The 144,179-nt window shown below is 48.9% G+C and overlaps 1 protein-coding gene and 1 pseudogene across 1 annotated transcript; both read left to right on the plus strand.

The window, feature by feature from the left end:
• Positions 1–29,779: 29,779 nt before the first annotated feature.
• On the plus strand, positions 29,780–87,989 carry LOC144273977 (uncharacterized). Its single transcript, XM_077832705.1, has 9 exons — positions 29,780–29,830; positions 54,068–54,194; positions 55,112–55,225; positions 55,587–57,372; positions 58,871–58,901; positions 67,099–67,320; positions 82,328–82,454; positions 83,442–83,558; positions 83,808–87,989. Exons 1-9 carry the CDS (start codon positions 29,780–29,782, stop codon positions 85,427–85,429), a joined length of 4,197 nt encoding a protein of 1,398 aa, XP_077688831.1. The 3' UTR covers positions 85,430–87,989.
• Positions 87,990–99,811: 11,822 nt separating this feature from the next.
• Positions 99,812–107,974, plus strand: LOC144273978 (acetylcholinesterase-like; annotated as a pseudogene).
• The last annotated feature ends 36,205 nt before the right edge of the window (positions 107,975–144,179 follow it).

A 144,179-nucleotide genomic window follows, 5' to 3' on the forward strand; every position in this document is an offset into this window, starting at 1 on the left:
AGGCCCTGCAAGTGTCTGATCAGCCATTAATGGTGCAAATTGTGCCCTTTTAATGTGTGCCCTCCCCCCCATTTTGCACACACAGTTATTTTGCATGGGCAGATGGCATTTGTGCACCCAACACCGCCCTATACCGGAAACCTACTGACCACTATTCCTACCTACATGCCTCCAGCTTTCACCCTGACCACACCACACGATCCATTGTCTACAGCCAAGCTCTGCGATACAACCGCATTTGCTCCAACTCCTCAGACAGAGACAAACACCTACAAAATCTCTATCAAGCATTCTTACAACTACAATACCCACCTGCGGAAATGAAGAAACAGATTGATAGAGCCAGAAGAGTTCCCAGAAGTCACCTACTACAAGACACGCCTAACAAAGAAAATAACAGAACGCCACTAGCCGTCACCTTCAGCCCCCAACTAAAACCCCTCCAACGCATTATTAAGGATCTACAACCTATCCTGAAGGATGACCCAACACTCTCACAAATCTTGGGAGACAGGCCAGTCCTTGCCTACAGACAGCCCCCCAACCTGAAGCAAATACTCACCAGCAACCACATATCACACCACAGAACCACTAACCCAGGAACCTATCCTTGCAACAAAGCCCATTGCCAACTGTGCCCACATATCTATTCAGGGGACACCATCACAGGGCCTAATAACATCAGCCACACTATTCAGAGGCTCGTTCACCTGCACATCCACCAATGTGATATATGCCATCATGTGCCAGCAATGCCCGTCTACCATGTACATTGGTCAAACTGGACAGTCTCTATGTAAAAGAATAAATGGACACAAATCAGATGTCAAGAATTATAACATACATAAACCAGTCGGAGAACACTTCAATCTCTCTGGTCATGCGCTTACAGACATGAAAGTTGCAATATTACAACAAAAAAACTTCAAAACCAGACTCCAGCGAGAGACTGTTGAATTGGAATTCATTTGCAAATTGGATACAATTAACTTAGGCTTGAATAGAGACTGGGAGTGGCTAAGTCATTATGCAAGGTAACCTATTTCCCCTTGTTTTTTCCTACCCCCCCCCCCCCCCCCCCCGGTTCTTGTTAAACCCTGGATTTGTGCTGGAAATGGCCCACCTTGATTATCATACCATTGTAAGGAGAGTGATCACTTTAGATAAGCTATTACCAGCAGGAGAGTGGGGTGGGGGGAGAGAAAACCTTTTGTAGTGGTAAACACCCATTTTTTCATGCTTTGCGTGTATAAAAAGATCTTCTATACTTTCCACAGTATGCATCTGATGAAGTGAGCTGTAGCTCACGAAAGCTTATGCTCAAATAAATTGGTTAGTCTCTAAGGTGCCACAAGTGCTCCTTTTCTTTTTGCGAATACAGACTAACACGGCTGTTACTCTGAAACCATGCTACAATGGTAAGCTTGTGTCAAAAAACCCAAATCACCCACGTGGGTACAAGCCTCTGGGGTTCTGTTCTGAGGCTTGAGAGAGGAGTGAAGCTGTGGTCTGAGCAGGAGTGGGAGAGAGGACTCCTGGTTTCTGTTGCTGGTTCTGGTAGTGGGGGAGTATGATTCTGTTTCTGGGAGGAGAATGAGGTCTAGAGGTCAGAGCAGAGGGGTTGGGAGTCAAGACTCCAGTGTGTCATAGAGTTTGAATGCAGAGGGGGCCATTAGATCATCTGCGCTGAGCTCCTGTCTTACACAGGCCAGAGACTCTCACCTGGCTTCTGTCTCCGGTTCTGACACTAACTGGCTGTGCAGCCTGGGGGACATCACTTTACTTCTGGGGGGGGTGTCACTTCTGCCCTCTGCAAAAGGGAGATCCTCATTATTTTTTGATATTGCCACTGACGGCACGATGGGACCTTTACAGGCAAATAAAAGGCAGTGCCTTTGCCCCAAGGAGAAGGTGCCTGAGGGCTGGGGACAAACCCCAGGGCAGGGGCATGGGTTTGAAGCGGCAGAAGAATGAGAACTAGAACAGCGAGGCATAGGGATGGATGATTCCGCATCATGAGGGTAACCCCCCCCCCCCAAATCTACCATTGTCCTTCCTCCTGTGTATTCTCTTTCAACTTTCTTTGTCCCAATTCCCTGTTCCCTTGGGCACTCATTTGCACTCAGAGTGAGTGGGTGTAAATCACTCCTCACTAGGCATGGTAGCCTTCCACACCCGCTGGGCATGGCTGTCAACGGCCCAGCACTTCCCCCAGTGGGAGCGGGCACACGCATGCGTTGACCCTATCCCTGTGCCTGCCTTCTGCAGCACAGCAGCTGGGAGCCCCTCTCAGGAGCCTGCGCTTCAGAATCCAAGCCTCAGTGGCGATGTCTACACTGTGGTAAAACACCTGCAGCTGGCCCGGCTCAGCTGGCTTGGGCTCATGGGCTATGGGTCTCTCAAAATGCAGTGTAGACATTAATGCTCAGGCTGGAGCCCCAGACTCTGGGACCCTCCCACCTCACAGGGTCTTACAGCCCAGGCTCCAGCCCCAACCTGAACATATACACTGTGCAATTGTACAGCCCAACAGCCTGAGCTGCTTGAGCCCCAGTCAGCTGACATGGGCCAGCCGCGGGGGTTTATTCAGTGTAGACACACCAGCAACACCCACAAGCTAAACCTGCCCTGTGTGGAGAACTGGTTTCCTTTGATTCGTTTTTGAATTTACCACCTTTCCGTTGCATTGACCATCCCCTTGTTCTGGTGTTGTCAGACAGGGTGAACACCAGCCCCTGATCTACTGTGTTTATACCATGTCACACTTTCAAGGATGTTTTGAACGTGCTTTCAGATCCTTCGCTGAACCTGCTACAGGGGTGAATAATCATTAGATGACAGAAACATAGTTGTTTCTCCTTTTCTGAACATTGAGCCCGTCTCAATCTCTCCCAGTAGCGACTACATTCAGGGTCCAGTTTTCTGTAACACTTTGTCTTCTGTTCCCTGCGCTTACAGGGGTGGGGTGAAGGAACTATCTGGTCTTTACCATCTCTGCTAGGGTGACACCTGCCGCCAGCACAGAAAGGGGCTGGGTTTAAATTCAGGAGCTTACTTTGTCTAATAATTATTAGAGAAATATGTAATAAATTCTGGTCTCATTTGTTTCTGGTTCCCCAATGCAAAGTGATCTCACTGATGGAAGGAGGGGAGGATCCCCGGGTCTCCAGGGCTCTGAGGAATGAGAGATCCCAAGGAGCACCCACACAAGTGTGGAATCAGCTAAGCTGGTTCAAAAACTGTCAGCAAGTAAAGGAAAACATCTGGGGTTCCTACCAAGTCACTGTGAGCTCTCCTTGTTCTTCCTCATCTCAGCCAGACCAGGACTGTTGCCACCAGGTGCCATATCCTCATGGCAGATGTCACCCACAGCTTCCCACCCACCCTGGCACTTGGCAGTAGCTTGCTCCCCACCAGCCTCCTTCCCCTGATTGCTTGGGTGGGATGTGGAGGAAGAATTGGTACTCTCCTGTCTCTGCTCCGGGGAGAGGATTGCTTGATTCAGCTTCTGATGTTTTGGTCTCCCCCCAGCAGTTATTTGTTTTTGTTCAGCCCTTTCTCATTCCCCATCTGAGGTTCCCTCCTCCTCCGCACAGGGAGTGACTCCTGTCTGGATTCCGTCTCTGTCCCAGCAGGTGATGGGACGGTGAGTGAGAGCGAGGAGGAGACTCCTCAGCAGGAAGGTCCTGAGCAAGTGGAACCACAGGGGGCACTGTCAGGAGATGCTGAAAGGAACATTTCCCAGAATCCTGGGCAGGGAGAAGCCCGTGAGAGTCAGCAGGGAAACCAGCCGGTGGAGAGATGGGGTGAATCCGCCCGCCATGTGGGAGCTCTCAAGCACAGCATGGGTGGTAGGACGCCGCCCGCAGGCGAGAGCCAGAGCACCCGCACTGAATGTGGGAAGCACTTCAGCCAGAGCTCACATCTGGCGCAGCACCAACGGGTGCACACGGGGGAGCGTCCCTACGCCTGCGCCACCTGTGGGAGGAGCTTTGCTGTGAGCTCTGCCTGGCTCCAGCACCAGCGCGGTCACACGGGTGAGCAGCCCTACCAGTGCCCCGACGGCCAGTGCAGCTTCAGTCGCAGCTCCCACTTGACACGGCACAAGCACTGCCATGTGCAGGAGGGGCCCTGCCATGGGCCTGGCTTGCTGGGCAAGTGCCCCTTCGCCTGCCCAGACTTCAGGCGGACATTCAGCCAGAGCTCAGACCTGGTGCAGCACCGGCGGGTGCACGTGGGCGAGCGCCCCTACGCCTGCGCTGACTGTGGGAAGATCTTTGGCCGCAGCTCAGACCTGCGGCAGCACCGGCGCATACTGGGGAGCTCCCCTATGCTGCCGAGATTGCGGGCACTGCTTCAGCGATGGCTCCTACCTCATCAAGCACCAGTGCGCCCACACCGGTGAGAAGCCCTACACCTGTCCCGACTGCGGCAAGGGTTTCAGCATCAGCTCCCAGCTGATCCGGCACCGGCGCATCCACACTGGGGAGTGGCTCTACACCTGCTGGGACTGCGGGAAAAGCTTCAGCCAGGGCACAGACCTGGCCACCGACCAGCGGTCCCACACGGACGAGCGCCCCTACACCTGCCCTGACTGCGGGAAGGGTTTCAGCGACAGCTCCTCCCGCTTGCGGCACCACCGGCTGCACATCCAGGATGCCCCGTGATGGGCTGGTCGCGTGATGCACTGTCAATATTACCCTGACACCTAGGACCAGGCCCCTGTTGTGCTGGGTGCTGTACACCACAGAACAAATTTACCCTGAGAGTTCAATCCTTGAGGGGGCCATTTAGGGATCTGGGGCAAAAATTGGGGATTGGTCCTGCTGTGAGCAGGGGGTTGGACTAGATGACCTCCCGAGGTCCCTTCCAACCCTGGTATTCTAGGATTCTGTGAGAGTGCAACTGTAAAACGTGTGTTTAAGTTCCTAGCACGTTGCACTATCGGAGCCCAATGAACATTGCTGGGAAAAGGTGCAAGGAGGAGACAGAGTGAATCAGCCAAATAAAAAGGCCTTGTGGTGTAACTCAGGGACCGTGTTCGGGTCACACTGGGTAAACAAGAGACGCGTGGGACCGAAAATCCACAAACCAAAATTGGTGTGTCAGAAATTAGGCCTATTGGTAGACAAACTAATGAGGGGCTGAGCTGTTTGGCCTGTCACTCACTTTTGGAGGGCCTCAGAAAGAGACTAGGGGGAAAATGGGGATGGATGGATCCAAAATGCTGGCTGGGGAAAGGGAAGGAACAAGCATCACCATCCTGGTGCCACCCTCACCGTCTCCTGGGACCCTGGGCATTCGCCATCCTGTCCTGACCAGATGAGCCAGAGAGAGGGACCTAGGGACACCGCCTCTGGCTAAGTCCCAGACACCACCTGGGCTGGCCTGCACCGAAAGCTCACATCGGCATAGCTGTGTCTCTCTAGGGTCTAAAAACCCCACTCAGAGAGCTGTAGCTCTGCTGCCCTAGCCCTGGCCCAGGCGTTGTTTGGGGGATGGATGGATTTTTTCCATTGATGTAGCTACTGCTTTCGGGAGGTGGATTACTTGTGCTGACCGGAGAGCCCCTCCTGGCGCTGTAGCGAGTGTCTACACTGAAGTACAACAGCATGTGCAGCTGCAGCACTGCCGCTGTGCCGCTGTAGCCTTCTAAGTGTAGACACAGCTGAAGACTTTGTCGAGCCCACCCCATTCTGTCCGTTTCCTTCCCCACCATTTCTTTTCTTTCCTAGTGCTCTCCTCTTGCCTTCTGTGTAATGAGCTTAGCTGCCCAAGACTGTGTGCTTTGTAAGAGCGCTGGGAGCCTGTGACCAGAGACAGCTAAAAGCAAGGCAGCCCGATGCTGGTGCATGGTTGCTAAGTCTCAGAGTGGCTGATCACACTCTGTGCTGGGCCAGTATTTCTGCTGCCATGAGGTTCCAAGCATGAGTCGGTGCCCGAGACAGAAGCTGCATTTTCCTGCTTTGCTGTTTGTTTCCCTCCCCTTGTGTGTGTCTCATTGTGTCTTCTTAGGCAGTGGGATCTGTCTTTAACAACAGTCCATTTTCTCCTTTCCCCACAAGGACAGTTAGCATCTAAGAGATTGTCAGACCAGGGGCTTTTACTTCTAAAAACTCGCTCCAGCTAAAGGAACAAAGGCTGTTGTTGAAATAAAAGCCTCTTTGTACTGAGATTTCCAACGCTTTAGCTGCTTTTCCTTCTTTTCTGTCTTGTTGGTAGAAGATTAAAAGGATTTGTAGTGGGTTGTTTGCCCTGGCACTGAGCAGGCTGAGCTGCTGTGTACCAACCCTGGACCTTGTTGAACACGGTTTAATGTTGAACAGTTTCAGGGTCATGTTAACATCTTTGACACTTTGGGCCCCTGCATTCCAACTAAATTAATGGGCAAGGACTCAGGGAGCAGGGATATCTCCCCCTGACTGCTACAGCCTCATGTCCCCTTGGACAAGGGTTATGCGGGGGATCCTGCAAGGAGGTGGCAGGAAAGCTCAGGGCTCAGCTTTGGAGGACACACTGGGGATGGGGCCAGTGCTAGAGTTTTGGGAATCTGGAATTTCTGGATGGGGGCTGCAGCTGCTCCCAGCTTCCCAGCCATGCTGCACATTACCTTGCCTGTGCGACAGGCTCCAGCCACACAGCAGGCAGCTGTGCAGGGCGGCATGGTCAGGTCTGGGTGACAGGGAGACTCCAGACATCGCAGACGGACTCAGCGGGCCAGGGCAGGCCAGGCACAAGAACCATGCTTTCCAAGGAGAGGTTACTGCAGCACAAAAAGGACTAGTCCCATACAGCTGGGCTAGGCCTGCCCTCCTGTGGTGGGAGGGAGAATTGTCTGTAACATAGTTATGACCCCTGTGTTTCTATCACTGTGGTATTGCTACCCAGTGGCCCGCAAGGGTTAAAATGCTGCCCCGGAGCAGCGCAGGAGACTGGAGATGTGTTCTCTGTGGTGGTCTGAATGGGTGGTTCAGGAGTGGCTGGGTCCAGCCCATATCAATGGAAGACCTGAGAGAGACACTGGAAACCCCAAAGACTGAGCAATTGAGCCTATAAGCGGGGGTTCCCAGCGGGCTGAACGTGTGACCGCAGCACGGCTTTGCAGCAAGGCCAATGGGCGGTGGTGACAGGAGGCACGAGGAGAACTGGCCTCCCCAGTCTCTTATCTGGGACAAAGGCAAACAGCTAGACAGAGGAAGGCAGGATGGATCGTACAGCAGCAAGACCAAGGGAGCCGGGTACCGGCTTGTCTGGACTATGTCTGAACCGTTGCTTCGCTACACTGCCTGAAGACCGTCCCACACGGTATGCCAGGGGACTAGGACCCACCTCTGATTTGAAATGGGTTCAAGGAGTCACTGCAGATACCTGCTGTAGGGCACGGATTTCTGAGGGAGTCAGCCTCTTTGACCAGGAATTGCTCACAGTTGGACTTGCTGGACAGCATTCACGGGGAGAAACTGGGATTACGTCTACACAGCAAGCAGAAACCCATGGCAGCAAGTCCCAGAGCCTGGGTCTACAACAGAGATCCCCAAACTTTGCGTTCGGGGGCACAATGGGGGCTGGGAGGGAGTGCCACCCAGTCCTGCTCTGCCCTCAGCTCCGCTCTGACCCAGTCCAAGCCCTGGCCCCTGGCCTGGCTGTGGCATTGGCTCCTGACCCCCCCACCCCACCCTCACCCACAGCCCCCAGCTCCTGGCCCCAGCTGTAGCCTCAGCCCTTGGCTCCTGATCCCAAACTGCAGTCTGGCTCTGGACCGGCTCCCTGCCCCAACCACGTCCCCCTCCTGGCCCTGGCTCCTGGTGGGGGTTGGGGGTGGGGCACAGGCAGTTTACATTGTGGGTAAGAGAGGGTGTGACGTAAAACATTTGGGGAGCACCATCCAGCAGCGTGGGGCTCTGGCAGGTCTTGGAGCTGAGACTAGCTGTGTAGACATGGGTGCTCAGGCCTAAGAAGGGCAGAGGGCTTGAGATCCTGAGCATCCATGTCTACACAGCTGCTTTTAGCAGCGTAGCACAAATCACGCAGCCCACGGATGTGGAGCCAGACTCTGAGGCCAGGCCTCGTGTGCTGTGATGGAGGGAGTCTCCGAGATGGCTGGAGCTGGTGGAAAGTGTCACTCGCAGATGCTGCTGTGTGAATGTGGTGTCCAGGAGGAATCCCAGAGCTCCCTGCCAATCCCACGGCTCCTGGGTTCTGTACTCCCTGCGCTGGTGTCAGGCACGGAGCCCCAGGTGCCCATGGCTGGTAGCAGGAGCTGACAGCAGGTGTCCTGGGAACCAGCCTGGGACCCAGCCAGGCAAGCATGTGCACAGCAGAAGGCAGTGGGCGCAGGATTAAGGAATCAGGGAGGCAGATGTGCTCACTGTGTCTCTCCTGGATTAACATAACATTAACATAAGATGTGGGATGGGCAGGCTGGAGACAAACTACACACCCTTGGGGAGTGTCTGTACTGGGAGGCAGGGGAGCCCACTGTGTCCGTTGTCCCCCTAGTCTGTTCTGGCAAGACATCTCCCCCTGTGCCCCCCGCCTTGCTCCAGTAACTCCTCAGCAGGCAGCCCCTGCTCTTGCTCCCAAGCTGAAGGGGAAGCGGGAGCGGGAGCCAAGAGAGCTCTGGGGGGAAGCCAGTGCTGCTGAGAGAGGTCTGGGGCAGGGCAGAGATGCTGGTGCCAGGCCTTTCCCAGAGGGCAGTGGGGTGACCCTCCATGCGGAGTCAGCCCTTCCTGGGACATCTCGCCCCCCTTCTCTGCACTGCGGCATTCACAGGGTTAACCCTGCTGTGACACCTGGGTGTGAGCTCTCAGGAGCGGTCCAGCATGGGGAGCCCTGCTGCTTCTGCCTCCGGAGAATTGGGCAGGTGTGGAGGCACCATCTCCCCTGTGCCCCAGCTGGGGACAAAGCTGTCAGGTGCACCCGAGTGTCCCAGCTCTCCCCACTCCCATGCAGGGCGCTGGCTCCAAACACTCATGTTAGGCCCAGAAATGCATCTCTCTCACATCTGGGGCCAAGAGTCTGGCTCCAAGCAGCCTGACTATCTAACCCAGCCCCCATCTTCTCCCCAAGAAACTCCAGCACGGTCTAAAAACACAACCTGTGCCATTGCTAGGCTCCTCCCACCTTCTGTGAGCAAAGCAGGGTAAAATATCCATCTCTGGGGTCGGGCTGTGAGATGCAGCATCAATGAGGAGGCGTGGGGGAACATCCCAAACAGCCTCAGCCCGTCGCCCAAGCCTGGAGGGGAGTTGGCTAGCACTGGGCACTCGCTGGGGACAGCAGCCCTCTGGGTAGCAAAGACCCTGCTGCCTGCCCAGGGCTCTGTCAGCTACTGCAGCAGCTCTAGGACTGCAACTTGTCTCTGCTGAGGCCTCTCCTGGTCCCCAGAACCATAGGACACCCACCAGCCCTCCCGGCTAGGAGGGTTTGGTTATGAACTCTGAGAATCTGGAGGCTGGGGCCTGGCCCTTCTCGGCTCTGGGGTTCCCATAGTTCTCTGTTCCCACATAAATCATCTTGGAGCCCAGTAACCAAGCCAGGTCCCATCGGAGGATTCTCCTCCAGTCCTTTCACATGCACTTGCAGGAAAGGCTGAGGCATGGGAATGGGTCTTCTCAGGAACCAGCCAAGGCTCTGCTGCATGGCACACCTTCTCCTGGCATTTCTCCCTGTGGCAGGGGACTGTGCCCAAACACCCGGCATCTCCGTGATTCAGGGAAATCTTCTGGCCTGCCTCACACAGCAGTTCAGACTGTGGGATTACTGGTCCCTTCTGGCCTGAGTCCCTCTGAATCCTCTTATAGGGTGTGGCCCTCCCCTGTGCTCTGTGCATGGGGCCCCTTGGCTGGCTCCCCACACATTGCACCTTCTCTCCTGCACAGTGGTGACAAAGGTGGCCCATGACCTGAGACTGAATCAGGGTGAACGGGTGCAATTGGCTGCCACAGTCACAGGGAGCCTGAACCGCTAGCGAGGCCTGGGCATGCAGGCCCCAACAGGCCACACTGTAAACAAACTACAAAAAAAACCTGACCAGACAGACTGGCCCACTCACCCCAAAGATTCATGCTGCTCGTTCTTCAGCAGGCGATCTCCAACTCAACCCCTGTATCTGTCCAGCCAGGCTGGGGCAGCAGCTGAGTTTGGGCATTAGACAGGTGGAGCAGAGCAGGCTGCCAGCACCTGGATCCCCATCCTGTGGCTTCTCAGCACCCGTGTCCCAACTTTAATGCTGATTTTACAGATTTTTTTAAACTGACTTCACAAATTTTTAAAAAGAAACTGCTCCTTAATTAATCTCAGAGCAAGCTGTAATCACACTGCAATAAGGCACAGCTCCTGCTTATCTGAATGTATAGTCACTGCAATGAAAAATACTCAAGTACTTAGCATTTAGCTAATTAGCTCCATCTGAGGGGTGCTGGGCTTTTCACAGCCAGGCCCCCTCATCCTCTCTTGGGGAGCCCACCTGGGAGTCATAGCTCTGAGAAGGTAGAGGACAGAACCTGAGCATCTGGTCAGTTATTCATGGTTAATAAGAATTGCTTGTATTTTGGAGGCCCCAGCGGTGGTGCTGGAGTCTGTACAGACACCTGATAAGAGACAATCCCTGCCCCAGGAGCTCCTGGTCTGCTTAGACAAAGCAGAATTATCTCCATATGACACATGGGAAACTGAGGCACAGAGCTGCAGGGACTTGCCCAATGTCACACAGGGAGTCTATGACAAAGCCAGGAACTGAATCCAGCTCTTCTGGGCCCTAGTCCAGTTCCTGAACCTCTGATTCCTCCTCCCACTACAGCCAGCGCTAATGGGCAGCGTGCACAGAGGTCTAGCTGTGTCTAGGACAGATGGTGTGCGCACCCCCACTTCGACTCTGGGCAGCATCCTGGAAGAATCATAGAACTGGAAGGCCCTTGAGAGGTCATCTAGTCCAGTCCCCTGCACTCATGGCAGGACTGAGTATTATCTAGACCAGGGGTCTCAAACACGCGTCCCGCAGGGCCTCCAAAATATTTCCTTCAACCTGCCATAGGTCCCCTCACCCACCGCCTCTGCCCCCCAAAGCGTGCCACGTCCCCGCTCCTCCGCCTACCTCCTAGTGCCTCTGTCAAGGTTCCTTCCCCACTTTGAACTCTAGGGTACAGATGTGGGGACCTGCATGAAAACCCCCTAAGCTTATTTTTACCTTCTTAGGTTAAAACCTAAGCCTTTGTTCCCCCCCCGCCCCCAGCTTTGAAAATATCTTGTCTCCTCATTGGTCATTTTGGTCAGGTGCCAGCGAGGTTATCCTAGCTTCTTAACCCTTTACAGGTGAAAGGGTTTTTCCTCTGGCCAGGAAGGATTTTCAAGGTGTTTACCCTTCGCTTTATATTTATGACACGTTTCCCAGATCACAGATAGGGTGAAATGCTGGCTGTGATTTCTTCTTGGAGCTCTAGGAGAAAACAGAGTTAATAAGACATGTGCACCTCTAAATATACTACCAAGTATATAAAGACTAACAATATTTTCCACATCTCAAGGACGATTTTAACCAGTTGATTCTGGGAAACTTTCACAGGCGAGTGCATCAGCCACTTTGTTAGGAGCTCCTGAGATGTGTTGGATGTCGAAATCAAAATCTTGGAGAGCTAAACTCCACCGAATACGTTTTTTGTTATTTCCCGTGGCGGTATGAAGCCACTGGAGCGCAGCATGGTTGGTTTGCACGTGGAAACGCCATCCCCAAACATATGGGCGTAGCTTTTCCAGAGCATAGACAATGGCGTAACATTTTTTCACTGACTGACCAGTTGCTTTCCCTCTCAGACAGCTTCTTGCTGAGAAACACTACACGGTGGAATTCTTGATCCGTCCTTTCTGCATTAAAACTGCTCCCACACCATGCTCGGACGCATCTGTGGTTACTAGGAACGGTTTGTCAAAGTCTGGGGCCCTTAGTACAGGGTCAGACATGAGTGTCACTTTAAGCTGGTTAAAGGCCTTCTGACACTCTTCGGTCCACTGAACGGCATTTGGCTGTTTCTTTTTGGTTAGGTCTGTCAGTGGGGTGGCGATTTGGCTGTATTGCGGTACAAATCGCCTGTAATAACCGGCCAAGCCTAAGAAGGATTGGACCTGTTTCTTTGACTTTGGGACAGGCCACTTTTGGATAGCATCCACTTTGGCCTATAGGGGGTTGATAGTTCCTTGACCCACCTGGTGTCCAAGGTAAGTCACTCTGTTTAGGCCTATTTGACGCTTCTTAGCCTTAACAGTTAGTCCTGCCTCCCTTATGTGCTCGAAGACTTTTTGCAGATGTTCCAGGTGTTCTGCCCAGGAATCCGAAAATATGGCCACGTTGTCAAGGTAGGCAACTGCATATTCTCCTAATCCTTCTAGGAGACCATCTACAAGTCTTTGGAAGGTGGCGGGTGCATTCTGCAGCCCGAAAGAGAGTACATTAAATTCATACGCCCGACATGGGTGGTGAAGGCTGACCTTTCCTTGGTGGATTCATCTAATGGTACCTGCCAGTACCCCTTGATTAAGTCCAAGGTAGAGATGAACTGGGCCCATCCCAGTTTCTCTAATAGTTCATCTGTGCGTGGCATTGGATAATTGTCTGGGCGAGTTACAGCATTTAGATTACAGTAGTCCACGCAAAAACATATCTCCCTATCTGTTTTGGGAACTAGAACCACTTGAGATGCCCATACACTGCCAGAGGGGCAGATTACACCCATCTGTAACATATCCTGGATCTCCCGTTCTATAGCAGTTTTAGCTTGAGGAGACACCAGGTAAGGTTGGACTTTAATTGGGTGAGCATTACCTGTGTCAATGGAGTGGTATGCCCGTTCAGTCAGTCCTGGGGTGGCTGAGAACGTCGGTGCATAGCTAGTGCACAGCTCCTTGATCTGCTGTCGCTACATATGCCCAAGGGTCATGGAGAGGTTCACCTCTTCTACGCCACCATCACTTTTCCCTTTGTAGTAGACACCTTCAGGCCACTCAGCGTCATCTCCTCCCTGGGCTGTCAACTGACAAACCTTTAATTCTCCGGAATAAAAGGGCTTTAGAGAATTAATATGGTACACCTTAGGCTTTCGGTTTGAGGTGGGGAATGCTATGAGGTAATTAACAGCTCCCAAGTGCTCCTGGACGGTGAATGGCCCTTCCCACGACGCTTCCATTTTATGGGCCTGGAGCGCATTTAAGACCATGACCTGCTCCCCTACTTTGAAGGAACGCTCTCTGGCATGTTTATCATACCAGGCTTTTTGCTCTTTTTGAGCATCCTGTAGGTTTTCTTTAGCAGGGGCTGGAGAAGTTCGGAGGGTGTTTTGTAGGTTAGTTACAAAGTCCAGAATGTTAGTTCCTGGAGAAGGTGTAAACCCCTCCCAATGCTGCTTCACCAACTGTAATGGCCCCTTAACCTCCCGGCCATATACAAGTTCAAATGATGAAAACCCTAAACTGGGATGTGGTACAGCTCTGTAGGCAAAAAGCAACTGAGGCAACACTAGGTCCCAATCATTGGAGTGCTCATTTATGAATTTATGTATTATGGCCCCCAAAGTTCCATTAAACTTCTCCATGCCATTTGTTTGATGATGGTAAGGGGTGGCAACCAAGTGATTCACCCCATGAGCTTCCCAAAGGCTTTCCATAGTTCCTGCCAGGAACTTAGTTCCTGCATCTGTGAGGATGTTGGAGGGCCAGCCTACCCTAGCAAAAATGTCTGCTAGTGCCTGGCACACACTTTTAGCCCTGGTGTTGCTTAGAGCTACTGCTTCTGGCCATCGGGTGGCAAAATCTGTGAAAGTCGGTATGTACTGCTTTCCTCTGGGTATCTTTTTCGGAAAAGGATCCAGAATATCCACAGCTACTTGCTGAAATGGAACTTCAATGATGGGGAGTGGCTGGAGAGGGGCTTTGACCTGTTCTTGGGGTTTTCCCACTTTTTGGCATACCTCGCAACACCGGACATAGGTAGAAACATCCTTGCCCATTCCCTCCCAGTGGAATTACCTCCCCAAACAGTCTTTGGTCCTGTTCACCCCAGCATGGCCACTAGGATGATCATGGGCTAAGCTCAAGAGCTTGACCTGGTACTTAGTTGGAACTACCAACTGTCTCCGAGGATGCCAGTCTTCCTGGTGTCCATCAGAAAGAGTTTCCTTGTATAAAAGTCCTCTTTCTACAACAAATCTGGATTGATTAGAAGAGCTGAGAGGCGGTGGGTTGCTCCGGGCCGCCGTCCAAGCTCTCTGGAGGCTTTCATCTGCTTCCTGTTCGGTCTGGAACTGTTCCCCTGATGCTGGAGACATCAGTTCCTCACTGGATTGTGGACCTAGGCTTGGCCCCTCTGGAAACTATGTAGGGGGTGGGGCTGTTTCCGTTGACTGTGAACCGCTCTCTGCTGGTGCACTATGTTGGGGTTCAGGCTCCGGCTGAGCCTCTTGTGTAGGGTTATCGGCTGCTGCCGATTCAGGTTCAGTGGGGCCCTCTGGTGTTGGGGTCACAAGTACTGGATTCAGTGCTGGCAATGGGTCTGGTGCTGGTTGTTCCGCCAGTTCCGGTTCTGGGATTGGCTCTGTCTGGGTCTCTGGAACTGGATCCACTATTGCTGTTGCAGACATTGGCCTGGGGTCCGGGTCCATCACCTCTGACCAGGTCCTGGTAGAAGTTTCTGGAACAGAGTTAGGCATGACGGCTTGTTTAGCCTGGCTGCGGGTGACCATTCCCACCTTCTTGGCTAGCTTCACATGATTGGCCAAGTCTTCCCCCAACAGCATGGGGATGAGATAATCATCATAGACTGCAAAAGTCCACGTTCCTGACCAGCCCTTGTACTAGACAGGTAACTTGGCTGTAGGCAAATTGAAAGAGTTTGACTTGAAGGGTTGAATCGTCACTTGGATCTCTGGGTTGATTAAATTGGGGTCCACTAAGGAAGCATGGATAGCCGACACTTGTGCTCTGGTGTCCCTCCACGCGGTGACCTTCTTCCCGCCCACACTCACAGTTTCCCTCCGCTCTGAGGGTATTTGGGAGGTATCTGGGGCTGAGGACCTCTGGTGTGATTCCGGTGCAATGAACTGTAATCTGTTGGGGTTCTTGGGGCAGTTGGCCTTTACATACCCCAGCTCATTACATTTAAAACATCGTCCAGCTGACGGGTCACTGGAGTGAGGTTGGTTCCTGGAGAATGGTGTGGCATGACGATAAGGTGGCTGGAGGGTTCCTTGGGCGGGTAGGTGGGGCCTTGGGCTGCCCCCAGTAGTAGTGTGTGCTCTGAGGTTGTCCCTTCTGGTATCCGCTCCAAGTGCGACCAGTTTTTTTCTTTTCTGCCACCTCCACCCATTTGGCTTCAATCTCCCCCGCCTCAATTACAGTTTTGGGATTCCCATCTAGGATGTATCTTTCTGTTTCCTCAGGAACACCCTCTAATAACTGCTCCATTTGCATTAGGAAGGGCAAATCTTCTGGAGATTTAACACTTGCTCCTGATATCAGGCATCCCAATGTTTCACAATGTGGTAGGCATGTCGGGTAAATGACACGTCTGGTTTCCACCTTAGGGCTCTGAACCGCCGACGGGAATGCTCGGGTGTTAGCCCCATTCTGACTCTCGCCTTGGTTTTAAACAGTTCATACTTGTTCATGTGTTCCTTAGGCATTTCAGCCGCCACCTCAGCTAAAGGTCCACTGAGCTGTGGCCTCAGCTCTACCATGTATTGATCTGTAGAGATGCTGTACCCAAGGCAGGCCCTTTCGAAGTTTTCTAAGAAGGCCTCTGTATCATCGCCTGCCTTGTAGGTGGGGAACTTTCTGGGATGGGAAGTGGTACCTGGAGAAGGATTGCTAGGGTTTGTTGGTATATTCTGCTGAGCCTTTGCCTTCTCCATCTCCAGTGCATGCTTCCTCTCTTTTTCCTTCTCCTCCAGTTCTTTGTCCCTTGCCTCCATAGCTCTCCTGTGGGCAGCCTCCCTTTTCTCCTCAGCACGCTTCCATTCTTTTTCCTTTGCCTCCTTAGCTCTCCTGTGGGCAGCCTCTTTGGCTGTTTCTGTTTTGGGCTCTGTCATGTTTGTCTCTCTGTTTTTAACTAACTTTACACCCGAGAGTTAGAAATAAAACAAACAAAAAACTTGGCTTGTAAAATTTTGCTGTGCTGTCTGGATACCTATGTTCTCTGATAATGATTGTCAGCCTACAGAAAAATCCTTAAAAAAACCCCTAACACCTTTGTCTCCAGGCAAATAGGCAGAAAACCCCTCTAGTTGCTCTTAGGTAAAAAAAAAAAAATACTTCTTCAGGTCTGTGAAGACTTATGAATTTCCCTGCAGGAGGTTAACTACCCTGCCTTTAGGTAGAGAAAACTCCAGCTCACAAAAGACCATTCCCTTTTGTCTCTGCTCCGGCCCCGAGGCAGAGACAAAACAAAAAAACAAAAAAACCTCTAACTGCTTTCAGCCGAAAACCTGCTTTCCAGCAGCCCAAAGGAAAAAAAAATTCCTGTTAAAATCTGTGCTTCTGGTTCAAAAAATCTCAAATTGATCTCAAGTTAATCCCACCGCTCTGCCACCATGTCAAGGTTCCTTCCTCACTCTGAACTCTAGGGTACAGATGTGGGGACCTGCATGAAAACCCCCTAAGCTTATTTTACCAGCTTAGGTTAAAACTTCCCCAAGGTACAAACTATTTTACCTTTTGCCTTTGGACTTTTTTGCTGCCACCACCAAGCGTCTAACAAATATATATAACAGGGAAAGAGCCCGCTTGGAAACATCTTTCCCCTCAAAATCCTCCCAAACCCTACACCCCCTTTCCTGGGGAAGGCTTGATAAAAATACTTACCAATTTGCATAGATGACCACAGACCCAAACCCTTGGATCTTAAGAACAATGAAAAAGCATTCAGACTCTTAAAAGAAGAATTTTAATAGAAGAAAAAGGAAAAGAATCACCTCTGTAAAATCAGGATGGTAAATACCTTACAGGGTAATTAGATTCAAAACATAAAGAATCTCTCTAGGTAAAACCTTAAGTTACAAAAAGACACAAAAACAGGAATACCCATTCCATTGAGCACAGCTTATTTTCTCAGCCATTTAAAGAAATCAAAATCTAACGCATATCTAGCTAGATTACTTACTAAGTTCTAAGACTACATTCCTGTTCTGTCCCCGGCAAAAGCATCATACAGACAGAGAGAGAGGCTTTGTTTCTCCCTCCCCACAGCTTTTGAAAGTATCTTGTCTCCTCATTGGTCATTTTGGTCAGGTGCCAGAGAGGTTATCCTAGCTTCTTAACCCTTTACAGGTGAAAGGGTTTTTTCCTCTGGCCAGGAGGGATTTTAAAGGTGTTTACCCTTGCCTTTATATTTATGACAGGGGCACTGCCCCCAAATTATGCCATGGGCCTTCCCAATCACCCCCACCCATGTTCCTCCTTCACGTTCTGCGGGGAAGCAAAGAACGCTGCAGGAGGGGGATCTGGGCTGTTTTCATTCCCCCTGGGGTGCAGGAGTACCCCACACAGACCCCCACTGCCCAGCGCCACCCCCAGAGACCCACACCCCTGCCCTGCCTGCCCCCCAGCCACGCTCACCAGCCCGCTGGGCGGGGCCTATTTGCCTTCTCTGTGCTGAGTCAACATCACAGCTGGGGTTGGTCGTGGATCAGAGTAGGAGGGGTCTGTCCAGGCCGCGCTCCCTCAGAACCCCCTTACCTGGGGCCCAGACGAGCCCCATCCCCTCCATGCTGGCCTAGAATGATCTGGCCCCTGCACTCATCCTCAGCCCCGGGAGGTGGCAGGCAGAGTAAGACTGCCCAGAGCCAGAGCCACGCTGGGGAGTGGGGCAGGCAGACCCCTGTGGGACGTGACACCCGAGAACCCCCCAGCCCAGCTGGTGGAGGAGTGAGTGGGTGGAGGGGATGGGGCGGGGATACCTGGGCTGGTCAGACAGCTGAGCGGAGTATGGGGGAGGGGCTGGAGAGGAGAGGAGCCAGCCTGCGGTGGCCCCTTGGCTCGCAGCACAAGTGAAGTGTAGCACCTGGCCGGCTAACCCTGTTGAGCATGGGCCCTGCACCAGGGTGCCTCTGGCGCCATTGTAAACCCAATACTGCACACAGTAAAGAAACAGGTGTGGAGGCCACCTGGAATAACCAGCTAGATACAATAGCCCGACAATATGACATAGCAGTTGTAACCAGAGGTCAGAAAAGGAACGTCTGTGCTGACACATCCAACCAAGTTCCAGGAAAAATAAAGAAACAGAAGTTACTTAATATAGCCCATAAGTTTATGCATGAAGAAGTGGAAGGAACTTTAAAAAGGCTAAAGCAAGTAGCAGAATGGGAGTGTATGGAGGATGATGTTAAAACATGAGTGTGAAATTGTGTGCGGTGTGCTCAGTACAAGACTCGTCCTCCACACTGGCAACCCAGGATGCAGCAATGAAGGCTTGGGCCGTGGCACAGGGTTCAAATTGATTTTATTGATAAATTGCCAAGAAGTAAGGAAGGATTCCAGTACTTATTGGTAATAAAATTGATTCCTTTTCAGGATGGGTGGAGGCATTTCCCATTAAAAATAACAGCACCAGGATGGTAACCAAAAAGTTCTTTAAAAAGGTAGGATGTAGATATGGCACTCCCAAAATAATAGATTCTAACAATGGGGGAACCTTTGTAAAAAAGTCAACCCTTTCAAATTCTGTTTGGACATCTAATGCACCTAATAATAGAGAACTCCAATATAACCCAGCATGATTATTTTCAATGGCTCAAACAGTTACAAGAAGATAAAACCACCCTCTAGTATAGGGTTAATCAGGCCATCGAACACGTGAACAACAAAATTCAAAAACAAAGGCCCACAAAGGCAGCCCTGTGGGAAAGAGGGGACTAAGTCATGTACTTTAAAACAGGAAAAGGGGGGTCACTCACTGAAATCAAAGTGGCTAGGCTCTTACTCCATAGTGGACTGCCTTAGCCCATCGGTATTCCATATTAAAAAAGATAAAAAACTGAAATGGGTCCACGTTTCACAAATTAAACTGTTTCCATAAATAATAATGTTTGGATTCTTTGCAGAAAAAGACATCCTGGAACCTGAGCACAAAACCCTGCTCTTACCTACCATAGGCACCGACTTCTACTGGTGCGAGTGGGTGCTCGACCCCCATAAGGCCCCAGGCCCCTCCCCCTCCCGCCCCCATTCCAACCCCTTCCCCAAAGTCCCCGTCCCAACTCCACTCCCTCCCTGCCCTTATTCTGACTCCTTCCCCAAATTCCTGCCCTGGCCCCGCCTCTTAGAATCATCTCCTCTGCCTCTGCCTCCTCCCCTGAGTGCACCGCATCCCCGCTCTTCCACCTACCTCCCAGGGCTTGCCACCACCAAACAGCTGTAGCAAGCTCTGGGAGGGAGCGGGGAGGAGTGGGAACATGGCATACTTGGGGAGGAGGCAGATCTAATTGCCTTCTATGATGAGATAACTGGCTCTGTGGATGAGGGGAAAGCGGTGGACTTGTTGTTCCTTGACTTTAGCAAAGCTTTTGACACGGTCTCCCACAGTATTCTTGCCAGCAAGCTAAAGAAGTATGGGCTGGATGAATGCACTATAAGGTGGGTAGAAAGTTGGCTAGATTGTTGGGCTCAACGGGTAGTGTTTAATGGCTCCATGTCTAGTTGGCAGCCAGTATCAAGCGGAGTGCCCCAAGGGTCGGTCCTGGGGTCGGTTTTGTTCAATATCTTCATTAATGATCTGGAGGATGGTGTGGATTGCACCCTCAGCAAGTTTGCAAATGACACTAAACTGGAGGAGTGGTAGATACGCTGGAGGGTAGGGATAGGATACAGAGGGATCTAGACAAATTGGAGGATTGGGCCAAAAGAAATCTCATGAGGTTCAACAAGGACAAGTGCAGAGTCCTGCACTTAGGACGGAAGAATCCAATGCACTGCTACAGACTAGAGACCAAATGGCTAGGCAGCAGTTCTGCAGAAAAGGATCTAGGGGTTACAGTGGACGAGAAGCTGGATATGAGTCAACAGTGTGCCCTTGTTGCCAAGAAGGCCAATGGCATTTTGGGATGTATACGTAGGGGCATTGCCAGCAGATCAAGGGACATGATTGTTCCCCTCTATTCGACATTGGTGAGGCCTCATCTGAAGTAATGTGTCCAGTTTTGGGCCCCACACTACAAGAAGGATGTGGAAAAATTGGAGAGAGTCCAGCAGAGGGCAACAAAAATGATTAGGGGACTGGAACACATGACTTACGAGGAGAGGCTGAGGGAACTGGGATTGTTTAGTCTACAGAAAAGAAGAATGAGGGGAGATTTGATAGCTGCTTTCAACTACCTGAGAGGTGGTTCCAAAGAGGATGGATCTAGACTATTCTCAGTGGTAGCGGATGATAGGACAAGGAGTAATGGTCTCAAGTTGTAGTGGGGGAGATTTAGGTTGGATATTAGGAAAAACTTTTTCACTAGGAGGGTGGTGAAACACTGGAATGCGTTACCTAGGGAGGTGGTGGAATCTCCTTCCTTAGAAGTTTTTAAGGTCAGGCTTGACAAAGCCCTGGTTGGGATGATTTAATTGGGGATCGGTCCTGCTTTGAGCAGGGGGTTGGACTGGATGACCTCCTGAGGTCCCTTCCAACCCTGATATTCTATGATTCTATGATTCTATGCTCCCCTGGGAGCAGAACTTCGCGGCCGTAAAGAAGGAATGCCTGGCCCAGCGATGGGCTTTTAAAAAGCTGCAGCTGTATCTATTTGGGCAGTGCTTGTACATCAGGGATCTCAAACTCAAATCACCACGAGGGCCACATGAGGACTAGTACATTGGCCTGAGGGCTGCATCATTGACACCTTTTCTTACAAAGATACAAAAGCCCCCGACCCTCCACCCCCAGCCCTGGCCCCACTCCACCCGTTCCATGAGGCCCTGCACCTGCCCTGTCTCGTCCCACCCCTTCCCCACCCCCAATCCAACCCCTTCCCCAAAGTCCCCACCTCTTCTCCGCCTCCTCCCCTGAGTGTGCCGCGTCCCCGCTCTTTCCCTCTCCCTCCTGGAAAGTCCTAAGCCCCGCCAAACAACTGTTTGGCAGTGGGAAGCGCTGGGAAGTAGGTGGGGGTGCGGGGATGTGGCACGCTTGGGGGCGGAGGGCAGAGGGGTGGGGGATGAGGGGAGCTATGGCAGGCAGAAGGAAATAACTCTGTAGGCCACGTTTTTGAGACCCCTGGTGTACACTGACCACTCACCCTGACGTGGCTGCACCGGATGAAAGGGGCTCATGCCAAACTCCTAGGGTGGAGTCTGATCCGCCAAGATGGTCATATGGGCGTGGACCATGTTAAGAAGAGCAGAATGTTATAGCTGATGCTTTGTCCTGGAGAGGAGGGCCTGAACTTCCCCAGATCACCGGTTGGAGTGACCCCACTCACTTCAGACTTAAAGGGGGGAGAGATGTAACAAAGTTGGTGATTTTTGTAGTGTTTTACATGAATAGTGTGTGTACTCCTCAGTGTTCCTATGTGCTGCATGTTTAAGAAGGTGGGGGGAGAGGGTTTGTTGTTGCAGTGGACCAGGTGTGACCTTGCCTAGCAGCCAGGACACCCAAACAACGGCCTGGAGATGGGGAACCCTAAGAACTGGTGACCTGAGGACGAAGAGGCCCACCCCAGCTTGGGAGTCAGCTGGTTCTGGCCAGTGGCAGAACAAAGGGCTGAGGAGAGAGGACCCTGTGAAGGAAGCAACCAGTTCCAGGCAGAGGGGAACAAAGAACTGAAGAGCAACCCGGCAACCTGTTTACCTGGACAGAAGACAAAAGACAGAGGTGGGTTTTGGGGGTAGGTGATATCGGATACCAGCTGGAAAGTGCAGGGTCTCTGGACCTGGGGGAGGGAGCAGCCAGAGCCCACCTGAATGGGGGACAGACCTAGATACTGAGGGATGCTAGGCCTGAGGCCCTGATAGTTCCCTATGCTGTGCTCAGACGCTCAATAAACCATCCTGTTTTATGCTGGTTGAGTGTTGCTCTGGTCTAGAGAACAGGGTTGCACTCTGGGAGTGAAGGCTCCAGGGGTCCAGAGCGAGTGGACTCCCTGAGGGGGCCCACAGCGAGAGACAGGCGTGCTAAGGCTCAGAGAGGTGTGATTCCAGGAGGCGGAGGGGCTTAACCCCTGAGAGAGAGTGGATCCCCAAGAAGGGCTGTCACACTGAAGGAGGTTCCCCCCAGGGACTGTACGGGGCCAAGAGTGAGTCCGTGACACCAGGGTACTGCCCAACCGAGCCACCTAGGGTCTCTGCCACCTTGGGGTGGGTTGGGGAATACACCTAGGGCACTACCACATCTGGCCACGAGTGGTCACTAGCCTAACTGGGGGAGGGGAGAGGAATACAGGGGACTGCCCCACCTGGCCAACAGGAGTCACTGAGTTGAGGGTAAGATACACATGGGACACTGCCTCATCTGGACACCAGGGGTCACTGCCACAATGGTGGGCGTGGATCACAGAGGTAATTACCCTCAGTGGCCACCAGGGCTCGCTGCACCAATGGTGGGGTGTGGATGGGGGTAATGCACACAGGCCATTGCCCCATCTGGCCACCAGGAGTCACTGCTCCAACAGGGAGGCACCTCAAGGGCACTCCCTTGCCTGGCCAGCAGGGGTCAATATCACAGTCGTGGTGGTTCTTAGCATATGCGCAACCTGCCTCAGGTGGCACATGACCAGTATTCATCACCGAAAAGGGTACTATCCCACCTGGCCAGCAAGGGTCACTGCCCCAGTGGGAGAGATATTCACCATGCACTGCTCCACCTGGTCACCAGTGGACACTGCACACTGACACACACCCACTGAGTGGGGTGGAGCATGTCCATGTGTTATTCTGCACTTTAAGAAACAAGTCCAATGTCGCTCGTTGTCACAGATTAATTTTATTTACATTTGTGATGAAGTTACAACTGCCGCCTTGCCACGCACCGGCCCTAAGCCAGAGCAGCTGTCTCAGAACATAGAGACCCAAAGGGGAAAGAGCTATAATGGGCAGCAATGCGATCCTGCTTAGAGACCCTGGTGAGGGGCACATGCAGCATTCATCCAAAACTTTAAGCAAACTCCCCACTTCATCTCACACATGAGTTGTAACCAGAGTCCATGGAGGACAAGTGGGGGAAGAAAGAACACACAGAAAATCGACATGTCAACACATAGTGGTGAAAAGAAACAGCACAAAGTCTCCTTTCCCAACCTGACTCAACGGTGAAATCCTAGCAGATCTTAAACAGAAAAAAGAAGCTTACAAGAAGTGGAAGTTTGGACATATGACCAGGGAAGAGTATAAAAATATTGCTTGGGCATGTAGGAATGAAATCAGGAGGGCCAAATCACACCTGGAGCTGCAGCTAGCGAGAGATGTCAAGAGTAACAAGAAGGGTTTCTTCAGGTATGTTGGCAACAAGAAGAAAGCCATGGAAAGTGTGGGCCCCTTAATGAATGAAGGAGGCAACCTAGTGACAGAGGATGTGGAAAAAGCTAATGTACTCAATGCTTTTTTTGCCTCTGTCTTCACGAACAAGGTCAGCTCCCAGACTGCTGCGCTGGGCATCACAATATGAGGAATAGATGACCAGCCCTCTGTGGAGAAAGAGGTGGTTAGGCACTATTTAGAAAAGCTGGATGTGCACAAGTCCATGGGGCCGGACGAGTTGCATCCGAGAGTGCTGAAGGAATTGGCGGATGTGATTGCAGAGCCATTGGCCATTATCTTTGAAAACTCGTGGCGAACGGGGGAAGTCCCGGATGACTGGAAAAAGGCTAATGTAGTGCCAATCTTTAAAAAAGGGAAGAAGGAGGATCCTGGGAACTACAGGCCAGTCAGCCTCACCTCAGTCCCCGGAAAATCGTGGAGCAGGTCCTCAAAGAATCAATCCTGAAGCACTTACATGAGAGGGAAGTGATCATAAACAGTCAGCATGGATTCACCAAGGGAAGGTCATGCCTGACTAATCTAATTGCCTTCTATGATGAGATTACTGGTTCTGTGGATGAAGGGAAAGCAGTGGATGTATTGTTTCTTGACTTTAGCAAAGCTTTTGACACGGTCTCCCACAGTATTCTTGTCAGCAAGTTAAAGAAGTATGGGCTGGATGAATGCACTATAAGGTGGGTAGAAAGTTGGCTAGATTGTCGGGCTCAACGGGTAGTGATCAATGGCTCCATGTCTAGTTGGCAGCCGGTGTCAAGTGGAGTGCCCCAGGGGTCGGTCCTGGGGTCGGTTTTGTTCAATATCTTCATAAATGATCTGGAGGATGGTGTGGTTTGCACTCTGAGCAAATTTGCGGATGATACTAAACTGGGAGGAGTGGTAGATATGCTGGAGGGCAGGGATAGGATACAGAGGGACCTAGACAAATTGGAGGATTGGGCCAAAAGAAATCTGATGAGGTTCAATAAGGATAAGTGCAGGGTCCTGCACTTAGGACGGAAGAACCCAATGCACAGCTACAGACTAGGGACCGAATGGCTAGGCAGCAGTTCTGCAGAAAAGGACCTAGGGGTGACAGTGGACGAGAAGCTGGATATGAGTCAGCAGTGTGCCCTTGTTGCCAAGAAGGCCAATGGCATTTTGGGATATATAAGTAGGGGCATAGCGAGCAGATGGAGGGACGTGATCGTCCCCCTCTATTCGACATTGGTGAGGCCTCATCTGGAGTACTGTGTCCAGTTTTGGGCCCTGCACTACAAGAAGGATGTGGATAAAATGGAGAGAGTCCAGCGAAGGGCAATAAAAATGATTAGGGGTCTGGAACACATGACTTATGAGGAGAGGCTGAGGGAACTGGGATTGTTTAGTCTGCAGAAGAGAAGAATGAGGGGGGATTTGATAGCTGCTTTCAACTACCTGAGAGGTGGTTCCAGAGAGGATGGTTCTAGACTATTCTCAGTGGTAGAAGAGGACAGGACAAGGAGTAATGGTCTCAAGTTGCAGTGGGGGAGGTTTAGGTTGGATATTAGGAAAAGCTTTTTCACTAGGAGGGTGGTGAAACACTGGAATGCGTTACCTAGGGAGGTGGTAGAATCTCCTTCCTTAGAAGTTTTTAAGGTCAGGCTTGACAAAGCCCTGGCTGGGATGATTTAATTGGGGATTGGTCCTGCTTTGAGCAGGGGGTTGGACTAGATGACCTCCTGAGGTCCCTTCCAACCCTGATATTCTATGATTCTATGGTTCTATGACTCCCTGCCTCCTTGCTCTCAGCAAGAAAGAACTGGAACTAGGGCTCACGCTCAGGAAAATGGCTCACATCCCTGAAGACAGGACCAAAGCAAGCAGCAGTGCAGAAGTAGCTGCCTAACATTTGAACTTTGCACTGGAAGGCCTGGCTATGGTGGGGGCGGGGCCTAAGGCCAGTTTTCCCAAGGAATTGAAACGAGGGCGGGTGTTGGAATATTCAGGGTGGTGAGGGCTGACGAGGGTTGAGACCATGACGGCAAAGGTGGGCTGTAGGGCACCACATTAAAAACTTTACAATGTTTCATGACCATTTTATTAGATTTAACTCATGTTTTAAAATCATCACACAAATTAAAGTTGGCTACTCAAGCCTACTATGAAGCACTACATCTACATCTGTCTTGGTTTCTTGTTGTAATTTTGCACTCGTTGGTGTCTTCTTGTTTGTCCGTTACTTCAGGTTCTTTCTGATGTGCTCATGATCAGGCAGAAGATGACTTCTTTCAGAACACAACATTCTATTCAATGAGGAAAAAGAATGCTCAATGGTAGCTGTTGTGACTGGGCATAACAAGAGATAAATTCCAACTTCTTTCATCCCAGGAAACATAGCACAAAGATTGGGTCAAACCACTAGTGGTGATAAAGAAGTTGAAGTTAAATCCTCATTTGTTCGTCATCTGATATTCCACTTTTTGTTCAAATTCTCTCTTCTGTCCTCATCACATAGCAGCCCTACTGCTGATAGTGCCTCTCTCCACTCAACTGTAGGTGTTTTATAAGACAGGCATCTGTAAAAGCTACGTGGAGGTTGAGTAGAATCCAGAAATCGCTATTGTAGATTTGTAAGAATCAAGTCTGTGTACTTTTTCAGCTGTCTTAACAAACACGTCTTGTCCTCTCCACTTAAGGAGTGAATATAAGTACCTTCATTGGACTGAAGTATTTGCTTCTTCCAGTACTTTTTCAATGGATATCTCTGATTGATCCAAAGGTAGTGTCTATTGATGGGCAAAGATCTACTACTGTTGTAGCAAATGCCTGGATGACATTGTTTAATGGCCCAACTGGTTTCAACAGTAGACTTACAAGAGAGAGAATGGCAATAGTCTTCTCTGAACTTAGTAATAAAAGTAGTCCACCAGCCTCACTTCTTAGATCTGTCTAATCTTGGTGGATACTTTCCAACGCCAGTAATAACGGTTGCAGTAATTTTAAGACAAAAGCCAGGAATCGCTCATGAGAAAGCCAGCAGATTTTCCCAGGTTGGGCTAATTTAAACTTCAGTTCCAGTGTATCTTCTATTTGTTTCCAAGACATTCAGTCCTTTTGGACTCTTGCTAAAAAAGAGTATAAAACATTAAATTTATGGCTTTTAAATGTGTTTTGAAAATGCTGCAGCCCATACTAGTGCTAGTTGGAGTAGATGGCCTCTGCAGTGCGTACAGGAGAGATTAGGGATACACTTTTCTCTGAGCAAAGCTTGTACTCCACCATGTCTTCCAGAGAAGTTTGTACCTCCATCAAATGCACAAGCAGCCAACTGTTTGGGGTTCAATTTACAAGCATTTAACTCTTCTAAGATGTCACAGATGCAGCTGATGTGTCTTCTATAACCTGAACATCTAGAATGTATCTACTGGCCTACCACAGAAATCAAGATAATATATGCAGTGACTTAATACTTGATGCCTCTTTGCATTGGTTCATTCATCAGCTATGTGTGCACATTTTTTGAATATGGTGAGAGAGTTCTCCACTTTTTCAACTGCTGAGTCTTTCACTGTTGCACCGCATGCATCTAGAGAGTCAGCGGAATTTTTTCAAACAGATAGCGAGCATTTGCCAGTCTTGTTCGAAACAAGTCTCCAACTTCAGGATTAACAAGTTACAGTTATTGGCCTCCAGTTTGTAGTGTGTGGTATCTCTTGCTTAACTAGAAAGTATGATGAGACAGCCATGTTGGTTCACATAAACTGAGTTGTATCTCCAATATTCTTAACAGCCTCATTAAGTTCTTCTAAAATTGGCTTTGACAGTGACTAGCTTATAAGGCTTTCTGCATGTTGATGCAGTCCAGAGGCATGGTGTTTTGCAGCCTTTTCATATAGGTTGCCATTATTGGATTAGCTGATCAGTCTGGCAAACCAAACTCCTCCACTTTTACTATATAAAGCCATGCTATGCCCACATCTTGAATATTGCGTGCAGTTCTGGTCACCCCATCTCAAAAAAGATATATTGGAATTGGAAAAGGTACAGAAAAGGGCAACAAAAATGATTAGGGGCATGGAACAGATTCCATAGAAGAAGAGATTAAAAAGACTGGGACTTTTCAGCTTGGAAAAGAGACGATTAAGAGGGGATATGATAGCGACTTATAAAATCTTGATTGGTGTGGAAAAAATTAATAAGGAAGTGTTATTTACCCTTTCACTTAACACAAGAACCAAGGGTCACCTAATGAAATTAATAGGAAGCAAGTTTAAAACAAACAAAAGGAGGTATTTCTTCACACAATGCACAGTCAACTGTGGATGTTGTGAAGGCCAAAATTATAACAGGGTTCAAAAAAGAGCTAGATAAATTCATGTAGATTAGGTCCAGCAATGGCTATTAGCCATGATGGGCCGGGATGCAACACCATGCTCTGAGTGGCCCTAGCCTCTGTTTGCCAGAAACTGGGAATGGGCAAGAGGGGATGAATTACTCGATTATTCCCTGTTCTGTTCATTCCCTCTGAAGCACCTGGAATAGTCACTGTCGGAAGACAGGATACTGGGATAGATGGACCATTGGTCTGACCCAATATGTCCATTCTTACATAAAAAATAATTATAATAATCAAAAAGTTTAGTACAGAAATGCCCCAAGATAATTACCTCTTCAGATAGCAAGGATGTGAGATAAAGACCTTGGCAAATAATGCATTTTTAAAAATCTTGGCCTACTAGGAAATGTATATTTACATAAAAACAATGAGGAGTCCGGTGGCATCTTAAAGATGAACAGGTTTATTTGGGCATAAGTTTTCGTGGGTAAAAAAACCACTTCTTCAGATGCATCAGGTGGAAATTACAGCTACAGGCATAAATACACTGGCACATGAAGAGGAGGGAGTTACCTTATACCTCATGTGCCAGTATATTTATGCCTGTAGCTGTAATTTTCACTCCATGCACCTGAAGAAGTGTGTTTTTTATCCATGAATGGTTATGCCCAAATAAACCAGAGGGTTGTTTCCTGTTTCGGAAATGTGGGAATGTTCACCCGCCACCACCATGGGCCTGTTCATGTAGGCGCCGACTTCCCCTCTTTTCGGTGGGTGCTTGACCCCCCCCTTCCCCCAGCCCTGCCTCCACTCCAACCCTTCCATGAGACCCCGCCCCTTCCCAGCCTCTTCCTATCCCTTCCCTGCCCCCATTCCAACCCCTTCCCCAAATTCCCACCCTGGACCCGCCTCTTCCCCACCTCCTCCCTTGAGCGCATAAAGTCCCTTCTCTTCCCCCGCCTCCCCTCGGAGCATGCAAACAGCTGTTTGGTGGCAGCCTAGTGGGAAGTGCTGGGAGGTAGGCGGGGGAGCGCAGACATGGCACGCTCAGGGAGGGGGAGCTTGGGTGCCAGTGGGTGCAGAGCACCCATTAATTTTTCCTCATGGATGGTCCAGCCCCAGAGCACCCATGGCGTCGGCACCTATGCACCCGAAGGAAATCCACTGGCCTAAAGCTTGGATCCAATCTCACTTTTATTTTTGAACCGATTATCTCTGTTCCTTGCTGCATGGACTGTTGTGTGCTCAACACCATAACATCTGGGTACACCTGCAGTTTCCCCCCATCCCGCTATTCCCATCTCTGCCCTGTTGCTCTTCAGGGACCCTTCTCACCAGCAACTACTTATCCGGGAGGTGGAAACCCTCCTAAGGGGGTGGGGTGGGGGCTGTAGAGGAAGTCCTTTAAGACACGAGGGGAAAGTTTTACTTTTATCAGGTTTAAATCCTGATATTTCCTAATCCCAAAGGCCAAAGGGGACCTCAGACCCATCCTAGACCTGCAATGCCTCCTCAAATATCTCAAGAGTTTGAAGTTTCACTTGGTCTTCTTGGCCTCCCTCGTTCCTTCTCTGGATCCAGGAGACTGGTTTGCCACCCTCGATTTCAAGGACACTTATTTTCATATTTCCATTTTCCATGGTCACAGAAGTTTTCTCCCATTAGTAGTGGGGTTAACGCCTCTACCAGTTCACAACTGTACCTTTCTGCCTCTCAGCCGCTCTAAGGGCATTTACAAAGTGTATGGATGTAGTGACTGCTTACCTGAGGCGTCGAGGGTGCAGATCTACCCTTACCTCGATGACTGGCTGATCAGAGGCAGGTCACGTGCCTAGGTGCAGCGCAGCCTCAACGCGGTGAGGTTCACCTATCAGGATATAGGCCTACTTATAAATGGACTGAGATCAACTCTGTCACCAGTTCAGTGATGGAGCAGTGATCTATTCAACCCAAGCCAGGGCCTTTCTGCCATAGTCCAGGTTATGAGCCATGTCGGACTTCATCACCCATGTGAGAGTCCACCTGCTCACAACCGCCTGGGTATGCCTCAAGTTGCTGGGCCATATCTCCAGCATACATGTCTGTGTCTCAGACCCCTGCAGGCATGGCTGGCATCGGTCTATGTGCCAGGCAGACACGACTTGGACTGGGCGGTCACAGACCCATCACAGATCCTGGCAACCTTGTTGTGGAAGACAGAACCCCCATCGGTATTAGAGGGCCCGTGTCCCTCAGTGACCTTGGTCTTTGATGTGTCGGATCTGGCATGGGGAGTCCACCTCGACAGCATGAGCACGCAAGGTGTCTGGTCACAGGAAGAGCATTCCCTGTCTATAAACATCAGTGAGTTCAAGGCGATATGGCTGGCTTGCCAAGCTTTCTCGCTTTCTGGATAACATGGTAGTCTGAATCCTGATGGACAGTACCACGGTGATGTTCTACATCAAGAAGCAGGACAGAGCCCGCTTGTCAGGCCTGTGACAAAAGGCTCTCCGACTATGGGACTTCTGCGTTCCACATGTCACTCACCTCGCGGCCTCACACCTGCCGGGGACCAAGAATGTGTTAGCACATCTGCTCAGCAGGCTTGCCACGAGTGGTGTCTCCACCTAGCGGTGGCCAACTGCATCTTCCAAAGTGGAGGACTCCCCAGGAGGAGCTGTTTGCATTCAGGCCTAGCAAACTCCAGGCAGAGACACCCCAATCAGCCCCTCCTCACTGCTGCAGCCCCAGCTGCCTCCCAGTCCTGCATCAGGCTGGGTGAAAGAGAAACACCCCGCAGTTCCCTCTCCCTATGGAGAGTGTCCCTGGCTGGCCCTCTCCCCTGGATTATTGGGTTAGTGGCAAGCACCCTGCTATTGTCTTGTATTGCACTGTCACTAAAAGCGTGAGGGCTTGGCTGAGTCTGCAGCCTGGCTCAGAGTAGTCCCAGGCCCCTGGATACACATGGATTAATGAGAGCTGTGACACTAGGCCATCCCACACTATGGAGGAAGATTTGCTAGTGTAACGGGCAACTTCCGTTGTCCCCTTCCTAGAGCTCAGTGTGGGTGTTTTGGTTGGCTAGCTCCCAGTACTAAAGGAAAGGGGAAGTGTTGATGGGAAATCAGGATCCTAAGACTGAAAGTTCCCAGGAACAATTGGGCGAGGCCAAAGCTCCAGGTCAGCCTGACTGACAGGGCAGTCAGGCTAATCAGGGAGTCAGGACGCCGGGGAGGGGGGTCCCCTCCTCCGTTGAGCTGGAATTGCCTGGGTCAGACAGAGTGGGGCCGAGCTAAGGAGAGAGCAGGGGCCCAAGCTGAGCTAGGGAGCAGATCTGTGCCAGTCAGAGAGGCCAGAAAAGCAGCCTACAGAGCAGACTTGTGCTGGGAGAGGAGCTGAGTAACCAGAGCCAAAGAAGCAGCCTAGGGAGCTGGAGGCAGTGCTGAGGCAGAGTCAAACTGCAGATGGAGCAGTACAGAGCCAGGTGTGGTGAGCAGCTGGGGAGAGTGAGGGGGACCCTTGGCAGCAGCTCAACACAGGGAGATGCCCCCAGTCAAGACTCCGTGCAGGCCAGGCTTGGAGGGGGAACATAACCCCGAAGGGGGGGCCAATGCTGGGCAGAAGTGCCCTGCCACCAAGCACCTGAGAGCTTGTGGCCACAGCCAGAGGAAGTGTCTGACCCACAGCATCCCTGCAGCACAGTTCAAGAGGAGAACGGCTCCTGGTTGGTTCCTTCAATAGTTGCACCAGGATGTTGTCCCCCAACACTCTCCAAAAACTTCCTGGATTGTCTGTGCATCGCAGTATTGCTCTTCCAGCAGATACCAGGGTGATTGATGTCCCCCATTAGAACCAGGGCGTGTGTTCTGGAAACTTCCGTTAATTGTCTGAAGAAAGCTTCGTCTACCTCATCATCCTGGTCCAGTGGTCTGTAGCACACGCCAACCACAATTTCTCTTCCTAGTAATCCTTCTCCCCGGAACAACATTCCACCATCAAGGAATGCAAAGCCCTCTCTCCAACACCACCTGGGTAACCACACAGTTACCTCCACAATTCGACGGTCCTTACCTGGGAAGTTTCCTTCAACAGGGAGGATGGACGAGAACACGACTTGTACCTCAGACTCCTTTATCCGTCTTCCAAGAGCCACGTCGTCTGCAGTGATCTGCTCAAGGTCATTCTTGGCAATATCATTGGTACCCATGTGGAGCAGTAGGAAGGGGTAGCGCTCCAAGGGCTTGATCAGTCATGGCAGACACTCCATCTCATCCTGAATTCTAGCTCCTAGTAAGCAGCACACTTCTCAAGTCTCTCGATCTGGTCGGCAGATGGATGACTCTGGTCCCCTTAGGAGGGAGTCCCTGACCACCACCCACCTCCTCCTCTTAGGTGTGGTGGTCGTGGAACCCTCCATCCCTAGGGCAATGCCTCTGATGCCTTCTGCTCTATGGGGGTCTCTTTTTGATCCCTTCCCTCAGATGGCTCTTCCAAATCATTCTCTGCAGTAGTACTTGTGCAGAGAGCCTGAAAAAGGTTTCTTACCTCTATTTGAACAGGGGGTACATGGGTTCTCCTCATTCTTCTTATGGAGGTCACATACTGCCAATTTTCTTCCCCGTTCTGCGCTGTCCTCTCTGGTTCTTGGGCATGTTGTGCCTCCAGAACCAAACGCTGACTTTTGTCCAGAAAGTCTTCTTTTTCTCGGATGCAATACAAGGTTGATACTTGTGTCTCTAGTCCTTTAACCTTCTCATTCAGTATGGAGACCAATTTGCACTTTGTACAGACAAAGTCACTTCTATCCACTGGGAAAAAGACAAACATGGCACATCCTGTGTAGGTCACAACAGCTGATCGCTCACTATCCATGTCTTCCTTCTAAGAGCATCCTCAGAAGTTGTATTTACTTCTCACAGGAGCCCGAAAGGCAAAAACACTCTGTGGGAACTCCACCAGAGGTGAACTCCCAGGCAAACTCCCTCTGTTTGCCTGTCCTCTGTTCGCCTCTCACTCAGTTCACAACTGACTGTCTTTTTATAAGGTTGCTGCCTCTAAGGAGTTGGGCCAGCTCAAAGCCTTCCCTCCAATCAACCACTCAAGGCCCTCCTGGAACAAAGCCCTCCAAATTCACACTTTTCAAACAAAACAAACAAACAAACAAAGTCAACTTTTTCAAACAAACAAACGCACCATCATACAGTCCCTGCAACTAGCTCGAGGCAAACAAATGGTCACAGCAGAAAGATCGAGAAACAATAGAAATGATGTGGAGAGAGTCCAGCGGAGGGTGAACGAAAATGATCTGCAGCTGGGGCACGTGACTTACGAGGAGAGGCTGAGGGGAGCTGGGATTATTTAGTCTGCAGAAGAGAAGAGTGAGGGGGGATTTGATAGCAGCCTTCAACTACCTGAAGGGGAGTTCCAAAGAAGATGGAACTAGGCTGTTCTCAGTGGTGGCAGATGACCGAATGAGGAGCAATGGTCTAGGTTGGATATTAGAAAACACTATTTCACTATAAGCACTGGAATGGGTTACCTAGGGAGATGGTGGAATCTCCATCCTTACAGGTTTTTTAGGCCCAGCTTGACAAAGTCCTGCCTGGGATGATTTAATTGGCATTAGTCCTTTAAGCATGGGGGTTGGACTAGGTCTCTTGAGGTCTCTTCCAACCCTAATCTTCTATGATTCTATGACGCTCGGCTATTCACCCCACCAGCGCACAACACAGTCCTAGTATAAAGCATGGAACCGTAGTATAAAGCCTTAGCATAAAGCGGCAGTGAAAAACTGTTCCAGCCATGCTGAGAAAATCTGTTTTACACTAGAAATGGTTTGGGGATTGACGTCCATGCTGGGGATTTCTATAGTGTCATCACAAGTAATGTTATTTTTAAACAGCAACACTAAATGCGTTTTGAATAAAGCTCCTGTTTGAAGCAAGAAGTGTAAGGCCCATAGAAGGATTGTTTAGGTGGTCAGCTGGCTTTGTAGTTTGGGCCTCTGCCTCCCCTCTTTCTGTCAGTTCAGGGAATCTCAGCCCACTGGATGAGGTTCCAGCTGTACTGGCCTGCTTGGAGCCAGAGTAGTAGCTCTTGGGTAGGGAGGAAACCTCTCTCCACCGGGTCCCAGCCCAGGATCCTGAGAGTGCAGGGGGTGAGACAGCCTAGGTTTAGCTGGCCCCTTGCTCAGCTTCACCTGGGCCCCTTCTTATTACCCTTCTCTCAGTTCAGGATGTACTTGGAGCTGACAAAGTCTTTCCTTCAAATCTTCACAGTCTAGGGCTGATGACTGCACGCTCTTCTGTCCCTTGCCGTTGGTTCTCCCTGGGGGGTGTCTGGGGCGGGGGCTACCAGCTGGATGTCCTCAGGAGATGCACTCTCTGCTGCTGGAGAACCGTGCTTCTCCAGGTAAAGGCCTCTCTCTTTGCCCCCTCACCTGGGGTTGCTGAAGCTCCCATTGTGCTGCGCATCTCCCCAGAAGCATGCTCAGTGGTGCCTGAGTTGCCCAGGCTGCTACTGCTGCAGCCCTTCCCCACCTCAGCACTTGTGCAGGGTTTGTAAACCCCATGAAAAGGCCACAGACAGGCAGCTGATACCTCTAGAAGTCAGGAAAGATGAACTGTTTTGATTGTGGGCACTTGTCATGCTGTGTTTAAAGATTGGGCATCTGGTGTCAATTCCCCGTTCAAAATTTGGGGTGTGACGTTTATTCAGCTACCATCTGAAAACTGCTCAGCTCCTCATTCTGGCCAGACTTCCCAACAGGGCTGGGGGCTGGCACACGGCACGGCACTGATCTCTCCAACGCTGACCTCATACAGCACTTACACACAGGCTTCGGTTTCAGTCTTTAAATTCACTGTAAATAAACACTGCTGAGATGGTTTGCAGGAGCGCAGCATGAGTGATCAGTGTGTTGCAGGACTGAGCAGTACAAAGGGATCTGCAAAAACCTCCAAAACAATCTAAAAGAAGTTCTCTAGACACCGAAATGTCACAGCTGTGGAACTTTGATATCCGAAGCACTGCTGAGCTAGTCCATTTGCACGTTCCCCTTTCCAGGGCTAACCAGGTCCTCTTGGGTCATGAGATCTTGCACCTTAAAATTGTTTTTTGCCTGTATCTTTAAGGGCGGGAGAGAAAGATCCCACATTTCTCTGCATCCCCCAAGCTTCTCACACTGTCTATCAGCTTTTTCCGTCTCACCTCTGGGAGGCTTTCCACAGCTGGGCGACAGAGACACACGATACATTAAGTGACTTGGCTAACATCAGTGAGGATGTCTGTGGCTGAGCTGGGACTTAAACATGGGACTTCTAAGCACTAGCCTAGTGCTCTGTCTGCTCGTCCATCCTGCCTGTCCCAAGGGACAGAGAAAGAAATGTTTGAATGGAAGGGTGATTTAACAAATAAAACTCCTAAGAGGGTTAGAAAAGCAGGCCTGGTGTACTCCCAGTGTTTGTACTGGTACCTCTATGTTGGCTAGGGGTTTGGTTGTAAGCAGGGTTTGAATGAGCGCTCTGCTGACAGCTAGCTGAGGGAAAAGTCTTCAGCATCAGATTGTATTTACATGAACACACTCACTCTGCCTCGGTGTTGCCAACGTGATCATCTTTGGCTCGTGTTGGGTTATAACCAGCCAAAGTTGGGTTATAAATCACTTTTGTATTAAACGCAGGGGTAGTGAATTTCTGCTGTAAAGGGCGGCAGAGATCCACTTCGCCTCTCCTGACTGGGGGAATTACCTTTATATGAACTGAACTCGCTTAGCCAGACCCCTGTGAAAGGAAGAGGGGATGAGGTCCTGTTCCTGCCAGGAGGTGTGGGCCCTATCTGAGAGGCCTACTCATGGTTTAACTTGCTTCTCCCCCTGTTGAAAGATAGAGTTAATTAAAGCTTCATTCGCTTCTTTTGTGTTGTTAAGTGAGCACTAGCTCTGGAATCACTTGTTGTGGGACAGTGTTTCTGACCACCCTGCTTCAGGAGGGAGAGGCAGTTTCCCCACTTCCTCGAGAGACTGACCTGCAGAGATTAGAGTAGCAGGTGGCAGCAGAAGGTGATAGTTTTGAGGAGTGCAGCCTGGGGAATGATAACTGGTGGGATGTCCAGCGGAGCAGCGGGCAGGGTGGTGATGCCAGAGGTGGTGCATGTGTAAAGAGGACAGACCCTGGTCGTCAGTAGGAGGGATTGACCGGGGACTTCTGGAGCTTAGTGCATGAGCTGCTATCGCCTGAGCTAAAAGCAAACTGGCTGTTACTTATTAAGGCTGTAGAGTAGACGCATTTAACTCGCTCTCTAAGTGATCTCTGTGCCACTAGATGACCACACCCAGGAGGTGTGTGCATTACACATTGATGGTGAAGCAAGCACAGTGCCTTTTTCCCGCCCCACCCCTGGTGGGAGGTGAACTCACACAGATGCATCTCTGAACCCGGGGGGGGGGGGGGGGGGGCGGCAGTCACTGACCAAGGAGAACCACTGTTGGTGATGTGTGGTGGGGCACAGTACAGGAACTTTTGGTTGTTGAACTCAAGAACCTGGGGCAAAAGACACTGCCCAGCATACTCGGGAGGGGGGACTTTTGCTCACGGTTGAGTCCTGCTTCCGGCATTTTCCCTAACTAATGCTGGGTGACTTCCCTCCCTTCAATAAAAGTTTCTTTCCCACACTCAGACTCTGTGTTTGCAATAGGGGAAGTATTGGCTCTTATAGGCACCCAGGGATGGTGTGTAATTTTCCCCGGTCACTGTGTGGGGGCTCAAACCTGTTCTGTGTTGTATAGTTGAAAAGGAAACCCTAATTATTGGACCTGGCCCTGGTTGCTCCCTACTCCATGTGCAGAAGGATTACATGGTGTTTTACCCAAGGAACTATACTAATACAATAGCTTATAGAAAAGGCGTGTTGCCTAGTGGATAGAGCAGTAGACAGGGAGTCAGGGCAGCCTTGGGTCGAGTCCTGAATTTGGGCAAGTCATGCCCTATGTGTGTCTTGGTTGTCCCAACTGTAAAATGGATGTAATGATACTGAACTCCTGTTTAAAGCGCATTGAAATCTACTGTCGATAAGCTAAAACAATGAGGAGGCCTTGTGGCACCTTAGAGACAAATACATTTATTTGGTCATAAGCTTTCGTGGGCTAGAACCCACTTCATCAGATGCATGGAGTGAAAAATACAGTAAGCAGTATAAATGTTATAACACATGAAAAGATGGGAGTTGCCTTAGCAAGTCGGGGGGGTGTGTCAGTGCTGGTTGCTGGCACTGCTCCTCCATCTCCTAGATCAGGGCAGTGAGGTGGGAAATCTCCTTCCATAAGTGGGTGGCACTTTTCTTCTTCCTCCTCATGTACGGCCAGGTGCTGGCACACCACCAGCTGTCTCTCAAGCTTCACCTGCAGTGGATACAGTGTTAAGGCAAATTCGCCCACATCCTTAGGGAGAGGGATCAGAGTCCCCCAGAGAGGCAAAAGCCTTGTTCACTTTCAGTTGAGCAAAGCAGGATTGAAGAAAGAGGGAGCCTGAGATATTAGGCCTGTTATAAAAGGCCTGGTATAAGCCTTATTCATGAACTAAAGTGGTGAACCCCTGCTAATATAAAAGCAAAGCTAGCAATAGTCGGGCTGTGAGCAGGTCAGGCCTTGCCCTGTTACGAAGCAGATGCTTGCGTGCAGGTTCACTATCTGATACATGAACTTGGCAAGAATAGGACTGGCATTGTAAAAACTTCCTATACGCTAAGTAGTCATGTAAACACATTCCAGAAGGGTAGTGCCAGTACATCCGGATATAGCGTTAAGGTGTAAACGTACTTCCCGAAGATGATACAGGCACGCGCTTACCCCTCCTAAAGATAAGCTCAGGACAACAGGGTGATGGATAGTGGTGTTTCGATCGACCCAATATGTAAAAGGGTGTTAACTCACTACGTCAGAAGGGCATTACGTAATTTGTTTGTATTCGTGTGTTAATAGGGATCTCAGAGAGAATATAAGGGGGACTTTTCCCCGCCATTCACTGAGCTGCATCCATTGTCATGGGCATAAATGTATTAAGTGTACTTGTGACATTGCGCTTTATATGTTTTATGAAAGTGAATATTATGTAACTGGAATATGGTTTATGCAATAAGTTCTCTTTTAAGGTAGCATTACAAAGGTAATAATCTACTGAATATATTCATCCTATTTGAATTAAAGTATCATTCTGGTATCTGAAACTAGAAATATGACTAGGAAAATTGACTGTAAATGGCTGTTTCCCTGCAAGCCAGCCTGTTTACGTGACTACATCACCCGATACTGGAATCCATCTTAAACCTGGGGTTTTTCCATTTAGAAGTAAGGGTGGGGATCCAGAGAGACAAAGGATTCCCGCTCTGTGCCAAAGCTATAAAAGAGCATGGATCAGAACAAGGAAGTCCCAGCCATGAGAAATCCCTGGTTTACCATCTAAAAAGTCTGCTGGAACTAGCTAGGACTGTTTGTGGCTGGGTGCCTTCGCCAGAAACCATGTCTTGTGGTCTTTGTAGGAAGTGCGATTGAGGTCGGCTCTGTCAGCTCTCTTCAGAGAGCTGGGACAACACACAGAAAGGACACACACAAAGACTATCTACAGATAAGTCACACCCCTTTAGATGGGCTGGAGGCTCCCAGATCATCACACACAGGGCAGAGGAACGTGGGAGTAACTATTTCCCATACCTATATTCTTCCCCAGCTATAAGCTACAATTTGCTGCAGAAGTAGAGGAAGAAGTTTGAGTAGGGAGAGGATGTCATTGTTGGGGCACAATTGAGGCAGCTGATTTTGTTGTCCCAATGTTGGATCAGGCTCTTAATTCCTCTGGTGGGAGAGGAGAGCTTGAGAAGCAACAATAGTGCCTTCTTCCAGCCATGAAACTCTGCCAGAGTCCCCCTGGCCACCAAATGATCAGACAAAATCCTAATGGCTTTTGCAGGAAGATTCAAAAAAGAGGCTTATAAGAAATGGAAGATTGGACAAATGACCAGGGATGAGTATATAAATATTGCTTGGGCATGTAGGAATGGAATCAGGAAGGCTAAATCACACCTGGAGTTGCAGCTAGCGAGGGGTGTTAAGAGTAACAGGAAGGGTTTCTTCAGGTATGTTGGCAATAAGAAGAAAGCCAAGGAAAGTGTGGTCCCCTTACTAAATGAGGGAGGCAACCTAGTGACAGAGGATGTGGAAAAAGCTAATGTACTCAATGCTTTTTTTGCCTCTGTCTTCATGAACAAGGTCAGCTCCCAGACTACTGCACTGGGCATCACAGCATGGGGAGTAGGTGGCCAGCCCTCTGTGAAGAAAGAAGTGGTTCGGCACTATTTAGAAAAACTGGACATGCACAAGTCCATGGGGCCGGATGCGTTGCATCCGAGAGTGCTAAAGGAATTGGCGGCTGTGATTGCAGAGCCATTGGCCATTATCTTTGAAAACTCGTGGCAAACGGGGGAAGTCCTGGATGACTGGAAAAAGGCTAATGTAGTGCCCATCTTTAAAAAAGAGAAGAAGGAGGATCCTGGGAACTACAGGCCAGTCAGCCTTACCTCAGTCCCCGGAAAAATCATGGAGCAGGTCCTCAATGAATCAATCCTGAAGCACTTACACAAGAGGAAAGTGATCAGGAACAGTCAGCATGGATTTACCAAGGGAAGGTCATGCCTGACTAATCTAATCGCCTTCTATGATGAGATTACTGGTTCTGTGGATGAAGGGAAAGCAGTGGATGTATTGTTTCTTGACTTTAGCAAAGCTTTTGACACAGTCTCCCACAGTATTCTTGTCAGCAAGTTAAAGAAGTATGGGCTGGATGAATGCACTACAAGGTGGGTAGAAAGTTGGCTAGATTGTCGGGCTCAACGGGTAGTGATCAATGGCTCCATGTCTAGTTGGCAGCCGGTATCAAGTGGAGTGCCCCAAGGGTCGGTCCTGGGGCCGGTTTTGTTCAATATCTTCATAAATGATCTGGAGGATGGTGTGGATTGCACTCTCAGCAAATTTGCGGATGATACTAAACTGGGAGGAGTGGTAGATACGCTGGAGGGCAGGGATAGGATACAGAGGGACCTAGATAAATTGGAGGATTGGGCCAAAAGAAATCTGATGAGGTTCAACAAGGATAAGTGCAGGGTCTGGGACTGCTCGTATCGATCAGCATAAGAAGCAAGACTTCCTGCTGAGTCCGTTTCCTTATCCCATAAACACTGTTTTATTTCCTCCTTGGACATATTCAGGAATTGCTCCTGAGCCATCAAATCACAGATTTCTTCAAAGCTAGTGACACCCCTTCCTTTGACCAATTTATCTAACAGATCCTTTATCTGGTTTAGATAAGCCACATTACTTCATCCAGGCCCTCTCTTAAGGGTTCGAAATTTTACTCTGTATGTTTCAGGTGTAATTTGAAATTGCTTTAAAACCAAATCCTTGAACTTATTATCATCAGAAGCCTCATCAATAGGCATCTTATTGAATATGTCCAGAGTTCTTTCAGTCAATTTTGCGACCAATGTGGTCATCTTGTGAGCTTTAGGAATTTTATGGAGAGTGCAGTCTTTCAAAGGTGAGAAAATATTCATCAATATCACTGGATTCATTATACTGTGGACATAGTCGCTCCCATTTGTGGATTGTTGGGGAAGGATTGTTAGGGTTATCCAGTAGATTCCACTCAGCCCTTACCTTCTCCATCTCCAGTGCATGCTTCCTCTCTTTTTCCTTCTCCTCCAGTTCTTTTTCCCTTGCCTCCATAGCTCTCCTGTGGGCAGCCTCTAGGGCTTATTCTGCTTCTTTCACTGCTTCCAGTCTGGTTAACTCCAATTTGTGTTGTGCCTTGGATTCTGTCATGTTAGCCTCTCTGTTTTAACTAACTTTACACCCGAGAGTTAGAAATAAAACAAACAAACAAACAAAAAACTTAGCTTGTCAAAATATATATATATATATATATATAGGTTGTGCTGTAACCGGATACCTATGTTTTCTGATAGTGATTGTCAGCCTACAGAAAAATCCCCCCCAAAAAACCCCTAACACCTTTCTCTCCAGGCAAATAGACAGAAAACCCCTCTAGTTGCTCTTGGGTGAAAAAAAAAATCAACTCCAGGTCTGTGAAGACTTGTGAATTTGCCTGCAGGAGGTTAACTACCTTGCCTTTAGGTAGAGAAAACTCCAGCTCACAAAAGACCATTCCGTTTTGTCTCTGCTGTGGCCCCCAAGCAGAGACAAAAAAAACTCTAACTGTTTTCAGTCGAAAATCTGCTTTCCAGCAGCCCAAAGGAGAAAAAAAATGTCCTTTTTTAAAATCTGTGCTTCTGGTTCAAAAAATCTCAAATTGATCTCAAAATGATTTCAAGTTAATCCCACCACTTTGCCACCATGTCAAGGTTCCTTCCCCACTCTGAAATCTAGGGTACAGATGTGGGGACCTGCATGAAAAACCCCCTAAGCTTATTTTTACCAGCTTAGGTTAAAACTTCCCCAAGGTACAAACTATTTTACCTTTTGCCCCTGGACTTTATTGCTGCCACTACCAAGCACCTAACAAATGGAAACAGGGAAAGAACCCACTTGGAAACGTCTTTCCCCCCAAAATCCTCCCAAACCCTACACCCCCTTTCCTGGGGAAGGCTTGATAAAAATCCTCACCAATTTGCATAGGTGAACACAGACCCAAACCCTTGGATCTTAAGAACAATGAAAAAGCAATCAGGTTCTTAAAAGAAGAATTTTAATTGAAGAAAAAGTAAAAGAATCACCTCTGTAAAATCAGGATGGTAAATACCTTACAGGGTAATCAGATTCAAAACATAGAATCCCTCTAAGCAAAACCTTAAGTTACAAAAAGACAGAAAAACAGGAATATACATTCCATTCAGCACAACTTATTTTATCAGCCATTTAAACAAAACAGAATCTAACGCATATCTAACTAGATTGCTTATTAGCCCTTTACAGGAGTTCTGACCTGTATTCCTGCAATGGTCCCGGCAAAGAAAAAAACACAGACAGAGAGAACCCTTTGTTCCCCCCCACCCCTCCAGCTTTGAAAGTATCTTGTCTCCTCATTGGTCAATTTGGTCAGGTGCCAGTGAGGTTATCTTTAGCTTCTTAACGCTTTACAGGTGAAAGGGTTTTTTCCTCTGGCTAGGAGGGATTTAAAGGTGGTTAGCCTTCCCTTTATATTTATTACAACACATGAGCCACAAGACCCCCAAAATGGTGAGTAGCCACAGGGCCAGGATGAATCACTCTTCCTGGACCCTGCTGTACACTGGGCACATGATTCTTGGGGAGAGCCAGCACTGGACAGGGGGGCTTCATAATCATTTCTGTCCCCACACTTTCCACAGGATGTGATCATTATGGAAGATATCTCGCTGCTGAGGGTGAGCAGGGAATAAAAGGAGGGTCTTCTCGAAGCCTGCAGCTTCCGCCCTGGCCCCTGTGTAGCTCGCCTGTGTGCAGCAATGGTATCCCACACAACATCACGGCAAAGTGGCATGGGAAAGTTACCGTTAATGGGGCAAGAAACAAACCAGCTCTGCTGAGGAGCCTGCAGCAGCAGATTGCCCTGTATCTCCATGAGAGTTTCCTGGAGATCTCTGGGGGAGATTCCCATGAAGTGAGGGAGTCAATCAACAGCCTGTTGCACCGCTCAGAATAGGCATGTGGTGGGAGACAAGCCTGCTTTCTGTAACGCTCCTGCCCCCAACAAATCGCTTCAGAAATTCCGCAAATCAGATCCACTTACCAGGGGCCTTCTCTCCTGTTTCCGCTTTGCCAAGATCCGACTGCTGTGACTGGCTAGGCTCCTCTGGGGTAGAAAAGAGCTCCTGACTGCATGCATCTCTGGCTTCTGAGCCATCCTCTGCCTCTGGGTCCCCCTCCCTCTCTTCATCCAAGATTTCCTTCTCCTGACTCGGTCCACTGTCCACTGGCACATGAGCCAATGAAGTATCCATAGGGGCCTTCGCAGTGGAGGTGGGGTCACCACCAAGTATCACATCCACTCTTTGTAGAACTGGCAGCTCGTGGGCACAGCACCGGAGCGGTGGTTTACCTTCCGTGCCTTGTGGTAGGTGTTCTGCAGCTCCTTCACTTTGACCCTACACTGCAATGTGTCCTGGTCATGGCTCCTTTCTATCATGCAACTTGAAATCTTTCCATAGGTATCATAATTCCTATGGCTGGAGCGCAGCTGGCACTGGACAGCCTCCTCTCCCCAAATGCCAATGAGGTCCAGCAGCTCGGCATTGCTCCAAGTAGGGGATCGCATGGTGCGTGGAGCCGGCATGGCCACCTGGAAAGATGCACTGAGACCACTGCATGCATCACCAAGCAAACAGGAAGGGGACTTTCAAATTTGCAAAGGAATGTACAGGGTGGGGATGACGGTTGGCCACCTGAGGGCAGGGCAGTAGAGTTCAAACCGATGATCAGAGAGGTGAGAACAGGCATTTTGGGACACCTCCGGGAAGCCAATCACAGCACTGTATTTGCCATGATGTCTACACTGGCACCACAGCGCTGTAGCCACAGCCCAGAAAGCTCTACGCCTCTTGTCAGGGTGTTTTTTTAGAGCGCTACAACTGCGCAGTTTCTGCGCACTGAGTGGCTTGGCAGTGTGTGAACCTTGGGAGTTACAGCACAGAAAGCTGCTTTACTGTGCAGAAACTTGCCAATGTAGATGGGGCCTTAGTTTTTGCTTCAGAGCATGTTCCCTGCTGCTTTACTCTAGGCTGCTGGATGCCTGTCTCCTACCTAAGTCCCAGAACGATGCACAAACTATGGACAATGGGCGGGAAAATGCTAATCTTGCTTGTGTGGCCCAGTCCTGTAGCCAAGCTCAGAGCCTGCCTATTTGATCAGCTCACAATGAAAATCTGGTCAGAGGAGGAGGACATGGTGTCACCCCACCCTTTGTAACTTCTAGTGTAGGGGTCAGTGCACTCACATCAGAAGTGGGAGACCTTGGCTCAGTTACCCCATCAGAGAAGGAGAAAGGCCTTGAAAAGGGATCTCCCACATCCTAGGAGCTAACCAGTGGCCTAAAAGTTCAAAGACATAGACGCCAACTCCGTGGGTCCTCCAGGGCTGGAGCACCCACAGGGAAAAATTGGTGTTTGCAGGCAGCCAAACTCCCCTCCCCTCCCCCCCCACCTTACCTCTGCCTCCTCCCCTAAGCGTGCCGCATCCCCGCTCCTTTGCCTACCTCCCAGCACTTGTCGCCTCCAAACAGCTATTTGGTGGTGTAGCAAGCTCCGGGAAGGAGGGGGAGTAGTGGGAATGTGGTGCACTCAGGGGAGGAGGCGGGGAAGAGGCGGGGCGGGAGTTAGAATAGGGGTAGGGAGGGGGTGGAGTTGGGGCAGGGACTTTGGGGAAGGGGTTGGAATGGGGGAGGGAGAGGGAAGGGGCAGGGCAGGGGTGGAGTCAGGGGCGGGGATTTGGGGAAGGAGTTGGAATGGGGGTGGGGCAGGGGTGGAGTCGGGGTGGGGATTTGGGGAAGGAGTTGGAACGGGGCGGGGCAGGGGTGGGAGGGAGTGGGGCAAGGATGGAGTCGGGGCTGAGCTGGGGGCGGGGCGGGGCGGGGTCAAGCACCCTCCGATGTGAGCAGAAGTCGGTGCCTATGTTCTAAGATGCGCACCATTTTCCTCTGACCATTTTGTGTGGAATTAGGCTCCGGAAGTGCCTGAGCCACCTGACTCCAGGAGATGGGTTCCTATTCGTAGATTGCAGGGCAGAACTCGCATCTACTTGTAGTTGGGAATTCTGTACCAAACTCTGAGCCATGTGTTGCTTAGGACACATGCTCTGTTGGCATCTCCCATTGGCTAGCTTAGGCATCTCCCTGCCTAGCATGCCAGCTTTTGTGGATCACACTCTAAAGTGCGTATCTCTTCCCATTCATTGTACAAGGTGTCTAAGTGCCTAACTCAGGCTTTGTGGATCACAGAGTCAATCGTGTTACTTTCTAGGTACTTAAAAATTAGGCTTTGTGACAATCGGAGTCACAGAATCTAAATGCCTTGATGAATGTAGCCACTAGGCCTTTTCCTCACTGCTGAAAAAGGTATTTTTTTTAACCTTGGAGAAACTAAGGTGCAGGAGCTATTCTGAGGTAAGAGCCCAGTGAGGACAAGGCACTTCAGTTTTAACAGTGAGGAAAAGCCCGGAGAAAATGTTTCTAAAGTAAGACCAGAGGGCAATGGGCTTTGATGTGTGTGCCAAAGTACAGAAACTTTGTGCTGAAAACGTGTTTAATATGTGTCACAGTGACAATAGGGCAAAGTCTGAATAAGGAACAATGGGAGATTTTCCATCTAATAGCTTGTGTTTAAAAGGTATTCATAAGTATTTCTAGTGCTGTTTACACTGCTTCACATTTCTGTCAGTGTCCTGTGTCCATTAAATGTTTATGTACTACAGAAACTATGTGGCCTGTGTAATGCTGGCAGACCAGGTGTCAGCTCATGCCAAGGCCTCTAGGCCTCACTGAACACTGACAAATGCATTGTTGGAAACCAGTCTGGCTCACCTGTTAGTGTTGTTAAAATAGGCATTAGATTTATAGAGATGTGTTCAGTATTTGGACTTTATGAAATGCTTGTCAGTTGCTGCCTGCATTAATCTCACTTATAACACCTGCATCCTACCTTATAGGGTAACATTTAAGTATCTGCTTGGTAACTATAAAAGTGTTTGTTGTGAAACCGGGAAAACCTCACAGTCAGGAGAGAAGCATTGCCAAGTGTGAAATACTAGTGTATCACAGGAGGTGTCATCTCCTGCCCAACACAAGAAGGTCTTCAGACATCAGACAAGCTATTGTGGAACATTGTGGACAAAAGACTCAGTTGATGGCATAAGCAATCAGTTTGAACTCTGGGTGAAGGGAAGAACAATGCCTGGCCACAAGGAACTTTATCTCTATGCTGCTTGGAGGTGGAGGGAGGGAAGATGTTTTAGGCACAAAGTGAGAGAGCTGCAGTTCTAAAGGACACACAGAGCTTGCTTATCATAGTAGCATTACCTTTTGAAAGTTATGATTGTAACTCATTCGTGTGTGTACATTTGCCTGCTTTAATCTTTTAAATAACTCTCATTTCTTTCTCTTAGCCAATAAATCGTTGGTTAATTTATTATAGGATTGGTTACAAGCCTTGTCTTTGGTTTGAGATCTGATGTGCAATTGACCTGGGGTAAGTGACTGGTCCTTTGGGATTGGGAGAAACCAGAATATTGTTGTGATTTGGACCATCTATCAAAAAGGTAGGCTTGCATGGGTGGCAAGACTTATATATCTTCCTACTGTATTTTCCACTGCATGCATCTGATGAAGTGGGCTTTAGCCCATAAAAGCTTATGCTCAAATAAATTTGTTAGTCTCTAAGGTGCCACAAGTACTCCTCGTTCTTTTTGCTGATACATACTAACACGGCTACCACTCTGAAACCAGTTCCTTAGGAGATTGTCTATAACTCCATGGTAAAACTGTTACAGTGCTTGAGGAGTTCACACTTGATACTTGGTTGGTGAAATCTAATTGTAGAACACACAACCAGTTTGTGGTGTGTGTCCTCGTTTGTGACAGTCAGTCCTCAGGTCAGTACTCATGTTCCTGAGCTACTCCTGACAGCCTAATCTACAATGGAAAGAGACTAATAAAGAAATAACACCTTCATTTAGGAGGTTACATACCATAACCGTGCAGTTTAACTCTGGAGAATGCTTTTCCAAATAATAAAAGTACCTTTCTTTTGTGTCCAAATGTAAAATAGAGATTACACCATGGTAGCAATTTGTGACAGAGATGAATTCTTGTGTGTCATAATTTGCTACATCTGGACCAAAGGATGGGGAAAGAGGGTGGCAAGCAGCAAATTGTGACAAGTGCACCCCCATTCATCACAATTTGTTACCCCTGGACCAGAGGACGGGGAAAGGTGAGGGCAGCAAATTGTGATGAGTCTGCCCCGATCCATCATAATTTGCTACCCTTGCCTGAAGATGAGGAAAGGCAGAGGTAGGAAAACAGTGACAGGTGTACCCCTATCCATCACAATTTGTTATCCCTGCACCACGAATGGAGAAGGATGAAAGAACTGAACTATGATAGGCATATCCCAATTCATCACAACTAGCTACATCTGATCAGAGGATAAAGAAAGGTCTGGACCATAAGCAGGGGTAAGGGATTCTTCCTTAAGTGGTGAGACCAGGAGGCCCTGCTCCTTCTGTGGCCCCTCACCTGCCCTTCTGAGACCCTTCCCCCTCATGAAGCTGGAAGCTGGAGTTGGGCCAGGCAGCCTGGGCCCTTCCACCTGCCAGGTGGGGGGCCCAAGAGCAGCCCACAGTCCATGTCCCCAGCCCCCATCCAGGGCAGGTGCAGGGTCTGCAGCTCCCCACAACTGCCCATGCAGCTCTTACCCCAACAAGACAATGGTAAGAGCCACCTGGGCAGCTGTTGGGAGCCATGGACCCTTCATCTGCCCTGGGCAGGAGGCCCAGGGGGCAGGGACATTGGCCAGGGGCTGCTCTTGGGACCCCCCACCCCTGGAAGGTGAATGGTCTGTGGCTCCCCAAAGCTGCCTAGGCTCCCTGGGCCTCTCTTACCCAGGCAGGGCTCCAGCTTCTGGCCTGGACACAGGGCAGGGCCTCAGGGGAAAGACATATGGCAGGAGAAAGAGATGGGTCCATGAAGGAAAGTGGACAGGACAGCCAGTTCAAGATAGAGGTAGCAAATTGTGACAGGCATATCCCGTATCCATGAAAAATTTCTACCCGTGGATGAGGAGATAGGGAAAGGTAGAGGAAAGGGAAAGGTGAGAGGTAGAAATTGTGTTGGGAATGTCCCCATCCATCAGAATTTACCAGCCCTGGACCAAAGGATGGAGAAAGCCACACAGGTGGGAAAACTATGACGGATGAACCCCATCCATTACAGTTTGTTACCCCTGGACCAGAAAGTGAGGAAAAAGTGAGAGGTACCAAACTGTGGTGGGAATGCCTCCATCCATCACAACTTAGTGCCCTGGGACTGTAGGATGGGGAAAGGCAGAAGCAGCAAATTGTGACAGGGCAGCAAAAGGGAGAATACACAGATGTTACTAACTGCTACCAGATAGTAACAAACCCTGCAGGCAATGTTACACTGGCAGGGTGAGGAGCAGCAGGTTGCCCTGTGGGGGGAAAGGAGGAGAACTGGAGGGTTTTTTCCTACAGCCCAGTGATGGGTTAATTAGACCCTACAAATAACCAGGTTTCAGAGTAACAGCCCTGTTAGTCTGTATTCGCAAAAAGAAAAGGAGTACTTGTGGCACCTTAGAGACTAACCAATTTATTTGAGCATGAGCTTTCGGACCAGAGGACATAGCACTGACAACTCCATGATCCGAACTAGGGGACAAAACCTTGCAGCTCAGTCCAGGGCTTGCAGACAGTGAACGTGCTGTGGAGAAAAGACACCAAATGCGCTCCGTCGCGCTAGGACCCAGGAGGCGCAGGGCGGAGCGATCTCCGGGGTCACTCAGCCTGGCATCGGGAAGTGAATTGCAGTCGCTGCAGTGATTCTTTGTTGCGCTGCAAACCAGGTTCCTTGCAAGACCCCAGGACCTCGGCTGCTGCCGCTGGGGACCCCAGAGCCCTGGCTGCAGGCGGGGGAGGTTTCCTATCGAGGGAGGAACATTCCCGCTGCTCCTCGAGAGACTCCCAGAGCAGAGACCTTGGCCTGTCCCCGCCCCCCACCCACTTACTGGGACCCAGAGTCCTGCTCCCAGGCAGTGCCCCACGTGGAGAGAAGGTGAGACCTGCCCCCCTCCCCAGGGAGAGACGCTCCTGGTTGCAGCCTGTCTGCTGGGGGATGTCCCAGGCTGCTCCCAGCTGGGCTGCCTGCGATTCCCTGCATTGGGCAGAGGAAAGCTGGCTGCCAGCTCCCGTGGTTTGCAGTGAGTGTGAGGGATGGGGGTGGGACAGCGACAGGTGGGGAGCCAGAGCGGGATGGGAGCCGGAAGGGGGCTGAAGAGGGGAAGGGGATTCTGAGAGCCAGAGGGCATTGCGGGGGCAGGGATGTGTGAGGGGGCGGGATGGGGCCATCAGGATGTGGGGACGCTGAGGGAATCCACAGGAATCGAGGGGTAGGGGGAGGATTCTGGGGCTCAGGGGAACAGAGCTGTAATAGAGGGAAACTCTGAGTGGGGGGATAAAGGGAAGGAAATGCGGGATGTGGGGAGGCATGAGAGAAAGCAGAGACTGGCTGGGGAAGGGAGAGGGATGGTGAAAGATACAATGGCAGCTCCCCAAGCCCATGGGGTGGGGGAGGGGGCTGTCTCGCCCAGCAGCCAGTGGGGAATCTTTTTCTCTAGATATGATCAAACAAGCAGGAGAGTAAGTAGATGGACAGGGGATTTCCCCCTAAGAGCTCAGAATTTACAAGGCAAATACCACCCCCCCCCGCCCCCAATTTAGTCTTTAATTTTTTAAGACAATGTCACTATTTGGGGGTCTGACTCCTGAATGTTAAATGTTTGGACCTGACAGGATTGAACAGAGTCCTTGCTCTGATTTCTGTGCAGGATTCTGGGTCAAACAAGAGTTACTGCTAGCAACAGCAGGCAAGGAGTCCAACTGTATTTATTTTGGTTTGGTTCAGGTTCAGTTCCATTCACTATGTTCAGTTTCATTTCTGGTTCAAGCCACCCAAAAAAACAAAAATAAAACTTCAGTTACCGTTTTAAATCATATTTCAATCTTTGTGGAGGTTAATTCAGAAAAGAGAGCTGCAACTTAAAATGGAAACTGTTTTAATTTTGGCTCTTTATTTATTTTTTAACTTTAACTTTACATGAGTTTTCCTAGTGTTTTTGTGTTGTCAAAAGAACACAGTTTTTTTATTCACAATTTGTTTGAGCAACCTAAAATAACATCTTTGCCTTGTAATATTGGACCTCTGCAGTGAAAGGATACATTTGAGACCTGGAAATTTTCTTTCAACATTCACTTGTGTTGCTGGAACTGCCTGTACAATTTTTCCTAGTTGATTTAGCTTGGGCATGACATTTTTCTGATGTTCCCAATAGTTTGCTCTGTTTTCTTTCTTATTGAGTTGTGGCTCATCTACAAATCAATCAAGAATTGTCCCAATCCTTTTTTGGGCTTTCCTCCATCCAGATATCCCTTCCTTTTTGGAGATTTCACAAACTTTCAGAAGAAGTTCTAATTCATCTTTCAATTTCAGACATGTCTGATATTGATTCTGTGACATCATTATTTCTTACTTCTGACTGAAGTAGTTCCATCTTCTTCCATGTTTTGGTGTAATGAAATTTTGCCTTGCCTTTGTCCTCTGCTGAGAGAGGGGATTGATATCTAGCATCAAGATATATGTAAGAAAGAAATATATCTATCGGGGCGGGGGGGTAGGAGGAAGAAGATATCAAACAGTGCCTTGGGGGAGTTGGGAGTGGGCCGTGCAGCTGGCTTCAGTGGGGAAGGGGGTTTGGAGCATGAACCCTGCCTCAAGTGGGGCAACTGGAGGGAGGACCTGCCCCAGGGGTTGGGGAGGGTGGGAGGAAGCCTGTCTAAGAGGAGAATGTTGGGGAGCCATTACTTTTGCCCCTGGACTTGAAGAGTTATGAACTTCAGGGCCCAGGGAGAATCCCACCTCTTCTCTCCCCAGGGGAGCATCTCAGAGATGGTTCCTCTACCTCTGGGCCCCCCTTCGGCCTCCCATGGTGTGCAGGCAGCTCCCAAGCTTCTCCTCTCCCTCCCTGTGCTTGTGGGATGGCCCCCTTCTATTCTCATTTTTTTCTCACTATCCTGGGGCAGGCTATTCAGGGAGCCATCACCAGCCCATTGGCTAGCTAGTTTATTGTCTTAAAATTAAAATAAGATCACTGAATAATTTTTTTATATTGAGCTTAAAAAAATGAGGAATATTTATTTTAACCATCCTCCTCCCCCTTTTTTTTCAGTTCAGTCAGTAAATCAAAGTTATGAACATAAGAATGGCCATACTGGGTCAGACCAAAGGTCCATCTAGCCCAGTATCCTGTCTTCCAACAGTGGCCAATGCCAGGTGTCCCAGAGGGAATGCACAGAATAGGTAATCATCAAGTGATCCATCCCCTGTCACCCATTCCCAGCTTCTGGCAAACAGAGGCTAGGGACACCATCCCTGCCCATCCTGGCTAATACCCATTGATGGACCTATCCTCCAACCTTTTGAGCAGGGGTGGACTAGGTGACCTCCGGAGGTCTCTTCCAACCCTAATCTTCTATGATGCCATTAATTTTCGGAACCTTTTCCAATTCCAATATATCTTTTTTTGAGATGCAGCGAACACATCTTCATGCAGTATTCAAGATGTCAGTATTCAAGATGCATATCATGGATTTATATACAGGCAGTATGATATTTTCAGTCTTATTTTCTTTCTTAATGATTCCCAACAAGTTTTTTTGACTTCCGCTGCACATTGAGTGGATGTTTTCAGAGAACTATCCGCAATGACTCCAAGATCTCTTTCTTGAGTGGTAACAGCTAATTTTATATGTATAGTTGGGATTATGTTTTCCAGTGTGCATTACTTTGGAATTCAATGTTGATAAATGTATCTGCCATTTTGTTGCCCAGTCACCCAGTTTTGAGAGATCCTTTTGTTGCTTTTTGCATTCTGCCTGGGACTTAATTATCTTGAGTAGTTTTTTATCATCTGCAAATTTTGCCACCTCACTGTTTACCCCTTTTTCCAGATCATTTATGAATATGTTGAATAGGACTGGTCCCAGTACAGACACTATTTACCTCTCTCCATTCTGAAAACTGACTGTTTATTCCTACCCTTTGTTTCCTATCTTTTAACCAGTTACCAATCCATGAGAGGACCTTCCCTCTTATCCCATGACAGCTTACTTTGCTTAAGACCCTTTGGTGAGGGACCCTTGTCAAAGGCTTTCTGCAAATCTTCGTACACTATATCCACTGGATCCCCCTTGTCCACATGCTTGTTGATCCCTTGAAAGAATTCTAGTAGATTGGTGAGGCATGATTTCCTTTTACAAAAACCATCTTGACACTTCCCCAACAAATTATGTACATCTATGTGTCTGACAGTTTTGTTCTTAACTATAGTTTCAACCAGTTTGCCCAGTACTGAAGTCAAGCTTACCGGCTTATAATTGCTGGGATCACCTCTGGAGCCCTTTTTAAAAATTGGTGTCACATTAGCTATCATCCAGTCATTTGGTACAGAAGCTGATTTAAATGATAGGTTGCAGACTACAATGGGGGACTTTCTCATGTGTCTGGAACCAGCCCCTAAGGCAGACCCGGGCTCTGCTGGAGACTCCAGGTGAGGAGAGAGACATGGGGGAAAGTGCTGGGGACAGGCAGGAAAGTGACTCTATACAAATGGCCTATCCTCACCCTGTCAGGGTGCCTTCCCCACTCTGAACTCTAGGGTTCAGATGTGGGGACCTGCATGAAAACCTCCTAAGCTTACTTTTACCAGCTTAGGTTAAAACTTCCCCAAGGTACAAACTATTTTACCCTTTTGCCCCTGGACTTCCACTGCCACCACCAAACTGTATCTGGGTTCCTGAAAAAACGTAGTTTAGACATGTCTTTCCCCCCAAAATCCTCCCAACCCTTGCACCCCACTTCCTGGGGAAGGTTTGGTAAAAATCCTCACCAATTTGCATCGGTGACCACAGACCCAAACCCTTGGATCTCAGAACAATGAAAAAGCATTCAGTTTTCTTACAAGAAGACTTTTAATAGAAGTAAAAAGGAATCCTCTCTGTAAAATCAGGATGGTAGATACCTTACAGGGTAATTAGATTCAAAACATAGAGAATCCCTCTAGGCAAAACCTTAAGTTACAAAAAAGACACACAGACAGGAATATTCATTCTATTCAGCACAGCTATTTTCTCAGCCATTTAAAGAAATCATAATCTAACACATACCTAGCTAGATTACTTACTAAGTTCTAAGACCATTCCTGTTCTGTCCCCAGCAAAAGCATCACACAGACACAGACCCTTTGTTTTTCTCCCTCCTCCCAGCTTTTGAAAGTATCTTGTCTCCTCATTGGTCATTTTGGTCAGGTGCCAGCGAGGTTACCTTTAGCTTCTTAACCCTTTCATAGAGTCATAGAATCATAGAATAACAGAGTTGGAAGGGACCTCTGGAGGCCATCTAGTCCAACCCCCTGCCCAGAGCAGGACCAATCCCAACTAAATCATCCCAGCCAGGGCTTTGTCAAGCCTGACCTTAAAAACTTCTAAGGAAGGGGATTCCACCACCTCCCTAGGTAACGCATTCCGGTGTTTCACCACCCTCCTAGTGAAAAAGTTTTTCCTAATATCCAACCTAAACCTCCCCCACTGCAACTTGAGACCATTACTCCTTGTCCTGTCATATGCTATCACTGAGAATAGTCTAAATCCATCCTCTTTGGATCCACCTTTCAGGTAGTTAAAAGCAGCTATCAAATCCCCCCTCATTCTTCTCTTCCGTAGACTAAACAATCCCAGTTCCCTCAGCCTCTCCTCATAACTCATGTGTTCCAGTCCCCTAATCATTTTTGTTGCCCTTCGCTGGACTCTCTTCAATTTCTCCACATCCTTCTTGTAGTGTGGGGCCCAAAACTGGACACAGTACTCCAGATGAGGCCTCACCAATGTCGAATAGAGGGGAACAATCACGTCCCTCGATCTGCTGGCAATGCCCCTACTTATACACCTCAAAATGCCACTGGCCTTCTTGGCAACAAGGGCAGTTGACTCATATCCAGCTTCTCGTCCACTGTCACCCCTAGGTCCTTCTCTGCAGAACTGCTGCCTAGCCATTCAGTCCCTAGTCTGTAGCGGTGCATTGGATTCTTCCGTCCTAAGTGCAGGACTCTGCACTTGTCCTTGTTGAACCTCATCAGATTTCTTTTGGCCCAGTCCTCCAATTTGTCTAGGTCCCTCTGTATCCTATCCCTACCCTCCAGCGTATCTATCACTCCTCCCAGTTTAGTGTCATTTGCAAACTTGCTGAGGGTGCAATCCACACCATCGCCCTGCCTTCTTCCATCTGCTGGGAGAGACAAAGAACTCTCATCTTCTCTCTGTTCCCTGAGGCTTCCTGGCCACTTTGAGCAGAGTGGGATGGGATTCTTCTCCTCTGCCCCTCCCAGAGCTGTCCTATTTTTATGCTTCTCCCCCTATGAATAGTGGGATTGTGGCTGAGGCAGCAGGCCCTAAGTGGTAAGCTCCTTTTATTTCAGATGCTGGTGACTTTTGAGGAGGTGGCTGTGTATTTCACCAAAGGGCAGGGGGCTCTGTTGGACCCCAGTCAGAGAGCCCTCTACAGGGATGTCATGCAGGAGAATTATGAGACTGTGACCTCACTGGGTAAGGATTCGTGTTTGTTGTTTGAAGCCATGGGGTCTGCATTTCTGAATCTCATCTGGGTCTTCTCAGGTCAGCTAGATTAGAGGGGAATGGGTCACATAGTCCACAGCTCCAGTGTAAGAGAGCCATTGACCTCCATACCCTCTCTAACAGGATAGGGGAGTCATGAACTTAATGGACATGCTAATTCACACCCATCCCTCCAGCTCTCACAGGTGCAGAAGCAGTGTATTATCCTATCTCAGCAGTTCTCAAACTTCACTGCACCGTGGCCCTTCTGACAACAAACATTACTACACGACCCTGGGAAGGGGAAACAAAGCCTCAGACTGAGAACAAAGCCCACCTTCAGCCCGAGGCTCAGGCTTCAGCACAGATGAGGCGGGAGCTCATGTTTTGGCCTCATCCCCGGACTGGGGGGACTCAGGCTTTGGCTTCAGCCCCAGGCCCTAGCAAGTCTAACGCCACCCCTGGAGACCCCATTAAAATGGGGTTGCGACCCACTTTGGGATCCTGACCCACAATATGAGAACCACTGTCCTCTCTGCATTAATTCTCACTCAAACAGAATCTCTGTGCACCTCCCTTCCTGGGACTAGCTCCATCTGTGCGGAGGGCTCTGAGTTCTGGAGGTTTAGACATAGCAGGGGTTTAACACCAGAGCTGTGTGTGTGCCTCAGCAAGTCCCCCAGAGCCCACAGATCCTGAGAACTCCTAGTGAGGGTGTGACAACTCCCCCACCCCTTCAGATATTGGGCTCTCCAAAGGGGGCTCAATGACTATGGTCCCATCAGTTCAGATCCCACTACCCCCTAGGAAATTATGGGCTCAGGTTAAACTCAAGATGTGCCTTTGTGACAAATACTCCACCGATCCTCAGTGCACTCTGATCATGGCTGATTTCACCCCCTGAGCAGGATTTCCCAGTCCCAAACCTGACCTGATCGCCCGGCTGGAAGCAGGGGAAGAGCCGTGGGTCCTGGATTTCCAGGCCTCAGAGGAAAGGAAGCTCCCAAGAGGTACCCACACAGGTGAGGAGTCAGTGACAGGGACACAGAAAGTATCTGGCAAATGAAAAAGCTGAAAATCCCCAAAATGTGGCCTGAGGGCCCTCAGTTCTGCTTCATCTCACCCAGGTCAGTCTCTGGTCAGCAGGTGTCATGTCATCATGGTAGATATCACTCATGGCTTCCCACCCACCCTGTTAGCTGTCGGAGTTTTCTCCCCAACTTCACTTCCTTGTGAGTGTTTGGATGGGATGTGGAGGCAAAATCCAATTTCTCAGTCTCCCCAACAGTTACTGTGTTGTGTTTTCCCTTTTTGCTGTTCCCCTTTCTGTCCTTTCTACCAGTCCAAGCAATGACTCCTGCCTGGGTTCTCTCTCTCCCCCAGCAGGTGACGAGACAAAGAGAGAAAACGAGGAGGGGAATCCACAGCAGAAATGTCCTGAGCAAGTGGAACTGCAGGGGACATTTTTGAGAAGAGCTGAAGAGAACTTTTCCCAGTGCTTGGAACAGAGAAGAGCCTGCAGTAATTGGCGCAGGTCAGAGAGGAAGCTGGGAAACTGCCAAAGGAAGAAAGTAGATGAATCAATTGAATGTGGGGGTGCAGGCAAGGATCCCAAGAAAATCACAGCCCAGCAGACAAATCACAAGGAAAAGAAACCCTATAAATGCTTGGAATGTGGGAAAAGTTTCAGTCGGCGCTCTGGCCTTATTAACCATGGGAGAATCCACACGGGAGAGAGACCGTATAAATGCTTGGACTGTGGGAAAAGCTTCAGTCAGCGCTCAGGCCTTATTAACCACAGGAGAATCCACACAGGAGAGAGACCCTATAAATGCTTGGACTGTGGGAAAAGCTTTAGTCAGCACTCAGGCCTTATTAACCATAGTAAAATCCACACTGGAGAGAGACCCTATAAATGCTTGGACTGTGGGAAAAGCTTTGATCGGAGCTCAAATCTTACTACCCATCGGAGAGTGCACACAGGAGAGAGACCGTATAAATGCCTTGAGTGTGGGAAAAGTTTCAGTCAGCTCTCAGGCCTTATTAGCCATGGAAGAAACCACACGGGGGAGAGACCATATAAATGCCTTGAGTGTGGGAAAAGTTTTGGTGTACCATCTTCCCTTATTATACATCAGAGGACCCACACGGGAGAGAAACCCTATAAATGCTTGGACTGTGGGAAAAGCTTCAGTCAGCGCTCACGCCTTATTAGCCATGAGATAATCCACACGGGAGAGGGACCATATAAATGCCTTGAGTGTGGAAAAAGTTTCAGTGCACCATCAGTCCTTATTATACATCAGAGGACCCACACGGGAGAGAAACCCTATAAATGCTTGGACTGTGGGAAAAGCTTCAGTCAGCGCTCAGTCCTTATTACTCATAGGAGAATCCATACGGGAGAGGGACCATATAAATGTCTTGAGTGTGGGAAAAGTTTCAGTGTACCATCAGCCCTTCTCATACATCAGAGAACCCACACGGGAGAGAAACCCTATAAATGCTTGGTCTGTGGGAAAAGCTTCAGTCGGCGCTCACATCTCATTAGCCATGGGAGAATGCACACAGGAGAGGGACCATATAAATGCTTGGACTGTGGGAAAAGCTTCAGTCAGCGCTCAGTCCTTATTAACCATAGGAGAATACACACAAGAGACGGACCATATAAATGTCTCGAGTGTGGGAAAAGTTTCAGTGTACCCTCAGCCCTTCTTATACACCAGAGAACCCACACGGGAGAGAAACCCTATAAATGCCTTGAGTGTGGGAAGAGCTTCAGTCAGCGCTCAGGCCTTATTAGCCATGGAAGAATCCACACAGAGGAGAGACCCTATAAATGCTTGGACTGTGGAAAAAGCTTCAAACGGAGCTCAAATCTTATTACTCATCGGAGACTGCACACAGGAGAGAGACCCTATAAATGCGTAGACTGTGGAAAAAGCTTCAGTCAACGCTCAGGCCTTATTAGCCATGGGAGAATCCATACGGGAGAGAGACCCTATAAATGCTTGGACTGTGGGAAAAGCTTCAGTCAGCGCTCAGTCCTTATTAACCATTTGAGAACTCACACAGGAGAGAGACCCTATAAATGCTTGGACTGTGGGAAAAGCTTCAATCGGCGCTCAAATCTTATTACCCATCGGAGACTGCACACAGGAGAGAGACTGTAAAAATACCTTGAGTGTGGGAAAAGCTTCAGTGAGAGCTCAAAACATCAGGAGAGAAATCATATAAGTCCCTCCACTGTGGGGTAAGTGTCATTCAAAGATCAAACCTTGCTTCATATCAGATAATACACACAAGAGAGAAACCCCGTAAGTGCTTGGATGATGGGAAAAGCTTCAGTAACTGCAGGAAAAAATTCAGTCTGAGCTCACACACTATTCCACATTCAGTAATTCACATAAGAAAGACCTTGAATGTGATGGAAGCTTCATTTGGTGCTCACATCAGAGACTTCTCCACATAGGAGAGAAATTCTCTCACTGCCCTGACTAGGGCTGGCCTTAGTAAAAACTCCATTTCCCAATTCCCACACACCTCAGTGGCATTTGACTCCCAGGTATCCAGCTGCACATCTCTGGGGGCAGGTTCCAGCAGCAGCTGACCCTGAGCTGATCAGGGACGCTCTGGCTTTGCCTTGCCTAAGCAAACCCCAGGCAGAGGAGAAGTCCCAGTCAGCCCCTGCTCCCTGCTGCAGCCCTGGCTACTGAACTGATGGGCCTTCATGCCTCCTGGTAACCTGCTGGGGGAAGGGAGAGAGAAACTCCTCCAGAAGATCCCTCTGCCTGGATGAAGTTCCCCCATGTCTCTTCACTTCCCAGATGTGATGCTCCTTCCATGGAGATGAGAGGAGGGGTATTTGGGCCAGGCCCCACATTCTCTCTGGACACCTGTCCCCACTCCCCATTTTCCAGCAGTCCCTGGGCTGGATTTTCCCACTTATCTGGAGCTGGTCCCTGCAGGGTGAGTGTCCCTGGGGGTTGGCAACTCTTCCCCTCCCTAAATCCCCTAAGGTGCTGGGATCTGGGGAATCAAATGTGAAGGTACCAGGAGGGATGGATTTTGGGGAGGAAACTGGGGGATTGTGTGGTTGGGTCTGGTGGATGTGGGATGCAGAGGATGCTGGGGAAATCAAATGTTAGGGATCATGGGATAAGAGAGGAGAATAAAGGGAAGAGAGCTGCTGCCTCTTATCACTCATCCCTCTGTCCCTTTTCCCTGCCCTCTCTGCATTCAGAAAGCACCACTGAGAGGACTGATTTCCACAGGGTCCTTTGTGGGATGCCTAAAGGCCTAGGGATCCTGTTACCCCAAAATTTGGACCCAAGGCGCCCTAATAATGGCCTCCCTATAACTGCAAATCAGTTGTGAATTTGGCCCGTCTCAATGGGTGGCCTGCCCTAGAGGAATTGCCTGCGTTTTATCAGGGAGTGAACCTCTAACCCTCAGCCAACTCCTCAGAACAAATTAGTTCTGTTAACTCATGGGAGGATATGTATACAGCCCTCCACACAAAGGATTGACACTCAAGCAGTAATTGAATAAAATTAAACACTGAACATCCCCCACACTCTCTCCCAAACTCCATTTACAAACCTCCACTCAAACGCCAATGTTTTCAGCTCTGTTGGCTGACACCTGTGCTGTTGCTCACACTACAGTTCCGCAGAGGAGGCTGCCCAGAGTACTGTGGTAGGGAAGCATTGTCCAGTGCAACATTTCCGAGCTGTTGTTGAATTCTCTGTGTAATGTTACAAGCTGAGGCCTGACTGAATTTGCTGCTTGGCTGTTACTGAGGAGGCTCTGGTGAATTGAAGATGCTGAGTAACATCAGCTTAAGTTAATGGAGTTCATGGAGTTAAAAGGGTACAGAGGGGGGCAAATCAGGGGTGGGATGGTCAGAGTCTCTGCAGGGTGAAACTGCACAGGAGGGACAAACAGCTGGAGGCAGAGGGAAGAGAGGGGCCGAGAGGCAAAATCAGGGATGGGGTAGCAACCAGATTAGCAATGGGATACAGGTGCTGTCAGACATGGGCAGAGATGAAAAACCCTGGAGTAGGGAGGGGCAGAGGAGATAAAAGTTACCCCAGATGGGCTGAGCTATTACAAAAATAGATTGTTAGAAGCAGAGGGGCTCCCCCCCGCAACCTTTCAGGGCCATGCTGCTCAGCACCCACTTCCCAGGGCTGTTTTCTTAATGGCTCAGTGTATCCCAGTGCCTAGACATGGCAGCTCTTCCCTGTCTGATATGATGTATTGAACTGCTAAAGGAGACTTGATTCCATGAAATAGTCTATACCCCCTCTCCAAAAAATATAATCATCAGACTTGTTTTTAGTGTTTAAATGAATCCCATATTAGTTTATATGCCAGCATAAAGCCTCATAGCAGTTCACAAATTCATCTTAGCTGCTGTTCTGATTGTCATCTATAAATGTAGTTTTTTGCCTTTCAATTATCTACTTTTTTAAATGTTATTTTTATTACTCATAGCTTTTCATCATTTACCTTTGGTAACATTGTGAGATGGTTGTCATTGGGCATGTTTGTAATAGCAAATATAGTAGAGAGAGCCTGTGGCACTGGGCCTGGTGCAAGATCTGAGGCCTGAACCAGAGGCAGTGAACCAAAGTAGGCCATGTATCAAAGCAGATGCTCACAAGTTCGCTGCCCAGTACATTAACTTGACAAAGTTGTGGCTAGTGTACTAGGCACTAGAGATTTACGTAAATATATCCCAGCTAGTACAGATGGGTTAGTTTGACAAACAATGGATAGGGATGTTTTGTCCAAGATATAAGGAAAAAGGTGAGGTAAACATCTCATGAACCACATAAGGTGGTACATAAATTGTTTATCCCAGATTATGTGTCTTAGTCTATAAATGTTGGGGTACCTCACTGTAAGCCTTTGTCCGGCCTAGGGGGCAGCAGAAAGTCCTGCTGCTGACTGGCCTGGTCCAGTGTATTGGGCATACATGTGATCGTGTACCTGTAGAATCTGTGGGGCGCTCGTGTGACACTGAGTGAGAAAGGGTTCGTCAGCTAGCAGGCTACATGACCCAAATCCAACGTTTAGAGACATATTAAAAAGTATGTAAATGGTCCTTAGGGCCATTCCATGTTAGATAAACTAGAGTTTTGAAATGTAGACTTCTATTGTTAGAGAATGAGAAGAAGATAGTGATTGTATTTGTCTGTGTTCACCTATATCTTGATAGAGGTTAACAATGTAACCTGTCTGTCGCTATGTTCTATTGATTCAGAGATCAAAAGGGAATTTTAACATTTTGATAAAGCTTGGGTGTAACAATATCGTTATCTATATTTCTCTTTGAAATGTGTAGTAATCTGTCTATGAACTGCTTAATGGATAATTAATTACCTTATGCTGATGAATGCAACTAGTTACCTGTATATACGTAGAAAATAAGAGGTTTTACTTCAAAGCCACAATGCTTCACCCAAGGAATACCTGCTGCCAGAGAACTGTAAAAGGAACTCTTGGGCCCTGATCCTGTTATCTCAGATCTGCTTAAGCTTTGTCAGGGGAAGTTTGACTCGCAAGCCTGAGGTATCCAGCTCCAGTCTGGATCATCCTGACATTGGACTATAACCTATGGAACTAATTCTGAAAATAACTTTTTGCAACTCTAAAGCTTACCATCTCTACTATGAAACTGACTTTAGAACTCTATTCATATCTGCATATATAGTGATCTTTTAACCTATACACTCTTTTTTTTTTTTTTAATAAATTTTAGTTTAGATAATAAGAATTGGCTGTAAGTGTGTATTTGGGTAAGATCTGAAATATTCATTATCCTGGTGGGTGATGTGTCCAATCCTTTGAGATTGGTAGAACTTTTTATATGATGAATAAGATTTTCAGTAATCCTCATCGTATTTAACTTGGGTGTCTGGGTAGGAGCCCAAGGCTGGGTTGCTTTAAGGGAACTGTATTTCTGGGTAACCAGTAAGGTATTGTAGAAGTTGTTTTGTTGTTGGCTTGGTGACTCTAGTTATTAGAATAACCACCTGTTTGGGGGATTGTCTACTCCAATCTTTGCAGTTTGCCGTGATTAAGCAATCTCAGTGTCGACCCCTGAGACTCTGGGGACAGCGTCGTTGCCAAGAAACCTGGCTGAGCACCTTTGCCACTGAACCGAGTCTATGGTCTCTCTGGGTAGTACCATCGAGGTCTGCTGGGTCAGTTACCTCTGTAGAGCTGGAGAGAACACACCCACAAGCCAAATGACAACAGCAAATAATCATTGAAAATATGTTGCTAGTAATTTCAGCAATCACATCTCAGTTTACAGCACTTCCTGGTTTGCACTGTAACATTCATTTTCAGTTCTAATTTTTTTTATATTTATACAAGTTCATTCTTTGAGTTTATCTGACATCAAGGATGACAGATCACCTGTAATGGTGTCAAAACTTTGCATGTTTCGTTTAAACCACCAATGGGGATTGCCTTGTTATTTTGCCTCTTGATCCCGCACACTAGTGCTGTTTCACACATTGCTACTTGTGAATAGAACTTGATTCCCAAATATTCACCTAGGCCAGATTTTTAAAGGCTGAATGTACTTAGATGCTTTTAAAAATCCCACTAGTCACCTAAATACCTTTAAAAATCTTGCCCTAAGGGCACTGGACTATACTGTAGGAAATCTTTCTCAAAGGCAAATGTCTACTGAAAGTTTTGCTACATAGATATACAGCCCCCAAGATAGATTAACATCCACAGTTATGAAATTTAAAAACAAAACAACCCCCCACCGCCCCACCAACTACTAAATACATTATGTGTTCTTGTTTGCGCTTTTTTGTTCCTGGGCCTTTAGAGGGCACTACTTTCATACTTCTGCTGTTATCTCTGCCAAAGAATCCATCTATCTAAAATGGTTGTACATGTCAATACAGTTTTGGACTCCAGTAACATGTGCCAAACCCTTTCTAACTGAAAATGGGTTAAAAATTCTTAATCTCCCCATCCTGCAAACACTGAAGTACACACTTAACTCTTCTATTGCTTCATTGGTTGCACATATAAATGAAGTTTTTTCAACTGGATTGTTTATACTTCTAATTGCATATTTTAATTCCATAGCCTTTTATGTGTACTATTTATTTTATTATGACACACTTCAGTGATATTCTTCATTCTGTTTACTTATGTAGTAAAAACACACATTTTATCAGCATTGAGGACCCAGACTATAAAGCTGACTCAGATGTTAAATGCACCATTATTGTTCGTGTCTTGACAACTTTGATACTCCCTGTGTGGCTAACACAGAGAGTTATTTGCATCTGGCTGGCTGCAGCCCCCCATTTTTGTGCGTGTCATGTAAAGCCACTTAAAGTATTTTAAACTAAAGGAATTAGCAGACTCCCCCATTTCCCTTATACCCTTTCCCTTTATTTACTAAGGACTTCTCTACATGGTGTGACACTAAAAGCGTGAAGCTAAGAAACTTAAGTTACAGTGCTTTAAACCCTCATGTGGACATGCTGATAGGATCATGCATAAGTAGTGGCTTTAGTTTTGACAATTGGGGTCAGAGCAATCAGAAGATTTCAGGAACCCTTCCCCAAAACACTAGCAACCATCAAGCCTTTGACCTGTCTTGACCATTTAAAAAGTTTTATATAGTCCAGGTGTAACACACATTTATTTATTATTCCTGAATGTTGCTCTGGATAGAAAAACCTTTGCAATATTTCACAGGTATCAATTTTGGCCTGGCAAAATATAAATAAATGGTTCAAGGTTAAAATTTAAGGCGACCTCGCTCCTTCTTTCTGCCCTGCTCTGATCAGAACGTCTTTCATGAGCAGGAGAATGAAGGCCTGGTAGTGTCATGGTAGAGCCTATTGTGCACACAGCGTGTGTTGGCCTAGAGGTCCAGTGATCCACTCTATAAACAATGTATAGATAGTGATGGCACTCATGTCCCATTAGAATTAACCAGGTGATCCACATTTTTGGTCCTTTAACTCTAAAGATTCTTCTTTGATCTCAGCTTCTACCTGCTTGCTAACCACATGAGATATAAATCTTATCTGTTACTAGCTATGTGCTCACAGGAAAATTTTACTCACAAACACAGCACCAGGCCCCATCACTGTGAATTGGGCTGTGAAATGTACCAGGACTGACAGAAGGAAAATAAACACAGACTCCCCTAGTAACATTATAGTTCAGACCTTTTTTCCAGACAGCCACTGCTGCTCCAGCTCTCTCTGTGTTCCTAGCTTGTAGCAACTTAAATCTTCTCAGCACTATGGAAACACCAATCAGTTCCTGAGAGACTGTGAATGTCAATGGGAGCCAGGCACCTTCCTGCCAGATTCATAGGTTTGTAAGGCTGCCCCTTCATCCTTCCAATCTCCCTATAGGGTGTGGGGGTGTTAATCACCTTTTTCTGAGGGGCAGAAGTGGAGGTTAATCCCAGGGGAAAGAGACTGAAAGTCTCACTGTGGATCTCAAATCACTGGGCTCTGTGATGGTGCAGCACAGTGGGGTGGGGGAGGCAGGGCCATCCCTAGGGGTGTGTGGGGCGTGGGACATAGATGCTTAATTTCTATCTGCTGGGGCTCCCACTCCACCCCTTCCCCCAAGGACCCACCCCCACCCCGCCTCTTCCTGCCCTCACCCTGCCCCTCCCCCTTGATTCTCTCCCCTCCACCCCAGTGCCACTGCAAAACAGCTGATGGGCAGTAAGTGCTGGGAGGGAGGGGGAGGTTGGTAGGGCGGCTCCTCCTCACGCTTTCCTGCCTCACCTCACCACCCACCTCCCCACAAAGAGCAGGGCCTGGGGCAGTCACCCCAATTAACTGTACCCTAGGGATGGCTCTGCGGGGAGGTGAAATCCACCCCACATCCCAGGGCAAGGGCATGGGCTTCCAGCCCACCCCCTTGATTGGCAGTCACTGCTAGCAAGGCCACTGGGTGGAAGTGCTGGATGCAGTCCCTCTGCATCACTTGCTCACTGGAGATTCCTGCCATGGTGCCCAGGGAAGTGGCTGCACTGCATGGTCATGCTGTACATCCCTCCTCCATGCTCTCATAGGGGTATTTTATTTGCTGTGGGTGGGTTTCACCCAGAGAGAGGGAGAGGCAGTGGGAACTAGCTGTCAGGGGATCCCAGCTCCTTAACCCTGTATCCAGGGAAATACCATGCTACTTCCTGAAGGTAACACACAGAGACCTGAAGACAATGTAAATACAGTTCGGAAGGGGAGAACTTCAGCTACCACAAGAATAAGACAGAATTCACAGTGTTGCCAACTCATGATTTTTGTCATGAGTCATGTTACTTATTGTTTTCCTTAAAGCCCCAGCTCCTGGAGTCAAGTGGATATGTGACAATTTCAGCCTTCAGTCTTAAAGAAAAAGTATGTTTCTAGCCCTCGTGGCTGTGGAGAACGCTTCAAAATATGACCCCAGTGCACCCTAAAGCGCAAAAAGTGGAAGGCAAATAAAGAGAACTCCAAAGCTGTTATTTTTACATAACCTCATGATTTTTGAACTTTTGGGGTTGGCAGTACTGGAGAAACTTCTCAGCAGTTCCAGGATCCTTGCTTCTGCCTACTTTAGAGTTACAGTCACTGAGCTATATTGTCTGGGCTTGTGTTGTTCTGTCCCCTTGCCCCACCACAGCCATCCTTTGGGGGCGAGGGGGACACATAGGCTCTAGCTGCAGGCTGGGAAGCAGCATCGGTCCAGGCACAGCCGGGGAGATGCTGAAGAAGTGTCACTCCAGGTTGATGCTTTTCCCGAGTGGCTGCTGTTGTGCCCAATCTGGCAGTGCTCTGGATGCCTGCCCCACCCTTGAACCCTCTGCCCCCCCCCCAGGCTCTGGCTGTCCCATTGCTCATTCTGCTACCCCAGGCTGAGTGGATGTGCTCCTTCAGGGATGGTTGCAGGGTTGGTGTGATCCCCGCCCCACTGGACTCTGGGAAGGGCCATGTCGCAGGCTGTGAGTTCCAGGCATGGGGGAGGGAAGCAGAGGAGCTGCCCCTAGGTGCCACAGACAGTGGCACTGGCCTGGATCCCCCCTTTCCTCCACCTACCCCTCTCCTTGAACTGCCCCCCTTGTCCTGCCCAGCTGTTAGAGAGGAGCCTGCCCCATTCATCTCTGTGGGTGCTTCACTCCCTGGATCTCAGTGCCAGTGACCAGATCTCAGAAAACATTTAGGCACCTAACACCATAGAAGCGAGGAGCCTAAATACCTTTGAGGATCTGGGCCTATGTATCTGTTCACTTATTCTCACCTCCCACCGTCTCAGCATTATGCCTCTGTAGCATGCACCAAGCATGCCTATTCTAAACTCTTCTTCACCTCAGTATGAGCTCAACATGCACTGAGCATGCTAGTCCCTTCCCAGTCCCTGACACAGAATACGGGTCTGTCATGCTTTAGTTTAGTGAGCCCAGCCCAGCAGAGAGCTCCCTGCTCTCCACTGCTTTCTTCAGCTAATGCTTAGGCCAGGTCTACACTACAGAGCTATATCAATATAACAACATCACTCGTAAGTGTGAAAAATCCACACCCCCATGAGCAATGTAGTTATGCCAACCTAATCCCCCGTGTAGACAGCGCTGCATGGATGAGAGAGCTTCTTGCCTTTTCGGTAGGTGGATTAACTATGCTGATGGGAGAAGCTTTCCCATCAGCACAGTAGTGTCTTCACTAAGGAGTTACAGCAGCACAGCTGTAGTGCTGTACATGAAGATAACTCAAGCCCCTAGTGTCTTCCTTGGTTGGCTTTTTCTAGTACTGAGGTGAGGAGAGTCTGGGGAGTGGCTCCCGCCCTGGAGCCCAAAGAAGCAATTCTCCTGTGGCGGGAGAGGAGCACTGACAGGAGATGCTGCTGCAGTTACAGCTAGTTACAGGGGCAGCTTCTTTGAACTGGACTCAGAAGGGTTGCAGCCACTGAATCACACTGCATTGAAACATTCTGGCAGTGGTGTGGTCTGAATTAGACACCTTGCTGCAAATTGTCCCTGACTTTCCCTGGCAGCTGGAGGGTGTTTGCAGAGAGGATTTGCTCTCTCTCTGTCCTCCCATTGACACCATGGGATCTATGAATGATGCTCCCCCTTAATGCTGGGAAAGGCAAGTCCTGTATGCAACCACCCCCTCCTCACCACACCACAACCAGCAGAGGTGAAAGTAAGCGGTACAGTAAGGCATACTGGCAAGAGCTGGTACACAGCTGACTGTACTGGCAGGACCCTGGGCTCCCAGCAGTGGCCGGAGCCCCTGGCCCTTTAGATCGCTGCCAGAGCCCCACAGCCGGAGCCCCGCTGCTGCAGCCCTGGGGTAGCGGTGGGGGACAGAGCCCCTGACCCTTTAAATTGCCACCAGAGCCCCAATGCGGGAGCCCTGGGGTAGCAGTGGTGGCCGGGAGCCCCAGGGCTCTGGCAGCAATTTAAAAGGCCTGTGGCCCTGGCTGCTGCCACAGCTACAGCTACCACGGGGCTTTGGTGGTGATTTAAAGGGCCCAGGCTCCCAGCTCCCTGGGCCTTTTAAATCGCTGCCGGAGCCCAGGGTAGCAGCATGACTGAAAGGGCCCACAGATTCAAAGGCCCTACCCCTTTCTCCTGAGGCTTGCCTTCTGGTTGAGGCCTACCCCCACTTGCTCAGGACTGCAGCCCTTCGTACGGGTAAGTCACCTGAGTTACTTTCACCCCTGACAACCAGTCTCAGAGCCTGGGGTGCATTGACTTGGGCTGCGGGTCTGGAAATAGCAGTGTAGTCATAGGGCTCCTAGAAAAAGAGTAGCTGCCATGCAATTGGTTTATCGCTAGGACCCAGAAGGAGCTGGGGAGGAGGGAGTGATCACCAGCATGCCTCCGTCCTGGCAGTAGGAAGTGAACTGCATTGAGTCTACAGTAACCCTTTGTTACTGTGGGGAGTCCACGCTTCTTGCAAGATCCTCGAGCCCCGGCTGCAGCCCGGAGAGGGGAATCTCGAGCAGTAACATTCCCGCTGCTCCCCAGGCCTCTCCCAGAGCAGAGCCCCCAGCCTGGCCAGGACACCCCTTAACGGGAACATCCTTGCTCCCAAAGAAGGCACCACTGGGGGGGAAGGTAAGAGAGACCTTCCCATCCTTCCCCCGCCCCCCACAGGGAGCTGTGCCAGCCCTAGGCTGGCTGCGATTCCCTGCATTGCGTATAGGAAAGATGGCCGCCACCTCTCATTGTTTGCAGTGAGAGTGAAGCCAGCCTGCTCCAGGATCAGGGTGGGACAGGGACATCCGGGGAGCCGGAGCTGGAAGGGGGCTGAAGCGAAGCAGGGGACTCTGAGAGCCAGGGGGCATGGGCGGGGAGGCAGGGATGTGTGAGGGACAGGAGGTGGGTGAACAGATGTGTGAAGGGGCAGGATGGGGCCACGGGGATGTGGGGCCGCTGAAGGGAGGCTGAGGGAATACACAGAAATTGGGGGTAGAGGGAGAATTCTGGGGAGCAGAGCTGGAACAGAGGGGAAACTGAGTGGGGGATAAAGAGAAGGAAAGGGGGGCTGTGGGGAGGCTGGAAGGAGAATATGAGAGCAAACGGAGACTGGCTGGGGAGGGGAGAGCTAGAGGGTAGCAGAAGGGAGAGTGATGGTGAGAGATACAATGGCAGCTCCCCCCAGCCCATGGGGCAGGAGAGGGGAAGGGGGCTGCCCTACCCAGCAGCCAGTGGGTTGTTGTTTTTACTGCAGATAGTCAAAAGAAGCGTGGGGGGTGTGGGGGAGACAGGGGATTAACCCCTAAGGATTCATACCCTACAAGGTAAATATCCTCATGAAACCTGCACCGCTTACATGCACCCCCCCCCCCGCTGTTCCCCATTTATTATTTCATTTTTTTAAGACACTCATGATTTGGGGGGTCTGAATGTTTTGGGCTGACAGGGCTAACCAGGGTCCTGCTCTGATTTCTGTGCAACGTCAAACCAGAGGTGCTGCCAGGAACAACAGAGGGTGGGGCCAGGTGGGCAAATGAGATCAGCCTCTGCCTGACCGTGGGGGGCTGCAGGGGCAGTGCACAGAGGGTCAGTCATTGGTGCAGCCATCAGAGGGCTCTGGTTATTGCCAAGGAAGAGGAGGCTGTTGTTTGTCTTTCTCTGCTCATGATATCAGAGCACTAGAGTTCAGTCTCTGGGGCAGATGCTGCAGCCTCCTCCATTGTGATCTGGGAGCCCAGACTGAGCAGTTGCTGCTCCCCTAATGGGGGGGGGGTGTCGGTGCGCTTTTACAAACTGCTGCTGACACTGTTTGCTGCCAGGAGCAATTACTGATGCCTAGGGGTTCTCCTGGGCTGCCCTGTCACAATATGCTGCCTCTGCTGTTCCCCATCCTCTAGTCCAGTGGCTCTCAACCTTTCTAGACTACTGTACCCCTTTCTGGAGTCTGATTTGTCTTGTGTACCCCAAGTTTCACCTCACTTAGAAACTACTTGCTTACAAAATCAGACATAGAAATACAAAGATGTCACAGCTACTACTGAAAAATTGCTGACTTTTTTTCATTTTTACCATATAATTATAAAATAAATCAACTGGAATATAAGTATTGTACTTACATTTCAGTGTGTGTATATAGAGCAGTATGAATAGGGCCCTAACAAATTCCCAGCCATGAAAAACGTGTCATGGACCATGAAATCTGGTCTTTTGTGTGCTTTTACCCTATACTATACTGATTTCAACTGGGGAGACCAGTTTTCTCAAACTGGGGGTCCTGATCCAAAAGGGAGTTGCAGGGAGGGTCACAAGGTTATTTTAGGGCAGTCACAGGTATTGCCACCCTTACTTCTGCACTGCTACCTTCAGAGCTGGGTGGCCAGAGAGCAGGGGCTGCTGACTGAGGGCCCAGCTGTGCAGGCAGCAGCGCAGAAATAAGGGTGGTAATACCATACCAGGCCATCCTTACTTCTGTGCTGCTGCTGACGGCGGCTCTGCCATCAGAGCTGGGATCCCAGCCAGCAGCCGCCACTCTCCAGCTGCCCAGATCTGAAGGCAGTGCCACTGCCTGCAACCCCCCACTACAATAACCTTGCAGTCCCTTCCAACTCCTTTTTGGGTAAGGGCCCCTCCAATTACAACACTGTGAAATTTCAAATTGAAATAGCTGAAATCATGACATTTATGATTTTTAAAATCTTAGGACCATGAAATTGACCAAAATGGACTGTGAATTTGGTAGGGCCCTAAGTATAAACAAGTCATTGTATGAAATTTTAGTTTGTACTGACTTTGCTAGCGCTTTTTATGTAGCCTGTTCAAGGGCACCAGAGCCTTCCCAAAAATGGGGAGAGGGGCAGGCCCTGCCCCTGGCCAAGCCAGAAGCTGGAGTAGGGCTGGGAGGGCCGAAAGCATCCCCCTGCCTGTGTCCCTACCCAGGGCAGGTGGAGGGACCCAGGTTCCCCACAGCTGCCCACGCGGCTCTTCCTGACCTGGTTCTGGCAGAAGGGGGATTGGGGGCTCAGAGCCACAGCCCGGCCATGATAAGAGCTGGACGGGCAGCTGTGGTGGACCCTCCATCTGCTCGTGGTGTGGGGGACCTGAGCAGCCCATGGTCTGTGTCCCTGCCCAGCGCAGGTGGAGGGTTCACAGCTGCCTGCAGGATGGCTCTCACTCTGGCCGGGCTGCAGCTCCGAGGCCACCCCCGGCCAGAGGCAGGTCAGGGAGAGCCATGGAGGCAGTGGTGGGGAGCCAGCACGAAGTCGTGGACCTGTCCTAGGCCAGGCGGGGAATCCGGGGGGTGGGGACATGGGCCAGAGGCGGCTCTCAAAACCCCGCCCCCACCGTGGACAGGTGGGGGGTCCGCACGCAGCTCCCCACAGCTGCCTGGGCTCCCCAGCTCCAGTTGGGCTCCACTCTTGCCTGACCGGGGGGGAGGGCTTCGGGGGGAAGAGGAAGGGAAGGGGGCAGGAGGGCCCTGGCTCCCTGCTCCCCTCCAATTCCAGTGCCACTGAGCCTGTAAAACTATGCAAATATCTGGATGAGTTGATGTACCCCTTAGAAGTCCTCTGCATACCCCCAGGGGTACACGTACCCCTGGTTGAGAATCACTGCTGTAGTCCAGGAGTAGCTACTTCTGATGTGTGGGGACATTTTACATCACCATTTGCTACCTCTCCCCGTTCTCCATCCTCTGCTTTTCTTTTATCTCCTGGGCCAGGAGGTAGCAAGTTGTGATAGATGGTTGGAGTGGAGGGGCTTTCTCTCATCACAGTTTGTTACCGTTGTGAAATCTCTGTTTTAAATGTGGACATAAAGAAAGAAAGGTATTTTCTGTAACTTGGAAAAGCATTCCACAGAGTTAAACCTCAGGGAAATTATATGTAAAACTCTGAATGAAGGTATTGTTATATGTTTATGGCCTAATCTATAATGGAAAGAGACTAATAGAGTTTCTATAGGAAACAAGCAGTTAGTGCACACAAAACAACTGGAACTAGTGTAAAGCAGTGTAAACCTTATTTTCAATACTTACAAATACCTGTTAAATAGAAGCAATTAGGCAGCAAATCTACCATTGTTCCTTTACACAGACTCTCTTCCGCCCCCCCCCCTTGCCACTGTTACGCATATTGAACAAGTTTTCAACATAATATGCACGTCTGTATTTTGGCACACACCTGTGAGCATATTGCCCTCTGATCTTATTTCAGAGACATTTTCTCAGACCTTTTCCTCACTACTGAAACCAAAGTGCCTTGTCCTCACTGTGTTTTTATGTCAGAATAGCTCCTGTGCCTTAGTTACCCTGAGGTTAAACCCCCCCCACCTATTTTAACAGTGAGGAAAAAGGCCTCAGGGCTAGATTGACCAAGGGACTTGGGCATTGTGATACTGAGCGCTGCAATGCCTACTTTTAAGCACCTAGAATGTCACAGGAACAAAGCTGTGATTCACAAAGCCTGAGTTAGGTACTATGAATGGTGGGAAATAAGTGCCTGAGAATGCCATCCACAAAAGCCAGCCGGGAGCAACCTAAGCTAGCCCATTGGAGATGCCCATCAGAGGGAAGTTTCCTAAGTGTCACCCCTCTCACAGAGGTTGGCATCTAAGTTCCCACTACAGGTGGGCATCTGGCTCTGCCTAGCAATCCAAAAATGGGAACCCCTCACCTGGAGCCTAAGATGTTTCTTGAGAGAATGAGCTAGGCAAGTGCCTAACTCCATACAAAACAGCCCCTGACAGAGGTGGTGGTGCCCACCTTATAACTTTTAGCCCTGGGGTATGAGTTAAAGGTGAGTGGTTACTCCACATCCACCTCCTGTGGCCAGGTTTTGAATGGGACCTGATCCAATAGGCAGCCTCTGAGCTTACCTACCAGATAGGGCCCTGCATGGAATTCAGGCATTCACCTACCTGTCGTCCCTGCTTTGTGAACCACTTTCTATGTATTGCTTATCGAGTCACTGTACAGCTAGGCCAATATGCTCTGCACGCACAGCAATAGCTAGTATGACACTAGTGAAATATTGCAACGGCTTATTTACACAGGGCAACACTCGGAATAGTTAGGCCATTTTAGATTTGGTTTTGGTGAGTAGTGAGGAGCTCATAGAAGAAATGGTTGTAGGGGACAACCTTGGTTCAGGCAATCATGAGCTAATTCAGTTCAAACTAAATGGAAGGATAAACAAAAATAGATCTGTGACTAGGGTTTTTTATTTCAAAAGAGCTAACTTAAAAAAATTAAGGAAATCAGCTAGGGAAGTGGATTGGACTGAAGAACTTGTGGATCTAAAGGCGGAGGAGGCATGGAATGATTTCAAGTCAAAGTTGCAGAAACTATCAGAAGCCTGCATCCCAAGAAAGGGGGGAAAATTCATAGGCAGGAGTTGTAGACCAAGCTGAATGAGCAAGCATCTCAGAGAGGTGATTAAGAAAAGGCAGAAAGCCGACAAGGAGTGGGAGATGGGAGGGATCAGCAAGGAAGGCTACCTTATTGAGGTCAGAACATGTTGGGATAAAGTGAGAAAGGCCAAAAGCCATGTAGAGTTGGACCTTGCAAAGGGAATTAAAACCAATAATAAAAGGTTCTATAGCCATATAAATAAGAAGAAAACAAAGAAAGAAGTGGAACCGCTAAACACTGAGGATGGAGTGGAGATTAAGGATAATCTAGGCATGGCCCAATATTTAAACAAATACTTTGCCTCAGTCTTTAATGTGGCTAATGAGGGGCTTAGGGATAATGGTAGGACGACAAATGGGAATGAAGATATGGAGGTAGATATTACCACATCTGAGGTAGAAGCCAAACTTGAACCGTTTAATGGGACTAAATCGGGGGGCCCAGATAATCTTCATCCAAGAGTATTAAAGGAAGTGGCACATGAAATTGCAAGCCCATTAGCAAAATTTTTTCATGAATCTGTAAACTCAGGGCTTGTACCATATGATGGGAGAATTGCTATCACAATTTTTATTTTTAAGAAAGGGAAAAAAAGTGATCTGGGTAACTACCAGCCTGTTACTTTGACATCTTAGTATGCAAGGTCTTGGAAAAAATTCTGAAGGAGAAAGTAGTTAAGGACATTGAGGTCAATGGTAATTGGGACAAAATACAACATGGTTTTACAAAAGGTAGATTGTGTCAAAGCAACCTAATCTCCTTCTTTGAGAAGGTAACAGATTCTTTTAAACAAAGGAAACGCAGTGGATCTAATTTATCTCGATTTCATAGAATCATAGAATATCAGGGTTGGAAGGGACCTCAGGAGGTCATCTAAGTCCAACCCCTTGCTCAAAGCAGGACCAATCCCCAATTTTTGCCCCAGATCCCTAAATGGCCCCCTCAAGGATTGAACTCACAACCCTAGGTTTAGCAGGCCAATGCTCAAACCACTGAGCTATCCCTGCCCCCATTTGCCATCAAATGCCATCAGTAAGGCATTTGATATGGTTCCACATGTGGAATTATTAGCTAAATTGGAAAAGATGAGGATCAATATGAAAATTAAAAGGTGGATAAGGAACTGGTTAAAGGGGAGACTGCAACGGGTCACACTGAAAGGTGAACTATCAGGCTGGAAGGAGGTTACTAGTGGAGTTCCTCAGGGACCAATCTTATTTATTCTTTTTATTACTGACTTTGGCACAAAAAGCGGGAATGTGCTAATAAAGTTCGTGGATGACACAAAGCTGGGAGGTATTGCCAATACAGAGAAGGACCGGGATATCATACAGGGAGATTTGAATGACCTTGTAAACTGGAGTAATAGTAATAGGATGAAATTTAATAGTGAAAAGTGCAAGGTCATGCATTTAGGGATTAATAACAAAAAATTTTGTTATAAACTGGGGACGCATCACTTGGAAGTAACAGAGGAGGAGAAGGACCTCGGAGTATTGGTTGATCACAGGATGACTATGAGCCGCCAATGTGATATGGCCGTGAAAAAAGCTAATGCGGTTTTGCGATGCATCAGGCGAGATATTTCTAGTAGAGATAAGGAGGTGTTAGTACTGTTATACAAGGCACTGGTGAGACCTCATCTGGAATATTGTGGGTAGATCTGGTCTCCCATGTTTAAGAAAGATGAATTCAAACTGGAACAGGTACAGAGAAGGGCTACTAGAATGATCCGAGGAATGGAAAACCTGTCTTATGAAAGGAGACTCAAAGAGCTTGGCTTGTTTAGCCTAACTAAAAGAAGGCTGAGAGGAGATATGATTGCTCTCTATAAATATATCAGAGGGATAAATACCACGGAGGGAGAAGAATTATTTAAGCTCAGTACCAATGTGGACACAAGAACAAATGGATATAAACTAACCAATTTATTTGAGCATGAGCTTTCGTGAGCTACAGCTCACTTCATCCGATGCATACCATGGAAACTGCAGCAGACTTTATATATACACAGAGAATATGAAACAATACCTCCTCCCACCCCACTGTCCTGCTGGTAATAGCTTATCTAAAGTAATCGTCAGGTTAGGCCATTTCCAGCACAAATCCAGGTTTTCTCACCCTCCACCCCCCCACACAAATTCACTCTCCTGCTGGTGATAGCCCATCCAAAGTGACAACTCTTTACACAATGTGCATGATAATGAAGTTAGGCCATTTCCTGCACAAATCCAGGTTCTCTCACTCCCTCACCCCCCTCCAAAAACCCACCCCCATACACACACAGACTCACTCTCCTGCTGGTAATAGCTCGTCCAAACTGACCACTCTCCAAGTTTAAATCCAAGTTAAACCAGAACATCTGGGGGGGGGGGGTAAGGAAAAAACAAGAGGAAATAGGCTACCTTGCATAATGACTTAGCCACTCCCAGTCTCTATTTAAGCCTAAATTAATAGTATCCAATTTGCAAATGAATTCCAATTCAGCAGTTTCTCGCTGGAGTCTGGATTTGAAGTTTTTTTGTTTTAAGATAGCGACCTTCATGTCTGTGATTGCGTGACCAGAGAGATTGAAGTGTTCTCCGACTGGTTTATGAATGTTATAATTCTTGACATCTGATTTGTGTCCATTTATTCTTTTACGTAGAGACTGTCCAGTTTGACCAATGTACATGGCAGAGGGGCATTGCTGGCACATGATGGCATAAATCACATTGGTGGATGTGCAGGTGAACGAGCCTCTGATAGTGTGGCTGATGTTATTAGGCCCTGTGATGGTGTCCCCTGAATAGATATGTGGGCACAATTGGCAACGGGCTTTGTTGCAAGGATAAGTTCCTGGGTTAGTGGTTCTGTTGTGTGGTATGTGGTTGTTGGTGAGTATTTGCTTCAGGTTGCGGGGCTGTCTGTAGGCAAGGACTGGCCTGTCTCCCAAGATTTGTGAGAGTGTTGGGTCATCCTTTAGGATAGGTTGTAGATCCTTAATAATGCGTTGGAGGGGTTTTAGTTGGGGGCTGAAGGTGACGGCTAGTGGCGTTCTGTTATTTTCTTTGTTAGGCTTAAATAGAGACTGGGAGTGGCTAAGTCATTATGCAAGGTAGCCTATTTCCTCTTGTTTTTTCCTACCCCCCCCCCCCCCCCAGATGTTCTGGTTTAACTTGGATTTAAACTTGGAGAGTGGTCAGTTTGGACGAGCTATTACCAGCAGGAGAGTGAGTCTGTGTGTGTATGGGGGTGGTGACTTCCTGAGGAAACTTGAATCCATCGGTGATCTTCCTGATAACACCATCCTGGCCACTATGGATGTAGAAGCCCTCTACACCAACATTCCACACAAAGATGGACTACAAGCCGTCAGGAACACTATCCCCGATAATGTCACGGCTAACCTGGTGGCTGAACTTTGTGACTTTGTCCTTACCCATAACTATTTCACATTTGGGGACAATGTATACCTTCAGATCAGCGGCACTGCTATGGGTACCCGCATGGCCCCACAGTATGCCAACATTTTTATGGCTGATTTAGAACAACGCTTCCTCAGCTCTCGTCCCCTAAAGCCCCTACTCTACTTGCGCTATATTGATGACATCTTCATCATCTGGACCCATGGAAAAGAAGCCCTTGAGGAATTCCACCATGATTTCAACAATTTCCATCCCACCATCAACCTCAGCCTGGTCCAGTCCACACAAGAGATCCACTTCCTGGACACTACAGTGCTAATAAACAATGGTCACATAAACACCACCCTATACCGGAAACCTACTGACCGCTATTCCTACCTGCATGCCTCCAGCTTTCACCCTGACCACACCACACGATCCATCGTCTACAGCCAAGCTCTGCGATACAACCGCATTTGCTCCAACCCCTCAGACAGAGACAAACACCTACAAGATCTCTGTCAAGCTTTCTTACAACTACAATACCCACCTGCGGAAGTAAAGAAACAGATTGATAGAGCCAGAAGAGTTCCCAGAAGTTACCTACTACAGGACAGGCCTAACAAAGAAAATAACAGAACGCCACTAGCAGTCACCTTCAGCCCCCAACTAAAACTGTTTTTTCCTACCCCCCCCCCAATGTTCTGGTTTAACTTGGATTTAAACTTGGAGAGTGGTCAGTTTGGACGAGCTATTACCAGCAGGAGAGTGAGTCTGTGTGTGTATGGGGGTGGGTTTTTGGAGGGGGGTGAGGGAGTGAGAGAACCTGGATTTGTGCAGGAAATGGCCTAACTTCATTATCATGCACATTGTGTAAAGAGTTGTCACTTTGGATGGGCTATCACCAGCAGGAGAGTGAATTTGTGTGGGGGGGTGGAGGGTGAGAAAACCTGGATTTGTGCTGGAAATGGCCTAACCTGACGATTACTTTAGATAAGCTATTACCAGCAGGACAGTGGGGTGGGAGGAGGTATTGTTTCATATTCTCTGTGTATATATAAAGTCTGCTGCAGTTTCCATGGTATGCATCGGATGAAGTGAGCTGTAGCTCACGAAAGCTCATGCTCAAATAAATTGGTTAGTCTCTAAGGTGCCACAAGTCCTCCTTTTCTTTTTGCGAATACAGACTAACACGGCTGTTACTCTGAAACCTGGATATAAACTGGCCACCAGGAAGTTTAGACTTGAAATTAGACAAAGGTTTCTAACCATCAGAGGAGTGAAGTTCTGCAACAGCCTTCCAAGGGAAGCAGTGGGGGCAAAAGACACATCTGGCTTCAAGACTAAGCTTGATAAGTTTATGGAAGGGATAATATGATGGTATAGCCTAATTTTGGCAATTAATTGATCTTCAACTACAGGCAGTAGATATGCCCAGTGGCCTGTGATGGCATGTTAGATGGGATGGGATCTGAGTTACTACAGAGAATTCTTTCCTGGGTGTCTGGCTGGTGAGTCTTGCCCACATGTTCAGGGTTTAGCTGATCGCCATATATTGGGTCGGGAAGGAATTTTCCTCCCGGGCAGATTGGCAGAGGCCCTGGGCGGTTTTCGCCTTCCTGTGCAGAGTGAGGCATGGGTCACTTGCTGGAGGATTCTCTGCACCTTGAAGTCTTTAAACCACGATTTGAGGACTTCAGTAGGTCAGACATAGGTTAGGGGTTTGTTACAGGAGTGGGTGGGTGAGATTCTGTGGCCTGTGTTGTGCAGGAGGTCAGACTAGAGGATCATAATGGTCCCTTCTGACCTCAAAGTCTATAATTCTATGATTCACTGCTTCCCTCTTTGCGCTTAAAAAAATCAAATATGGGAAACAACTGGACTATACAAAACTTTAAAAAAATATTCAAGACCTGTCATAAGGCTGATGATTGACAATGTTTCAGGGAAGGATTTCTGCAATCTTGTATGGTTGCCCTGACTACCACTGTCAAAACTAAGGCCTCTTGATTTCTGTATAAAAGCGTCCATGCAGGGGTTCAAAGCCCTGTAATTTATGTGCATTAAATTCACACCTTTAGTGTCACACCATGTAGACAAGCCCTTAATAAGTAAAGGGAAGGGTGATAAGAGAAACTGAAGGGGGAAGCCTCTGTTAATATTTTTAGTTTAAAATGTTTTAGCTGGTTTTCCATGACACCCACACAAATCGGGGGCTGCAGACATTCAGATGCAAATACTTCTGCTGGCAAAGGAATAACGATAGTCACACAATCAATATCAGAGTTCTTAAGACATAATAATGGTTTATTTAACATCTGAACCAGCGCTATTATCTGTGTCCTCAATGCTAAGAAAATGCGTGTTTTTTTACCATGGGGTAACTAACCTGCATTAGCTATCCCCACTGTAAAGACAGAGTAGAGACAAGGCACTTCAGTTTCACCAGAAGGCAAACAAGGTGAGGTCAGCACTATGCCTCCCACTGAACCAATGCAAAGGAGTAACCGGATCATTCATTAAAAAAGTCTTGATTTTTGGCAGGACAAAGCAGTAAACTTGTCCGAATGAAAAACATCACTGAAATGTATCATAACAAATATATCATACATAAAAGGTTATGAAATTAAAACACACAATTAGAAGGATAAACAATTCAGTAGAAATATCAATATCTATGTATGCAACAAATGAAGTAACAGAAGAGTAAAGTGTGGACGTCAGTGTTTGCAGGATGGGATGTTACTTATAGAAATAAGGATTTTTAATAAATTTTCACTTACAAAAGTGTGTGTGTATGGGGGGGCAGGGGAGGAAGCGCAAGTTACTGGACGTCAAAAATATTATAGGATTGTACAACCAACTGTTCTGTTACCTCTCCTAAAGAATCCATAATCCTAGAAGTATAAAGCTAATGTGCTCTAAAGGCGCAGAAATCAAAACGCAAATTAAAAGAGCGCAAAATGTATTTAGTTATGTGTTTAATTTCATGATTTTTTGTGTGTGTAATTGATGATTTTTGAATTTTTGCTTTTGTCAGTCTACCTTGGAGTTGTATATCTATATTTAGTTTTAAAAACAGTAGCCATTTATCTTTGAGAAGAATTTCATAAAAGGTACTATTGTGCCCTTGGGGCCAGATTTTTAAAGGGGTTTAGGTAACCTTTAAAAATCTGACCTGTAGTGAATATTTGGTAACCAAGTTCTGTAGATGACTGAGGCTACGTTTTAATCAAGGGTAATTTTTTAGTAAAAGTCATGGACAGGTCATGGGCAGTAAACAAAAATTCACAGCCTGTTACCTGTCCATGACTTTTACTATATACCCCTAACTAAAACTTGGGCCAGGGGGCTGTGGGTGCTCTGGGGGGATGGTCCAGGACCTCCGCTGGTGCTGTGGGGGGAGACAAGTGGTGGTGCGCAGCCCAGGACCCCCACTGATGCTGGGGGGAGGTGGGTGGTGGTGTGTGGCCTGGGACCCCCACTGGTGCTGGGGGGAGGCAGGCAGTGGTTCTCAGCCTGGGACCTCCATTGCTACTGGGGAGGGTGGGGGGAATGGCAGCGGGCAGCCCGGGACCCCTGCTGTTTCTGAGCTGGGAGGGCGTTGGTGGAGCTGGCAGACTTTCTACTTGACTCCACGTGTCCCTGCAGCTCCTAGAGGGAGGGTGGCCAGGGGGTTCTGCATGCTGCTCCCACCACAAATGCCAGCGCTGCAGCTCCCCTTGGCCAGAAACTGCAGCCAATGGGAGGTACAAGGGTGGTGCCTGTGGATGTGGGCAGCATGTGGAGCTCCCTGGCCCCTCCGCCTAGGAACTGCAGTGACATGCCAGTGGAAGCCGAGGAGCCCCCCTCGCCTGGTAAGTGCCGTCTCAGACCCCAACCCCCTGCCCCAGCTCTGATCCCCCTTCCACACACCCAAACTGCTGCTGGTGGTTGCCTCCGTGACAGACATGCAGCCTTAGTGATGACATGTGAAAATGCACTGAGGTGCTGGACAGAGAGGCAAAATAACATTACACAAAGGCATTCCTCATTGGCAGATCAAAGGAAACTGAAGAAGTTTTGACACCAACCCAGGAAATCTGTCAGCCTTGATGCCGTATGATCCTAAAGAATAAACTTGTGTATTAAATTTAAAAAAGAGCAAAAATTTAGATTTAAAAAATAGTGTCGCAGTACGAATAAGAAGTGTTATAGCAGAAACACTGTGAGATGTTTCAGAGTAACAGCCATGTTAGTCTGTATTCGTAAAAAGAAAAGGAGTACTTGTGGCACCTTAGAGACTAAGGAATTTATTTGAGCATAAGCTTTTGTGAGCTACAGCTCACTTCATCAGATGCATCCGAAGTACTGAGATGTGATTGCTGAAGTTACTATTAGATATTCAATTATTATTTGTTATAAAAGTATGCACAATGACATCCATCTGCATAGTTTTAACAAAGGTAAACTATGAAGTGCAGCGAGCAATAAAATAAAAAATTTTAAAAGTAAATAATTGAAAGCCATGAAACACCATTTACAGCAGATGACTAGAAAAAGGCAGTACAACTCAGGCAATTGGAACAATAGCTAAGACACAGTTGTGACCTGTTATGAGACATATGAACTGATAAGGGATTCATCTAAACTCTGACCATTATAATTTTTGAATAATTTTATATTCGTAAAATATTTCATGGAATCAAGTCTCCATTCACAGATCAGTATGTCCTATCAGACAGGGAAGAGCTGCCTTGTCTAGACATTGGGATGCACTGGGCCTTTAAGAACACAGCCCTGGGAAGCAATTCACTGGGATGGAAAAAAAAAACATTTGGTTCCCCACCACCACCCCATTTTTGCAATCACTACAAATAGTTCACCCCATATGGGGGAACTTTCCTCTTCTCTGCCCCTCCCTATCCTCCTTTGTCACACTGTCTGGCCATGCCTGTACCCGATTTTGAACTGTGGCTCTTACCCTCTGTCATTTACTTTGCTACTTGGCCCCTCTTCTTCCCCTGTCTCCAGCTGTTTGACCCTCCCGTGAAGTCCCTCCCCTCTGATTTGCCTCCTTTCCTCCTTTAACTCCTGTGAACAGCAGGGAGCAGATTGTAACCCCCCGAAAGGGCAGAGCCAGGCAGCGCTTTCAGCAGATGTTACTGAGCAGGTGCAGTTGGGATGATCCTGCTGAATAATAGGCAAGCTGCAAATTGTGTCCAAAAGTAGATTAGAATGTTACGCTAGTCTCTCCTTCTTAAAGCTTGCTCTGCACCCAACTCAGGTAGGGACTTTCCCCAGTGTCTACAATTAGGGCAGCCCCGGTGCTGGGGAATGGCAGGAAAGTGACTCTGCACAAAGGACCTTTTCAGGGGCCTGCAGCTGGTGAGTTTGTACTAGAGGGTGACTGGCTCCCCAGGTGTCTTTGAGCAGGTGTGTCTACTAGGGAGAAAATGCCCACCTAAGTTGGACAGTAACCAGTACTCTCCAGGCAGAAAGAGAGAAGAAGAGAGAGAGAAGACAGAACAGTAGAGTGGAGAGATTGAAAGGGGAAGAGAGTTCAATAAATGGGAACGAGGTTTCCACACCCCAACTGTGCCAAGCTCCATTCACTGTAGCACCCCGGGAAGATTGACTTTCCTGGATAAATTCATAGAGGATAGGTCCATCAATGGCTATTAGCTAGGATGGGCAGGGATGGTGTCCATAGCCTGTTTGCCAGAAGCTGGGAATGGGCAACAGGGGATGGATCACTGGATGATTACCTGTTCTGTTCATTCCCTCTGGGGTACCTGGCACTGGCCACTGTCTGAAGACAGGATACTGGCCTAGATGGACTTTCAGTCTGACCCAGTGTGGGCATTCCTATGTTCTTATGAAGAAGGTGAAGAGCAGAAAGAGGAAAAGCCAGTTCCTGCCTCTGCCTAATCCCCATGCTGCTGGGGGAATGTGCTGACCTTGGGACAATATCAGGAGGACCCCCCAAAGTAGCTCCATTGATTCTGCTCTTTTCTAGCATTTGGCTCAGACTCTGTTACTGGGATGCTTTAAAAGTGTTTCAGGGATTTTGTTCCAGTGGGAGGAACCAGGTTTACATTGTAATAAAGTGACTGAGCATTTTCACAGTCTCTCTCTGAAGGGAAAGAGCCTGGGGGAATTGGGGTGTGAAATAGACTGAAACTCCTTCTGAAACCTCCCCAGTCGTCTTCTCACCCTGACAGGCTGCAGAATAACAACCACGTTTTGCCCCAGATTATCCCATGTTCCTGAGGGACAGGGAAGGGAAATGGCTGTGTTGGATCCAGCTCAGGTAAGGGATTCTGGGGAGAGCTAGTGGGGAGGGATGTTGTTGAGGGGGAGGGGAAGGACATACATAGGGTGAAGCAGGGAGGGGGACAGGTATAATAAACCTGCTGGGACATGCCCAGCCTAGGGCTTTGTGTGTGTGTATGTGTGTGAATATTCCTCCATATCTGAAAGAGGAAACAACCCCCCTGGACAGGGCTGGAAAAACAAACCAGAGTGCTGGAGCCTGAACCCACTAAGCAGAGACTGTGGTGAAATACAAAGGGAAGGTGTTGGGATTCCTGTCCCTGTCCCCGTGTGGAGCTCTGCTTCCCGTATCAGCCTGTGCCTAGTAGGAATGTGGTAAATGAGAAGACCCTGTTGTCCTCCGTCTGCTGGGAGGGACAAGGAGCTCTCACCTTCTCTCTGTTCCTTAGAGCCTCCTGGCCACTCTGAGCAGGGTGGGGGTGGGATTCTGCTCCTCTGTCCCTCCCAGAGCTGTCATGTCTTTGTGCTTCTTCCCCCATGAATAGTGGGATTGTGGCTGGGGCAGCAGGCACTGAGTGGGGAGCACCTGTTGTTTCAGATGTCGGTGACCTTCGAGGATGTGGCTGTGTACTTCACGGAGGGGCAGGGGGCTCTGCTGGACCCCAGTCAGAGAGCCCTCTACAGGGACATCATGCAGGAGAATTATGAGATGGTGACCTCAATGGGTAAGGATTCCTGTCCCCTCAGCTATTTGAAGCCATGGGGCCTGCATTTCTGAATCTGGTCAGGCTCTTCCCTGGTTAGAGGGGAATGGGTCACATAGTCCAGGGGCTCTCAACCTTTCCAGACTACTGACTTCTCATGTATACCCCAAGTTTCACCTCGCTTAAAAACTACTTGCTTACAAAATCAGACATAAAAATTGTTATAGCACACTATTACTGAAAGTTGCTTACTTTCTCATTTTTACCATATACTTATAAAATAAGTCAATCGGAATATAAATATTGTACTTTATATTTCAGTGTGTAGCATATAGAGCAGTATAAACAAGTCATTGTCTGTATGAAATTTTAGTTTTTACTGACTTTGCTAGTGCTTTTTATGTAGCCTCTTGTAAAACTAGGCAAATATCTAGATGAGTTGATGTACTCCTGGGAGATCTCCGCATACCTCCAACATGTACCCCTGGTTGAGAACCACTGGGATTGTCCACAGCTCCAGTGTGAAAGAGCTGTTAGTCTCCAAACCTTCTTCAGTGGGATAGGGGAGTCATGAACCTAATGGACTTTCTAATTTATGCCCATCACTCCAGCTTTCCTGGGGGCAGAAGCAGTGTATTATCCTATCTGCATTAATTCTCACTCACACACAGGATCTCTGTTCACCTCCCTTCATGGGATTAGCTCCATCTCTGGGGAGGGCTCTGGATGTTTAGACATAGACAGGGGTTTAACACCAGAGCTGTGTGTGCGTCAGCAAGTCCCCCAGAGCCCACAGATCCTGAAAATTCCTAGTGAGAGTGTGACAACTCCCTCCACCCGCAAACATCTGCCACTCCCAAGGGGGCTCTGTGACCACATTCCCATCTGTTCAGATCCCACAACCCCCATCACAGTACGAGGCCAGGTTAGAATCAGGGTATGTTCTTTGTGACAAATAGTTTTTGAATCCTCAATGCACCATGATCTTGCCTGATTTCACCCCCTCAGCAGGACTCCCCATTCCCAAACCTGACCTGATTGCCCGGCTGGAAAGAGGGGAAGAGCCATGGGTCCCAGATCTCCAGGCTTCTGAGGAAAGGAAGATCCCAAGAGGCACCCACACAGGTGAGCAGTCAGTGACACTGACACAGAAACCATCTGGTGAACCTATCCTCTTAGCTGTCAGGAGTTTTCTCCCTGACTTCACTTCCCTGTGAGTGTTTGAATGGGATGTGGAGGTAGAATCCAATTTCTCACTCTCCCCAATGGTTATTGGGCTACTGTGTTTTCCCTGTTTCCCTCTTTTTTTTTTTTTTTTTTCCCCCCTTTCTCCCCAGCCCAGAATGACTCTTTTCTGGATTCTCTCTCTCCCAGCAGGTGATAGGACTATGAGTGAGAACAGGGAGGAGAATCCACAACAGAAAAGTAAAGCACTGCTGAAACCACAGGGGATGCTTTTGAGAAGAGCTAAAGGGAATTCTTCTCAATGCTTGGAAAATGTCAAAACCTGGGGAAATCAACATAAATCAAAGAGGAAGCTGGGAAACCACTTAAGGAAGAAAGTAGATGAATCCATTCAGTATGGGGTAGGATGTAACGATTTCAAGGAAACCATAGCCCAGCCAAAAACCCACGTGGAAGAGAGAACCTACAAGTGCTTAGACTGTGGGAAAAGTTTCAGTCGGAACTATTCCCTTCTACTACATCAGAGAATCCATTCAGGAGAGAAACCCTATAAATGCTTGCATTGTGGGAAAAGTTTCAGTCGGAACTATACCCTTATTCTACATCAGAGAACCAGTATGGGAGAAAGAACTCCTAATCACATTGATGGTGGGAAATGTGTCAATCAGAATTCAAACCTTATTACTCATCAGAAAATCCACACAGAGGAGAGACCCCATAAGTGCTTTGAGTGTGGAAAATGTTTCACTGAGAAGTCAACCCTTGTTAAACATCAAAGACTCCACACAGGAGAGAGAGCTCATAAATGCTTGCACTGTGGGAAAAGTTTCAGTCGGAACTATACCCTTATTATACATCAGAGAATCCATACGGGAGAAAAACCCCATAAATGCTTGCACTGTGGGAAAAGTTTCAGGCGGAACTACACCCTTATTCTACATCAGAGAATCCATACGGGAGAGAAACCCTATAAATGCTTGCACTGTGGGAAAAATTACAAGCAGAAATCAAGCCTTTTTTCACATCAGAAAATCCACACAGGAGAAAAACCCCATAAATGTTTGGACTGTGGGAAAAGCTTCATTCACAGCTCACAGCTTATTAGACATGAGAGACTACACACGGGAGAGAGACCTTATAAATGCCTTGAATGTGGGAAAAACTTCAGTCGGAACCATACCCTTATTCTACATCAAAGAATCCATACAAGAGAGAGACCCCATAAGTGCCTCTACTGTGGGAAGTGTTTCAGTCGGAATTCAAACCTTGTTACTCATCAAAGAATCCACACGGGCGAGAGACCCCATAAATGCGTTGTGTGTGGGAAATGTTTCAAAGACAAGTCAAACCTTATTACACATCAGAGAATCCATACTGGGGGGAGACCCCATGCATGCTTGGACTGTGGGAAAAGCTACAGTCGGCGGTCACACCTTACTAAACATCAGAGAATCCACACAGGAGCGTGCCCCCATAAATGCTTGAGCTGTGGGAAAAGTTTCAATCAGAACTCAAACCTTGTAACACATCAGAGAATCCATATGGGAGAGAAACCCTATAAATGCTTGGACTGCGGGAAAGGCTTCGGTCAGAGCTCACACCTCACTATGCATCAGAGAATCCATACAGGGTATAAACCCTATAAATGTTCCGACTGTGAGAAAACCTTCATTCAGAGATCACACCTTCTTAGACATCAGAAAGTCCACATGGGAAAGAGACATCATAAATGCCCAGACTGTGGAAAAAGGGTTAGGAAGAACTCACACCTTATCATGCACCAGAGAATCCATGTGGGAGAGACGTCTTGAATGTGGGTGATGTTTCAGTTGGGCACATATCGTATCAGGCATCAGCAAATCTACACAGGGAAGAGTTCTTTTAAATGTCCTTAGCATGGCGAATGCTGCAATTAGGAAGCTAAAGCCATAATGGACCTCAGAGACGCCTCCATGCAGGACAGAAATGCTGTTTGTGCTCTGACTAGGGCTGGTCACAGTAGTATATACATCTCCGTTTCCTAATTCCCATACACAGCAGTGGCATTTGGCTCCCAAGTACCTAGCTGCCCATCTCTGGGGGGAGGTTCCAGCAGCAGCTGACCCTGAGGTGATCAGGGACCCTCTGGCTTTGCCTGCTCTAAGCAAACCCCAGGCGGAGGAGGAGAAGTCCTGATCAGCCCCTCCGCCCTGCTGCAGCCTTCGGTACTGAACTGATGGGCCTTCTTGCCTCTTGCTAATCTGCTGGGGGAAGGGAGAGAGAAACTCCTCCAGAAGCTCCCGCTGGGGTTTTTCCCCCCTCCTCCCTTCCCATCCAAGATGGGGTTCCCTTTCCACTGATATTAGAGAAGTATACTTAGGCCAGGCCCCACCTTCACTCCACACACTTGTCCCCATCCTGCATCTTCCACCAGTCCCTGGGCTTGGCTCAGCTTCCACACTTATCTGGAACTGTTTCCTGCAGGATAAGTGTCCCAGGGTGCTGGGGATCAGATGTCAAGTGATCAGGAGGGGGTTTTGCCAGGAGTCTGGGGGATTTAATATTTTGGGCTGGTGGAGAAGAGAATCAAATGGACCTCAGTGCTCAGATGATCAAGATATTGGTCATCATGGAATGAGAAGAGAGGGAGAGTGCAGGGTTAGGGAGGTTCTACCCTCTATCATTCACCTCCTCTGCCCCTTTTCCCTGCCACCTTTACATTCAGAAGGCAACACTGAGAGGGACTAATTTCCACAGGGCCTTTTTTGGGAGGCCTAGAAATTCAACCTCACCAGGAGGCTAAGTTTTTCTAACCTAAGAAAGTGGTCAGGAGTAGCAACCAGAATGATCATGGCTTGTTTTGTAAAGGACTTGGAGGTCTACTGATGAAAAGTTCTATCCAAGCACTACATATAATTTTTTATTTATTTTGGGCCAAGCAAAATGAGACCCGACACTCAACTCCATGGCTTTTTTTGCACGTAATGTAATGACTTTGAATGCTGCAACTGATCAATTCAGCCATTTCAAACACCTGTGCAATGCATGGGGAAAGATAGGCACCTGAGGATAGGAGCCACAAAAGTCAGTACCCTAGGTGGGAAGTCACCTAAGCTGGCCAGTGGGACACGCCAATGAGAGAGTTCTATCCTAAATCAGTCCCTCTGACAGTTATGTACCAAAGTCTGGGCTGCTAGGAATTGCCAATTTCTGCTTGGGATGGAGGCTGGGAACCCTGTTCCTGGACTCAGGCAACTTATGCTGCAAGCAATTGGTTTATCACTAGGACCCTCACCCAAGCAGGCGAGGGTGGAGAGGTCAGAGTGATCGCTGGAGTCATGCAGTCCTGGCGGCAGGGCGGGAATTGCACTCACTGCAGTAACTCTTTGTTGTTGTGGGTGGAATCCACATTCCTTGCAAGATCTCAGAGCCCAGGCTGTAGATGGGAGAGGTTAGTATCTTCCCAAGGGACCCTCCCACTTCGAAGACCCCAGCCTGCCCAGGACATCGGTCAAGATTCCTTCCCCACTCTGAACTCTAGGGTACAGATGTAGAGACCTGCATGAAAGACCCCCGAAGCTTATTCTTACCAGCTTAAGTTAAAAACTTCCTCAAAATACAAACTTTGCTTTGTCCTTGAACCCTATGATGCCACCACCAAACGTGTTAAACAAAGAACAGGGAAAGAGCCCACTTGGAGACGTCTTCCCCCCCAAGCCCTACACCCCCTTTCCTGGGGAAGGCTTGATAAAAATCCTCACCAATTTGCATAGGTGAACATAGACCCAAACCCTTGGATCTTAAGAACAATGAAAAAGCAATCAGGTTCTTAAAATAAGTTGTGCTGAATGGAATGTATATTCCTGTTTTTTTTGTAACTTAAGGTTTTGCCTAGGGGGATTCTCTATGTTTTGAATCTGATTACCCTGTAAGGTATTTACCATCCTGATTTTACAGAGGTGATTCTTTTACTTTTTCTTCTATTAAAATTCTTCTTTTATCAGCCATTTAAACAAAACAGAATCTAACGCATATCTAACTAGATTGCTTATTAGCCCTTTACAGGAGTTCTGACCTGCATTCCTGCTCTGGTCCCGGCAAAAGCATCACACAGACAGAGCCTTTGTTTCCCCCCACCTCCAGCTTTGAAAGTATCTTGTCTCCTCATTGGTCTTTTTGGTCAGGTGCCAGCGAGGTTATCTTAGCTTCTTAACGCTTTACAGGTGAAAGGTTTTGCCTCTGGCCAGGAGGGATTTTATAGTTCTGTATACAGAAAGGTGGTTACCCTTCCCTTTATATTTATGACACGCCCCCCAAATCACAGGGTGAAACACTGGCTGTGATTTCTTCCTGGAGCTCTAGGAGAAAACAGTTAATAAGACACATGCACCTCTAAATATACTATTAACTGTATAAAGACTAACAATATTTTCCACATCTCAAGGACGATTTTAACCAGTTGATTCTGGGAAACTTTCACAGGAGAGTGCATCAGCCACTTTGTTAGAAGCTCCTGAGATGTGTTGCATGTCAAAATCAAAATTTTGGAGAGCTAAACTCCACCGAGTTTTTTGTTATTTCCCGTGGTGGTATGAAGCCACTTTAGCACAGCATGGTTGGTTTGCAGGTGGAAACGCTGTCCCCAAACATATGGGCGTAGCTTTTCCAGGGCGTAGACAATGGTGTAACATTCTTTTTCACTGACTGACCAGTTGCTTTCCCTCTCAGACAGCTTCTTGCTGAGAAACACTACACGGTGGAATTCTTGATCCGTCCTTTCTGCATTAAAACTGCTCCCACACCATGCTCGGACGCATCTGTGGTTACTAGGAACGGTTTGTGAAAGTCTGGGGCCCTTAGCACAGGGTCAGACATGAGTGTCACTTTAAGCTGGTTAAAGGCCTTCTGACACTCTTCGGTCCACTGAATGGCATTTGGCTGTTTCTTTTTGGTTAGGTCTGTCAGTGGGGTGGCGATTTGGCTGTATTGCAGTACAAATCGCCTGTAATAACCGGCCAAGCCTAAGAAGGATTGTACCTGTTTCTTTGACTTTGGGACAGGCCACTTTTGGATAGCATCCACTTTGGCCTGTAGGGGGTTGATAGTTCCTTGACCCATCTGGTGTCCAAGGTAAGTCGCTCTGTTTAGGCCTATTTGACACTTCTTAGCCTTAACAGTTAGTCGTGCCTCCCTTATGTGCTCGAAGACTTTTTGTAGATGTTCCAGGTGTTCTGCCCAGGAATCCGAAAATATGGCCACATCGTGAAGGTAGGCGACTGCATATTCTCCTAATCCCGCTAGGAGACCATCTATAAGTCTTTGGAAGGTGGCAGGTGCATTCCGCAGCCCGAAAGGGAGTACATTAAATTCATACAGCCCGACGTGTGGTGAAGGCTGACCTTTCCTTGGCAGATTCATCTAGCGGTACCTGCCAGTACCCCTTGGTTAAATCCAAGGTAGAGATGAACTGGGCCCATCGCAGTTTCTTCAATAGTTCATCTGTGCGTGGCATTGGATAATTGTCTGGGCAAGTTACAGCATTTAGCTTACAGTAGTCCACAGAAAAACTTATCTCCGCATCTGGTTTGGGAACTAGAACCACTTGAGATGCCCATGCACTGCCAGAGGGGCAGATTACACCCATCTGAGGCATATCCTGGATCTCCCGTTCTATAGCAGTTTTAGCTTGAGGAGACACCTGGTAAGGTTGGACTTTAATTGGGTGAGCATTACCTGTGTCAATGGAGTGGTATGCCCATTCAGTCTGTCCTGGGGTGGCTGAGAATGTCGGTGCATAGGTAGTGCACAGCTCCTTGATCTGCTGTCGCTGCATATGTCCAAGAGTCATGGAGAGGTTCACCTCTTCTACGCCACCATCACTTTTCCCTTTGTAGTAGACACCTTCAGGCCACTCAGCGTCATCTCCTCCCTGGGCTGTAAACTGACAAACCTTTAAATCTCTAGAATAAAAGGGCTTTAGAGAATTAATGTGGTACACCTTAGGCTTTCGGTTGGAGGTAGGGAATGCTATGAGATAATTAACAGCTCCCAGGCGCTCCTGGACCATGAATGACCCTTCCCACGATGCTTCCTTTTTATGGGCCTGGAGCACCTTTAAGATCATGACCTGGTCCCCTACTTTGAAGGAACGCTCTCTGGCATGTTTATCGTACCAGGCTTTTTGCTCTTTTTGAGCATCCTGTAGGTTTTCTTTAGCAAGGGCTAAAGAGGTTCGGAGGGTGTTTTGTAGGTTAGTTACAAAGTCCAGAATGTTAGTTTCTGGAGAAGGTGTAAATCCCTCCCATTGCGGTTTCACCAACTGTAATGGCCCCTTAACCTCCTGGCCATATACAAGTTCAAATGGTGAAAACCCTAAACTGGGATGTGGTACAGCTGTGTAGGCAAAGAACAACTGCTACAACACTAGGTCCCAATCATTGGAGTGTTCATTGACGAATTTTCCTATCATGGCCCCCAGAGTTCCATTAAACTTCTCCACCATGCCATTTGTTTGATGGTGGTAAGGAGTGGCAACCAACTGATTCACCCCATGAGCTTCCCAAAGGCTTTCCATAGTTCCTGCCAAGAAATTAGTTCCTGCATCTGTGCGGATGTCAGAGGGCCAACCTGCCCTGGCAAAAATGTCTGCTACTGCCTGGCAGACACTTTTAGCCCTAGTGTTGTTTAGAGCTGCTGCTTCCGGCCATTGGGTGGCAAAATCCATGAAAGTCAGTATGTACTGTATTCCTCTGGGTGTCTTTTTCAGAAAAGGACCCAGAATATCCACAGCTACTTGCTGAAATGGAACCTCCATGATGGGGAGTGGCTGGACAGGGGCTTTGACCTGGTCTTGGGGTTTTGCTACTCTTTTGGCACACCACACAAGACCATAGGTAGAAACATCCTTGCCCATTCCCTCCCAGTGGAACGACTTTCCCAAATTGTCTTTGGTTCTGTTCACCCTAGCATGGCCACTAGGATGGTCGTGGGCTAAGCTTAATAGCTTTACCCGGTACTTAGTTCCAACTATCAACTGTCTCTGAGGATGCCAGTCTTCCTGGTGTCCACTAGAAAGAGTTTTCATGTATAAAAGTCCTCTTTCCACAACAAACCTGGATCGATTAGAAGAGCTAAGAGGCTATGGGTTGTTCCGTACCGCTGTCCAAGCTCTTTGGAGGTTTTCATCTGCTTCCTGTTCGGTCTGGAACTGTTCCGTTGAGACTGGAGACATCAGTTCCTCATTGGATTGTGGATCTGGGCTTGGTCCCTCTGGAAGTGATGCAGGTGATGGGGCTGTTTCCATTGATTGTGAACCGCTTTCTGCTGGTGCACTATGTTGGGGTTCAGGCTCCAGCTGAGCCTCTTGTGTAGGGTTATCTGCTGCTGCCAGTGCAGGTTCGGTGGGGCCCGCTGGTTTTGGGGTTGCAAATACTGGATTCAGTGCTGGCAATGGTTCTGGTGCTGGTTGTTCCGCTGGTTGCGGTTCTGAGACTGGCTCTGTCTGGGTCTCTGTGACTGGATCCACTATTGCTGTTGCAGATATTGGCATGGGATCCGGTTCCATTACCTCAGACCGGGTCCTGGTAGAAGTTTCCAGAACAGAGCTAGGCATGACAGATTGCTTAGCCTGGCTGTGGGTGACCATTCCCAGCCTCTTGGCTAGCTTCACATGATTGGCCAAGTCTTCCCCCAACAGCGTGGGGATGGGATAATCATCATAGACTGCAAAAGTCCACGTTCCTGACCAGCCCTTGTACTGGACAGGCAACTTGGCTGGAGGCAAGTCAAAAGAGTTTGACTTGAAGGGTTGAATCGTCACTTGGGCCTCTGGGTTGATTAAGTTGGGGTCCACTAAGGAAGCATGGATAGCCAACACCTGTGCTCCAAGCGGTGACCTTCTTCCCGCCCACACTCACAGCTTCCCTCTGCTCTGAGGGTATCTGGAAGGTATCTGGGCCTGAGGACCTCTGGTGTAATTTCGGTGGAATAAACTGTAATCTGTTGGGGTTCTTGGGGCAGTTGGCCTTTACATGCCCCAGCTCATTACATTTAAAACATCATCCAGCTGACAGGTCACTGGGGTGAGGTGGGTTGCTGGAGAACGGTGTGGCAGGACAATAAGGTGTCTGGAGTGTTCTTTGGGGTGTAGTTGGGGCCTTGGGCTGCCCCTGGTAGTAGGGTGTGGTCTGAGGGTGTCCCTTTTGGTATCTGCTGCAACTGTGACCAGGGTTGTTCCTCTCTCCTCCCTCCACCCGTTTTGTTCTATTTTGCCCCTCCTCTCTGGCGGTCTGGGACTGCTTGTATTGATCAGCATAAGAAGCAAGACTTCCTTAGAAGAATTAGTAGGGGAAGCAAAAGTGGATGGGAATCTGGGAGGCAGTGACCATGAGTTGGTTGAGTTCAGGATCCTGACACAGGGAAGAAAGGTAAGCAGCAGGATACGGACCCTGGACTTCAGGAAAGCAGACTTCGACTCCCTCAGGGAACGGATGGGTAGGATCCCCTGGGGGACTAACATGAAGGGGAAAGGAGTCCAGGAGAGCTGGCTGTATTTCAAGGAATCCCTGTTGAGGTTACAGGGACAAACCACCCCAATGTGTCGAAAGAATAGTAAATATGGCAGGCGACCAGCTTGGCTTAACGGTGAAATCCTAGCGGATCTTAAACATAAAAAAGAAGCTTACCAGAAGTGGAAGGTTGGACATATGACCAGGGAAGAGTATAAAAATATTGCTCGGGCATGTAGGAATGAAATTAGGAGGGCCAAATCGCACCTGGAGCTGCAGCTAGCGAGAGATGTTAAGAGTAACAAGAAGGGTTTCTTCAGGTTTGTTGGCAACAAGAAGAAAGCCAAGGAAAGTGTGGACCCCTTAATGAATGAGGGAGGCAACCTAGTGACAGAGGATGTGGAAAAAGCTAATGTACTCAATGCTTTTTTTGCCTCTGTCTTCACTAACAAGGTCAGCTCCCAGACTGCTGCGCTGGGCATCACAACATGGGGAGTAGATGACCAGCCCTCTGTGGAGACAGAGGTGGTTAGGCACTATTTAGAAAAGCTGGATGTGCACAAGTCCATGGGGCCGGACGAGTTGCATCCAAGAGTGCTAAAGGAACTGGCGGCTGTGATTGCAGAGCCATTGGCCACTATCTTTGAAAACTCGTGGTGAACGGGGGAAGTCCTGGATGACTGGAAAAAGGCTAATGTAGTGCCAATCTTTAAAAAAGGGAAGAAGGAGGATCCTGGGAACTGCAGGCCAGTCAGCCTCACTTCAGTCCCCGGAAAAATCATGGAGCAGGTCCTCAAAGAATCAATCCTGAAGCACTTACATGAGAGGGAAGTGATCAGGAACAGTCAGCATGGATTCACCAAGGGAAGGTCATGCCTGACTAATCTAATCGCCTTCTATGATGAGATTACTGGTTCTGTGGATGAAGGGAAAGCAGTGGATGTATTGTATCTTGACTTTAGCAAAGCTTTTGACACGGTCTCCCACAGTATTCTTGTCAGCAAGTTAAAGAAGTATGGGCTGGATGAATGCACTCTAAGGTGGGTAGAAAGTTGGCTAGATTGTCGGGCTCAACGGGTAGTGATCAATGGCTCCATGTCTAGTTGGCAGCTGGTGTCAAGTGGAGTGCCCCAGGGGTCGGTCCTGGGGCCAGTTTTATTCAATATCTTCATAAATGATCTGGAGGATGGTGTGGATTGCACTCTCAGCAAATTTGCGGATGATACTAAACTGGGAGGAGTGGTAGATACGCTGGAGGGCAGGGATAGGATACAGAGGGACCTAGACAAATTGGAGGATTGGGCCAAAAGAAATCTGATGAGGTTCAATAAGGATAAGTGCAGGGTCCTGCACTTAGGACGGAAGAACCCAATGCACAGCTACAGACTAGGGACCGAATGGCTAGGCAGCAGTTCTGCAGAAAAGGACCTAGAGGTGACAGTGGATGAGAAGCTGGATATGAGTCAGCAGTGTGCCCTTTTTGCCAAGAAGGCCAATGGCATTTTGGGATGTATAAGTAGGGGCATAGCGAGCAGATCGAGGGACGTGATCGTCCCCCTCTATTCGACATTGGTGAGGCCTCATCTGGAGTACTGTGTCCAGTTTTGGGCCCCACACTACAAGAAGGATGTGGATAAATTGGAGAGAGTCCAGCGAAGGGCAACAAAAATGATTAGGGGTCTGGAACACATGAGTTATGAGGAGAGGCTGAGGGAACTGGGATTGTTTAGTCTGCAGAAGAGAAGAATGAGGGGGGATTTGATAGCTGCTTTCAACTACCTGAGAGGTGGTTCCAGAGAGAATGGTTCTAGACTATTCTCAGTGGTGGCAGAGGACAGGACAAGGAGTAATGGTCTCAAGTTGCAGTGGGGGAGGTTTAGGTTGGATATTAGGAAAAACTTTTTCACTAGGAGGGTGGTGAAACACTGGAATGCATTGCCTAGGGAGGTGGTGGAATCTCCTTCCTTAGAAGTTTTTAAGGTCAGGCTTGACAAAGCCCTGGCTGGGGTGATTTAATTGGGGATTGGTCCTGCTTTTGAGCAGGGGGTTGGACTAGATGACCTCCTGAGGTCCCTTCCAACCCTGATATTCTATGATTCCTGCTGAGTCCATTTTCTTATCCCATAAACACTGTTTTATTTCCTCCTTGGACATATTCAGGAATTGCTCCCTGAGCCATCAAATCACAGATTCCTTCAAAGCTAGTTACACCCCTTCCTTTGACCAATTTATCTAACAGATCCTTTATCTGGTTTAGATAAGCCACATTACTTAGTCCAGGTCCTCTCTTAAGGGCTCTAAATTTTACTCTGTAAGTTTCAGGTGTAACTTGAAATTGCTTTGAAACCAAATCCTTAAATTTAGTATAGTTAGAGGCCTCATCAATAGGCATCTTATTGAATATGTCCAGAGCTCTTCCAGTCAATTTTGCAACCAATGTGGTCATCTTGTGAGCTTCAGGAATTTTATAGAGCATGCACAGTCTGTCAAAGGTGAGAAAATATTCAGCAATATCACTGTTATTCATCATACTGTGGACATAGTCACTCCCATTTGTGGATTGTTGGATAAGGATTGTTAGGGTTATCCGGTATATTCTGCTGAGCCTTTGCTTTCTCCATCTGCAGTGCATGCTTCCTCTCTTTTTCCTTTGCCTCCATTTCTCTCCTGTGGGCAGCCTCTTTGGCTTTTTCTGCTTTGGGTTCTGTCATGTTAGCCTCTCTGTTTTTAACTAACTTTATACCTGAGAATTAAAAAAAAAACAAAAAAAAACCTGGCTTGTAGAATTTTTGTGCTGTAATGTGATAGCTATGTTCTTTGATAGCTATTCTCAGCCTACAGAAAAATCCTTTGTCTCCAAGCAAATATGATTCCCAGGTGGCAACTATAATTACATTGTGAGGGAAACATTGCTGAATCCATTTAAGAAGTGTTTTTTTTTATGTTGTATCTTTCTAGTTTCCTCCATATTTAAGAGCCTCCTCCCCTCCCCCCCCAATTTGGGGGAATGGTGTCTCCCAGGTGTTAAAATCATCTAGCCTTTAATTGGCAGATACACCCCCTTATCCTGCATTGTTTGGGGCTTAGTCCCCATATGGGGCTGCTTTGTGTGTGATTGTCCGCCTCCTTCCTGAAGCAGAATGCATAATTGCTAAACCACTCCATCCCATATAACAACCCTACTGCATTAACCCCTCACGTTCCCACCACTGCATTCACACCAAGGGATCCCAAATGCTCTGTGACAGACTGACAATGTTCTGAACAAACCTTATAGAATTAAGATGAACTTTACTGAAATAAATCCGACCTTACTGAATTAGGTTTAATCCCTTTGGGTACATTGTGTTAAAAATGCAATTGTGTATGTGTTTATTGTGGCATTATACATCTCTTTTTCCAGTATGAGGGAGATGTGAATGTAATTCCTTCACTTATCAGCCCTTTGAAACCGCTGCCTGGAGAGTGTCGCATAAACTAATTCAAATGGGATTTTCCAGACAAAGAAAAGACTTTGGGATAAATTACCAAGGTTTAGACCGACTCAGGGCCTTCTTCTTGACTCAGCAAATGGACAAGACCCCTGGTCCATGGAAAGCTTAAATCCTTAGGGAAGGGTTGAAAGGGCTCTGACCTACAGAGGCTCCATAAGACTGGGTACTGGTTCTGAGCAGAAGCTGTGATGAACCTGAAGCCACAAGGAAACTTCTTGAGTGGAAGGGCTAATCTCTGGCCAGAGTCCATGTTAGAGTGGGGATGAACTCTGATAAGCTTATTAGCATGCCTGTAGGTTCTTTTATTGGTTTTAATAAGTTTTCTCTGTAATGCATTTTACCTTAAGAATAAAATAGGCTTGCTTAGAAAGAGCTGTGTGATAACAGTGACTGCCCACAGTTAAAAGGTAATTGTCTCTGAAGAGAAAGCAAGCAGGCCTGCTGGGGCTGCCTGTCTCTGCTGGGACCAACACAGTAAAGGCAGGGAACTAGACCATCTAGAAATGCCCTGATCAGGAGGGAGAGAGATGCGGGTCTCCCCCCAAAAGAGGCAACAGTCTGGGTGCCAGAAGCTTGAGAGTTGAGGAGATGCCTGACATGCACCTCATGGTAGGAAGTAGCCCAGGGAATGTAGTAGAAGTTGGTGCTTATTCCCTTAATGGGAAATCCCCTGGCTTCATAGCATCCTGGGTTGGAACCCAGTGGAGCAAGGTGGGCCTGCGTTGCTCCCCCCCCACTTGCTTGTTTGCCTGCAAGCCCATCCAGGAGGCTCAGGGGCCATAACCTGTTTGGTTGCTTTGCCCCACCTGGGAGCTACAAACTGACTGTTTGTCCTGCCCTAACGGAGGGTGAGAAACCCCAGTTGCTGTTGCTTGCCCCAACCAGGAGGCTCAGGGGCCATAGACTGCTTGTTCACTCGCCCTGCCTGGGGGGCTACAGACTGACTGTTCTGCTCTGCCCTGCCCTGCCCTTCCCAGAGGGTCAGAAACCCCCATTGTTGCTGACTGCCACAGCCAGGAGGCTTGCAGGCGACAGACTGCTTGTTCTGCCCTACCTGGGGGCCATGGCTGGATTATTTGCTTGACCCTGCCAGGAGTTCTGAGGCCACCTTGTTACAATTATTTGATCCCACAGGGAGTCCAGATAATTGTGTGATGGGGTGTACCAATCCCACACTGGGCCAATAGGGGCAGCCCCACTCAACAAACGGCCCCCCATCACAGATCACCTAAAATTTTCCTAACTTTTTATCTTAGACTGATCCTGCAAAGACTTATGTATCTGTATAACATCATGTCCTGTGCTCCAAGAGTACTATTCACAACGTACAACATGAAGCATAAGTGTAAATATTTGTAGGATCAGGACCTAATTATGTGATTTAATATCCCTTCTGATTTTGGCCCATTTTCTGACATCGGATATTAACATAATATCTTCTCGGATTTTTCCAAGTTTCCTCTCTAATTATCAATTTGAAAAAAAATTACTTTCAATGCTTTCCCCTTTAATTCTTGGACACCTATGTCAAATCCCCTATAATAGAGGGAATATTTGAATGTAAGATACTGTGAAGAAAAGGAGACCCTGGGGAGCATGGATGGAGAATATGAGTGCAAGAGAAGATTAGATGGGAAATGGAGAGAGACAAGACAGTGATAAGGGAGAGATACAATTGCAGTTACCCTACCCAATGGGATAGAAGAGGATGAGGGGGCTGCTCCACTCGGCACCTAGTGGGGAAACTGGCACCCTGACAGCAGGATTGTCTGGCTATGTAGACTCCCTCCTCAGGCCCTACGCTACCAGCACTCCCAGCTACCTTCGAGACACCACTGACTTCCTGAGGAAACTACAATCCGTCGGTGATCTTCCTGATAACACCATCCTGGCCACTATGGATGTAGAAGCCCTCTACACCAACATTCCACACAAAGATGGACTACAAGCCATCAAGAACACTATCCCCGATAATGTCACAGCTAACCTGGTGGCTGAACTTCGTGACTTTGTCCTTACCCATAACTATTTTACATTTGGGGACAATGTATATCTTCAAATCAGCGGCACTGCTTTGGGTACCCGCATGACCCCACAGTATGCCAGCATTTTTATGGCTGACTTAGAACAACGCTTCCTCAGCTCTCATCCCCTAAAACCCCTACTCTACTTGCACTATATTGATGACATCTTCATGGAAAAGAATCTCTTGAGGAATTCCACCATCATTTCAACAATTTCCATCCCACCATCAACCTCAGCCTGGTCCAGTCCACACAAGAGATCCACTTCCTGGACACTACAGTGCTAGTAAACGATGGTCACATAAACACCACCCTATACCGGAAACCTACTGACCGCTATTCCTACCTACATGCCTCCAGCTTTCACCCTGACCACACCACACGATCCATTGTCTACAGCCAAGCTCTGCGGTACAACCGCATTTGCTCCAACCTCTCAGACAGAGACAAACACCTACAAGATCTCTATCAAGCATTCTTACAACTACACTACCCACCTGCAGAAGTGAAGAAACAGATTGATAGAGCCAGAAGAGTTCCCAGAAGTCATCTACTACAGGACAGGCCTAACAAAGAAAATAACAGAACGCCACTAGCCGTCACCTTCAGCCCCCAACTAAAACCTCTCCAACGCATTATCAAGGATCTACAACCTATCCTGAAGGATGACCCAACACTCTCACAAATCTTGGGAGACAGGCCAGTCCTTGCCTGCAGACAGCCCCCCAACCTGAAGCGAATACTCACCAGCAACCACATACCGCACAACAGAACCACCAACCCAGGAACCTATCCTTGCAACAAAGCCCGTTGCCAACTGTGCCTACATATCTATTCAGGGGACACCATCACAGGGCCTAATAACATCAGCCACACTATCAGAGGCTCGTTCACCTGCACATCTACCAATGTGATCTATGCCATCATGTGCCAGCAATGCCCCTCTGCCATGTACATTGGTCAAACTGGACAGTCTCTACGTAAAAGAATAAATGGACAGAAATCAGATGTCGAGAATTATAACATTCATAAACCAGTCGGAGAACACTTCAATCTCGCTGGTCACGCGATTACAGACATGAAAGTTGCGATATTACAACAGAAAAACTTCAAATCCAGACTCCAGCGAGAGACTGCTGAATTGGAATTCATTTGCAAATTGGATACAATTAACTTAGGTTACCTTGCATAATGACTTAGCCACTCCCAGTCTCTATTCAAGCCTATTTCCCTTTGTTTTCCTACCCCCCCCCTCCTCAGACGTTCTTGTTAAACCCTGGATTTGAGCTGGAACTGTCCTACCTTGATTATCATACACATTGTAAGGAGAGTGATCACTTTACATAAGCTATTACCAGCAGGAGAGTGGGGTGGGGGGAGAGAGAACCTTTTGTAGTGATAAACACCCATTTTTTTCATGATTTGTGTGTATAAAAACAAACATCTTCTGTATTTTCCACAGTATGCGTCCGATGAAGTGAGCTGTAGCTCACGAAAGCTTATGCTCAAATAAATTGGTTAGTTGCTGAGGTGCCACAAGTCCTCCTTTTCTTTTTGCAAACGCACACTGTGGGAGGTGGACAGATACACATATTCTGCTCCTTATTTATCATGTGAAAAATCTTTTTTAAGACAAACTCAGGGTTCAGGGGTCTGATGCCTGACTGTTTGGGGTTGGCAGTACGGGAAACTTTGTATATTTTAACAACTTATAGAAGCAAGAAGTGTATGCTGAAGTACCCAAGGATATCAGGATCCAGAAGATCCTCACATAATGATCCCCAGGGAATATGCATTTGCTACTTCTGTGAAAGACCAGGGCATACTAGCCAAGAAAGGAGGAGATCACAGTCCCAGGCATTCGAAACCAAAGGGGCATCAGGAATAGTTGGCCCATCAACAGAAGGCCAAGCAGAGGCAGGATTCCTAGGCCTGTCCTTGGTGGAAAATCAGTCTGCCTACAGTACTGAAAGGAAGTGCCAGCATATCTAGCAACTTCTGTGAATGAGCCTTTGGAGACTAACTGCTGAAGTACTTAGAGCAGGGAAGAAAACCAGTGTTGGTTTGATACTGGCTCAGAAGTCACCACCATTACTGAGTCACCTTTTACAAAATGGTTTGTACATCTAACAGCAGCTAATGGAATGGCAATCCCAGTGGGGGGATGCCTTGAAGTAGACATAGAATACATGGGTCAGACGCTGCCAGGAAAAAGCATCTTCATACTGAAAGACGAAGTCTCTGAAGGACGTAATCTGGGAGATGGAGTCCCCAGGATGGTAGGGATGTACATCATTAGTGAGCTGAAGGAGCTACTCTTGCCAGGAGAAGGAACTAGGAGGATGAAGTATCCTAGGCACTCCAGCTGAAGACAGGTTCTAGGTAATCCATATTTCTGGGTTGTGACAGCCTTCAGGGATGGGGTGTTGGTGGTGTAGTGGTTAGCAGAGCTGCCATCTAAGCAGTAGGCATGGATTCAATTCCCAGCCACCACAGTGTCGTCTTCAGCTCTTTCCCATCTTGTATCACAACAATTGTAGTGTTGCAAAGCAGAGAGAGGAGAAGAGCTCTTCAGCACCACCCCTGCTTTGTGGTGCAATGGAAAGGGTGTTGGACTTTTAAGAATAGTTTAGTGAGGAGGGCCAGTCATTCAAAAATTGTAGGTTCAAATCCCACCAGCATTTCTTTAGTGGCTACTCTGGTAGATTTTATGGAATAGGCAACCACTTGAATGTGGCCAACTGGGCCAAACACAAGGGAAGAAAGGCAGAGCTTGCAAACAGTACATGGCTCCCTCCACTTTCAGAGCGATGGGCTCAGCTCTTTTCCTGCCTCAGGGTGTAGCTAAAATATATTTTGGGGAGCCCAGCAGAGCGCGTGGGATCCTGTTATGGTGGAGAGCATATTGAGAGGGCAGGGCTCAGCCAAAGACACAGCTGGAACCCTGACCCCTCAAGTATAAAATACCCCAACACTTCCCCTTCCCTTCTGGCACCACCAAAATCCAGCTGCAGGTTGAACTGGCTGTGGGATTTCCCCTTCACATCCTGTTACCCCTCTGTCCCACCCCAGAGCCAGCTGCATCTCAGCAGTGGCAAGCGAGCCCAAGGCAGCAGTGCTGTGCGGCTGGTCCCCAGCTGCCCCACCCCAGAGGCGGCTGCATTTCACTGTGAGCCTGTGACCCTGCTACCATACACCAGAGGTGCCAAATTGGGTCTCTGAGCCTGTGGGCCATGCCCTGGGATCCCGCCAGCCACCTTGAACCTGGGTCCTATGCGTGCACGGCCCAGCAAGCTTGCTGCTGCCAGGGTAAATAACCCCAGGTGACTGATCCCTGGCTGGTGCTCTCAGCACTGTAGACAAGAACCGCTTGACTCCAGCATCAGCAGATTCCTCCCTTGCACTGAGCTGGGAACTGCAGTAAGAGCCACAGATCAATGCCTGCAGCAGGGAGCCGGGCAGGTGCATCTATGTAGCTAGGGGTGTGGGGGGGTGTCCCTCAGGTTCTGCAGGTGCACCCACCGTGGAGCTCCAAGAGAGCCACTTCTTAGCCACCACCGAGAATGTGATCGTGGCCTCCATGAACTACTGGCTGGAGGTGCTGGGCCTCCTGTCTCTGCCCCAGGCTGCCCTGGGGAACGCTGGCCTGTGGGACCAGCGCCTAGTGCTGTGCTGTCTGTGGGAGAAAGTGGCCACATTTGGTGGGGACCCAGCCCATTTGACACTCTTCAGCCACAGTGCTGGGGCTGCCTCAGTCGGCTTCCATCTCCTCTTGCTGGGGAGCCGCTCCCCTCTTTGCCCATGCCGTTCTGCAGCGTGGTGTCCCCGCCTGTTCCTGGGCCTGGTTTAGCCCAGAAGCCACCCAGGAGGTAGGCTGTAGGGTGACCAGACAGCAAATTTAAAAATTCAGGACAGGGGTTGGGGGGTAATAGGAGCCTATATAAGAAAAAGACCCCAAAATTGGGACTGTCCCTATAAAATCAGGACATCTGGTCACTCTACTAGGCTGTGCCGATCTCAATGACACTGCCCACGTGGGCAGCCTGTGAGGGAAGGAGCCATGAGACTTTGGGAAACACAGTGTGTCCATGCCAACTGTAGAAAGGGATTTCCTGCCCTATGTGCCACCGAGACTTTTGGAGTCTATACCCCTCCTGGCTGGCGTCACAGCCAACGAAGGCTCCTACATGGTCATCAGTGCCCTTAGCTTCACTGGGATGAACGCCAGCCACATGAGTTGCGAGGAGCTCCTGGAGGTGCTGAGGGTGACAACGCCAGGGCTGCCATGGGACCCTGTCCAGGCAGTGGTACAGCCAGGAGGCGCAGTGCCCAGCGTGGTGCCGCTGCACCATGGCTCAGATCATCAGTGATGATCATGTGGTGTTCCCCATAGCCAAGATGGCCAGGCGGAGGCTGGTGGTCTCATGTACGTACACCTTCACCGTCTGCCCTGGCAGCTTATCTTCCCCCAAACGGATGGGGGTGCCGCACGGCTCTGAGGTTCCCTACCTGTTTGGGACCCTGGTGTCCATGGTGGGAGCCAACCACATGCATGGAGGCTGAGGCCAGGCTGAGCCTCAGGGTGATGCGGTACTGGGTGGAGTTCGCCCAGAGCAGGCAAGGGAACCTCTAAGAAGTTGTGACCCTGAGTGCTGCCCTTGGGTTTCAGCTCCCAAGCCACCAGCCCCTGTTTGTCTTACAGCTGATGCTAATGCCAACCAGCCTGGATCCAACTGCACTTTCAGCTTCTCTCCACCTTCAGCTTACACCAGGGGAGGGCAAACTATGGCCCGTGGGCCACGTCCAGCCCGCTAGCCGATTCAGTCTGGCCCTCAAGCTCTTGCTGGGGAGCGGGGTCAGGGGCTGCTCTGCGTGCATGCCGCAGCTCCGTGTGGTCCCAGAAGCAGCGGCATGTCCCCCTTCCAGCTCCACAGGCTGCCTCTGCCCCACGAGCCACTCCTGCAGGTCCTACTGGCTGGGAACTATGGCCAATGGGAGCTGCAGGGGTGGCGCCTGTGGACTGGGCAGCACACAGAACCGCCTGGCTGCACCTCTGCATAGGAGCTGGAGAGGGAAACATGCCACTGCTTCCGGGAGCTGCTTGAAGTAAGTGCCACCCAGAGCCTGCACCCCTAACCCCCTCCTGGGCCCCAAGCCCCTGCACTCTGGCCCTGATCCCCCTCCAACCCTCCAAACCCCTGGCCCCATCCCAGAGCACCCTAGCCTGCACCCTCAGACAGAGCCCTCACCCCAATCCCCTCCCTCAGCCTGGAGCCTCCTCCCACATTCTGATCCCCTTAGTCCCAGCCTGGAGCACTCTGGCCCTGATCCCCCTCCCACCCACATTCTGAACCCCTTAGTCCCAGCCTGGAGCACCCTCCTTCACCCCAAACTCCTCATCCCCAGCCCCACCCCAGAGCCTGCACCTCCAGCCGGAGCCCTCATCCACCCTGCACACCAACCCCCTGCCCCAACCCAGAGCCCTCTCCCGCAACCTGAACACTTCATTTCTGGCCCTAGCCCAGAGCCTGCACCCCCAGCCAGAGCCCGCACCCCCAGCCAGAGCCCTCACACCATCCAGCACCCCAACCCCAATTTTGTGAGCATTCATGGCCCGCTATACAATTTCCATACCCAGATGCAGTCCTTAGGCCAAAAAGGTTGCCCACCCCTGGCTTACACTCTAATTTGGTGTCCCCAGGGCTAAGGAATGGAGTTAATTATTACTAAATCACAACATCCCTGTTCAAACTTTTGTTTTTTCCCTCAGCCCCCTACCAACCACAGCTAGTACCATGAACAAAGCAACATTTTTTCTTCTCAGCCAGAAATCAGGCATAAGCCTAGGTCTGACTACCCAGCCTAGGCCTATTGACTCCCAGGTTAGGGTGAGCCATGCTCCCCACTCTCTAATACCCACAGGCTCTCAGCCTTTCTGCCCCGTTTGTGACCCTGTGCTCACACAGCCAATGAGAGAAAAATTGTGAGGGTGGAAGCTGGGGAAAGCCTGATTGTGCAGCTACAGGGTACTGCATAGAGCTTGGGATATCTATGTAAATTATACTCACCAGCTGGTCCTGAGCCCTTCCCCCTTCCCCATCGGAGCCAGAGAACTATTTCAGATCAAACCTGCAGCCAATATGAGGGTGGCTACCATCTCCCTGCTTTGCCTCCAGAGGGCAGCCTGCGACTTCAGCTCTGTGAAAAAGAACATGGAGGGGTGGCCATTTTGGAAGAGGGAAAAACTGGGTTGTTTGGCTCTTGATCCTTCCTTGCTCATGGGAAGCCTCAATGAGACCTGGCTGGAGGCTGTGGGTAGTTGGGTATGTCCTTGTCCCTCTCTGCTGCTACCTACTGGAGTGAAGGACACCTGGTTGGGGCATCCTCCTGTCTGCCCCCTTGTGGCTGGAATTCATTCCATTCCCCCCACTATGCTGACCCATTATTGCATTTCCCCTCAGGAACCCCACAGGGGCAGGAGGCAGTGGGAAGCAGTGGGCTCTTTACAATGCCATGGAGAAGATTGTTTTCCATATCGGAATGGAACTGCTCCAGGTGGAGGGGACATCGCCCACCCAGCTCTGTGGTTTCTTGACACCATTGGTCCCAGAGTACCAGCGGCTCAAGGGTGAGTGGCACGATTCGGGGCACAGTCTGGAGCAGTGAGGGGCTGTCACCCTGTAACCCTGAGTGCCTGAGCCAGCCAGTCCCCCAAGCCTGGCGACGGATTGGAACCAGTGCTCCCTAGAGGGAAAAGAACCCCATAATATGCTCCCATCTGCCAGTTCCCTCTTTCCATAGAGATGGGGGATATTCTGGCCTCCAGGCAAAACCTGGGGATAATTCTCCCATCCCTGGGCCTCTGGAATTCACATGCCAAGGGCCACCTCTTGACTCTAGGCCTGGCTTTTTGGTGGTTGGAAAGTAACCCCCCATGCCTCTCTTTTAGCCCAGCCCAAAGGAACCTCCAGCAGGGGAGACAGAACGTGAGGAGGACTGAGCTCTGTGGAGAAACACAAGATCTGCAGCAGAAAAAGCCCAGATCCCCCTCTGCCATCTCAGCTATGGGAGTTAGTCCCTTATTCTCATGGGTATTTGGGTGCCGAATGGGAGTTTGCTGCCTAAATAGCTTTGAGGATCTTGGCCTAACTCTTCGAGCTTGGCATCGGTAGCATTTTTGTCGTAGTAATGCTGGCTGGCTACTAGATGCAGACAAGATCTGGCACACTCATCCCTCTTCCTAGTATCCCTACAGTGATACATTTATGTGCAGTATATAAATATGCCCCAACTGTCACGGTGGAGGGGGAGTGGTCCCCTGGTCAACAGAGGAGACAAAGGAGGGATGCGATCACATTTTCATATCCCTGCTTGCCAGTGCATCAAGTTAATAGCCGAAGTTAGCTGTCTCAAAGCCCAGCTTTGTCAGTGCAATAAATTTGTTAGTGCACTGGTAAAGCAGCAATGAGCAGCACTGTTGTAGTCTAACGGTATTAGCTCACAACACTATGAGATAATTTTCTTTTTTGCAAGTGAGTCTCATTACAGGTTTTATTCTAAACAAATCCAAGCATAATTTAAGAACAGCCATACTGGGTCAGCCCAGCGGTCCAGCTAGCCCAGTATCCTGTCTTACGACAGTGGTGCCAGATGTTTCAGAAGGAATAGACAGAAGAGGGCAATTATTGCATGATCCATCCCCTGTTGTCTAGTCCCACGATCTGGCAGTCAGAGGTTTAGGGGCACCCAGAGCATGGGGTTGTGTCCCTGACCAGCTTGGCAAATAGCCATTGATGGACCGATCCTCCATTAACTTATCTAGTTATTTTTTTAACCCAGTTATACTTCTGGCCTTCACGACCTCCCCTGGCAATGAGTTCCACAGGTTGACTGTGTGTTGTGTGAAGAAATACTTCCTTTTGTTTGTTTTAAACCTGCTGCCTCTTAATTTCACTGGATGATTCCTGGATCTTGTGTTATGTAAAGGAGTAAATAATTCCTTATTCACTTTCCCCACACTGTTTATGATTTTATAGATGGCTCTCATATCCCTCCTCAGTTGTCTCTTTCTAAGCTGAACAGTCCCAGTCTTTTTCAATGTCTCTTCTTATGGAAGCTTTCCATACCTCTAATCATTTTTGTTGCCCTTCTCTGTACCTTTTCCGGTTCTCATATATCTTTTTGGAGATGGGGTGACCAGAACTGCACCCAGTATTCAAGCTGTGAGCTCACCATGGATTTATGGAGTTATTATATTTTTTGTCTTATCTGTCCCTTTCCTAATGATTCTTAACATTCTTCTGTTAGCTTTTTAAAACTGCTACTGCACATTGAGTGAATGTTTTCAGAAAATGCTCCACAATGATTCTAAGACCTCTTTCTTGACAGGTAACAGCTAATTTAGACCCTCTTATGTTAGCTATATAGTTGGGAATATGTTTCAATGTTTATTATTTTTAGATTCATTTTTTCCACTGTATATTGTTGAACCATACCTCCTTTTAAAACATTCCTATTATTAAAACTATCAGACTACAAAACAAGCCCCCTAAAACACCTGTTAGTTGCGTCTCACTATCCAACACGTGGCCACTCACTCCCAGGTTAGGGTAGACCTTTTTCACCATTCACCAGTTTTCACGTGTTCTCATCCCTGCAGTCACATGGTGAACGTGACAAAGATCATGAGTGTGGAACACAGGGAAAGCCTCAACTGTGCAGCTTTGGGTGCTTGGAGGAGATGCAAATATAGAGATCCTCGGAGGTACATGCAAATTTCACCTGCCACCTCTTCCCCCTGTACCCTCATGGGGGAGCTAGAGAACAGTGCATGAAAAGTAGCCCAGTGGCAGGTAGGAAGGTGGCTTCCACCTGCCATTTCACCTCCAGAGGGTAGTTTAGCTGCTTGTCCCACAGGCCGACTCAGCCATCTTTGCTATAGGCAACATCCCTGCTACTTGCCCATTTGCTTCTCTGGGAGAAATGGGAAGAAGTGGATGTATTTACAAGGAGCAGCCTCACTGTAGCCTGCAAGGGACCTAAGCAGATGGCAGCCATTATAACTCAGGGCAACTTGTATCTTCACTAGCATCAAGAATAATAGGACTGTGGCCATTCTGAGTGAGGGCATAGTTTCTTCAGTGAACAATGGGAGGTGGTGGCCATCTTTGCTAGGGGCAGCCTCATTTCTACCAGTAAGGACTGTAGGCAAACAGCAGGCATCATAATTCAAGACAGGTTGTGGCTTTAGTTCCACTGAGAACAATGGGAGATGGTGGCCTTTAGTCAGGGCAACATGTGCCTTCATCCTATGTGGAAGGATGTGAGATGGCAGCCATCTTAACTGAGGGCAAAGTGTGGCTTCAGCCTTCCTCCTGTTAAGGAAAAGTTAGCACATATGACTCCATTTTGGTTTGGGGCCTACCATTGTTTAAATGCCAGCACATCATACACCAGGAGGAGCAACCCTTGGATACTGAATCCCTGTGAAAATCCTCCTCCTTGTCTCCAGCCTTCCTTGACTCCCAGTATCTGGTTTTTGTCAGTCTCTAACTCCCTGTCTTTTGGCCTTGACGTGAGGCCTCCCATCCTGATAATAAAGGTTACTGATGCATGGCTTTAGGACCATGCTGTGTAATTAACATACTGGTATAGCACGAGGAATGCACCAAGCAGGGATAGGTGGAAGATAAGACAAGGGTTTGTTTATTGGCTAAGGTTTCCGATGCACGAGGGCAACATGCTTTGCTAAAAAGTATATAACCTTTGTATAATCTGTATTCAGGGTCCCCTCCTGGCTAGCAGGGGGGCACCACGCTTGAGCGTAATAAACTTAGTGTCTTTTGGGAACTCTGCAGTTGTGGACTTTGTTTATGTTTCTCAGCCTAGATTTGAACTGTGCGTGACCTATCAGGTATAATTTGCAGCATTTGTGTGCGTGACCTATCAGGTATAATTCACAGCATTTGTGTGCGTGTCCTACCAGGTGTAATTCGTAACAGTTTTGGAGACCACGAAGGGACTCTAGGCTCGCCCCAACAAGCGAGACTACACTCCTTCTCTCGGACAGCTCCAGCCGGCACAGGGTGAGTTCACCTTTGAGAACTCTGAGGAGGGAGGAGTGTGAGCCATCACTTAGGTGATAAGGTGGCACATTTGGTGTCCTTTTGGTAGCCCATTATGGGTTCTGGGCAGAGTGTAAGTAAGGGGACCCCTTTGGCTGAAATTCTCGAGAATTGGGGGAATATTTCTGGTACCCATGAGTTAGGTTAAAAAAAAAAAAAAAAAAAAAAAGCTGTAATCTTGTGCAAGGTTGAGTGGTGTTAGCTGCTGCCTTGGAGGCTCCTTCGGGAAACCAGCATTGGCAAGGGCACGGAGAGATGAGGGGAAGGGGGCGTGGACGGGGGACAGGAGGAGAGGGAGGTAGGGATAAAATGAGGGACGGAAATTGTAATTATTGTAAGCAACCAGGGCACTGGAGGAGGGAGTGTCCCCTGCTTCCCCGAGGGGCTCCTTGGAAAAGCCAGGTAGAGGCTAATCCTTCTTTTCCCCCTAACGCCCCCCAGAACCTTGTTAACCCCCAGTGACTAGAGGTGGAGGTTTTGGGGACTTTGGGAGAGTTGGAATGGGACTTGGGGTTACAGTCACAAATTTATTTGAAAGTTGGGGAACACCTTGTGCCTTTTCTAGTAGATACTGGGGACACCCTCTCCACTTTAACTTTTGTTCCGGGCTCTCTGTCCGATACCAAGGTTTGGGTGTAGGGTATAGAAGGTAATCCCTGCCCGGCTCCTTTATCCTACCCTGTCCCTATCGAGCTTGGTTCTTTAAAGCTATCACATAGGTTTGTTGTAATGCCGGAGGGCGCCGCGAACCTTCTCGGGTGGGATGTGCTGGGCAAATTGGGGGCACACATATATTGCGCCCCCGAGGGGCTCCACATGTCCGTCCCGGACTCGGCGGTTGCTTCTCTTATGGCATCGGTTACCCCTATTCCTGGTGTGCCCTCTGAATTGTCCAGTGTTCCCCACACTTTGTGGAGCACAAATCCTACTGATGTGGGTCTTCTTAAATCAGCAGTTCCAGTGAGTCTGAAAACAAGGGGCGGACCGCCTCCGTCCGTAGAACAATACCCCTTGCCAAGGGAGGCGAAAGAAGGCATCTCACTTCTTATTGACAGCTATTTGACTCAGGGGGTTTTAGTCCCCTGCAGTTCGCCCTGTAATACTCCCATTCTTCCAATAAGGAAGCCTAAACCGGGACCAGACGGGCATCCAGTCTATCGATTTGTTCAGGATCTACGGGCTATAAATGGTTATGTTATAGCCCCCCATCCAGTTGTCCCTGATCCGAGCACTATTCTAACACTGATTCCTCAGTCAGCCACTTGCTTCACTGTTATAGATTTGTGTGCGTGTCCTACCAGGTGTAATTCGTAGCATTTGTGTGCGTGTCCTATCAGGTGTAGTTCGCAGTATTTGTGTGTGTGTCCTATCAGGTGTAATTCGTAGCATTTGTGTGCGTGTCCTACAAGGTATAATTCGCAACAGTTGTGTGCGTGTCCTACCAGGTGTAATTCGTAACAGTGGCCAGCACTAACAACTCAAACACCTTTTGACTGGCCACCGGATGGTTCCTTTGCTGGGGAAAAATTAACAGTGCTTAGGAAAAGGCTGGAAAACAAAGCTCCAGCCCAGATGGATTATTGGTATGTATGGGACAACTGGGCTTATGCGCATGCGAAAGGAAGTCCTCTTTCTTCCTCCTTTTCTTATTCATCTCAGGGGTCTCCAGCCCCGCTCTATGCTATGCCTGCTTCAGCCACTCCTCCGGCTTACCCTCAGCTTTCTGACTTATGCCCGTCACCTCCTTGTTTGCCAATTAGCCGTGCTTTCTGTTCAGGTGACAAGCCTCATGGGGGGAGGACTCGGGTAGCCCTTGTAAGTAAAAATATTTAAGAAAAGAGACCAGGAGGGCTGGGGGCTAGTTAAGAAGCCCACCCTCCTTGTTAATTTGGTAGTGAAACAAAGCTGGTGCTCATGGAAGGGACAGTTCAGAGAAAAAAAAACAGAATCGGGCCCAAGCTGGCAGGCAACAGATAGAGAGATTGGAAAACAGGTTGAAAACTTGAAAGTCATAGTAAAAAAAGAGGAGTAAATAATTACAGGAATGGAAACATAAATCCCGGAATAATACTTAAAATGGTAAAATCTAAGTTAATTGAGTGTCGTTTTGGGAAATAAGCAAGTAATTTAAAAAAAAAAAAAAGTAAAAAGTTAACTCTTTAGTTGCTGGAAAGAATTAAGCAGTTGAACTTTGTAAAATACTGAAAAAAAAAACAATTCTTGGTTTCTTTGCAGCCATTTTGGAAAAAAATGGGCCCTTTTCCAAAAAAATGCAATTATACAGTGCTACTTAATTAATATCTTATTAGGTTCCAAGGGGCTACAATAGGTGGTGTCTTCCTTTTCAGGTCGCTGTGTGTTTGACAGCAGGAATTAAAAATAAAAGGCAATCAAAAGTCTGGTAAAGTTTATTGTGCCCTTTTTAAAGTAAGAATCTTTAACCTGTGGATCCAAAAGCAAGCCGGAAAGCATTTGTTTTAATGTAAATTACCGAACTGATAAGGTAGAGGCCACTGAAACCTAGGCTGCCTATAAAACAAATACAAGAAAATATGGGTAATTCCTCTGTTTTGCCTGCAATTAACAAAGGTATTTGTATAAAAAGAAAATATTTTAAGCAATGACTGACTGCCCAAAAGGGGTAGATCTGTGGTTTTTTATTTGTCTTTCAGACAATCAGAGAAAATTGATGCCAGCTGAAAAGCAATTCAACATCTCATGAATTTACTGGCACCATAGGAATTCTGTTCTGTGTTCTATGTCCTGTCTTGTGGTGTTTGTCTTGTGGACAGAATTGCTGTGTTTAATTTTTCATAGGACAGTTTAGTTTAAAACTAAATAGAAGGGTTAAATCAAAATGCAGATACTTGTTTTATTCAACTTGGAATACAAAGTGTTTGGATAATATAAAAAAAATGTGATATACTAAAATTTAATACATTTGCTTAAGTAAAAAAAAAAAAAAATTCATTGGCCAGATCTTTTAATTGAAAAAATTGTTAAAATTTACACACCAACAGTCTTTGGAAGCAAGGACATGAAAGGTTAACCCACTCCCCATATTATACATGAGATCCTTCTGGCTACCTCACATTTCTAGCCAGAGGGCTGGGGAGGGAGGAAAGCTATTGGACACCAGAGGTTGTACCAAGTGGACTCCTCAAAAGTGGGTGTGCTTGTCCTGGCTTGTTGCTCCAAAGCTCTGTAATGAAGTCATTTTCCTAAAAGGGTGTATGTGGCATACATTAAACAGTAAGACTAAAGTGCTGTATAATGGGCAATGTACATGTGTTCCTTTTTAAACTAAGGTGTATAAGTAAAAAGTGAAAGTTTCCTTTGCAGGTTAATAAAAGCCAAGAAGGGGAAAAGAAATAAAATGGAGGACGAGCTAATTCAACGCTGTAGCTGGCAAGCTCAGTCCAAAAATAAGACACTGGCCTGCCCAAGGACATTACTCACAGCTAGGATTTGGCTAACAGCCAAGGAAGAGGGGGGCTTGAATGTGCCCAAGCAGCTGTGAGATCTGCAATACACTGCCAGACATTAATGAAATGTGTTAGGTCTCGGTATTTAGAGGTAAAAGAAGTCCTGCTTCAAAAATCCTAAGCAAACCCGCCATTTGTTAAAACCAGGTGACTGGGTCTACATAAAGGTCCATCAACAAAAGACTACTCTGGCCCCATGCTGAAAAGGCCCTTATTAAGTCCTGCTAACTACCAATACCACTGTGAAGTGCCAAGGACTGACTGGCTGGACCCATGCTTCTTACTGCAAAAAGACCCCTCTACCTTGAGGTGACTTCACTTCGACTACTGATCAGCCTGTCCCTCCTTCTGGTTTTTTTTTCTTTCCTCCTTTTGAACAGCAAAAAAAAAAACAAAAAAAACCCAAGGTGAAGTGCTAGTAACCTCTCCCTTGTCCACTGACAAAGCTAACCTGCATTCAGTATTTGCTAAAAAAAACCCCAAAGCACTACAGGGTGACGTGCTAATAACCTCTCCCCTGTATAATGCAAAACCATGAGTGTTCAAAAAAAAAAAGAAAAGAAACCCCTGCTCTGCTAAAACCACCAAAATCCAAGGATTCCTGACTGCAAAAGACACTGAGAATTGGCCTTGATGGCAAAGACGGAGCATTGTACATTGGCAGGGAGGAAGTTGCGGGATGTATTCTTGGGAATGTGAAGTAAAGTGGTGGGGTGGGTTTATTCCAGAGGCTGGAACCTGTGCTTGTAGGCAAGTATAAATACCAAAAACGCCTTATAGCCACGAACATTACTCCCATCATCTGTCACCACTCCTTTGCAGGTAAAGGTTCCTGGATCCATCATAGCTACGTTAGGTTGGCGCTGGGACACCCACCTGACCCTGACAAGCCATTGGATGAGCCACTTCACGAATGAACACCACGACCAACCCATGGACTAAGCTTTCCAGCTCCTGGGACCTTCACAGCCCACCAGGACTTTTTGTGTTCCTGTTTATTGGACTTACATTGGGGGTAGTGTTTTTTGTATGGTATAAAGGAGGATGCCGACATTGGTATGGTTTGCCTGGGGGGGTTCCTCTCCCTATTCCCAAGTCCAGTACAAGGATGGGAGGGCAATAGCTTCTTGAATTTAACCCGTGCTATCAAACAAGGTGTAAATCGAACGCAGTGTTGGATTGGTATTCAAACCCCCACATATTTAGGTCAGGGGGTCCCCTTGGTAGGGGTACCTATCCCCCTTAATCGAACACTCCAAACTAAGGTATGGGCAAACACTACATTTAACTGGAATGTTACAATCCAAATATGGTCTATTGATATGGTGGCCCAGGGTAATTATGCTTTATGTGTGTCACGACGTTAAGGGCATAGAAAATACAGTTTTTGTAGGGAATTTTGTGGGGTGCAAGGACACCACCCAAATCAGCTCTGGTGCGGGAGGCCCCTCTACCTACTCCAGAACCCCGTGGCCAGTCCCCGAGGGGTCTGGCTGGTATTGGTTATGCAATCACAGCCTATAAGGTTCTCCCAGCAGGATGGTGTGGTACATGTACCTTAGGGGCTATAGTACCCGCCGTGACAGTACACCAGAACCTGACCCGGGGAGAGATCCGCAATCTAGTGGAGGGACAGATGAAGTATTCCTTTAAACCCCCTTTCTCAACGGCCCAAAGGCTTTCACTCCTTTGTGCATTGGTGTCTGCCATGGTTGAGAGTAAGCGAGCTGGAAAAAGCTATAGTTAACATTTCAGCTGCTTTGAAACTAATGGCAAATGCTACTGCAGATGCTCTATCTGCCCTTCAAATTGAAGTCACCCAGCTATCCCAAACTACATTGCAAAACTGCCTAGCCCTGGATTATCTCCTTGCAAATCAGGGCGGGGTTTGTGCTCTGGTCAACTCAAGCTGTTGTGTATTTGTAAATCAGCACCATAGGGTGGAAACTGACATCCACATCCTCAAGCAACAGGCAGCCCTATTCCACCACATCAGCCTCCACACTACCAGCGCCGGATTCTAGGAGGTCTGGGACTGGCTCACCTCATGGCTACTGGATCTGGGGATTTGGGGACGGCGTATTTTGTATTTACTTTTTTTGACTGTTATTGTTTTTGCGCTATTTTTTGTATGCCCACAATGCTGAGGTATGTGCTGTCGGCAGTTGCTAACCCTGCAGCGCTGTTACTCAGCCCCAATATAGCTTACTGACGTACAAAAAGAAAGGGAGGACTGTTAAGGAAAGGTTAGCACATGTGACTCCCATTTTGGTTTGGGGCCTACCATTGTTTAAATGCCAGCACATCATACACCAGGAGGAGCAACCCTTAGATACTGAATCCCTGTGAAAATCCTCCTCCTTGTCTCCAGCCTTCCTTGACTCCCAGTATCTGGTTTTTGTCAGTCTCTAACTCCCTGTCTTTTGGCCTTGACGTGAGGCCTCCCATCCTGATAATAAAGGTTACTGATGCATGGCTTTAGGACCATGCTGTGTAATTAACATACTGGTATAGCACGAGGAATGCACCAAGCAGGGATAGGTGGTAGATAAGACAAGGGTTTGTTTATTGGCTAAGGTTTCCGATGCACGAGGGCAACATGCTTTGCTAAAAAGTATATAACCTTTGTATAATCTGTATTCAGGGTCCCCTCCTGGCTAGCAGGGGGCACCACGCTCAAGCGTAATAAACTTAGTGTCTTTTGGGAACTCTGCAGTTGTGGACTTTGTTTATGTTTCTCAGCCTAGATTTGAACTGTGTGTGACCTATCAGGTATAATTCGCAGCAGTTGTATGCGTGTCCTCTCAGGTGTAATTCGTAACACTCCCAGTTTAGATCTTCCTGTCCGTGCCAACATGTTTCCCTACCATCTTAGTGTCCTTCCCTAGTCTGCCATATCCTCTCTGTCGGAGGAGCACAGAGCTCTCAGCAGACTCCGAGGCATGGGGCTAGTTTTATCCTCCTGTGCCAGCGACAAGCCATGCAGGGAGCACAGCACAGACTGTGAGGGAAGAGCACCTCCTGCTGGGGGGAGGGATAGCTCAGTGGTTTGAGCATTGGCTTGCTAAACCCAGGGTTGTGAGTTCAATCCTTGAGGGGGCCTTTAGGGATCGGGGGCAAAAATTGGGGATTGGTCCTGCTTTGAGCAGGGGGTTGGACTAGATGACCTCCTGAGGGCCCTTCCAACCCTGATATTCTATGAGCCCCAACCCTGCTCCCTGTAGCACAGTGTCCTCTAGTGCTGCACTGGGGTCAGCACTCATTGAGCTGCCTCTCCCATATTTGCAAACAGCTTCCAGCACAGATCAAGCCAAACCCATTAACTGTGAGATCAAAGTGTTTGTCCTTATTAGCACGGGTTCATCAAGATCCATCCCACCTCTGCACAGGCTGCTTATAGCTCACATTGTGAGGTTACTTATTGGAAACACGTTTCACAGTCAATGCAATTAGTTTACAAATGGGGATAAGAGACTTATACAAAATCAGTCATAAGCCTGGGACTAAAACCCAGGAGTCCTGGCTCTCAGCCTCTCCTGCTCTAACCTACTAGACCCCACTTTTCAGAGCAGGAGCTAGTACCCAGGAGTCCTAGCCCCACTCCCGCTCTAAACACTAGACCCCACTCCCATTCCATAGCCTGGGATAGACCCTAGGTGTCCTGACTAGAGCTGACTGGAATTTTTCATCTAAACCTCTTTCTATCAGAAAGTGCTGCTCCTTTGAAAGAGACACTTTCTGCAGCATCCTGCTGGTTTTGTTAAGCTTCAGTCAGGATGGTAGCTCAGGTCCCAGGTGGAATTTCTGGTTGACACCAGAGAGAGGGAGAGAGAGAGAGAGAGAGAGACACCTGCACACCTGATTGAGAGCAAAGATTTGAAACTGGATCATCCACATCACAGCCATGTGCCGACTGAACTTCCCCAAGAACTGAGGCCCATCGCAAACCTCCACCCGTTCCTCTCCACGGGCAAAGTCTAGTTCTTCAGCTGGGCTTTCTCTAACTAACACATAGCAGCAGAGAGCTATGAAGTAGCTACTGAAACAAGACACTCCACAGCACCCTTCCTCCTCTGGGTAGAGGACAAGAGACCAAACCCCATGTGACGGATGCATAGAAACCTGGCTTAATGCACGTTTGGGAGAGGCTCAGATACTACAGTGATGAGGATGGTATCAAAACTTATACAGACTTGAACCACTTGGTTCTCTGGGAGTGGGGCAGGCTCTTCCTGTCTGGTTCTGAGTATGAATTCCAGGGTGAATCCGAATCATTTTCCCCCAAAAGCTTTGTGGAAACTGATCTTTGGCTCCAATTTCAACCATTTTTCATTTTGATGCAGAAGGAAAACAAGTGTCAAAACTTCCATGTGTTTTTAACAATTCAGCCAGCAAAAAAGTCTGGGTTCAGCCTGTCTAGGGGAAATCTGTCTGAGAACTTAAGTAACCCCGGTTCATACCCTCATCCAAAAAACAGGGAAACCATATGTACCATCCTGGGTGCCCTCGCAAGGCACCGATCCTTCCCCACTTGCAAGGGCTGAATCCAGCGGTTTAAAACAAAAATAATTTTATGAATGGGGGAGAGATGACAGAATGACTTTGGGAACAATCAGTGGGTAATAAGTTACCATTCACTAAGACTCCTCCCAGGTGTCTTAACAGTTATTCCAACTTCTGTACTGCTCCTGGGGCTCTGATTTCAGTGTTGGGTACAGAGACCCTCCCCTAAATCTGACTGGGAGGCTAGCAGCTGCTATTCTTCCTGCTGCTTCAGCCCAAGCCATCTCAGCTCTATGCTGTCTCTTGCCTCCAAGCTTCCTCTACTCAACTCTTTGCAGAGCTCCGTGGGACACAGAACCCCTTCAGAAGCATCTACCCTGCAGTTAACCCCCCTGTCAGCTGACCCAGGCTCACAGAGCTCAGGTTAAGGGGTGGTTTAAGTGCCATGTAGATGTTCTGGCTCATGGATACCATAAGAGGGTAAGGTCCCAGAACTCAAGCACAAGCTCAAACAGCTATATAGCAGTTAAACAGCTCCTTAGCCCAACAAACCTGAGTCAGCTACCATAGACCAGCCATGGGTTTTTAACTGCAGTGTAGACATACCCTTAACCACTTAATCCATCAGAAATGGACTCACCCCAGAGAACAGAACCTTCTGTACCTTTCTCCAGGCTCTTACTAACTGTGCCTGATAGCGCTATCAATCAGGGTGACCCCTTCTACCGCCACACAACCAGTGTCCCGCTCTTCTCCCTCAGTCTCCCACCAGTGATAATGGCACACTCAAAGTGTTTTAACCCAAATGACCCAAACTGTTACACAATTGAAATGCAAATGAGGCTTGCTCCATACCAGCCATTTCCCTTTGCTCACCAACAGGTGGCAGAAGAGAGTTGCCTCCACTACAGAGCCCTGGCCCATCTGGTGTTCTCAAGTGGTTCTGGGCTACTCTTCTGTTCACAAACAGGTGTCAAAAGCAAGCTGTCGTCTCTCTAGGGCTTCACGCTGTTCACTGATCAGCATTAATACTGATTCCCAGGATGCCCTAACTCTAACCACTAGTCCTGACTCCCAGTCCCCTCTTGAACCCACTTAGACCCCCACTTCCCTTTTTGCTGATCCTGAGTACACACCAGGGAGTCTAAGAAAATTCGTGGTTTATTAATGACAAGTTGCAGGCCATTATATGATACAAGCCGCAGAGACAGGTTCTTGCTCAGCCAGCTGGGATTGATGGCAGCGCAGACAATTACCCCCACATTCCAGAGGAGCAGAGGTGGCTTTTTTATAACCCTCCCCCCCGCAATGGGGATGGGAGCAGGCAGTGCGCCCCACCACAGAACACCCCGTGCTGATGAGTCTTACCCTGCAGGGATCCCACTCTGGGGGGGTAGGAGGGAGCTGGGCCCTTTCAGCCTTTGGCTGCCCTGCTGAGATAGCTGGCACTGGGGTGTGTCAGGGCAGGTGGGGATCAAGACTTCTCTGCTGAGACCTACCAGCTCATTACACACATGGGAGCACCAAGTGGGACACACTCCCACCCTGCGCTAGATATGGTCAGATTGAAATGGGCATCCCCTAGAGGAGAAAGGTCCCATGTCCCATTCCCCAGACTCTGAGCCAGCCACCCACCCAAACTAATGGGGAAAGGCTCTGCGTCCCATTCTGAGCCAGCCAGTCCCTGTCCTGGGCCACTAGTTACACACACAGCTAGTTAATGCATTACAAGCGGGGCCCCTCTCACCCCTCCTTCACACACAGCTACTTGAACAGGGAGCCATTCAAGTGCCGCACTGCCCCTCTCTGCCTGGGGCAGAGAAGCATCTCCCCAATGAGGCTCTGCCCCCTCCTGGGCATGAATGAACCCTTGATACTCCCGCATACTCCATGAGAGTCAGGATCTGAACCCTCCATCCCAGCTCCTGTAAAATCTCCACTCCTAAAAAGCTGCCTTGCCATACCCCAGAGATGGCTGCATCTCAGTGCTGGGTGAGGACATCCTTTGCCAATTTGCTGGGCAGCTGTTACCCAGAGGTGGCTGCAGTTCATGAAGCCTCACCTGAGCCTGAGCCAGACTGTTTAGATCGGAAGCTCTTTGAGGCAAGGAGTGTTTCTGTGCACATGGGCACGCAGCGCACAGCACGAAGTGGTCCTGATCTGAGTTCGGAACTAGCTACTACTGAAATACAAATAATCATCAACTTGTGTGTAACCCAGGCAAGAGTATTCCACCGCATAATGATCAGGCTTGGGTGTATGTTCTCAAAACACTAACCCAGTCTTGCTAAAGACTCTCAGCAATAGACACCCTCCTTTGGGAAGCGGCTCCAAAGGTTAATTGGCGGGGGAATTTACTAGTCCCTGGGTCCAGATCCTCCTCAACGGCAGGGTCCCTCCATTCCCGAATGGGGGTGTATCACTCGCCCACGGAGGGAACCCAGAGTCTTGTCCTTCAGTAGTGCACGGGAGTCTGATGTCCGTACTGAGCTGGCCCCTCTTAGGGGGAGAGATGACGGTAGTGGGGGGGTCATCCCCCCAGCCTGAAAAGGCAATGGTGTCAGAAACCTGTGCAATTCCCCCCACCTTGGTCCACATGGGGGGCAGAAATGGGATCTAGCTGCTCGATGGGGATCCAGGCCAGTTCCAAGGTCTGCACCATCTCACATCTGAAGGGGGTGTCACGCAGCTAGCACCACATCAGCTGGGTCTGAGTTCCCAGGGCAGAGTTCCACGGGGCCAGAACCCTAGCCTACCCTATCCAAGCTACCTGTCTGCCCCAGTCCCATTGTGTCTGAGAGACGCGTGGCCTTTAACATAGTTTCTGCATGGCTACGTTCCTCCTGTCTCGATTACGTATATACTGTTGGGATATTATTATATTATGAATGATGTGTTACAGGTAGCTGTCTTTGATTATTTTAACCTGAAGAAGAGCTCTGTGTAACTCGAAAGCTTGTCCCTCTCACCAACAAAAGATTCTCCAATAAAAGTTATTACCTCACCCATCTTCTCTCTGTAAGAGCTGTGTCATTCTTGCTATTGTGCAAAGACTGTTTGGAAGAGAAACTTTTCCCAGTGTTTTCTAAAGAAAATCCAACTTGGCCTAATGAGGCCAAGTTTGGATCCCATTGAAGTCATTGAGGTTTAGCCCCTCACTTCAAAGAAATTAGGATTTGGCCAAGAGCCTGTCTACATAAGGATCCACAATTGGCTGACAGATGCCTGGAGAAAGTGTGTGTGACAGAAATGTAAGGGTCCGATATCCCAACTCATCTCAACCAGCACCAATGTAGAGTAAACCCATTAACATCACCAGTTTAATACTGATGAGGTTCTGGCCCAAAGTCTCTGGGCTACACTCAGCAGTGACCATGAACACTGGCGTAAGTTACTTGTTTGGGATCATTTTGTTCTAGCCTTGAAGTAAGTGGAAAAGTGCCATCACACGCACTGATCTGCTGTTCCATACGCTATCCCATGTAGAGCTACTCATTTCCAAGCTGAGAAAGTATCTCAGAAGTTGTTACTATTAGAATGCCATATTTGTGCATGGTTCTGTAGACTACATATACGACGGACAAAAACAGGCCATGTGATTAGGTAGAGAGACAGACAAATAGGATCATTTCTTCTCCAAACACACAACCTCATTTAGTCATAGTGACAGTTTTCTCTTTGATTGTGAATTATGATAGCTAGCTAGATAACAAATAACCTAGGATAATTATTGTGCTTCTTCCTGTCAATGATTTTCTTTGTCCACATCATGATTCCCTTATAAGTACTCGTTTTTAAGCATTATTTAGCAAAGATTGTTTATGACTAAATCTAACACCATCGCTCATTTACAAACAGCTCATCAAAAGTACTCCGTGTTTGAGCTGTTTTGACTGGATACATTTAAAATATGCTGTGTTTTGTTTCTCTGAATAAATGGACGTATCACACACTTGGGTTCCTGAAAAACCAAGGGGCTAATTCTCAGCTGGTTTAAATTGTCATCACTCTGTTGAAGTCCATCGATCTCTGAGAATTTATGGAAAAGAGGCAAAGCATTTGGAGATGGAGTTAGAGCTGAAATGCTTAGAGCTGGAAAGGGCTAAGCTTGGTCCAGCAGGTATCCCCTAACAGTCTTTGTCCAGGAACTGCCCCCATTCCAAGAAATTCCCCATATATAAGGTAGGGGATGATACCGAGGCCTTCTTAGAACATTTTGAAAGGGCCTGCCTTGGGTACAACACCCCTACAGACCAGTATATGGTGGAGCTGAGGCCACAACTCAGGGACCCCTTAGCAGAAGTGGTGGTTGAAATGCCTAAAGAATGCATGAATGACTATGAGCATGTCTGTCAGTGGTTCAGCGCTCTAAGGTAAAAACCGGATCTGCCATTTTCCCGGCACGTCTACCACATTGTAAAAAATTGGGATGCCTGAGTATCAGGAGCAAGTGTTAAGTCTCTGGAAGATCTGTCTTTCCTAATGCAAATGGCGCAGTGGTACATCCTAGACAGGAAGTCCAACAGTGTTATCGAGGCAGGGGAGATCAGAACCAAATGGCTGGAGGTGGCGGAGAAGAAGAAAGTTGGAGTGGATATCAGAAGGGGCAACCCGAGACAACACCTTACCTCTTGGGACACCCTATTACTTGGGGACAGCCCAAGGCCCCATCTACACCCGAAGGAAAATCCCAGACACCTTATTCTCCCACCACACCATTCTCCAACAATTCACTTTGCCCCAGTGACCAGTCAGCCGGGTGATGTTTAAAATATAATGAGCTGGAGCATGTGAAGGCCAACTGTCCCAAGAAGCCCAATAGATTGCAGTTCATTGCACCAGAATCACACCAAAGGTCCTCTGGCCCAGATGCCTCCCAGATACCCTAAGAGCAAAAAGAAAAGGAGGACTTGTGGCACCTTAGAGACTAACCAATTTATTTGAGCATGAGCTTTCGTGAGCTACAGCTCACTTCGTCGGATGCATACCGTGGAAACTGCAGAAGACATTCTATACACACAGAGACCATGAAACACAGAGACCATGAAACACAGAGACCATGAAACAAAACCTCCTCCCGCCCCACTGTGCAGGTACTCCTTTTCTTTTTGCGAATAGAGACTAACACGGCTGCTACTCTGAAACCTAAGAGCAAAGGGAAACTGGGAGAGTGGGCAGGAAGAAGGTTATTGTGTGGACGGATACCGGAGCACAAGTGTCAGCTATCCATGCTTCCTTAGTGGACCCCAATTTAATCAACCCAGAGGCCCAAGTGACGATTCAATCCTTCAAGTCAAACTCTTTAAACCTGCCTACAGCCAAGTTGCCTGTCCAGTACAAGGGCATCCCATGCTGTTGGGGGAAGACTTGGCCAATCATGTGAACCTAGCCAAGAGGGTGGGAATGGTCACCCGCAACCAGGCTAAGGAAATCTTCACACCTATCCTTGCTCTTGAGCCTTCTACCAGGGCCCCGTCTGTATTACCAGTGGTGGAACCGGACCCCATGCCAACGTCTGTGACAGCAGTAGTGGATCCGGTCACAAAGTCTCAACCAGAACCAGTCCCAGAGCTGGAACTGGTGGAGCAAGCAGTCTGTCTCAATGGTGCCCTCTGGTGTTTGAACTGTAGATAAGGGGTTACAGTGCTGGGGTAGATAAGGGGTTACGCAGATGAAAGCCTCCAGGGAACTTGGACGTCGGCACTAATTTCTGGAACTTGTTTCCTGGCAGGGAAAAGCCTTTGGGAAGCTCATGGGGTGATCCACTTTGTTGCCTCCCCTTACCACGATCAGACAAATGGCCTGGTGGAGAAGTTTAATGGAATTTTGCGGGGGGCCAGTGATTGGAACCTAGTGTTGCAGCAGTCGCTCTTTCCCTACAGGCCTCTACCACATCCCAGTTTGGACTTTTCACCATTTACACTTGTGTATGGCTCCAAGGTTAAGGGGCCATTACAGTTGGTGCAGCAGCAATGGGAGGGGTTTACACCTTCTCCAGGAACTAACATTCTGGATTTTGTAACCAACCTACAAAACACCCTCTGAACCTCTTTAGCCCTTGCTAAAGGCACTCCAGGCCCATAGGATGGAAGCATCATGGGAAGGGCCATTTACAGTCCAAAAGCACCTGGGTGCTGTTAACTATCTCATAGCATTCCCCACCTCCAACCTAATGCCTGAAGTGTGCCATGTTAATTCTCTAAAGCCCTTTTATTCCAGAGAATTAAAGGTTTGTCACTTTACAGCCCAGGGAGGAGATGACCCTGAGTGGCTTGAAGGTGTCTACTATGAAGGAAAAAGTGATGGTGACGTAGAAGAGGTGAACCTCTCCATGATCCTTGGACATATGTAGAGACAGCAGATCAAGGCGCTGTGCACTAGCTTTACACCGATATTCTCAGCCACCCCAGGACGTACCAAATGGGCTTACCACTCCATTGTCACAGGGCTCCAGGAAGAAATCACAGCCAGTGTGGAACAGGCTGTCCAGCACTGTCTGTGATTTGGGGTGTGTGTGTGTGTGTGTGTGTGTGTCATAAATATAAAGAAAAGGGTAGGATAAAATCCCTGCTTGGCAGCTGTACTGAATCACTTTACCTGTAAGGGGTTAAGTAGCTCAAATCACCTAGTTGGCACTGACCAAAAGGCCCAATGAAGAAAGAAGAGGAGGTTACTCACCCTGTGCAGTAACTGACGTTCTGCGAGATGAGTGTCCCTGTGGGTGATCCACTCTAGGTGTTGGTGCGTCTCTGCGCCTTCGCTCGGAGATTTTTACAGCAGTACTCGTACCAGTCACGCATGCACCAGCGCTTCCCCCCCACTCTGATGGTACACATCCGCGGCCTGTCTCCTCAGTTCCGTCTCTGCAATGGAGCTACCCCAACTCCAAAGTAGCGGGGAGGAGGGCAGATACTGGAGCACCCACAGGTACACTCATCTCGAAGAACATCAGTTACGGCACAGGATGAGTAACCTCCTCTTTGAGAGAGAAAAAGAGCTGTCCCTGTGGGTGCTCCACTCCAGGTGACTTAAAAGCAGTGTATCTCAAGGAGGTAGGGACTTCGGACTTTTGGAATTAATTTGCAAATTGGACACCATTAAATTAGGCTTAAATGAAGACTGGGAGTGGATGTGTCATTACACAAAGTAAAACTATTTCCCAATGTTTATTCCCCCACACACACTGTTCCTCAGACGTTCTTGTCAACTGCTGGAAATGGCCCACCTTGATTATCACTACAAAAGGTTCCCCGCCCCCGCTCTCCTGCTTACCTGATCACTCTCGTTACAGTGTGTATGGTAACACCCATTGTTTCATGTTCTCTGTGTATATAAAATCTCCGTCTTGTATTTTCCACTGAATGCATCCGATGAAGTGAGCTGCAGTTCACGAAAGCTTATGCTCAAATAAATTTGTTAGTCTCGAAGATGTCACAAGTATTCCTTTTCTAATAGCAGCTAGGTGGACTTTGATGGAGCTAAAAGAAAGGCCAGATTGTTTGAGGTCCAACAGGTAGGATTGTTTGCGGTCCTCCTTATACAAGAGGAAGACAGACATAGCAGGCAGTTGTTTAGTTGAACACCATTGTGTAAATCGCTTCCACTTTTGGAGATAGGTGGTGTGAGTAGATTGTGATCTGCTATGTAGGAGCACTCTTTGAAGTTCATCAGAGTATGCTAGTTCGTTTTGCGAGAACCATATAGGAAGCAAGCTTTGAGGTGATGCATGGACAGGTTGGGGTGGCGAAATCAGCCGTGTTCCTGCCATAGGGGGTTCGGAATGAGAGGCAAGGAGATTGGTGGTCGAGTTGACATCCTGGTGAGGAATGGGAACCATGGTTGTCTGGGCCATGCTGGGGCAATCAGGATGACCTTGGCACGATCTGTTCATATTTTTGCCAGAACTCTGTGGAGAATCAGAATCAGGAGACAAACATACAGTAAGTTCCGGTTCCACGGAATCATAAATGCATCTCCCAGGGAGTGCTTGCCCAGTTCTGCTCTGGAGCAAAATTCAGAGCATTTCGTGTTTTTTGCAGTTGAAAAGAGGTCTATGGTCGGGTAGCCCCAAATGCGTTTATCTCCCATTCGTGGTCCCAGGGAAAGCGTCTGCTTAATTCATCCACTGTCGTATTCATTGCCCCGGGAAGGTAGGCGGCTGATATCCCGATATTGTACGCAAGGCACCAGTTCGAGAGTTTCATAGGTTCTGTGCAAAGAGAGTGAGAGCGAGCTCCTCCCTGCTTGTTTACATAGAACATGCAGGCAGTGTTGTCTGTCATTATCCGTACATGTTGGTTCTGGATTAACGGGAGGAAGTGACGGCAGGCATTGCTTATAGCTTGAAGTTCCAGGACGTTTATGTGCAGGGAGGTTTCCATTGCAGACCATAGCTCTTGGGTTGTGTGATGTAACATGTGACCACCCCACCCTGTCCGCAATGCATCAGTAGTCATTATGATGGCGGTGTAAGCGCTTAAGTGGGAACATTGTTTTCGAACACTCGACCAAGGCTTCAAATCTGCTTGTTAGTTGGAGCGGGTTGAGACAATGCTACGGAATTGGGGCGGTGACGCTGGTCTGGGTCTCTGGCGTTGTTGCTTTATTTGGTCATGTGATCACTGGAACTGCTGGGTATACGTGGGATACTGTCGATGTTGGTAAGCTTGGTATCTATATTGTCGATAACTTCTTCCTGCCCACTCTCCCAGTTTTCCTTTGCTCTGAGGGTTTCTAAGAGGCATCTGGGCCAGAGGACCTTTGGTGTGATTCTGGTGCAATGAACTGCAATCTGTTGGGCTTCTTGGGAGAAGTTAGCCTTCACGTGCTCCAGCTCATTAAATTTTAAACATCACCCAGCTGACTGGTCACTGGGGCAAAGTGAGTTGTTGGAGAATGGTGTGGTGGGAGAATAAGGTGTCTGGGATTTTCCTTGGGGTGTAGATGGGGCCTTGGGCTGTCCCCAAGTAATAGGGTGTCCCAAGAGGTAAGGTGTTGTCTCGGGTTGCCCCTTCTGATATCCACTCCAACTTTCTTCTTCTCCGCCACCTCCAGCCATTTGGTTCTGATTTCCCCTGCCTCGATAACACTGTTGGACTTCCCATCTAGGATGTACCACTGCTCCATTTGCATTAGGAAAGACAGATCTTCCAGAGACTTAACACTTGCTCCTGATACTCAGGCATCCCAATTTTTTACAATGTGGTAGGCGTGCCGGGAAAATGGCAGATCCGGTTTTTACCTTAGAGCTCTGAACCACCGACAGACATACTCGTAGTCATTCATTTGTTTGTAGTCATTCATGTGTTCTTTAGGCATTTCAGTCACCACCTCTGCTAAGGGTTCACTGAGTTATGGCTTCAGCTCCACCATATACTGGTCTGTAGGGGTGTTGTACCCAAGGCAGGCCCTTTCAAAATGTTCTAAGAAGGCCTCGGTATCATCCCCTACCTTATATATGGGGAATTTCTTGGAATGGGGGCAGTTCCTGGACAAAGTCAGTTAGGTGTTACCTGCTGGACCAAGCTTAGCCCTTTCCAGCTCTAAACATTTCAGCTCTAACTCCATCTCCAAATGCTTTGCCTCTTTTCCATAAATTCTCAGAGGTCGATTGACTTCAAAAGAGCGATGACAATTTAAACCAGCTGAGAATTAGCCCCTTGGTTTTTCAAGAACCCAAGTGTGTGATACGTCCATTTATTCAGAGAAACAAAACACAGCATATTTAAAATGTATCCAGTCAAAACAGCTCAAACACGGAGTACTTTTGATGAGCTGTTTGTCAGTGAGCGATGTAGTAAGTATTAAACTGGTGATGTTAATGTGTTTACTCTACATTGGTGTTGGTTCAGATGCGTTGGGATATCAGACCCTTACATTTCTGTCACACTCACTTTCTCCAGGGGTCTCTCAGCCAATTCTGGATCCTTGTGTAGACAGGCTCTTGGCCAAAGCCTAATTTCTTTGAAGTGAGGGGGCTAAATCTCAGTGACTTCAATGGGATCCAAACTTGGCCTAACTAGCCCAAGTTGGATTTTCTTTAGAAAACACTGGTTAAAATAACCAAAGACAGCTACCTGAGGCTCTTTCTCCCCTAACACATCATTCAGAATACAATAATATCCCAACAGTGTATACATAATCGAGTCAGGAGGAACTTACCCATGCAGAGACTTCTTTTGCACCCTTTTATCATTGTGGGGAGCAAACCTTCAGCTCACTCAGAAAACCCCATCAAAGATATGACATATCAGCACTCTCAAGAGAAGGCAAACATAGAAAATCCTGTCGAACCAAACTCTCACCGTCTCAACAGGCCTGCCCATCTGCAAACCCACCTGGAACAAAGGAACAAATAAAAACAACAAACTCAACAAAAATAAACTAAAAAACTGACAAACAAAAACCAAAGAACAAATGCGTTGATACCTCCGTCAGAGTTATACTCCTGAAAAAGAAGAGCCAGCGAACACACTAGGAACTTTGCTATGGCTACTGATTATCACATAGAATGGTGATGTCTAGCAGTACATAGATAGATAGATAGATTTCGATCTTAATTACATTGATGTAAATCTATACTAACTACAATTTTCTTGAGTTAAATTTGTCTGGATTTTTATTAATGTAAATACCCAATTCTGCATAAACAGATTGCAAAGTATGCTCTCATGAAGGCAATCATGTCATCCGAGGATTCTATTTATAAAGAAACACAGAATGAACTCGTGATCAGTGGAGAAATATAGACATTTTATTCTTGCTGAATAACATCCAAACTATCAGTTTACTCAGGGCACCTTTCATTTCCTTGTTTCTCATGCTGTAGATGATCGGATTCATCATTGGGGGCAACACAGAATAGAGAACAGCCAGCAAGAGAGTCAGCTCTGAGGTCGAGTTGGAGGCTGGTTTCAGGAAGGCAAAGGTGCCCGTGAAAAGGAATAAGGAGACAACAGTGAGGTGAGGGAGGCAGGTGGAGAGGGCTTTATGCTGGCCCTGTTCCGAACGGATTCTCAGCACTGTTTTGTAGATCTGAACATACGACACAATTATAAAATCAAACAGATTCAGCCTAAAAGCACATGAAGAAATCACAACCATTTCCCCGAGGTACGACTGAAAGAGATGGAACCAAAGTCTAGCACGGATAGATTCATCAGGAAGAAGTACATGGGACTTGTGAAGGTGTTGCTTGCAGGCTATGGCTGTGATGATGAGAAATTTCCCCAACACAGATATCAGGTAAAGCAGTAGAAACACCAATAAGTGTAAAATCTGTAGCTCCCGAACATCAGAGACTCCCAGGAGAAAGAATTCGGTCATGGCGGTTTGGTTGGACATTTTCTTCCTCAGTACACTGTGTGACGGCTGTCGAGGGAATGAGAAGGACAATGATCAGCATTAGAATGGCCCTCTTTCTCCTTTCCCTAATATCTCATTCTATAAATGTCCAAGTTACATAGAACTCATCACTTACAATGACTAGATGTTGTTCGTGCACCTCACCTCTGACAATCAATCACTAATATTATCACTCTCGTGTAACCAAGCACCTTGAAACTCAACAGAGCTTCATCACTTTACCCAATCTGAGGATTCGCCCAAGGTGTGGCTTGATAAAATTCAGTATGAAGGATGGAACAAAGCACACTCCAAATCCAACGATTCTTGCAAAGAAGGTCCCTCCATTGCGACCATCACCAAGCTTACCACTTGGGCATGAATCTAATAGAGTAAAATGCCAAAACAGCCCCGTGTCTTCTGTGTCTTCCGTGTAAGTTCTGTCCACCCATTTATACCTTTTATACTCAGCCAGCAGCAGTGTGGAGCTAGGCCAGGAGCTCTGGGTTCTACTCCCAGTCTGCTCCCGTATGTCCTTGAATGTGGTCAGGGTAGACAGGCTTTGGCTGCTTGGTTCAACTCTAACCCAGGGTTTAAAGGGGCTCTTCTGTCTAAAACATGATGTGCGCTGCCAACTTTACTGCTTATTCAATTGTTACCTCCACGTAACTATCCCTTTGAAAGAGAAATCACACAGATGCAATAGAATCAATGGGTTTGAAATCAGGCTCTCATCAGGCAATATGAATGTTCCCCAATGTATTTAACATTTACCGCTGGTTGGAAATTTTCAGCTGTGTTCTGTTAATGGAGATTGTTTTTTCAGCTAAACAATATTGCCAACAACAACTTCTTAGAACCTGTCTACTTCCCTCCAGCATTTTGGGATTCTTTTGTAAAGAAACGGAAAACTCAAAAACCAAACATTTTTGCTTTTCTGATGAAAAAAAATCTAGTTTTCCACAGAAAGTTTACATTTGCCAACAACTGGGGAGAAAAAATTGATTTGGCATTTTCAGTGAAAAGTCAAAATTTTCCCCAAGAGTGGAAAAATTCCAATCCACAGCTGGTATTTGATTTCATAACGTAAGTCTTATTTCTCATCTTAATGTTCCCCTGTATGTTGATCCACCAACATATTTAATTGAAATAGCAAACTTTCTGACCTTTGTGGATTTTTTCCCAGCACATGACGCATTCAGTCATCCGGCACCAGGCTTTTGGGGTCAATATCTATCTATAGACCAGAATCTAGAAGCTAAAGGCACAGGTATCTGAGAATCTTTCCCCCCCACCCCCAGCCCTTCTGAGCCTGAATGGACAGAACTAGACTCAAACCTGTTGCTCTCTGCAGATGAAGTGTGTGCAGCTGGCATTGAGTATCACTGGCATTGAAGGACTGATGCTGCGGGAAGGTGATTTATTCATGTCTATTTCCTAAGGGCGAGCAGGACTCACTCCCTGGAGCCCAGCACACTCAGCAGCAGAGGCCCAGAGGCAAGTGCAGAGATGCTTAGGTGATAAAGCCAAAAGAGCCATTCTGTCCCTCAAGCCTGAGACCCACATAGCATGAGGCCTATGATCTCCCCCAGCATTCCCCAATTCCAGCCCTGCTTCTGTGTTATCTGTGGGCCAGGATCACAAAGATGGAGACAGGCACCGACGGGGATTGATCAATGCTCTTAAATGAGCTCGGTGGCTAAGTCCCATGGTCATTCAGTGGGAGTGAGGACCTGAACCTGCTTAGATGCTATTGTAAATCCGAATAGGCACCTGTCTCCTTCTTTAGGTGCCTTTGTAACCCTGGTCCTGTGTCTAGCTTGTTCACTTTGAAGGCCTGGGCTTCTCCAGAATTTCAGACAATGAAGGCTGGGATTCACAAAAGAGCCTATGGGAGTAAGGCATGTACATCTTGGGCTCCTAACTCCCTTAGACTCCCTTGAGAAGCCCAGCCTGAAATGATAACTAGTACAGCCAGGGATCTAGAGAGAGGAGGTCACAAGAGGCCAAGAACTCCTAGAATCTAAGCCCAAAATCTGGGGCATAATAATTGAGACTGGATGAAAAATTCATAATGAAACTTTTATTTTGAGATGATCCATGGTTCAGCTTTGTTTGACCTCTTCATGAATTTTCATCGATCTGGGTGAAATATCGGCCTCTTTTTATCCAGATAGAATTTGCTTGTGTTCCCTAGGAATATAGGAATCATCAGAGTCCAGTGCCCTGGCTCTGACAGGAGCCAGCAACAGATACTGCATCATCCACAGCCTGGAACGACAGGGATGGGATGGGGAGATCTGCCTGCACTGCAGCATCTGCAGCATCGTCTGCCTGAGTCTGAAGAGGGCCTGAGACAATGGCTCTGGGAGAAGGAACTACCGCAGGCATCTCCATGGGATTTGAACTCCCAGCCCCACTTGTCTGGAGCACCCCACCAACCCCACCCCAGCAGGGGGCTCTCTGTGCAGGGGGGAGGGAAGAGCACAGCAGTCCTGACCCCCTCACCCAAGCATACCCCCTGGCTGGGGAGGTAAGGACTTGGACTACCACAACTGCTCCCTGCCTGACTGTGGGCAACTTGCTGATCCCAAGGGGTTGGGGGAGAGTCTCCTGCTCCTCTTCTGGGACAGAGCAGGGCTCCTAGGCCACTGTCCCAGCATCTCTTTGAGGGCCTCCTGCCACTGCCACTCCATGTGGGGCACCGGATCAATGGGGCAGTCCCTTGCCTGGCCCAGGAGTGTCTGAATCCAGCCCTGAGAGTCAGCAGAGCTTTATGGGTCTAAATGTGCCTCTTTCCACAGGCTCCTGGGAAGAGCCCTGTTCAGAGCAGCGACTCCTGGAGGGACTAGTGCCAGCTACTGTAAAGGGAGGGGCAGAGACCTTGCCCCCAATCAATGGACAATTCTGCGCGATGGGACAATTCTCCCATATCAGGGAGATTCCCTGTGAGTGAGTGGCTGGTTGGAGACATGTGCTATAGTGGTTTAATTCATTCTCTGATCAAATGTAACTGTGAAGGCTTTCATGATCCCTGTCAGTGTCTCACCCTGCTGGTCATTTTGTCTCAGTAATACCCTGTGGCAGTGAGTTCCCCAGGTTAGCTGTGTACTGGGTGGGGCTGGGCAGAGGCCATCATGGAAATAGTGTTCAGAAAAGAGACTGGGTAGGCAGAGGAAGGGTAAGGAAGAAAGTGGTGGCCAGGGCTTGCCAATGGGGAGAAGGAGGAGAGAATGGGCAGGTGTTTAGAGACAGGGACGGTTCCTGGGGCTGAGGCCATTTTAGGGGAGTGCGGCTGAGCGGAGGAGGGGAATGGTGGGCAGAGGGGTTAAGCAGGGGCAAAGAGAAGCCAAAAGAACCTTGCTTTCCAAAGAGGCAAGGAGGAGAAGGAGACAATCCAACAAGAGAGACTGCTCTAGAGGTTCCTGGATGAAGAGAGGTGGCTCAGACAGCGGGATGGATTGCTCAGGGTGAGAACACTGGATCTGTGGGCCAGCAGGGTGATTCATCCAGCTCCGTGACGGTGCCTGCACCAGTGCATGCCAATGTCTGCAGGTGCACAGGTACCTGTAGACAGGAGAGGGGAATGGTGTCCCTGGTCCTGGTTCACAATGGTTGGAAGGTGGAGTTTCGAGCAGGACCAGTGAACAACATGACAAGTAGGGTTTGTTTTCCAAACTATTCACTGTTGTGTATCTGAGAGAAAGATCCTCTAACCCCTGTCCAAGAGATGTACCCCTGTCTCCGAGACCAGGGAGGTAGCAGAGCACATTCTGGTTTATGATATATACGACACCTTTACTGGTGAGCCCTGAACTCTGAATTCCATGATTAATCTTCTTCTGACACTTAATAGCTTTTCTATTTTGGCTGTGGTGATTCTTCAGACGCTCGGCCAAATCGCAATCCTGCTCCCACGTGGCACCTCAATTTCCCACTCTCTAAAAATGGGGATAATCCTGACCCACATTCAGAAAGTGGTTGATCTTCTCTCTTTCTTCCCAAGTCCCTCCCTTCCTTGCCCAGCCCTGGCCCTGTTCCCTGTACCCCAAACTTCCATGTCCATGTTAGTGGCTGTCTCACCCCCACTCAACCTGCAAGGTCTCCTGCCAGCAAAGGGAAGCTGCTCCCAGGTCTGGAGCTGCATTCGCATGTCCTGAGTGCTGTCCTGCACCATGCTCCCCACGGGTAGGTAGGTCATCAACCTCCATTTGTGTCCCAGGTGCAGGATGGCCTCTGGTTCCTGCTCCCTCAGGCACCTGGAGTTGCTGAAATAGGGTTGGGGTTGGCGGAGCAGGAGAGCACCCCATGAGGATAAGAAATGGCACTGAGAGCTTTTTCCCTCCCTGGGAGATAACGGTGTCCCTCTGTGGGGACTCTCTTCCTGGCAGATGCTGTGCTTTTGTTCCTGGATGCTACCACTCTAGAGTGTATTTGTAAGCTGATGACCCCCACATGTTGTTTAGAAGCTATGGATAATACAAGCTCGGAAATTTGTTCTGTGCTTAGCCCCTATGGCACAGTTGGGCTGGGTGGCCTTTTCTTGCTGTGTTGTGAGTAAGTTCTGGGCACGAGGGATATGAAGAGGCTCTCAGGGACTAATTTTTGAAAATAAATATCAATGATCTGCAATCTAATATTAAATCACTGCTGCTAACCTTGGTGGGTGATGAAATAGTAGCAGAGTGGTCATTAATGATGAGGTCAGGGCAGTGACACAGAGCAATCGGGTTCCTTGATAAGCTGGACCCATTCAAAGAAAACAAGCTTGAAAAGAACCAAATGAAGGGTCCTTTCGCTAGCAACAAAGCATGCAGGCCACACCTACAGAATGGGGAAGTGTAGCCTGGAAAGCACTGAGTGTGAAGAGAATTTAGGGGCCATGCTGGGCAAGTCATTCAACATGAGCACCCAGGGTGATGCTGTGGTGCAGAGGGCTAAAGCCATCATTAGATGTATAAAAAGAGCAGTGAGGAGCATAGGGAGGTGACACACCATGAGGAAGACAGATCATGGAATACTGCATCCAGTTTTGGTGTCTACCTTTGAAAAAGATTTGAAAATATTGCAGATGGGGCAGCAAAAAAAGCAATGAAACATTTTGAGGGCTGGAGAAAAATGCCTGCGAATGAGCTATTGAAAGAGCTCAGCCTGTTTAGATGATAAAAAAAAGATCGGGAGCTGATGTCATTGAAGTGTTGAAGTGACTTCATGGAGAGAAAATATTGGGTAGGAAAGGGCTCATTAATCCCGCAGAGAAAAGCATAACAAGACCCAGTGGCTGGAAACTCAAAAGAGACCATTTTGTATTCGAAAGAGGGTACACATATTCAACCTTGAGGATGAATCACCAAAGGAACAAAGTAGAAAGGGAAGTGGTGGGAATTCTCCACCTCTTGATGTCTTCTAATGAAGACTAGATGTCTTTCTGGAACGTGTGTAGTCAAAAACGAGCTACTATGCTCTACAGAAAGCATGTGATATACAGGGGGTCAGATGACATGCTCTAATTGTCTCTTCTGTCCATAAAGTCTGCTAATTGATGAAAAACTGAGCGTAGCATGGGGAGAAGCCTCTGATGATTTACTTTGTTCAGCTTGGGCCCACAATGAGTGCTCATTGCGTGGGCTGATCCAGGAGAAGCAGCTGAAACATCCACTGTGTCTGGACAGGGGCAGGACATCAGCACTGCAGGGGAGGGGTGGGTGTGGCAGTGACATCACAAGGGCCTTTGGCAGGATCTCAGCCTATTGGACAAAGGTGGTGGGGAGGCGATGATCTCACAGAGAGATCTTGACATCAGCCAGGCAGGACAGGGGTGCAGGACAGGGGCAACCTCGGAGATCCCTGTGGCTTTGCTTCAGCACGTCTCCTTCTCGAGGTCTCTCCTGGAGGACTGAGAGAGCATTCACTTTCACATTCGTGAGCAAAAGGAGGACGCTCTTCAGAGTTTTCTCCTTTTCTTTTAGTGGTTTTGCTTGAAAACAGACATCCCTGTATAGAAGGTAAGAGCCTCGGAGAGGTTTGGAACCTGTTCAGTCTGATCCATCAGGTGCCGGCTGATTTTTAGGAAAGGAAAGCATTAGATTGTGGGGGCAGTATTTTATTTCCGACCTAGGACTTTGTCCCTTAGAATTACTGGGGATATTGGGGTTTCTCCTTTTTGTTTTCCCTTTTCCTCTGTCCCTCCTACCTTTCTCTTCTTGCTTCCTTTTTCCTTTTCCTCTGCTCTCCTCCCACCACCAGGAGCTCTGTGTGTGGAGCAGGGGCCGGACAAGGGGTGTGTGTGTGTGTGTGTGGGAGGCCCTCACAGAGAGGTGAGACTGGAATAGTGCTCTGAGAGTGATCCCCTCGGTGGTGACCAGGGCCATTCTTTGGGCTATTTGATGAGAACCCTTAGCCTCCCACCCCTCAAAGTCTCAACCTTGATTGGCTGAGGAGGGGGCTATTGACAGGGAGGAAACTCTGGTCTTTGTTGTTCTCTTTTATGACCAAGCAAATAAGTCACAATCACGTCTATGTTTGACCAATGTGAATGCTGCTCTCCATTCATTTTCTTGGAGCAGTTCATGATCCTCTCGAACATTCCAGTTCTTCTGAAATATTTGCTGAATAATTACTAGGAACAATTGTTGGTCTGTAGCTCATTTGAGAGCAACTCTGCTACTGACTGGCTGCATCAGCTAAGACAAGTCACTGCTCCTTTCTCAGCCTTCGTTTCTCCTTCTGTCAAGAACGACTAACAATCTTCTCCCACCTACCTCACCATGGGTGGATGCTGGGGATCCACTGAAGAGTGTCACTCGGAGCAGTGCAGACTAGGGGGTGTCCTATCACACTGAGCCATATCAGATTATGACTAATATTCTATTGGATTTGTATTTTATTCTTTTGAAATTGTGAAGAGCAGGAACTACTTAGCTCAGACTGAAGCATCTCATCTAATTTTCTAGATCATAGTGTTTCCCCTTTGTGTACAACGAGACAGTTTACTGCACTGTGACAAACAGGAGATGCTCTTGTTTTGCAAACAAATATTTTTGCAAAGAATTTTCATCCTACTTATTATGATTTTGTCTGAATGGATTTTCTGACAGAAAACGGTTTCCATGAAAATGTTCACACCTGATTTCCTGGGCTTTATCCCTGCCTCCGGGGGGTTGTTGTCTATTAGTTAGAACAGGAGTCAGGACTGTTATCGTCTCTTTCTGGCTCCGTCACCACTTTGCTGTGTGACACCTTGGGTAGGTCCAATGGGAATAGGGTCAATTCTCTAACTCCAGGCAGCAGGGAGCCTGGGTGAGATAAGGGATGTTAAGGCCGCCTGCAAAGGAGAAAGGGATGTTTCCAGGTGTTGAATGTCAAGAATTCTAAACTTTGCTAAAATGGCTAGTCTCGGGAAACAAGAACTAGTTGGGGCCAAACTTTAACCATTGTCTTTTTTAAAGCCCATTCAGGGATGTGAGTCCCAGAGAGCCATAGAGGGGGGGAGCAACTTGCCCAAAGTCCCACAGATCAATAGGCAACAATGGAAGCAGGAGTGACACTCCCTCTCAAAGGCAGGGGGACCAGCCATTAGGGCCTGGTTGCAATTGCCCGCTGTGGGAGGGAGTGTGCGGCAGTGGTTAGTGAAGGAGTCCATCCATGGCTCTGACACTCAGTGTGACCCTGAGCTGGTAGCTGAGGCCCGTTTGCCGTCAATCGGGTTGGGGTTCCATCGCTACAGCCCAGTGGGTTTGGGAGGCTCCAGGAAGGTGTGTAAAGTGCTGGGATGTCAGGATCCTATAGGCACTGTCACCTCCACCCTAGGGCAGTGTTCTGCACCCCCCTGCTGCTGGCTGAGTTTCTCCGTCCCTTGGCAATAAGACAGACTCTTGTTTTCACAGCCAGTCGATCGCCCTAGTGTCATCACCCTGCCTGCTGGCTGGGCAGGGAAACTCCTGAGGTCACCACCCTCTCCAGCCTGCCTTGGGCTTGGAGAGTGAGGAGGAGGGTGAGGGACGTCTGCTGACCCTGAACATCCGCCATTCATCATCCCATCACTGAGAGCAAGTGAGTGGCATTCGGGTTCCTCGGTGGCTTCCCCTGTCTTTCTGGGGAGAGGCAGAAACAGGGGGAGAGAATATCTCCAAAGGAGGATTTGATTTGCAAACAGCCCCAAAGAGCTCCTCACTCTTAGACCGGGCAGGGGCTTCTCCAGAGCCGCCTCCAGTGTGTTTGGAAAGGTTCCAGCAATGGGGCTCCCAGACCTTCCCTTGTGGGACACTGTTCCCCAGGCTGAGAGTCTCTGAGCTGGGCCAGACCCTGTGAGGTGCTGAGCCTGGAAATCAATGGGGAAGGAGGAGGGCCCTGGTCTTCCTGTGCTTAGGCTCTTTGTGACTTTGATGTGGGGAATGGTTTCCCAGGAGAAATCCGGACTCCTGGGTTCTGTTCCATCTCTAGCCTGGGTGGGAGAGTGGCTTGGGATGACAGGAGAGGGCTGCTTGTCCAGAGTAACCGATGGTCTTTGGGACTGACCCCATTGCTCGAAAAGGATGAGACTTCCTGGCTACTGCAGCAGCAGGGATTACGAAGGGGAACGTTGGGAGCAGATCATGCAATGAACTCCTTCCAATGTGTGTAGATGGCACTCCCTGCACTCCTGTGTGGGCAGAGGAGGCTGCTGTGGTTGGAGCAGGGAGGAGGAGGGAGAGAAAAGGCCCATGAGTGAAAGGCTGCCTTGAGCCCAGACTCACCCCTGCTCTCCGCTCGGTTCCAGGATGGCCAGGCTCCTGCGGATGTTGCGGAGGAAGGCTCTGCAGGTGGTCCCAGAGCCTGAGGGAAGCAGCTGCCATCTTCCCAAGGGGCAGAGCAAACCCTGTGTCCCAGCTGGCGGGGAAGCAGCTCCCGTCCAGGCCAGAAGGCGGAAGTGCCCGGCCTTCTGGAAAAGGCCCCCGGCTCCCGGCGCAGGCGCCGAGCTGGGAGAGGCCCCGACCAGGCCGCAGTGGAGCTGGCCCAGGCTGTGGTTTTGCAGAGAGGACCCAGCCCAGGAGGGGCGCCGGGCAGGGTGGCTCTGGGGCTTGTTGTGTGGGCAGCAGCAGCCCCAGGAGCCCAGCCCTCGTTCCCATCAGGAGGCATCGCCCTGCCCGCTCACTGAGGACCTTCCAGCCCCCGCAGGCCAGGAGGTGGAAGGTCCCTGTCCCAGCACCGGCAGCTCAGCATGGGACAGCGGCAGCACCTGGGCCTCTGGCAGCAGCCAGGCCGATGGAGGCCACTGCTTTGTTCCAGGTGAGGAGCCAGGCTGGGCTGAGGGAGGGCTGAGGATGGGGATGTGAACACCCTGGGCCCAGACGCTCTCCCGGTGATAGGGGGAATCCCCAGCCCAGGTGTCTGGCCTGAGCCATGCGAACCCCACTGAGAGCAGCAGCCGTCACACAGCTGCCCCTTCCACATGGGGACCTGGGGGTGGGGGCATGAAGAGCTGCTGCCACTTTGGTCCTTGCTGCTCTGGGGCGGGGGGAACAGGCACCTCCCCTGGAGTCCTGGGCAGTGGAGGGGGGGCTCTGCTCTGGGCTTCTGCAGATGTTGGGGGCTGAAGGCATCCCTGAGAGGGAGGTTTGGGGCCCGATGTGCCCTGGGTGCCTGAGGTGGGAAGGGGAGTCTTGAATCCTGCTCTGCCCACCACACCCTTGTCCTTCCCTCCCTGGTGCAGGGACCCCCCTGGATTCGGAGCAGGAGGAAGGGGTGGACGTGGCCAAAGATGAAGTTGCTCTCAAGGTCATCCGAGAGCAGCTCCAGTGCAGAGATAAGTTACAAATCTTCCCGACCTGGGCTGGAAGCAAGATTGCCCTGTCCCTTCCCAGCATTCCCACCACCTGCCGAGGGTCTTGTCCCTCCTGATTCACAACTCCTAATGGGGCCCTTTTACATCCATGATGTGGGACCCCCAAGATGGGGGTGTTTGTCCCACAACAGCCGAGGTCTTCTCCCCCCACTTCCTGATCCTGCTTGTGTAGGAGTCATGGGAGATTTGGAGAATAGGCGGGTGCCCACAATCCCCCATTGAGGCCTGAGCCCTGGAGCTGGTTTGGGTGGGGCAGGAAAGTCCCTAGCTAACAGGTTCTCTCTCGCTATACCCCACTCCTGGTGGGTCCAGGATGAGGGGCAGCAGCTCCTGTTCCTTCAGGCCATCTACCCCGCATGTCTGGCTGCACGGGAGGGAGGGGAGGACACACTGGAGCCGCACTGCTGCAAGGCGGCTGTGGTGAAGAGGATTGTGGTGAGTAAGACACACCATACAGCAGCTGGAGGGAGGAGAGAGACATGGGATTGGCAGGGGTATGGGCGGGCTAATGGGTGGGGGCTGAGTGGTGTTGGAGGGGGCATCAGAGGGCAGGGATTGCTGGGGCTGAAGACTGGGGAGAAGAGAAGGGAGAAATTCTGAGATTGGTCAGTAGTGGGCAGGGGGGGAATTGTGGGGCTGGAGGGCAGCTGAGAGTGGGGGCCAAGGAATCACATGGTCCCAGCTCGGTCATCGGGATGGGGCTGAATGGGGGCAGTTTTGAGAGGGAGGAGGAGAGAAGGGGATTGGGAGTGAGCTGGGCAGGAATCCGGGAAGGGGGACAGGTCTGATGGGCAGGAAGGAATGGGAGGAGCGGGAGGTGGTGGGGGATCCTGCTGGCCATGTGGGACACTGGCTGTGTCATCTCCTCAGTGGGAGGTGTCAGTTGGGCCTGAATCTCACACGCTCCTTTGTCTCCTTCGCGTCTCACAGGAGCTCATCAAGGAGCTTCCCGATGACTCGTCACACAGCGCCATCCTCACCCACTCCCTGGCTGCAGTGGGCAACTTCTGGTACCGAGGCAGCCCCACCCCCGCACCCTGCCAGCTCCCCTCACCCCAGTGCTGCTCAGGCCCAAGGCTGGGAGTCACCGTCACTGTCCCTCCCAGGTCACCTCCCAAGAGTGGCGCCTCTGGCAGAGATGGTGGGGTGGGAAGGTTCACTCTCTCCTGGCAGGGATGTTCTTTTCACTCCCATAACATGACAGGGGCCTTGGGGTGGGGGGGTGGGGCTCACTCCCGGGCTCAGATACAGGACGGGCAGCAGGCTCCAGGGAACAGGAGCTATTCCTGTCCTGCCACTGTCTGTCTGGGATGCCTTGGCCTTGTCATTCCCTAGCTAAGTGCCTCAGTTTCCATTCTCACCAGCCTGTGCCTCTATCCCTATGGGTTAGTGTCCGTGTTGGCGACAGTCCCACCCCCGTACTGCACAGTCTCATAGCAGCTCCTCTCTCTTGCCAGCACCATGAAACCTGCCCTGGAGCCAGCCCTAGAGACCCACCTCTTGCGAGCTGCCCTTCACTCCGTCTTCACCCTGGGCACGGAGAAGGACACCACTGGCATCCAGGTACATCCTCCTCCTCCATCCTCCTCCTCTTCCAGAGTGGTCCTTGGTCCCTGCTCCCTTGATTCGCTGGAGCTCCAGATTTAGGGGTGGGGTAGCGGAGATGGAAAAAGCTGCAGGGTTGGATCCTTCCCTCCAGCAGGGAAGAGATTACGCCTCCCTGGGGGATGGATTTCTTTCTTTCTTTCTTTCTTTCTTTCTTTCTTTCTTTCTTTCTTTCTTTCTTTCTTTCTTTCTTTCTTTCTTTCTTTCTTTCTTTCATAAGCCGTGTTTTGCCCAGAAGCCAAGCTTCCATCCATAGCAACTTGGCTGTTTCCTACTCTTCTGCCTACAAGGCCCTCTGCAGAGACCTGCTAAGCTCATGGATCAAAGGTCCAGGTGTCAACAATTCTTGCGAATTGCCTGCAGTGGTATGTGAAGGAGAGAGGCCAGAAGATGTGTTTGGGAGTCTCCCCAGTGCTTCCCTGAGACCCTTCTTCCCATCCTGTGGCAGGTGTAGGCCCAGGCTCCCTAACTCTGACCCATGCTTTGCAGGCTCTGCACAAAGTCATCCCAGAGGTCCTGGATGCCATGCTGGGGAACCTGCTGGCAGAGTCCCCAGACACAGACAGGCTCCACTTCATCTTGGAGGTGAGCCCCAGTTTACCGTAACTCTTTGGGGGACTCGTAAGGAAAGACTGGAAGATCCATTTTCTACTCTGTCCTCCTAGCTGGGTCCCCAGTGGGTCGTCCTTGGCTGGGGAGGTCAGTGCAATGCAGTGTCAGGTCCTTCCTTCTTGAGGGACAGAGAAAGGAGCTGGGACTTCAAGCCAGAACTCTGCCTGGTTCTGCTGAGCACAAACCACAGGGCTCCTGGCTGTCTTGGGGAGTGAGAGTCTGAAACCCCACCCTTCCCCAACCCCTCCACCACACACACCCCATGAAATTTGGAAGATGGTTCTCAGAGAAGAGGCACATGCTCCTTCCTAGAGAAACAGGAGGATCCCAGGGAATCAGCCCTTCCCTCTGATCTGCTGTGAAATTCCTGGGGGGATTGTGCTCTCAGTCACTCCCTACATCCCCGCAAGGATTTTCACAGCAGGGAAGGGCCGAGGGTTCAGTCTCCTTTCTGGTGAACTGTTCAGGAATCAGGAGTTCTGGGAGGATGGGACCAGCCCCGACCCTGAACATTGTCCCAATCGAGAGAGACGCTGAGAAGTTGTGACCTGCAGGGTAGAAGCTGCGTCCTGGGGGAAAGAATCCCCTTCTAAAGCTCTGCCATCAATGACTCAGCTATTCCCCCCTGCGCAGAATGTCTCAGGCCCCTGGGGCTGGGGGCGAGGGGGTCATTTGCAAAGCAGGTGCACCTGGCCACTGAGTCTGACCTGCCTCCTTTCCCCACAGCATGTCAACTTCTGGGTCGTGTCCAGGGTGTCCCAGGAGCAAGCCAGGGCTATCAGGAGCAGCACAGCCCTGCTGAGATACACAGTCACCCTCCCTGAGTTTGACGTAAGTGAGCTCCAACCCCAGCTTTCTGGCTCCAGGCGGAGGCAGGCTGGCTCCAGCGGGCTGCAGGATCTGCTGCTGGCGGGGCTGTGGGTTAGGAGGGTTCTTCATGGGGAGGCAGAGTCAGAGCAGGACTGAGCTAGGCTTGAGTCAAGTTCTTCTTGTCCTGGTTCAGTGTTGTCCCTGGGCCTTTAAGGGGACCATGCTCCAGCCCCTGCTTGGCATCCCAAAGCAGCTCCGGGCTCCCTTGGCAGCAGAGCAAATGAAGGGTCGATCTCAAGCTCCTCTCCCCCAGCATCTCCTGCAGAGGGGTTAAGGGGAAGGAGCCCTCTGGCCCAGGGGGGACAGGAAGCTGACAGGAAAATGCTGATGGAGTCCCCTCTGCTCTCCCTTCCATTAGATCTCATTTCCCCATGGCCTGGTGTCCATGTCCCTAGGATGGGGCACCATGTGGCCCAGCTGGCTCTGTTTGTCAGCGAGCCAGACAAGGACATCAGCCAGCCGGCCAGGGAGGGGACTTACCGGCTCTACCAACTGCTGCTCCAACAGACGGGTAAGGAATCCATCTGGGACGCAGAACCCAATAGGGGACTAAGAGTGACCACAGTGGATAATGGGACCCCAGACCATTTCTCTCAGACTGACCCCAGCTGGAAGACAAGTCTCTCTCTGCCTCTGTTCTTCTCCACTCCACTGTACAGCCACCAATGGGATTGGAAGGACACAGAAACTGCAACTAGAATGAGAAAAGTCTCTCTCTCTCTCTTTCTTCCAGGCCTGACCATACATGAGGCGGAAGATCTCTGGTGCTATGACTGGCACCAGGAAGCAGGCTCTTGGGCTACAAGAATACAGCCAGAGTGGGGGAGGTAAGGGCACTGTGCCAGGGCATGACACAGCTCAGGGAGTGTGGCTGGCTGGGTTCCCTGCAGTGGATGCCTCCTGGAGACAGGAAAAGAGCCCACTCCTTATTTCCAGCTCAGAGTTCCTCATCCAGCAACCAGTGGGACAGGCTGGTGCGAAAGGTCCCACATTGGAACCTCGCTAGTTGCCATGATTTGAGGAGAATCCCCCGTGGGTGAGTTAAGATAGGATTATGGCTCTGGGTGTCTCTCTGCTCCTTGTCCCCCTGGCTGATCCCCAAGTGTCTGAGAGGAGAGCAATGGGTCAGTCAGTCACGATTGCTTGATCAGACCCTTCTTTAATTCCCTGCACCCTCTAGAAGCAGAGAAAGGAGATGGGGTTTGCCCAATTCCATTGCCGGTCAGGAAGCAGAATGCCCCAACCTGGGAACTGGGTAGGGGACATAGTGAGCTCCAGAGCCAATATGGACCACATGCGCCCCCCTCATGTCTCCAGACCTGGCCAGGGAATGGCAGAGTATCTGGACCTCAGCCACTGTTCCAAAGAAGCACATTGTCACTGATCCAAGTTGCGGCTACTTGCTGCACAAGTAGAAAATCAAAGACACCCCGCCCCACCCCCGTCTCACAACTGTGGTGAGAATATCCAAACCTTCGAACACACCGTAACACAGTGCCCCCAGACTGGAGTCAAAGGTGAAATGTGTGATTTCCATAACATCACAGAGGAGGCCTTGGAATGGCTCCTGGATCGACAAGGGCATCTACAGAACACTGCTCCACAGACGCCCCGTGAGAGAGACTGTGTGAGCTTGTCCCGCCTCCCACAAGCTGAATTGCTGCAGTGGAAGAAAAGTCTCCGAGGAGTGTCTGTGATGGGGACTGGGCCATGCGTCTTCTTGTCCTTGTCAGGCTGCAGGTTGGATTCCCCTTGAAGAAACCAAGGAGCTGCAGAGCAACTAGAGAAATCACTTAGCTGAAGGAAGAGACCTTTGGTCTGTCAGCTCCAACCCCGTCCCCACCCCCCCTCAACAACACACACAAACTCCTCTAGCCGCTGAGGTGCAGGAGATCTCTCTGCTGGAAGCAACACAGGGTCCCCTGTGGTCTCTGTGCCCTGCACAGCAGAGTGGGCCTGCTCACAGTCATAAGAGATCCATTTCCAGCCCATCCTGGCCCCTGCCATAAATTGCCTTCCCGAAAGAGCCACTGGAGGCTTTGGTCCCTCAGCATCTGCGACCTTTTAATAAAGGGGCTTCCCTGAGCCCTGGGAACCTGAAAGCCTCCTGGGGAATGAAGTGTCTTGGCCACAGCAGCTCTCTTCCCCACCCTTTGGGGCACTAGACGCCATTGTACCACCAGGACTTGGAGGCTGGCTCTGGGCAATGTGCTCGAGCCTCATGTCCTCTCGGTTTTAGGTCTTTGGAAAATTCTTTTCCGTCGGGAAGAGAAGATCTTTCCTACAGACAGCAGTGCTGGCCATCCACGACCCCCTGCTGCGTGTCAGCCAGGCTGGGCTGGTGCTCGTCTACTCCCTCCTGGGGGAAGCCCAGCAACTGATGGGGGAGACGGTAAGCAGCTACAATCGACTCAGGAGCTTGGGGTGGGGCTCAGGGCCTCATTCCCATCCTCTCGCCATTCGCTGGCCTGGTAGCAAGGAGCCTAGTGGGGACTTCTGGACCTCATGGACTTCTCTTCTTAGGATGTGGTGCTCTGCTATCACTCCTGGGAAGGACAGGAGAGTCCCCTAAGTGCCCTCTGGGAACCTTTCCTGCCCCACAGAGCTGCCCCCATTTCCCCATGGCCTGGTGTCCATGTCACCCGAGCCACCATCGAGAGTTGCTCCCATCCCTGGCAGCCTGGGAGGCCGAGGACTGACTGGTGATGGCGACTGACCAGGAAGGGCTGAGGCACATGGGCGTGGAAAGCTGGTCTTGCTGCTGGTAGGGCTGGACCCGCTCTCGAGAGATTGGGAGGATTCAGTCAGCAGGGCCTGCTGACCTGCCCCGTTCCACAGGGCTGCCATCCTGTGGCTTCAGCTTTTGTCACTGGGGTGACGTGGGGAAAGGTCTCAAGCTCTCCATCCCACTTCACTGCTGCCAGAATCCCTCCCGCCCCCCACCATCCTGCTAGAGCCCCCTCCCTGCCCTACCTGGGTGGGGATGGAGGTAGGGGTGGAGGAGAGGGTTCTAGGAACTTGAGCGGTATCACCAGGTGGGTTGGAGGTGGAAAAGCTGTCAGGGGGACTGATGGGGGGGTTGGCACTGGAGGTCACTAGAGAGGACAGCAAGCCTCCATCCTGGGGGTCAGGAGAGTGAATCTACCACTCAGACATGAGCACCTGCTGGGTGGAAATGATGGTGCTGGTTCCAGGTGCCCTTAATCCTCCCTGATTCCTGGGGAGCGTCTCGGTTTCTGACTTGTTCTCGTTCCCCTGCAGCACGAGGATGTCACAGCCAAGGTCATGTGCGAGCTTCACATCATCCGGCACTTGCACCAGAAGCCCGAGGTGCTGCAAGGGCTGTGGCTCATCTGATGCTCTTAAAGGTTCCCCTCCCTGGTCAGCAAGTCCCGCTCCCTGCTGCAGGTACTGCTATGTCTCACTGTAAATGGGGGGCTAGTGGAAGCGGAAATGGAGGCCCCTGGCACTCACAGAAACTCTCTCCCCTCTCTGTGGAGCTGGGTCCTTCCCTCGGCCACCCAAATTCCTTCATGTGGGGCAGGAGCTCTTTCCCTCACACCCATATCCCTCCCCTCTTTCCTTGATCTCACCCCCATCCCATTCCCCGTGCTCCCAGGCAGAGATCTGCCAGCCCCATATGGCGCAGAAGGACCTTTGGGTCAGGGCTACAGACTGTCTGCCCAACTGAAGCTCAGGAAGCTCCACATTTGAGGAGGTGATGATGGGACAGAAGCTCAGGGCTAGCTTCATCTCCTGCCCTTTATTCTTCCTTTGGCCCTTCTCTGGGCTCTCCAAGTCTGACATGAAGAGGAGCCTCCTCCCCGCTATGTGTTCTAGGCCCTGGAGTGTGTGACAGCCTCCCAGATGGGTTCAGTCAGAAGCTGAAGGACCTCAGAGAGCAGTGGGGACAGGTCCCTTGTCCTAGGAAACAAAGCAGTGATAGTTCTCAAAGAGGTTGAGAGGGAAGACCCCGCTCCCTCATGGAGGTAAGAGCCATTGACTTCTTTGGGCATCTGGGTTTCTTGGGGGAGAAATGGGATCCGTGCTGCATAGCCTGGCTGGGAGCTTCCCCCATCCCTGGGACAGAGACATCTCCATCAATGTGCCACCCTTGTTTTTTTCCTAGCAAGAGGCTCCCTAGAGAACTCCTCCTCAAACCTGTTCTCCTGGGAGCGTTTCTGGGAGGAGG

Source organism: Eretmochelys imbricata, chromosome 14, assembly GCF_965152235.1.
Source record: "Eretmochelys imbricata isolate rEreImb1 chromosome 14, rEreImb1.hap1, whole genome shotgun sequence".
Taxonomy (NCBI): domain Eukaryota; kingdom Metazoa; phylum Chordata; order Testudines; family Cheloniidae; genus Eretmochelys; species Eretmochelys imbricata.

Bases quoted from the DNA above. Each gene is read 5' to 3' on its own strand.
- LOC144273977 (XM_077832705.1), top strand. From the start codon at position 29,780: ATGTCGGACTTCATCACCCATGTGAGAGTCCACCTGCTCACAACCGCC. The intron at 54,195-55,111 runs GTAAGGATTCGT...CCCCCTGAGCAG, and splicing joins TGAGACTGTGACCTCACTGG to GATTTCCCAGTCCCAAACCT. The intron at 58,902-67,098 runs GTAGGGAAGCAT...TCCTGGCAGTAG, and splicing joins AGGCTGCCCAGAGTACTGTG to GAAGTGAACTGCATTGAGTC.